The 144,179-nt window shown below is 36.2% G+C and overlaps 1 protein-coding gene across 1 annotated transcript; it reads right to left on the bottom strand.

Moving 5' to 3' along the window:
• Positions 1–41,433: 41,433 nt before the first annotated feature.
• Positions 41,434–119,609, bottom strand: LOC116857084 (40S ribosomal protein S6-like). The gene is given in 6 exon segments (XM_032840917.1): positions 41,434–41,741; positions 43,104–43,409; positions 43,412–43,495; positions 43,498–43,541; positions 100,431–100,615; positions 119,283–119,609. Coding segments are annotated over 6 exon segments (1,254 nt in total).
• Between the last annotated feature and the right edge of the window lie 24,570 nt (positions 119,610–144,179).

Genomic DNA, 144,179 nt, shown 5'->3' with positions numbered 1-144,179 from the left:
TTATATTAATCCCATACCTCCACTTCTCAGGGTGGATCTAGTTTTGATTCTTGTCAGGTTGCTACATACTTTTTTCTTAGAGAAATAATTCCCTTTCCAGTTGATGTATAGAAGATGCAGGTTAAGTGATAAAGCAAAGAAGAAGCTTTCTTCGAAGGATTCTGAGAATCTTATGCTTTGACAGTCAAATTGAAAAGTGGATATGAACATGAATTGTGTTCCAACATGAGTGGATTAGGACAAATTCAAAGATACAGAAACAAAAACATATGCACACAGAAAGGGGCAGAAAGGCAAAGAGAGAGAGAGAGAGAGAGGCCTAGCTATGTAAAGGCAAATTCAAAGATGATTTGACATTCCAGTGTTCTATGTATGCCAGGATCTTCATTCAAATTTGCAAATGCATGACATAACTGTCCCCTCACACGTGTCTTGCCCAATTTTCCTCATCTGTCCCTCAAGGTACAGTTCTACAGCTCAATACTCAACTTTTTTTCAAGAGAATTTTCAAAGTTCCTGTTTCTTCTCCCATGAGTCTGGATCACTAAGATGTATTTGCAGTCATTATTTGACTACTATTTCTGACAGTGACTGAGACAGGAATTCTGTGCATCATATATTACCTGTTTTGCCCTAACCCATACTACAGTGACTCATCTCTGTTTTTCATGTTTGACTATAAATTCTCAGAAGCTGGGGACCTTCTGATTCAACTAGGAATAGTATGCAAAATAGGTATCCCTAACTATTAGTTCAAAATAGATGAATATGAGACCCATATGCTTATAGATATGAGTTTCAAAATATTTCCTGTATATAACTCATGTGCTATTGTGGTTAATTACACATCAGAGCACAAAAACATGTCCATCTTCCTATACAAATTTCAACTAGTGACAAGTTTCAATCAAAACAAACGCTGATTTAACAAGACTGAAGAGAAATTAATGCTTGTATGTATTAAGTGATATTCCTTTTTTTTTTAACCTTAACACAACGTTGTTCATCCACATAAAATCACCAAAAAGTAGAGGTAAATTTTTCATATAATTGTGTGAAAGGTAGAAACCAAGTCCATGAAGTTAATTAGTATATGCAAAACAGCAGTTACCTAATGGAAGGGATAGAAATATGATCAAACACACTTCTACAGCATTTCACCACCTGATAATGTACTACTGACTCTTCTATTGGTAGACAAATGTGTTATTTGCTCTCTCTGGGTTATAAGAAACACAGCCAAAATAAAACCCAATACATATTTGTCCTTTTTTGCTTTGTTCTGTTTTTCGTTGGTTGTGGCTGTTGTTATTATCATTTTGTGGTGTGTGGTGGTAAAATGTCTCTTCTGCGTACGGAGGCTAGATGATGTGGTTAGTGGAAAACCAATCCTCCTAGGACAGTAGAGAACTAAAATGTTGGACTATTGTCCTCTAGGAATAGATACCATCTCTATTTTTCTGTATGTGGATGTACTTATGGGTGCATGCTATTATATTTATTTTTCATTCCTTGGATCTCAACTTTGAGGGCTTTCATTAAATATGGATGCCATGTGTGCCCCTAAAATTAAAGTTAAGTTCTCCTGTAGCATGATAATCATTTCTTTTCCTCATGGGAAATTCACAAATCTCTCTTCTAGTTAAAAGCACTACTTACACATTTAATGTCTATTAAAAATAAAGGACAGGAAACTGTTCCTACCCACCATCTGGAATCTAACATTCTAGAAGAAAGCAGGGAATGCCATATCTGAGTGTTTTATTTTTTTTCCCCATTATTTTATTTGGGCTGAGAAGTTCAGAGAATCCATGGATAATGAAATTTTCTGGCTGACATAAATGGAGATTTGAGATGATTTAAATCCAACTTTCCCTAATGATTTTGTCTCCAAAGCCCTTCTCACTGTGACATCTTATTTATAAATATCTCATGGATTTAACAATGTCATTATTATTGCAGGATACAGAAATGATTGAGTTTTTAAACCTCTCTTCTTTTTACAAACTGTAAAATGGGGCTAAACTGATATCTCACGATATTATTAGGTGTACTCAATTTGTTAAATTTCAAAACATTTTATATAGTATCTGTCACATAGAGTTAAATAAATACATATAATTTAGGCTAAATATATGACCAACAATGTTTCTAGAAAGTTCACTTAAATAAAATGATTTACAATATTCACAATGCAAAAAAAAAAATACATCCTCCATTTTTAAAAAGTAGCACATGCTATTTAATTATAAGTACTACTTTAAATTTTTTTTTTCTAAGGGCATACATTGTTAAGAAATAAATTTAACTATAAAATGCTATTTTGCCACACAGATCCAGAACTTATGTTAAAGTATAGATTAAACTTTAATCCAATAGGGCAAAAAAATACCTTTGGATTTTTAGTTGTTTTTTTTAAACTTTTTGAGTTCTTTTTATAAATAATGAATATGAAAAATAAATATTTTCGGATTAACATTTATAAGCAGTTACTTAAAGGTAACATGTTATGGGTTTGAGCATTGTATTCTCGCTAAAAATTTAGCTATAGTTATCTGTATATGTTCACCATTTAGCAAAGGATTTTGTAGTACTAGAGTAGTAAATGACTTTGATCAAATGAATGAATCTAGTGTATATTTAGAGCAACTTGAGGCAAGTTTGCACAATTATCAACTTTTTGCTCATCTTTAATTTCTTGCATTTGTATTACTAATACTCCCCATCTTTTAACCACTGAACTCTGGTGAATTTCAGAGCAAATTTAAAACAGTAGATAAAAAAAAAATTATAGAATAATAAAAATGACCTTAAATAATAAACTGTATTACCAGCTATATGTCATACTAAATAGGCATATTTAATCGGTGGAAAAATACCAAATTCCGAGCGATGAAGAGTCATTTGACTGAATGAGTGATTGGTGCATCCCAGTTTAATTGCCCCAAGCTACATACATCTGAACTACAGTTCTTGTTTCTTCATCACAGATGTGGCAATGGGAGACTCCATTTTCACCAAGGGTTATCTTTTCAGCACCTACCATAGTGCCTGATGGTGATCCCTAGGTAGTGCCCCAAAGCAAAGAGCACTTCATAGAACTACTGACTTCCTTTGGTTACGTACATTCTTGGAGCCTAGATACCCTACCTGTAATAGTAGTTGATACAATCTGCTTGCAATATAGTGTGAAATTGTGGCATGCAGTGATTTAAAATATAACTGTGTGACTGCTCTAACTACAGATTGCAAATAGGTTACTATGCTGTTTTTAACCGGTAAGCTCCCCCAGCCCTTCTCCACTTGCTTACCAAGCCCCACAATAGGAATCAGATGAAGACTGGGGAAGGATAAATTAAGGTTAGCTTGGGACTCCTTTAATTATTTGCCTAATCAAAGAAAATGATTTAGATGATTTTCTACCTGATCAAAAACTAGAGAAGTGAGGAAGTGAGCCATTCCCCATGTACAGCCAGGGATCCTGTAAAGGACTGAAATATGTGCCCCCCAAAATCCATGTATTGAAGCTCTAACCCCAGGTGGGGCTGTATTTGGAGATAGGGCCATTGAAGTGGTAATTAAAGTTAAATGAGGTCACAAATTTGGAGACCTAATCTGATGGGATTGGTGTCATTATAAACAAGAGGAAGATCCACCAGAGATTCTCTCTCTCCTCATGAAAGTCCTCATGAGGACAAAGCAAGGGGACAACCATCTACAAACCAGGAATAGATCACCAGAAACCAACCTCGACTATACCTTCATGTTGAACATCCAGCCTTCAGAATTGTGAGAAATAAATTCTGTTGTTTAAGCCACAGAATGATATTTTGTTATGACAGTCTGAGCGGACTAGTGCAGTTCACAAGAAGAGAGGTTAGAAGTGATTCCAAGTGCAGATCTTTAGAATGGCTAAATGACTACCCAGCCAGAGATTAAATTCTAACCTGGTCTCCTTCTGCAAGGGGGTTGGATTTTGCCTATGGCAGAAGATTTGACCTTCTATATCATGCAGTGAATGGTTCCAGCAGGAAATTGTAAAGCCTCTCCAGAATATTAACAAGTCTAAAAGAAACTAAAGAAACTTTCTACTTTGCTAATCCTGTGGGTTCAATTAGAGAATAGACTAAGGTTTATTTGCTGACAAAGTCTCATCATTGTCAAAAACCTTGTCAAGATTAGGATTAACATTGGGAGGTCAGTTCTTTACTAGGGCATCTACAAATTCATGTGTGTTTTGTTTTGTTTTGTTTTGTTTTCCTCAGTGCACCCATTCCTTTAACTAGAAAATAAATTAACTTTTTAGTTGAAAATTACCTTCAGTCCTATGTTGATACCATATTTTGTTTTTCTTTTGGAAGCCCATAAATTTGCTATGAGCTATATTGGCTCTGCCAAATGATCAGGAGATAATATGGCCTTCTGCAGGAAATAGAGATAATATAAAAATTAAAAGACCGAAGAGATTTTCCAAGGGAGCTTTGAGCAAGTTAGTCACACTGCCTCATAGCATGAAAAAAACCCACAAAAAACATGGTACCACGTAGGAGTCCAGGCGAGAAAAAGGACAGTAAAGTAGTTATTAAAAAGGGTTACCCAAAAGTCAATTTAATTTAGAGTAGTATAGTTTATTTGGCAAAGATAACCAATCTAGTCATTGCCTTGACCTCACTGTTGAAGGTATGACAAAAATTCATCCAAATACAAAATGAATTTTAATATAGCATATCAGAATATGTACTTCAGACCCACTTAATTTTAAAGCCTTTCTCCTGATCGGTTAGGGACTCATGAAGACCTAAAGCTCTATCTAACACCTATATCTTACAGTGTAGACAGAAATATCATCTCCAATGTCATGAATCTGAAGAGAATTATTCTTTGAGAGGTTATAGTTGCTCAGCTTCCACCTCACAGTTTCAATAAATTCAGACAAGTTATAGCTAGAACATGATGGAGAATTCTATTGAGAGTAGGCAAAGAAACTACAAAAAGAATGCATTTATTTATCCAATTTTCAGTGTGTTCAAAGCTAGCTACAAGAGACAAGATTTTTGTTATTGTTGTTAGAATAGTGGCAAGTGAAGGCAGTAAAGTAGTCAATAGGAGTTAGTAGAGAAGCCAAGTTCGTGATGAAGAATCAAGTATTGATCTTAATCCATAGAAGTGGGTATTTTGGAATCAATAACTGTGACTGCCTAAGGGAGCAGGGCTTGAGGAAGCACAGTGGGAGCTCTGAAAATGCCATGACTTAGCCACAAGTAACACAAATCCAATTTACTGGATACTTGTCACCTGAGAGTTTTTCCAGTGCTGTCTCAAAGATGGCAATGTCAATGGTCAGGCCACCAGAAAAATGGAGAAGAAGTCATGACAGTGGAAAAATCAGCTTTTCATCTGTTAAATCAGTGGTAATAATTAGAGAGAGAAATCTCGGGAAAATAGCCTATCAAACTGCTAAAAAAAGATTACTATGATTCCAAAAAATAAACTCTAAACACAAAACTGTAGTGAAAGCACCTGCATATCTGAAAGAATAGATGTTTACATCCTAAGAACTGCCAACAAAATAAAAGATTATAAGTTTATTTCACACATTTTATTGTGAAGTGTTAATGAACTAATAATCTGTGTTCATTTTTATCCAAGAGATTGTCTATCTATCTATCTATCATTGTGACATCTACACAATGCAATAAGCTCTCAGGATTCTGGTTAAACATGGTCATCTTCTTTTGTTTAAATGAACCATCCTTAAGCACCAATATGAATGAAATATGTTCTTACCTATTCTTTATAGTTTAAATATGATATGTCCTTTCTATTCATACCCTAGAATAATAATTATAGCTAATTTCTTCCTAAAATTTTTAGGGCTATTATTAATTGTTACCTTTGGATGTATTACAGGTGTTTCATATAAATTAAACAAATGGTTTCCAATAAGACAAAGGTTTAGGGGTGTTATTCAGTACCTTAATGACCCTTCACATGTATCGATGCCAGAGGCATTTTTATATCATAATCTCCCTCATATTTCAAAGTGCTGTTCCAGTCCTGAACTCTTTATAAAGCATTTGGTTATTACATGTTGTATTAAAGGCTGTCAAGATTGGTTTTATTTTTTTCTAAAGTCTCCCTGCCCTTACTATAACTTTTACATACTCAAAAATTTGCTTTCTCACTTCAAGAATGACGATGCGAGTCTTTAGCAGACCTGCTTCCCAGTTAAGCAGCCATTTCATTGGTAACATAGAAAGTATATTTAAAAAATAAATGTATCTGGAACTTTTCCTAAGAGCACATAGAAAATGAAGAATGCTTATTTAAGAAAATATATTAAATATCAGTAAGAACAGCAAGAAATGTGTGTGTGTGTGTGTGTGTGTGTATATGGTATATGATCCATGATGTGCTCCTGCATCCGCCTTCATACCCACTCAATGTGACGGAAACTCTACACTACATGTCTATGGCCAAGGTGATGGGTACTTTCTTCTAGTACCCAACCTAAAGCCATGGTTTTGCTCTACTAGGTGTAGGCAGCTGAAGTCTCTCATCCTCCTCCCCACCAATATGTTGCAGAAGTTCTACTCCAGGTAGCTGTGGCCAAGAGGATTGGAGTTTCCTTGTCTATCAAAACCCAGCCACAAAGTGTTGAGAATACTGAGAACTCATTGGCTTGCTTATAAGTTGCTGGTTCCATGATGAAAGGGCCAAACCAAGACGACCAGGGGCTACCATCCCCATGTATCATCTAACCCATAATGTCAGTGTGTCCGTCTGGAAGAAAACCATTGTTTCCAGGCCCAGTGTGATGGCATAGAGGTCCTTTCCAGGGATGAGACACACTGTAAGAACAGAGATTTCTGCAACTTTCCCTAAGGGTACCAACTTTATTTGGTACAGAGCAAGCAAAGTTTATGCCCAAAGAACACCTTGGTAGTAAGCAAATAACAGGAGGTTATTAGCACAATGAAAGTCGTAGCAACAAGCAAACCAACAGACTGACTCAAAGTTTAGTAAAGAGAACTAGGGAAAGAGACAACTAAGAAGCCCCTCCCAAGACTGGAGGAAGCACTGGAGATTGACAATGCCTTACCATTGCCAAATTGCTCACTTGAAATGAATTACATTGTGGGGCAATTTGAGCCCCCAAGCTGTTGTTAAAAAACAATAAAACAGTTAGCTAGCAGTTAGTGGAGGGAAACAGCTGGGTATGAGGCAGACCAGCTAGAAGTTTAAGTTTGTTTGTTTGTTTGTTTGTTTGTTTACTTATAAATGCAAATTCTTTTTTTTTTTTTTTTTTTTAGATTTTTTATTTGACAGAGAGAGACCCAGTGAGAAAGGGAACACAAGCAGGGGGAGTGGGAGAGGGAGAAGCAGGCTCCCCATGGAGCAGGAGGCCAGATGGGGGGCTCAATCCCAGTACACTGGGATTGTGACCTGAGCCGAAGGCAGATGCTAAACAACTGAGCCACCCAGGTGCCCCCAGAAGCTTAAGTTTAACAGAAAGTTCAGGAAGAGATAATCTAAGAAACCGACAGACTACAGTAATCCTTCATGTTTAGAGACTGCCCAATCCCAACCAGTGTCTCTGGGGAGTGACATCAAAGTTACACACTGTAAGGAAAATAGACCTCGCTGGATTAGTCCAGCCAAGTTACTACAAAAATCAACATCAACAGGCTCTTGGGGGTGGAGTATAGGATGGGGCTGTGATGTGGTACCCAGAGTGGCTATAATTTGTTTTCTAGAATGTCCAGTTTTTAATTGCTCCACTTGCTTATGTTTTTGAATGAAACAGGTAAGAACTAAATGCACATAGGTGAATATTTAAAAAATATACATTAAAAAAAGATAGCTGGGACAGAATGAGGATTGTGGTTTGTAATTAAAGTACATATATTTAAGAAATATTTAAAAGAAATTTAAATAAAGCATACTTTATTCCCAACAGGAAAAATTAAATACATAAATACATACATGCATACATACATAAAATGTCCAGTTTTTAACAAAAAGTAAAATAGCATGAAAAGACCAGGAAAGTGTGATCCATACACAGGGGGAAAAAAAATACATGCAATAGAAACTTCCTTTGAGAGTATCCAAATGCAAGGCTCAGCAAAGGTGTCAAAGAACCTTTTATAATTATATTCAAGAAATTAAAAGACATTATATTTAAGGACTTAAGTGAAGATGATGATAATGTCTCATAAAAAAGAAAATAGTAAGAAAGATAAAAATTCCAAATGAACCAAATGGAAAGACTGGAGTTGAAAGTATGATAACAAAAATGGAAAATTCACTAGGGAGGATCAGTAGATTTCAGCTAGAAAAGTCTACGAATTTGAAAACAGAGATTATGTAATCTAAAGAACAAATGACGAAAAGTGAACAGAGCCTCAGAAATATATGGAAAACTACTATGTGAACCAAATTTTGCATAATGGGGGCACTAAAAAAGAATAAAAAGACAAAGAGGTCAAAAATGTATTTGAAGAAATAATGGCTGAACACCTCTGCGCATCCAAGAATCTCCACAAGCTCTAAAGAAATCTATCCTGAGACACATCATAGTTAAAACATTGAAAGAGAAAAAGAAAATTTTGAAAGTGGCAAGAGAAAAACCACTCATGATATATACATTAGAGCCCCAATAAGACTAACAGCTGACATCTCATCATGATTATATCCTTTCCCAAATGTGCATGAGTAAATTTAATAATAAATGACTATTTAAAATTAAAAGACCATGCAACAAAAGTTATACTTCTAGATGATAGTACAAAATTGCTTAACAACATTTTATAGAGTTTTGTACATTTATAAAACAACAAACATATAATCTGAATATATAAGGCAATGGTCTTGATTTATGAAAGTGTTATTCTTGAATCAATATAGAAAATAGAAGATGGTAGCAAAAATATTTATAACACATGATAGCATTTTAAGTGCTAAGTACCAGGTATATTGGTACAGAAAATATTCACATATATGAAATTTAATGTAATGGTAATCCTTCATGAGACAAGAAATTTCCACAGAATCTGGAAGCAAAAGCCCCAGTTTGTTCATATGTTGGACTATACCTGAAGACTATACTGGATCTATTTCCCCCAAAATTGAAAGAGCTGCTGTGTTTTGGAATCCCAGATTAACTACATTCTCCTTCTGGCAATTCCAGAGTCTCTGCACACTCATCCACTAATGCAAAGATACTCTCTAAACATTATAATTCTATCATATCCACAACTCCTATGCATAGGGCCCCTACTCCTTCATTCCAAAATACAAGTAGACACTCAAAGTACAACATACATTTGAAGGAAATCACTAAAGACAAAATGTTAAGATCAATGAATGTAAAACTGGTACCAGAGGTTAGAGAGCAATGAAGGAATGCAAGAGTTTAAAAAACATGACTATGGAAAGGATTTTTCGGGAGCTAGAACTCGTCTGTATCATCTGGTAATTAGGAAATGTAGGCTTACACATATTTGTACACAGTTTGTAATTGTGAGCATCTGACATTATTCATTGGTCAACACCCTGTGAACTAATTAGCACAATGAAAGACGTCTCTGTCAAAACACTACTTAAACACAAACTAAAGGGACAGAGACGTTAATGAGGACACACAACAAAGAACATTCTTTCCAAAAAATAGTTGGGGGAAAAAAGAAAGAGAATGGAACAGAATATGAGAGGAAAGGAAAGATTCCAGGACCAGCAATGATTCCAGCATGTGAATTTAAAGGAAAAGTGATAATAGAAAAGACAGAGAAAGAATAATTAATATGCAGTAACAGTAATTCTTATGTGGTTAAAATAATTTACATGTAGTCATAATTTATATGTGGCTACAATAAGTTTTTCTCAACTAAAAGAGATATGGCCCTTCAGACTGAAAAAGCTGATTACCAAGAAGGAGGTATTTTTAAGGCTCATTTTAATGAGCCATAGTCAGACATACTGTTACGTAATTTAACAATAAACAACAATGTCCTACAGGCTTCTGGATAAAATAGAATAAGATACGAACGTGCAGGGAGGCTGTTGCTTAAACACCCCAGGCACAGCTTAAGCCTTTTGGCTCAGGTCATGATCTCAGGGTCGCGAGATCCAGCCCTCAGCCCTTAGTGATCCACACTCCGCAGGGAATCTGCTTGAAGACTCTCTCTCCCTCTCTTTCTGCCCCCTCCCTGCTCACATGCACGTGTTCTCTCTCTCTCTAAAATGAATAAATAAATCTTTAAGAAAGAGAATGTGCATCATTTTCTCATGTCTAATCGTTAACATTAAAGCTGGTATTAAGATAATACTAAGAGTTAGCTAAAAGTTTCTTTCTCTACTCCCCGTGACTCACCAGCAGAAAAGGGCACAGGAGATTTTGAGGAAAAATAGTTTTGAACATGTGCTTCAGCTTAAACGTTACTAAAATAGTTATTCAAAACGTTGCCATTGCAAAGAAATCAATGTATTTCTGTTTCATACACACTTTCTGAGGAGGATACTTGAAGGTGTACTTCAGTTAATAAGGAGTAGCTACCACAAAAGTGAAACACATGGGTTATAATAGTTCAGTGTAGAAATCTCAGGATGTCAATAATTCGAACAAGAATTTTATTTGGTTTGAATTAGAATACCAATTCAGGTGCTCATATAGAATACCAATTCAGAGGCCTCCATGAAACGTGTTTTTCAGGATAAAAATGGAATAATGTCAATAATGTATATAACACAAAGAATGTTTTAAGATATTCTTAATATGGTGAGTACAGGAAAAATAATAAAAGTGAAAAACTATTTTTGAAAAACCTCAGGGGGAACTAGCAAGCAAACAAACAAACAAAAAAAAGCACAAGAAGTTGTTCCACAAATAAAGTAAACCAAAGAGTGCCATATTTTGAGTATTTGATGGAGTGAAAAGACATCTAAAATACTTGCAGTTGTTTCCCCTGAATGTCACAGGGTTTTTACAGTAGAATTATAGGAAAGGAAATATAATCCTAGGAATCCACCTGCTTTATCCTGATCATTATAGATACAAAACTAACAATAAACCACAACTTAATGATTTCTATTAGTTATAAACAAAATATAGACTAACGTGAAGACTTAATTATGATTACAGAGGAGAAGAATATGAATAATGTCATCCTTCTGAAAATGTAGATAACTGGGACACCTGGGTTGCTCAGTCTGTTAAGCGTCTGCCTTCAGCTCAGGTCATGATCCCATGTTTCTGGGATCATGCCCCACATTGAGCTCCCTGCTTAGCAGGGATCCTGCTCATGCTCTCTTTCTCATTCATTCTCTCTGAAATAAATAAATAAAATCTTCAAAAATGCAGATGTCAAGTGTTAACAGGTAGAAATGGAATGAGAAGATTTTATGTAGGCCAGGATGTTAATATGTCAATTTATAATGGAAAGAGTAAGAGATATTATAAAATTGATGAAATAGGAAATATAGATTTATGTATATTATGTGTACAGTTGGAGTGTGTGTGCATTTGCATGTGTAGTGTAATGAAGATAGCCAAAAGAAGAAAAGTAGAGAACAAGGTATATCTTCAACTTTCATACGAAAAGTTGTAAGAATGACTAAAGTTAATGAATTTTAAGAAGGCATGCAAGATATTATTTAATTATGTAAGGTATTAAATAATTTAATAATTTAGTTAGTTAATTAGTTAATTAAAAGGCTCCAATCCATTGCCCATGAACCACTAAAGAAGAATGCCAGGTTCTGCTAGGGACTTTGGTGAGCTCCATTTGAAACATTCCATTTGAATACATCCTCTCCCTTAATGACCTAGGACAATTCCAAGGAAGTGTATCCCCTAAAGAGAAGGGGCCTTCAATATCCTGGAAGGCTGGTGGAAGAAATATCCTTGGTACTAATAGGTAAGAGAAATTAGAGGAAAATGAGTCCCTGTTGTGTTTGTGTCCTGTTACTAACAAAAGTGCCTCTCTGATTCAAGAGAATTACAATTCAGTTCAAGAAAATTATTTTGCTAGTACAAAAATGGCAAGCTGGCATTTTGGAAGAAATGGAGACTAAGTGTGTAGATTCTTGCATAGCAATTTGACAGTGATTTCGTGTTTGTTGAATGAAACAATTAAATGTTTGTTTGTAATGTTTATGTTTTTCATTCATCTTTCTAGTGCTACAGTGTATAGACATGTCAGTCTATGATGGATTGAGGGCAAAAGATCTTGTCCATCATCACAGGTAGCTGAAAAAACACTGCTCTGCAGCATTCAGCCGCCATCTGTCTGGTTTATTTCAATTTCAAATCACTAGTGCCTAGAATGATGACTGCCATAGACCAGTGACTCAAGCAATATTTTAAGTGAATGAAGGAAGGAATGTTTCAAACATGGCATAGTTAATAAATATTTATTGAATGTTCAAAAATTTAAAACTGGCTTCCTCCAGGGGGAGGGAAGGGGAGAGCAGATGCATGAAAAAGGGGACTGCCTTTCATTACAGCTTTTTATTATTGCTTAATTTTTTACCACCAAACTGTGAGAAAGAAGGAACCTTTCAAATGGAGAAGAGGATTTCTCTCACTGTAGAAATGAAAAGGAGTCTAAGGTGGCTCTACGGGTGTAAAAAGACCTGGATCAGAGGGGAGGAGTGTTTTTTGGTTTTTGTTTTAATTTTTTTTCAGTGTTCCAAGATTCATTGTTTATGCACCAAACCCAGTGCTCCATACAATACGGGCCCTCCATAATGCCCACCACCAGGTTCTCCCAAGCCCCCACACTCTTCCCCTCGAAAACCCTCATCTTGTTTCTCAGAGTCCAAAGAGTATTTTTGACTGTGATGTCCTTTTTAGGGACGGTTATGGTGAATGCATATGAAGGTAAGATATCTGAAATACAAATTAGGTATTACCATAAAAAAAGGGATCATTGTAATTTGTATTTTAGACAAGTTTTGTTCCTTTTCCACATAATAGTAAGTAGCACTCAGTGGAATGCCAGACATATATGTGTGTGTATGTGTGTATGATACCATAGTATAACCAATGGATTGCCAAGATTTCATAATATCTATGAAATATTATCCCTATGAAATATATAATATCTATAAAATATTATATTTTTCTTTCATTATATTGTATGACAACTAACATTTCTGAAATGGAAACTTTCTTCACATATCAGCTGTGGACAAATCCAGAAAAGAAAAAAACTAACAGTCTCCATTCCTCTGTATGCTAATATGAGGGATCCCAACATGGCAGCAGTAATTTTGTATTTTTAAAAAACAAAAGGATTTCCCCTTCTCTAAAGGATAGGAAGATAGGCTATTTAAGAGGTTATTTATTTGGTCCTAATCCCTTGCAAAACAGACTGAATGAAATACTAGGAGCATTCCTTTGTTATCTGCTGTTGTTGCTACTCTTGTAGTTTTAGCTTGGGTTGATATCTGTCAAAGGCCTACTAGGTGTAGGACTCCTTGGATCTCAATCAAATGGAGAGAAAAAAGGAAACCACCTGGATTTGAGCCTATTTTCAACAAGATGAGAATCATTTAGAAAAACCAGTAACCACCACAGGAGTAAAAGAAAAAGCCAATCATCTTGCAGTGAGGGATTACAAACCATTGTAAATAGACCTTAGTAAATGCAAATTTGAACGCAGGGCTCTTCAGGCTTATTCCAATTTACCATTTTACCCTCTTCCTCTTTTTATGACACTCAGGAAAAAATTGCTTCCACTCTAAAAATTACTGTATTATACATTTATGCAACATGAAAAATGTTAATTCTTCAGGGAGATTTTCCCTTAGGCCTTCAATTTGATTTTGAAATGGATGAAGAGAATGACAGTATTTCATTATTGAAACCCCCCTAGGAAGGTATTTTGGCTTGCCTAGTAAATCGTGGATGTCATGTTGATTTTCTTTTTATTACTCCACTAGAGGATGGTATTGACTCCTTGTGAAAATTGGGAATGAAGAAAAATAAACTATAAAATGTCTGTCCTCAATCTTTTCTCTTCTGAGTATTAAGAAGCAAAGAACTAGTACAGTCACAGGATGGTTGTCACTACAGTTGCTTACCCTAATTCCTAACATTTCAAAATACCTAGGTAGCAATATGGGCAAATGATAAGGCAACGTTTCAGTTACTCTTACTGAACTTTAAAAACTATTTTCATGTTCTTTACTATGTTTCACTATTCCTATAACCCCTAAATTGCATCTTACAAAGAGTTTTCATTTATCACTGAAAGACTAGAGAGATCGAGCAACTTGTGCAAGACCACCCCATGGACAGGGTGGAAATATTGACTCAGTAACTCAGCCTCTGTCTTCTTCACAAGAAGACATAGCTTCTTCACAAAAGACATCAGGACACACCCCAGCAAGTTAAGTCTTTCTGTTACATCATTCATAAGAAAGTTATGCTTTCATATTGCAACGTTCATTTGTTTTAGTTATTCTCTCTGGCTGTAGTGAGTCGCCAAGTCTGTGTGTTGGCAGTGTTTCTGTAGTTCATATTTTTAAAGGATCATGTGTCACTCGTACCCTTCAATGAAGAACTACAGTCCTTCAAGCCCCTGGGCTTGCTTCAAACACCTCTTTCCTCTCTAGATCCCACAGCTGAATTTCAAATCAATGCCTTCCAGATGATGTCCAGTCCTATTTCCTTACATGGTACTTGAAGGAAACAGGCATTATCAACTGTCTCAACTCTGCCTTCCAGGTGGGTAAGACTGAACATTTATTTTGCATTTTGGATGTCCTGTCCAAATCAAAGCCATGAGCATATTGACGTCTTAGGATCTCAAGCATGTTCAGGAGCACATCATTGTCAGTCATTCTCACAGGACACCACCCAGACCATTATCAACTATAGTTGGAAACTTGTTAGAAATACAAATTCTTGGATCTGTCCCCAGACTTCAGCAAGTCTAGAGGTGGGGCTTGGTGATCTGTGTTTTAGGAAGTCCCTAGGAGATTCTGATGTACAGTGAAGATTAAAAACCAATTTTCTCTTTTATTACGTGTTGGCTCATTCAGAGGAAATCAGTTTGAACTTCTGTCCATACAGTTTTCTCGTAAACTGAAGAAGCAGCTTGGGGCACCTGGGTGGCGCAGTTGAGTAAGCATCCTACTCTTGGTTTCGGATCAGGCTGTAATTATGGTTGCGAGATCCAGTCCTACATCTGGCTCTGCAGGCTCAGCATGAACTCTGCTTGAGATTCTCTCTCCCTCTCCCTCTGTCCCTCCCACTTGTGCTCTCTCTCTCTCTCTCTCTGAATTTCAATGAACATAGTTTCACAGCCCCTTGAATGTTGCTCTATTTTCTCTTGTTTCTCAATAGAAGTTATGAAAAGTCAGTTTCTAAAAATATAGGTGTATAGATACACTTCTGCACAGACACACATAAACAATAGGCATTGAATTTAGTCATTTTATTAATGATGTTACTTTATAGCACTACTCTAATCATAAAAAAGGGAAAAAATTGTGTCATAACTGTTCACATAGGAATACAAATGTTTCTAGATGAGCAGGACTGAATGTGTTTGTCTGGTATAATCCCTGACCTTTAATATATTTCTTTTTGTTTTTTGTTTACAAGTGCTGCCAGTGGTAGTTTTTATAGGAGATAAAGAGAAAGCTCCCCTAAAGGCATCTCTCCATCACTGTACCATAGAAAATGATCTGAACATTTGGCATTAAGAATATTCACCAAAGGTGAATAAATCCTATAATTTTCTTATTCATGGCCTTTAATTTCCTTGACAGAACTATGGCTTATAGAAATAGCCTTGATCTTGGAATAGCAAACATATAAATTATTTATAATTTAAGATATCCTTGCTACCTGTTTATTGGAATGAAATGTTACAAACACAAATAGAAATAAGTGAGCTAGAAAGGAATCTCATATCTGGCCATATGATTGGATGAGACAAAGGATGAGATCCATTCATTCTCCAAATTAGATAAAAACAGGAGTGTAATTGAAAGTCTAGTAAGTTATTTGGGTTACATTTGATGAAGAACTAAAATGCTGGGAAATTAGAGAATACACCAGAGCATTTTAGATATTATCTAGTTATGACCTCATTTTACAAATGAGGCATCTAAGACCTAAAAAGGAAGACAAATTACACATTTAATCTTGTTCTTTCTAGGCTGTCCTATTTCTTAGGATTATACTCTCTAGTAATATCCTAGGACTGCCAGAAGGAATTACCCTAAACTTTGTAGTTTAAAAATCCTGGCATAATTCTGGAGGCTAGAAATCTAAGCCTTCAGACATTTCTTAGTTCATGATGTGGGTTAGAAACATCAGTATTATTAACACATCCACTAAACTGTATGAAATCAGAATAAAAATCCAAGTGGGGATATTTGTTAAAAATTACAAACTAACTCTTAAACTTATATGGACGTGCAGAGGACCTTGTGTTGCCAAATTAATTTTGGGGAAAAAAAGAACAAATTTGGAAAACTATAAAACCTGATTTCTTTTTTTTTTTAAGTATTTTATTTATGTATTTGTCAGAGAGAAAGAGAGAGAGAGAACAAGCAGGGGAGCAGCAGAGGAAGAGAGAGGATCAAGTTCTCTGCTGTGCAGGTAGCCCAACGCAGGGCTCAATTCCAGAACCCCAGAATCATGACCTGACCAGAAAGACAGATGCCCAACCAACTGAGCCCCCCAGGGACCCCACCTGATTTCTATACCTATTATAGAGCTATAGTAATCAACACAACACAGGGTTGCTTTAAAAACAAATAAATTAGTAGATAACTGGAACATACTAGAGGACCTAGAAAAGACTCCACACTTACATGGTTGGTTGTTTTTCATACAGCTGTGTATGATTACATTTTAAAAGAATGGCTTTAGCGACTTGAGAAAGACACTCCTTACTGGTAGGAGACACATATACACCTCAGAGGGCAGAAGAAGAATTATCAATTGTAATTTTAGTAAATACTTTAGGAAAGGGAGGTCAGGAAGCTATTATCAGGTGTTGGCTAGAAGGAACAGAGAAATCTTCTGGAAGCAATGAACTTTCTCAGACAGGTGTTCTAATAGGGCAAGTAGGGTCATTTTGGGATGACTACCTTCTGTTGCTTGAAGCCAGGCCAGAAGTTGGTCATCTCTTAATGCAGTGGTTTGGATGGAATCATTATTAGTCAAGAGTTCTGCAGTTCTTAGCCGTAAACTAGAAACAATCAAAGTCTAAAGCAAGGGGGAATAGATACATAAACTCCTCAGCAGTGAAAAGGAGCCAACTTTTAATTATAACACATGACATAAATAAAGCTCAAAATCACAAAGCTCTGTAAAATAAGCCAGGGACCAGAGTGTATCCTGTATAGAAGACAACCGGTGTTTCTATTTGCATTGAAGTTCTACAACAGATAAAAGTAATCTGTGATGATAAAAGGAGTTTTTCTGTGGAGGAGAAAGGGGTTCTTTTCTGTGGTGTCTCTCCTGGTCTTCCGCTTTTAACACTTCTTACTCTGATCTGTGATTGTCTATTAACTAGCTTTTCCTATGAACTATTTGTGTCTTACTTACCTTCCAATCCCCAGGAATTCTCTCCAGCTCTGGTGCAAGGTTGTTGACAAAGTTTTAGTGATGTCCTACTATGTATAACAGTCTTTGATAACCATAAACAATTTAATTAAAAATAGAAAAATGTCTCTTCAAAATAGCTCTGAAAAGTTTCCACAGGATGATATCCATTAGGTGCCATCACAATGAGGAAATGAAATGAGGAGGGAAAAAAAAAAGATACTGCTTTACATTCTCAGCTTCAATTTATTTAGGGAGAAATGCTGATTTGTCATCTTCTTGCAAATGATGCAAAAAGATGAATGCTCATTTGGTAAGAAGATATATAGAAATTCCAGAGCTAGCCACTTAAGGAACCTCTGATGAGAAAAGATTACAGAGCACTGCACATATGAATGGAAATATAAAACATACCACTTATTTCATAATTTTAACAGTCTGGCCAAGGTGAAAGTTTCCAGACCATTGGTTAGGCAAATGTTATCATTTTACTCCTTTCCTTCTTTATACCTGCTTGAAGATTCAGATCAGGAACACACAACTGTTAAGTATTAGGACACAGCTAAAAATGATACAAAAAATAGTGTGACTAATGAAATATCATGAAAGTATACTTGTTTGTGAAGAGGCCATCAAAACCCATTAATTTTACCATCTCTCAGGGGGTTATTTTTTTCTTTTTCTTTTTTTTTTTTCAGTTTTCTTTTTTCTCTCTCTTTAGATGCTATTTCTAAACCATCTAAGGAAGTGAATGAACAACAAAATGCACTGAGTATTGATCTCATCTGTGCCTTTCCTTATAATCACTCTGAATGGACACTTTGGGTTCATCCTCTTTCCCAGTTGATATGATAGGAGGAAAGGGAATCATTTGCTTTCTGAACTGTAAATCATGAAAAATACTGGGTCTGGGTTTGTCTCTGACCCACATCTCCCTGGGATGGATCTCAGCTTCCAATGCTTGACAGGCAGACACAGAAACAGCCACCAACACCCTTCTCTCATTCATTTGCTTTTGTGTTAGATTTGGACTGGATATTTTGATGGATGGGCAAGCTCTTGATCTCATACATCTTTTAATGCTTTGCCTTGCTTGGAATTCAAGAAGTCTGCACAGCTTCTCAGATGGGAATACAAGTCCTGCAGTGCTTCAAAACCCTCAATTCAGAAGACCTAAATCAACAACAACAATCACAACTACAAAAATGTGCCACCATCTATGGAAAGGAGAAGGCCAGCGAAAATGTACATTGCACAAGTGGTATGTTGACTCTTTAGATAAGTGGGAGCCCCTTAAAAGCAATAAATTAGAAGGGAACCCCAGTAGATTCTAAGAGATAACTATGGGATGTCAATTTTAAGGGATGTCAACTGTGAACTGGGATGTTCCATACCTCTGCTTTCTCCCTGACAGATAAATAGACTGGATATTTAGAGAATTGTAATCTAACATAAAGGATAATATTCTTTATAGTTCATGTATTCTAGTATTATAACTATTCTAAAGTGTTACAAAATGTTACTGGTTAAAACCATTAGTAACCACCATTTAGAGAAGAACTAGTTGCAGAGGTCTGTATTTAATAGCAAACAAAAAGTTATGAAATAATATAGATTATATCTATCAGACCATTGTATAAAATGGATATCCAGGTGCCTGGATGGCTCGGTGGGTTGGTTAAGTGTCTGGCTGCAGCTCAGGTCATGATCCCAGTGTTCTGGGATCCAACCCCACATCTGGCTCCCTGCTCAGTGGGGAGTTTGCTTCTCTCTCTGCTCCCCCTCATCCCTGGCTCCTGTGTGCTCTCTCTCTATCTCTCTCTTGCTCATAAAATAAATAAATTCTTTAAAAAAAATAAGGTGGATATCCAAAGGTCCACAACAGGCTGTATACCTACATGTAACAGCAAGAGCTACTAAATATAACTGAAAGGGGTTAGAGCAGTGACTCAATATCTAAGCAGAAGGCTGGTGCTTCTGTGAGTAGTCCCTCCCTTACTTCTTCTATTCTGCACATGACTTATATCCCATTCATTTGACTGTTCTTACAGGCTGCACACCCTTGGTATATAGCACTGATTGGCATGAATTTTAGTGACCGTGGTTTACTTAAACAACATCAGTCTCCAATAGTTCAAATTCCAGTAACATTGTACTATTACATAGTAACAGTGATTAACCGCATGGAGTACAAACTTTGCTGCTAGCTCTTCAGTCCACAAATGACTGTGTAAATAAATAACAGACCCACATCACCATCAGTGATCAACCACGTACAATCTTTTAATGTCTGTGGTAATTGGTTGTTGTGCTTCTGCTCCTCAGTTCATACATGTACAACAAAGCATGTCATTGTGTCACCTCCTTGTCTCTCAGTGATAGCCTCATATGACAGTGTACAAAAATAGATAATTGAAAGAAAAAACTGACCAACAAAGAAGAAAGTGCAGAATTGTTTATAAAATTGAATGGCTTTGCCTTTTTCTTTTTATTATGCAACTCCAAAAATTATATATCTGATGTTAGCAGTTTTGTGTGTTCATAATGAGCCCTGTCAACAATGTGCTCTTGTGTTACACAACCTTAAGTTCCAAAACCGTGCCAGACTTACACTTCAGAAATGGGTCTAGTGCATTAATGTCTTTGAAGGACATTATATTAACCCTTGGTTTTGGCAAGGTGAATGAAGTTCTTTGGTAAGCTTGCAAAGTTGTGCAAGTACAAGTTTTGACAGAGTTGTAGGGATGAAAGCCTGCTTGGAGTACATAAGTGAACACACAACCACAACAACAACAAATAGAAGGAAGTCTCTTGTTTAGAGACTGTGGAAAGAAAACATTTATCTATAATCATAGTCTCCCAAAGCATCACTAATGGGAGTAAAGGGATTTTTTTAAAAGACATAGCCACACAAAGATAAGAACTGAAAGAGAAGCAACAGGTCTGGAACAACAGTTAATCTGAAAAGTAAAGGAATCTGTGGTAAAAGATTGAACAGATACATAAGAAATGGAACCCTAAACCTTTAGGTATAACTGAGAAATAACTTATGTGCCGTACTCTTTTGAAAAGGAAATGATACTCTGCCACATAATGCTAGAAGGATAGAAAAGGTGTGGGCAAAAAGAAGGGGATTTTGTTCAAACGTTCCTTAATAACAATCCTTTCAGACACAGGTTCATCCTCTGAGAGTACCCTAGACATATAACTCCATGTATGATTGAAGGTAGTGGTAATGTTTTGAAAGTCAGAGGACTAAATAGACATACATGTAAGACATGCTGAAAGCTGCAGTACTCTCTTTCAGTTAACTTCAGAATTTGGTTGGAGGATCATGCCTTCACTTTCTAGCAGGAAGGTAGAAAATCGTCCTCTGTTGATTCTGACAAGTCCAGATCTACATGCTAATATGCTAAACATGTACCAATGTCAGTGATCTCATGTTTTTATGTGTAAAACTTAATAATATATATAAAAAATACCCTCCAATATGAAAAGTGAAAGTAATAAAATAAATATCATTCCCATATCTAAGAGGAAGAAAACCTTAAAAAAATTACTATTTTTAAATAGATAAGAAACAATATGAAGCCATGAAAAATGAACCACTAAATAAGAAAATTAAATGTCCAGGAAACAGGAAAATAGGTTTTAAAATTTAAAAATGTGGTAGGATAAAATGAAAACAGCTTGGAGAATTGGAAGATAAAGGTGAAGTCCCTTAAAAATAAGGATTGATTCAAAAATGGAAAATAAGAGAAAAAAATAAATGAGATAAAAATATATATTTATGTAAAAAAACAAATATATATTCAAAGAAATCATCCAACTACCCAGGAAATCAAAATTATATATAATAAGAGTTCTAGAAAGGAAGATCAGAAACAAAGAGCAGAATGGGTTATCAACAAACTATTTCAAAATTGACAGATATGTTTCTGGACTAAAAAATATACAAAGTATTTAGCATTGTTGTTTAACAGACCCACACTAGTGATTATTATTCTGAAGTTTGTAACACTAGGTAGAAACAACAACAACACAAAAATCTGTTAATCTTTTCAGAAGGAAACAAAAGTAATATAAATACTAAGTAACAGTTATATGGTGGGGGAGGCACCTGGGCGGCTAGGTTGGTTAAGCACCTACCTTCTGCTCATGTCATGATCTCAGGGTCTTGGGGTCCATTAAGCCCTGTGTGGGGCTCCCTGCTCAGCGGAGAGTCTGCTTTTTCCTCTAGCTCTGTCCCTTCAAACCTCCCCTACTTGTGCTCTCTCCCTCAAATAAATAAGTAAAATCTTTAAAAAAACATATATATCAGGAATTTTAACAGAAATTAGCTTGATCTCAATCATGCCCAAACTCTAGAATCTAGAGTTTTCCTTCAAAAATGAAGGGAGAAAATCTAGTCAGCAAGAAGGTGTACTAGGAAGATCACTCAGGCATGATATATAAGCCTTTTCATTTGTTGAATTTGGTTTGTCTTTTGTTTAGGATTTTTCCATCAATATTCACAGGGATTATTGGGTTGTAGTTTTAACTTTGTAACACCTTTATCTTGCTTTGCTATCAGTGCAATGTTGGCTTCATGAATGAAATTGAAAGTGTTCCCTCCCTCTATTTTTTGGAAGAGCTTGTTAAGAATGAGGGCTGATTTTCTTTCAATGTTTGGTACAACACACCAAAATAGCAACCTGGTCCTAGGCTTTTCTTTCTTGGGAAATAGTTGATTGCTAGTCTGATCTTACTACTAGTTAAAGGTTTTAATCAGATTTTCTATTTCTTTATGATTCAATCTTGACAGACTCTATGTTCCTAGAAATTTATCCATTCATTTAAATTATTCAGTTTGTTGGCATAGAAATGTTTATTACATTACTCTCTTATAATCCTTTCCATTCTGTAAAATCAGTAGTATGGTTCCCTCTTTCATTTCTGATATTAGTTATTTGAATCTTCAGTATTTTTCTTGGTCAGTCTAGATAATGATTTTCCCATTTTGTTGATCTTCTCAAACCCATTCTTTTGTGTTTTTTTTTTTATTGTTTTCTAGACTCTATTTTATTTACCTCTGCTATAATTTTATTGTTACCTTTCCTCTGTTAACTTTAGTTTTAATTTGTTATTTTTCATGTTCCCTAATGTGTAAAGTATACTCTTTGGTTTGAGACCTTTATTTTATTTTAATAATGTAAGCTTTTACAGCTATAAACTCTAAGCACTCCTTTTGCTTCATCTTGTATGTTTTTGTCTGTTATGATCTCATTTGCATTTGGCTCAAGATGTTAGTATTTTCCCTTTTGATATCTTCTTTGATTCATTGGCTGTTTAAGAGTATGTTGTTCAATTTCTACATATTGGCATTTTCTAGTTTCTTTTCTTCTGATTTCTATTATCATTCTGTTACAGAACCTGGACTGGATTCTGGCAGAAGAACCAAGCGGTACTCAGATACCTTGGAGGATCAGAGGTTTATTCAACACCGGCGGTCTCCGAGGAGAGCAATCTCTCAAGGTATGAGTCCTGAGCACAAATAAATGGGGTAGTTTATGCACTTTTACTTCTGTATCTGTGCCATTCTTGTGCCCATAGTCAGTGGGGCAGGGGGTGAAAACCTGGAGTGGCCCTGGGGCTGGGACTGGCATAGCCTGCTGGATTGGTGGGCCACTTTAGAACGCAGATTTCCCTTACCAATTCCGTTATGGTTAGAAGTATATTTTATGAGTTCAGGCTTTTTAAATGCATTATGACTTATTTGGTGGCCTAACATATGAGCTATCCTGGAGAATTTCTACATGCTCTTAGAAAAATGTGCATTACACTGTTAATTGGCAGTGTTCTACATACAGTTGTTAGGTCCAGTTTGTCTATAGAGTTCTTCAAGTCCTCTATTTCCTTACTGATCTCTGGTGGTTCCATCCATTATTCAAAGTGAGTCACCAAAGTCTCCTGCTATTATTAAGTAGCTATATCTCTTTCCTCCTTTAATTCTGTCAATATTTCATATATTTTGGAATTCTGATATTTGGTGCATATATATTTACAATTGTTATATCTTTTTGATGACTTGACTCTTTAATCATTATATAGGTCCCTAGTTGTCTTTGATAAGGTTGTTTCATCTAAAGTCTATCTGAACTTATTTAAGTCCAATATATATATTCTAATTCTCTTTTGGTTACTGTTTTCTATTATTTGCATGAAATGTCTTTTTCCATCCTTTCACTTTCAACCTATGCACATCTTTAGATCTAAAGTGAGTCCTTTTAAACAGCATATACTTGGATCCTGTTTTCTTTCTTTCTTTCTTTTTTTTTTTTCTGTCAGTGTTTTTTGTCTGTTTGTTTGGGAAGTTTAACTCATTTATGTTAAGTCATGACTGATAGGGAAGTACAAACTTTGGACATTTCGTTGTTTGCTGTATGTCTTATACTTTTTTTGCCTGTCATTACCATTGTGTTACATTGCATTAGCTATGTTTAATTGTTTTGTAGTGACACATTTTGATCTCTCTCTCATTTTATTTTGTATACATATATAGATATATATATAATATATATATATTATTTATATATTTATATTTATATATAAATCTATATCTTTCTTGGTGGTTACAGTGGAGATTACATCCAACAGTTGTAATAATTTATCTTAAATTAATACCACTTTAACTTCAGTTATATGAAAAGCACAATACTTTTATACATTCTACTTATGTTAATAATGTCACAAATTGCATCTTTATGTATTGTGTACATGTGAACATAAATTTATAATTCTTTTTATTCAATTATTTTTTAAATCTTATGCAATAAAAAGTAGATTTACCAATCAAAACTACAATGCTACATTTATATTTGCCCATACATTTGCCTTTACCAGAGAACTTCAATAGACTTATCTTTAAAGATGTATAAATTGACAATTAGCTCATGAAAAGATGTTCCTAGTCACTAATTATTAGGAAAATGCATACCAAACACACAACGAGAGGCCACTTCACACCCACTAGGATGGCTATGATGAAAAAAGAACAAATAAACAAACAAAAAACAGAAATACATATTTTTGAGGATAAAGAGAAATTGGAGCCCTTAGGCATTGCTGATGGAAAGTCAAATGATGTAACCAGTATGGAAGCTGGCATGGCACTTTCTGAGCAAATTTAACCTTTGAATTACTATATGATCCAGCAGTTCCACTTCTGGAAATATACCCAAAAGGAATGAAAGAAGGGACTTGGTAGATATTTGTCTGTCCATGTTCATAAAAACATTGTCCACAATAGTCAAAGTGTAGAAACAACCTAAGTTCTTATCCATAGATAAAGAGATAAACATAATTACGACATATGCTACATGGATGAACATTGAACACCTTCTCCTAAGTGAACTAAGACACTCAGAAAAGAACCAATATTGCATGATTCCACTTATAAAAGGTGGTAATGAAATTCGTAGATACAGAGAGTAAAATGGAAGTTGCCAGGATCTGGGGAAACAGGCACAGGGGAGTTAATATTCAATGAGTGTAGAGGTAATGAAGTGTGAAGTTCCAATAAATATAAAATTAACATGCAAAACAAAAACCAAAAAACAAAACCCCTAATGCATTCTTTTGTAGCAAATCATTGGAGAGCGACTACTTTAAAAATGTTTAAAATGAGTAAGCTAATAAAATGGGAGAAGTCCTGAGATGTTGGAAGCTGGAGATCCAACATAGGCAGCAGAGAGAGGAAATTTGCAGGAGGGCAATGAAGACACATTTCTGCAAGCCTGCTGTGGGCAAGGAGCAAAAGACCTGCTGCATAGCTGAAGAAGGTTAGAAGTTATGGGGCATATCTCTTTAGAAAGACAATGTGAATGTAATAGTTGAAGCATCTGAAAGCCCCTTGAGATGCTGATATGTGGCAAAGTAATCATGTTGAATTTGTGAATATAGAAATCAAAATGATAAAACAAAATAGAAGAAATCTACCACCATACAAATGAAATAAAGTGAATGCAATCATAGTTTAATTCTGAGCTCAGTAGTAAATAGAATATAATAGACATAAAATATTAAAATTGGAGTGTTTACTTTTCTACCCAATTAGCAATATGACACTTAGAAGGTATGGGAAGAAACATAAACTATATGTATAATGAGACAGAAAATATATATATATAGTTTTTCATATTGGGAAGAACACTGATGAATAAAACTTACAAATCAATAACAGCAACATCAGTGTTATTTAGACACACGAAGATAAACACAACAGTTGATGGGAAGACAGAGAACCTTAGCCTAGTGCACGAAGGTGGATGAACATTGTGATGAAAACTTGTGGTATTTCTCTGATCAGGTTTCTGCTTTCAGAGAAATAGCAACCGACCCTCCCACTGAGAGGAAGGATTGAGGAGAAAAGTGTTGGTGAATTAGGACAGAGAAGAGATTTTGAAGTAATCATCTAAGGAAATGAGAGAGTGGTGGACTGTGTGGAACAATGATAAAACACTCATATGCTTATATTTGTTTTTTTTAATTCCTCTTTTATAGTATATCTAGGTGTGTTAGTTAACTGGAATAAAGTAATATGGTTTACACTTTAACAATTTAAATTAACCATTTTAATTTCTATTTAAAATAGAAATTTTCCAGGGTGCCTAGGTGGCAGGGTCAGTGAAGCATCTGACTTTGGCTCAGGTCATGATCTCAAGGTCTTGGGATCAAGCCTCACATAGGCTCCCTGCTCAGTGGGGAATCTGCTTCTCCCTCTGCCCCTCTCTCTGCTCTTGCTCTCTCTCTCTCTGTCTCTCAAATGATAAATAATATCTAAATAAATTAATTAAAATATTCCATGATGTGGAATTACTAAAAATGTCTCTATTCTCTCTTGCTCATACTGTTTGGTTGAAATTCAATTTTATGCTTATAATGTCTGACCAAAAGAAGTTATACACAATCGTTGTATAATTGCATTTTACATTTAAGGATGTGAATTTGAAAGGGATGTTTCTGTTAAGTCCAAATAGCCTAACCAGTTCCCATGGACAGACAGACTGGGCCAACCTCCCCAGCCACCATGACTGGGAGGGCTTTCCTGTAAACTGGGTGCTATTTCCAAATGGGTTGAGGATTTCTTGGCTCTTCCACCTCACGTGCATCTCTTCTGTTTTTAATTTATGGAATTCCAGATTATTTTGCAAAGTTTAGCATATAAACATGCATCATATATTTTTGTTCCCTTCCTTTGTTTTTAGAGTTAATCTGTGAAATTTACAAATGCAAAGGTAAAGCCTCATAAGACATTTCTCTTTCAGTCTTCAATTACAAAGCACAGATATCTCAAAAAACCAAGCACTGACTAATGAACAGGGTCATATTGACCTCTCCTCTCCTTATAAAAGTGTTTGTTTATAAAATGTTGTTGCTAAGGGAAGGAAAATATCCCAAACTTAGTTAAGGGGGTGGGGAGGAATTCTCCTTTTAAAATCACGCACCACAAAACTTCGATTTAGCTATTCACAGCAGGAAACTCAGTAAAAATTATTTAAAGCACATTAATTCAAATCAGCACAGCCTACCTCCGTGAGAAAGTTGTTGCATAAAGGGAACAGTTCCTCTAATTAAATCTAAAAACTCTACAGCTGTGAAACTATAAATTTTTATCTATGCTAGCAGTAGCTGTAAAAGTGATTCTAAATTAAAATATTAACTTTTCCCCCCTACACACAATAAAAGACTTAAAGCTTCCATAAAATGAATCAGATTGTTTTGGCCTTTCTAAGTGGATATCCTGACTTTGGCAGACTTTTCCTACCTCAGAATACAGCAATTACTATTTGCCAAAATGCCTCATGATTTCTTCATATTTTTGCAACTGTTTTATAGCATGGGTCAATTACAAAGGAGCTCACCATTTTGCCTGCCTTCCTTCCTTCCTTCCTTCCTTCCTTCCTTCCTTCCTTCCTTCCTTCTTTCAATCAGTTGTTACTCCTTATCTATCAGTTGAAACAAACAATAACATCTGATCTGTTGCTGGGTGAATAGTTAAATCTCCTCTCTCCAGGATTGGAAAATCTGTTTTTAGAACCTGAAGTATGGACTTCACACATGTTCAAATATGCATGTCCAAAACCTTGGCTGCTAAATCTCTACTAAAAAGGGAGGAGAACATCCCCCACAAGGACTGGTTTCCAGAAAGTCATCAGTGAGAATGGTAAATTACAGAGTTTGAACCATGGAAAGCTGACAGATAATTAAAAGTTACCATTTGCTCATCTGATACTAAGTTTCAGTTTGTTTGACACATTTTGTTATTTTGGTAAAGCTTCTTCCTTTACCCACACATCAGGGTATATTTGGAAAGTATCTGAAGATCTTTGCAGGCTTTACTGTGCCTTGTTAAAATAATCCCACCTGTGTAACATCTAGCCTTTTGAACTCCACTGACTCCAGACCTTCTATCCTCTGTGTCACAAATTGGAAATTCTACTGATAGTGTCTGAGGAGCGTATATGTGTTGGGGGGAGGAGGTGGAAGCGTGCATCGGTGTATCTATGTTCTAGTGCCTTCTGGCAACAATCCCCAGTAACACATCCTCACCTCGAATCGATCAGTTTATGAGAATTAGAGAGACCTTCCATAGATTAATTTTGAAGTCACTGTAGTTCAAAAAGAGAGGCCCGGCAATCTAAAAGTGTTCCCCAGAGCCTCTTCCACTTGCCCTTTCTCTTGGCAGGAGGAGTAGGAGATAACCCCATATGTGAAAATGCATGTTTGTTTTTGTTTTTTTTTTTCCTGATTAATGATAATGGTATTACATCTTTACAACCATTTGTTATCACACTTTTATCAAATTCTGGTCCTAAAGTAACTGAACTCCAGGATTGCCTCATGAATTAAACTCCAAGCACTCATCGCTCCTTTATTCCCCTGCACTAGAGTCAGAGAACACATTTTACTCTAATTACCGCATATTTTTTTTTACTGATGGTCTTAGGTCAATGATGTTCCACAATGTGGAATTTCCCATTCTAAGGTGTATTTTCATGTTTATATATTTTTAAATCTATGGTGCCTCATACTGTCAATGGGTACATTTACCAACTCATTTATCTCCCACTGTAATGTTGCCAAATTATTGATGAGCTTTAAAAATGATAGCACTTGAGAATCGAGACTGTTCATGCTTCCTTTGTTTCTACTTTTTATGTTATACTCCATTATACTGATAGCAGGAATAATAGTGAATTGGTAAGGGCACAGGTTTTGAAATCAAAGAGTTTTGGTTGAATCCAGGTTTTATGTCCTTGGAAACTTTCCTTAAATCCATATGTAAGCTGTGAACACGAGTTAACTAATTCAGGGCATTGCTTTAGGCATTGAACAATGTCATTTGCAAACATGATGATTCCCCTTCCTTTTCCTCAGAGGACAAATTAATCAGTCCCTTAAAGGCCCAGTGGATGTTTAGTACTTGTCTTATGTTCAGTATTGTAGGTGTCCAACAGTGATGATTACTAACTACAATATAAGTCTAATTATTTAATGGTTGTTTAAGCCTCAAACACATCTGAAAATACTGCAGAGAACAATGGAAGATAGGTGAATGACTTCTGAGAAATTATGTAAGATATAATCAATTTATATGCTAATACCAACTCTCTTTTCCAGTAGAAGATGTTTGAATACTTTCTCGTTTTTTTTTTTAAGATTGTATTTATTTATTTGAGAGAGAGAGAGAGAGCATGAGCAGAGTTGTGCCAGAGGGAGAGAGAGAAGCAGGCTCCCTGCTAAGCAGGGAGCCTGATGTGGGGCTCGATCCTAAGACCCTGAGATCATGACTTGAGTGGAAGTCAGATGCTTAACCTACTAAGCCACCCAGGTCCCATCAAATACTTACTTGTTTAAGGTACAATACTAGCAACCCCACTGTCTTTATGTTATGTATTTCTAGTTCACTCTTTGGTAAGTACATGGGAACTATGGAGGACAGGATAAAGCTGAGATAGGTAAAGGGGATAACTGCCATTCAAAACTAAAGGAAGACAAAAAATTTTGTTCTGTATTTTTATCCTGCTATAGAATATATAAGAAACTTACCTACAGTTCCTAAATATGGGAATAAAGCAGTCTTAAATACCATAGTTACCCCTGATAGTATCCCAGCATGACAAGTCAGAGCAAGAGTAGAAGTTATAGTCATCCCTGCCTTATCAAGAAAAGGTTATGTGGGTTTCATATACTCATTCAAGAGTCAGGAAGGTGTGAAGTATGTCTGAGAAAGACGTCTATTCAAAGTGGTTAAAATAAATTTTGTACACTTCAACTTTCAGTCATCTGGAAAATTCTTTTATGTGGACTATCTTAGTCTTTGGTATGGGCATATGAACAAGGTACTAGTTTGCTTACTTGATGAAGAAAAATGAATTAATTGCTTTAGAAAATTATTCTGACCATATGGGCATGAACAATAGATGAGAGAAGCATTTGGATATAATAGAATGGTTCTTGCTTTTGAAATCCTGAGCTTTGTGCTTCAGCTATCTGGTATAAGCTGAATTCCTTAATATTTCAAAGCTTTGCTTATGTAATAGGAGCAAGAATACTTAATTCATAAGCTATATTTTCTATGAGGAAAATATTTAAAATATATAACACACCTATCACAAAGAGTTCCACATTTTAAACTCTCATTAAATAAATGGTGGTTGTGCTGGTAGACTCAATTACTATTAATTATCATCATTTTTAATCTTATTCCAATCATTGTCAGCATAATGTAATTCCCAGTAAACATACCTTTAGAGTAACCAGTAAATATTGAAAGAAATCTAATTTATCTGCCCCAGATTTCCCTGTTTTGATCCTATTGTACTATCCTATCACAACAAGGAAATTAAGGAAAGTAGAATGTTTGATGCTGGAGTATGGACACAAGCTATACCAAGCTTCACAAAAAGTCATTGCTACTGGATTGCTAAATTTATAACTTTGGTATGTGGAAATTCCTAAAGGTGTAAGAACATTAACCTGCCAGGCCCAGTGAATGAATTGTTTTGTTTTGTTTTGTTTTGTTTTGATATTAATTGCTGTTGCTTAAAGCCACTACTTTCCTTTCCTTTCTTTCCTTTTCTTTTTTTTTCTTTCTCTTCTCTTTTGAAGATTTATTTATTTATTTGAGAGAGAGCAGTGGGGGGCAGGGAGCAGAGGGAGAGAGAATCTCAAGCAGACTCTGCACTGAGTGCAGAGCCTGACAAGGGGCACCACCTCATGATCCTGAGATCACCATCTGAACTGAAACCAAGAGTTGGACACTTAACTGACTGTGCCACTGAGGTGGCCTTAAAGCCACTACTTTTCTAAGTGATTTGTTACACATCAGAAAATTAATACAACCTCTGGGATCTTTGACAAGTGGTTTACTTCTTTTTAAGCTCAGTGTCCTTACTCGCAAAATGAGAGATGTAATATCTAGCTCACAAGTTTTGCTTTATTTATTTATTTTTTTAAATCAAGATAGAACATCGTGGTTATCAATAGGACCTGCTACATAGCCTTAAGTACTCAATAAATGCAAGTTGTCCTTACTTCCCCTAATTTATGGGATATGTCCTGCTCTTCCTAAAATACCTTCTACTTGGGTGCCTGGGTGGCTCAGTGGGTTAAGCCTCTGCCTTTGGCTCAGGTCATGGTCTCGGAGTCTTGGGATCAAGCCCCGCATTGGGCTCTCTGCTCAGCAGGGAGCCTGCTTCCCTTCCTCTCTCTCTCTGCTTGCCTCTCTGCCTACTTGTGATCTCTGTCTGTCAAATAAATAAAATCTTAAAAAAAAATACCTTCTACTTGTAAGAAGAGATATTACATGTTCGGCTCCTAGTCCAGGGAGTAGGATAAACACATGTATAATATAAAGGTCTGAGGTGCTATAGCAGAATAGGATTCTAAAATGGCCTGAAATGTCAGATGATTCCCTAAGGCAATAAAAAACCATTTGTCCAAATATCAAGGGCTAGTTGCAATGTAGGAGGAAAGCACTAGCAACCTTTATATCATATCTTTGTAGGTTTGAAGACACAGAGGGAAAATAATAAAACAATATTTCATGAAAAAAAGAGTGTTTAGGAAATAGAGTGAAAGATGAATATGTCACTAATGTGTCCTATGCAAATATAACACAATATTACACAAAGACACACCCTAAAGTAAGCAATTAAGGTAGAGACAGTGACTGAGCTTCAGAGATCTGAATGTTCTGCTCCAAGATTCATTGTGAGAATTGGCCATTCCACTCACTGCTTCTCATTTACAAGATGGCTTCCACCATCCTCAACCCCCCAGCTGTTCTGTTTCATGTTAGCCAGAAACGGGAAGTGGGAAGGGTCAAGGAAGACAAAGAAGACCACTCCAGGATTTACCACCTACACTAACTATACAGCTCAATCACATTGACCAGAAGTGTACTACATTTTACCATAGACGCACTCACCTTTGAGGAAATGGGTTTCTTGAGGTCAACACAAATGTATACATATCACAGTTTTGCTATTAAGGAAGAAATGAAAGTAAATATCACATGAGGCAGCCAAGGATATCCACCATACTTGTCAAGGAGAACAAAAGTACATATGGTCAATTCTTATCTGTATTAGCTCTGTTCTACAAATTTGCCATATACTGAATTAATGAAAACTGAAACATTGCTCTTAGGGTAAAGACAAGGTTCCTATGAGCCACTGGCCATGACATTTTCACCAACTGATCAATGCAACCTTGCTTTACATCTATTTATTTTTAAAGCACCTTATTTAGTATATACTGTGGTTACTTAGCATTGAATTCATTACCAAGAGTACTACAATGAATTCCTGAACAAAACTTACCTAACACATGTATTTTTTTCCAATAGACACATCACAGCTTTCTTGTGCTTAGATATATGAGGCAGTATAGGAATATAAGGCAGCATTCAGCACTAGGTAGGCTTGCAGGCTTTTTTAAACAGAAAAATCATTAACACAAAAATGTTAGGGAAAAAATATAGCACTAAATATGCTGAGAAAAGGATGCTTGTTTATAGTGTAAGATCTGAAATAAGAAGGCAGAATATCACCCTGTTTGACCACCCTTGGGAATATGTTCATAGGATAGCTCAGATTTTTGAGGCTCTGCACATGTCTGGGAATGACCACAAAAGCAGCGTGAGTTTTGAATTGGGGGATTACAAATAAAATTTAGTGATTAGGTGAATTCACAAATATGGAATATGTGAATAATGAAGATCAAGTGTATTTATTGGGGGATGAGGAGGAAGATCTGAACTGCACAAAAATACCAATTTGCAAGTACTCAGTAGATCCAAGCAAGCACTAAATACTTAATTACTCATGCTAAAACTGTACAAAGGTGCTCCACAGAAGAGGAGAGCCACAAAAAGTAGATGGATGTGTTATTTCTCTGTGAATCTTCTGATTTCATATATGATGAAAAAAATAATATTGGTGCACATAAGGGTTTCAGATAATTTTGAAATAAATATGTTATGTATTGCCTTTTGGTTTTCAGGTGATCCTGTGACTATCTTACTTATTTTTTTTACAATTCCATTCATTGAGGCTAAATATTGGAGGGGATATAGTCTGTCAAAAATCAGATTAATGCGTGCATGGTCTGTCCAAACATCCTCCAAGTTATCTATCAATGTCAAGGGAGCCTAACCTTGTCTGACCATCTCTGAACAAGTGAATGCGGATTTCAGTCCTGATTAAGGGGACAAATATCAGTTCTTGCTTTATTTGGCTAGCTAGAACATGGGACTGTGAGCAAAGAGATACTCAAATTCCTGGGCTCTGCTTGCATTATGTAGATATTACCATAATGACCTCTAAATCTCCTTCCAACTCCAAGGCTTTGTTTTCTCAAAGATCTATCACACACCCTGTCCTTGGTTAAGTGCTGTATATAGTATAGTACATCTATAATATAATAGATATCTCTTACACTCAAAGATGTTAATTATTATAAACAAAAAATAACTAGAGGGAAATCAAACAATCTACAATGACATTTTAAGTTACATGCAAATGACACTAATGAAAAAATCTTTATGAAGGAGGTGAGCCTTGATTTCTGGCCTTAAAAAGAAACAACATTATTGGCTTAAAAATATTGACAATTTATTTTTTATTCAAAAAAATATATACTGTATCCACATTATGTACCAGTCACTCCTTGAGGTACTGGAGATGGATGGAAGTGTGAACAAAGCAGAACTCATGGATAAAATTAGATGTGTGGAGTCACTCATGTCTACAGAGTTACTGTAAGATACTTTGTACATAACCATTAATTCTTACAATAACAATGTAGATTAAATGCTGTATTCAATGAATAGAAAGAAAATTACATGCAATGAATTATTTACCCATGGCCATAAACTATTAAGTTATTAAGTGGTAGTAAAGGCATGACTGTAAGTAGTACCTAGAGATCTTTGTCACTTTTTTTTTTTTTTTTTTGCTAACCAAATGCAGACCCGAAACCTAATGCTAATTGAAATGAACTATGGGACACAACTAAGTATATGTTAGTTGATTCCTAAGTCCTAGAAAATCAGAGGGCTGGTGGGACAGATCTATAGGACAAAGTTTCCAAGGGAGAATTGTAAGGTAAAATAAATGTTTTCATTGAAATGAGGGAAAGTAGAATTATTTGATGATACATAGTTGGCATCCTCAGTATTTTTTAAATATTTATTTATTTATTTATTTATTTATTTATTTAATTAACATATAATGTATTATTAGCCCCAGGGATACAGGTTGGTGAATTGCCAGGTTTACACTTAACAGCACTCACCATAACACATAACTTCCCCAGTGTCCATAACCCCACCACCCTCTCCCAACCCCCCTCCACCCTGGCAACCCTCAGTTTGTTTTGTGAGATTAAGAGTCTCTTATGGTTTGTCTTCCTCCCAATCCCACCTTGTTTCATTTATTCCTTTCCTACCCCCTAAAGCCCCCACATTGCCTCTCAACTTCCTCATATCAAGGGGATCATATGATAATTGTCTTTCTGATTGACTTATTTTGCTAAGCATAATGCCCTCTAGTTCCATCCACATCATTGCAAATGGCAAGATTTCATTTCTTTTGATGGCTGCATAGTACTCCATTGCATATATATGCCACTTCATTATCCATTCATCTGCTGATGGACATCTAGATTCTTTCCATGTTTTGGCTCTTGTGGACATTGCTACTATCAACATTCAGGTGCACATGCCCCTTTGGATCACTACATTTGTATCTATAGGGTAAATGCCCATCTCTTATTATAGTATTTAGCTTAAAATCTAATTGATCTGATATAAGGATTGCCACCCCAGCTTTCTTTTGATGTCCATTAGCATGGTAAATTATTTTCCACCCCCTCACTTTAAATCTGGAGGTGTCTTTGGGTCTAAAATGAGTTTCTTGTAGACAGCATATTGATGGGTTTTGTTTTTTTTAATCCATTCTGATACCCTGTGTCTTTTGATTGGGGCATTTAGCCCATGAACATTCAGGGTAGCTATTGAGAGATATGAATTTAGTGCCATTGTATTGCCTGTAAGGTGACTGTTACTGTATATTGTCTCTGTTCCTTTCTGGTCTACTACTTTTAGACTCTCTCTTTGCTTGGAGGACCCCTTTCAATATTTCCTGTAGGGCTGGTTTGCTGTTTGCAAATTCTTACAGTTTTTGTTTGTCCTGGAAGCTTTTTATCTCTCCTTCTATTTTCAATGATAGCCTAGCTGGATATAGTATTCTTGGCTGCATGTTTTTCTCGTTTAGTGCTCTGAATATATCATGCCAGCTCTTTCTGGCCTGCCAGGTCTCTGTGGATAAGTCTGCTGCCAATCTAATATTTTTACTATTGTATGTTACAGACTTCTTTACCCGGGCTGCTTTCAGGATTTTCTCTTTGTCACTAAGACTTGTAAATTTTACTATTAGGTGACGGGGTGTGGACCTGTTCTTATTGATTTTGAGAGGGGTTCTCTGTGCCTCCTGGATTTTGATACTTGTTCTCTTTGCCATATTAGGGAAATTCTCTCCAATAATTCTCTCCAATATACCTTCTGCTCCCCTCTCTCTTTCTTCTTCTTCTGGAATCCCAATTATTCTAATGTTCTTTCATCTTATGGTATCACTTATCTCTCGAATTCTCCCCTCATGGTCTAGTAGTTGTTTGTCTCTCTTTTGCTCAGCTTCTTTATTCTCTGTCATTTGGTCTTCTATATCACTAATTCTTTCTTCTGCCTCATTTATTCTAGCAGTAAGTGCCTCCATTATTTATTGTGCCTCATTAATAGCTTTTTTAAATTTCAGCTTGGTTAGATTTTAGTTCTTTTATTTCTCCAGAAAGGGCTTTTATTTCTCTGGACAGGGTTTCTCGAATATCTTCCATGCCTTTTTTGAGCCCAGCTATCACCTTGAGAATCATCATCATCTGAACTCTATATCTGACATATTACCAATATCCATATTGATTAGGTCCCTAGTCTTCAGTACTGCCTCTTGGTGTTGTTGTTGTTGTTTGTGGTGAGTTTTTGTGTCTTGTCATTTTATCCAGATAAGAATATATGAAAGAGAATAAAATACTAAAAAGGTGGCAAAGACCCCAGAAAAATGTGAGTTAACCAAATCAGAGGATAACCATAATTGTGGGGGGAATATATGGGGTAAAAAGAAGTTCAAAAAAAGAATAAAAGAAAAAAATAAAATATAGATATTATATTAGACGGGTGACTAGAACAGAACCACCCACTTAATTTTGGGAGTACTTTGGTCTCTTAGAAGAACCTCCCAAAATCTTAAAGAAAGAAAAACATATTTAAAATGTATTTATATGTATATATATATATATATATATATATATATATATACATATAAACACACACAAAAATAAGGGTAAACATGATGAAGGGATAGAATATGACTGTAAAGATAAAATTTAAAAAAAAATTCTAAAAAAAGAGTTGATAAGATAAGTTGGTTAGGAAAAGAAAGAAAAAGAAAATGGAGAGAATTTGCTGAAGCTGGAGACTAGAAAAACGCCCTGTGCTAGATTTAGACTATATTTTGATCTATTAGAAGAAATTGTAACCCAAAATTTTTTAGAAGAAAAATCCTTGTGTGTATACAAAAAATAAAGTTAGATACAATGAGGGATAAAATACAAATATAATAATGAAGGTTTAATAAGATCTTTTTTTTATAAAAGGTATTGTTAAGATAAACTAGTTAAAAAACGTTAAAAGAGGAAAGAGTAAAAATTTAAAAAAATTAGAATAAGAAAAAAATTAAATTAAAAAATTAATTAACTTTACAAGACTAAAGAATCATGGAGAGAAAGTCATGAATCCCATGATTTGCTTTTCCTCCTCTGGAATTCCGCTGTTCTCCTTGATAAGTGAGCTTGGTCTGGGCAGGATTTCTTGCTGATCTTCTTGGGGAGGAACCTGTTGTAGTGATTCTCAAGTGTCTTTGCCTGAGGCAAAACTGCATTGCTTTTGCCAGTGGCCAGGCTAAATAATCTGCTCACGTTTGCTTTCGGGAACTTTTGTTCCCTGAATGGTTTCTGTGGAGTTCTGGAGGATGGGAATGAAAATGGCAGCCTCCCAATCTCGGCCTGGAGGAGCAGAGAGCTTGGGGACCCACCACTCCTCAGTGCACCCTTGGAGAAAAGCTCCCAATCACTCCCGTCTGCCTGGCCTCCAGCTGTGCACCGAGCTTACCCGGCCTGTGACCGAGGGTCTCTGTGTCTGGCACACAGTCCACCCACCCCACTCCACAGACCCCACCTGGGTCTCCAAACCCAGCAGATCACAGCTGCTTTTCCAGTGAGGTCTCCCTGTATCTGCCACTTGTGGGGTCCCTGCTCAAAGAACAATGGTCTGACTGTGCCCCAGATCACAGTTTAAGGTAACCCCGAGCTGAGAGCTCACTCCTCTGCTCCATCTCTTTAGCCAGCTTCCCTGCTCTAATACCTGTGAGCTCTGTGATATTCAGACACCCCCAATCCTTCTGTGACCTCACGGGACCTGAGACCATGCTGTCCCTGTGAGGGCTCCAGCCCCACTTATCCTCTGGAGCCATGTCCCTCAGTGGAGCAGATTTTAAAGATCTTTTTAATTTATTTATTTGACAGACAGAGATCACAAGTAGGCAGAGAAGCAGGCAGAGAGAAAGGAGGAAGCAGGCTCTTGTCAAGCAGAGAGCCTGATGTGGGGCTTGATTCCAGGACCCTGGGATCATGACCCGAGCCGAAGGCAGAGGTTTTAACCTACTGAGCCACCCAGGCGCCCCTGAAGCAGACTTTTACAAGTTTAGATTTTGTGCTCCATTGTTCTGTGGTTTGCCGGGATCCGGTGACTCCCCCCATGGGCTATCTTCCCATCACTTTGGATTCACTTCTCCACAGGTCCTACCTTTCAGAAATTGGTTGATTTTCTGTTTCTAGAATTGCTGCTCTTCTTCTCTTTGATCTCCTGTTGGATTTGTAGGTGTTTGGAATGATTTGATAAGCTATCTAGCTGATATCTGGCGTCCTCAGCCTTAGGAGTGCACATGTTTTGTTTGTTTTTTCATTGGCAGATTCTCTCCCATCAAGCCTTCAGATGGATTAATGAGGGAACAAGAATGGTGATGAGGGAATAAAGCTTGTTTTAATATGTATCTGAGACTTAAACAACTCATAAGTCAAAGCATAAGTAAAAGCAATTGCTTAGGGAAGTTGCAAGCCAAGAGGGTCTGACCAAAAGACAGGATTCAGAATAAACTACAGAGGCTTTCTTTATCTTCAGGGACTTCTCATCTCCATAACTCTAAACTTTTCTTTCAAGCGTTTAGTAAGTTTATAATTTCAAGGAATATCTTGTTGCTCAAATTTGGGTACAGTGTATGAGTTAAAATTGTATTAATTGATATCTTTTCTACTTAAATACAACTGGAAACACTGGTTATAAGTCTGAGGGTAGGCTCATTTGGAAAATTCTAATTCAGAATCTCTTATTGAAATTTAAGCAATAAATTATATCTGGGATTAGAGGACACATGGCTACTATCATCTGGTAGCAAGACAGTCAATGAAGCAAAAATCAATAAACTCCTTAAGGTAATAATAACAAAGAAATCAGATCTCATATTTTTAAAAAGATATCATTTGTCCATAACAGACAGTAAATATTTGATGATATATTCATATTTACTTGTTCATTAATAGTTTTTAATATAAAAGTAAATTATCTTATTGAACTTGAGATAGCTGCCAAGGCATTTACATGCTAAATTTGTAAGTAGACATGGGTTAAATAATAATAGAAGTAATCCAGGCCTGAGGGAATTGTAATTAAAAAAACATTTTTTTAAAGATTTTATTTATTTACTTGAGAGATACAGAGAACGAGAGAGAGAGAACATGTGAGGGGGAAGGGTCAGAGGGAGAAGCAGACTCCCTGCTGAGCATGGAGCCTGATGTGGGACTGGATCCTGGGACTCCAGGATCATGAACTGAGCCAAAGGCAGTTGCTTTAACAACTGAGCCACCCAGGCTCCCGAAAAAGCATTTTAATGACTTTTATGGACTGAATTGTGTCTCCTCCACAAGACTTATATGTTTAAGTCCTAACTGCCAATTTGAATTTGGAGACAGGGCCTTTAAAGAGGAATTCAGGTTAAATGAGTTTGTATGGATGGGCCTCTAATCCCGGTGTCCTTGGGAGAAGAGGAACAGATACCAGCGATGCCTACTCACAGAGGAAAATACATGTGAGGACACACTGAGAAGGTGGCCATTTTTAAGCCAAAGATACAAACCTCAGAAGAAACCAGACCTTCTAATACTTTGAACTTGGACTTCCAGCCTCCAGAACTTGAAAAAATAAATATGTTATTCAAGCCACCCAGTCTGAGGTATTTTGTTATGGCAGCCTTTGCAGATTCATACCATTACATATGGCTGCTATTTCTGAAAGTACAGATACAACTTCTGTCAGAAAATACTTAAATATATTGGATAATATATAATCAAAATTTTAAAATTGCAATTTAGATGGGATAAGGCAATGGATACAGTAGAAGACCAGAAACTATAAGACAAAGCACCAGTTTGCCTGTCTGGACCTTGGTTCTTAATGGAGAGCTAAGAAGTAAAACTCTTCCTAGGATCATTTTTATTATGATTTATAGATGTGTAGTAGTATAAGGTCATAATTATACTATATATACTATCTAAAATATCTTTTTGACCTGATTTGGTTATGCCCTGGTGCCTGAGGGGAAAAAAAATTAAATCTTGTATGAAAGAATACTCTTTAAACACAGACCTGATCCCAGGAAACAAGACCAAATAATTAAAAAATAATTTAACTCTAGAAGATTAAAAAAAAATCACAGATGTGGATTAATAAGAATAATCTACTGTAAACACAGATCCACAAAGATTACATGTTAAAATTATAGTATGTACTATTAAATAAAATAATTACAAAATAGGTGGTAGCTTAATTTATGACAAAGACATAAGAAATAGCAAAATTTATACTCTGACTTGAAAAAACAGAACTTCTATAAATTAAAAAAAAGGAAAAATACATAAGAAATGTTTAAATCTGATAAAAATACACTGATCTTCAAATAGTAAAGTCCAATAATCACAATTTGGCAGAACACATTAAGGATAAGAAATATTTTGAGAGGAACCAGAAAAACAAAACAAAACAAAACAAAACAAAACAAATGGGGTTCTTGGTATTAGGGCTTAATAAAAGATACCAACAATAGCTGTGGAACTCAAAGGGAGTGGAATAATCTAATTCAACATAAAGCAATATCTTAATTTAGAATTTCATAGGCAGTGAAACTATATTTCAAGATTGAATGTAAAAAAATAAAAACAAAAACAAAAACAACAAACCCTGGGGCTAATAATACATTATATGTTTACAAAAAAATAAAAAATAAATTAAAAAAAACGAAAAAAACCCACATTTACAGAGAAATCAAAATCTGAGTTTGACATTACCTTCACTGCAATAAGCATAGTCAGAAAAATGGATCTCATGTTGAAGAAATATGTTCATTTTGGAACAACTTCAGTTTTTCAGTACAAGAAGGAATGAAAGCTGAAGAGAGTCTTCCAAATGTTCTTAAACATAATAAACAAAAGAACATATAAATTTATTAAATTACTTATATTAGAAAAGAAATGATAGAGTCCATATACATAATAATATGTGATACAAGAAGGGAATAACTGGTTTTCTTTTAAGAACCTTCTATTGTTTAGGGAAAAAAATAAAGGTGGTGATTAACTTCAGAATTTGATGAACCACATATAATTGTTAAAATGAATTACAGCTCATAATTTACAAATTAGCAGAATACAAGAAATGGAATCATGAAAATTTGAAATAAAAAGAAAGGAAGTGTACATATGAATTCATATTTCAACATATTAGTATGCATATTAAATGTTAGAAGGAAAATAGATATTAGTGTGACTCAAAAAGGCAAACAAAGCCAAATAATTACAGTGACATATGCAAAATAAACCCCAAAATTAAGAGGAATGTTGAGCGAAGTTATATACAAGTATTAACTACTTGAACATAGTATAGCTGTAGAAGTTTACCAATAAAAAACAAAGAATTGACATCACTAAGAAATAAAGATGATCATCAACTTATAATAAAAATGTTATTGCAATTCTAAACTTTTGTACATTTGGTAATATAGCCTCAATATGAAAAAAAAATAGGAAAAAGTAAATTTATTTATTTATTTATTTTGATATCTGATCTTATTTGTCACTATTAGAAAAACTCATTTTTAACTGGACTCTGACTTAGAGGTAGTTCTCACAGAAGACAGCCTCTGTCTGTTGGCAATCTGTTCCTGGCATTTTACTTTGGCCTCCTTCATTTTCTTGGCCAAAAATTTAGCATAATCTGCAGCCTCTTCCTTATTTTTCTTAATTTGTTGTTTCTTCAAAGGAATACGCCGACATCTGTGTTGGAAGACACATGGAATAACAAGATGCTGAATCATGGGCACTTTGGTTCTAGGTTTCTTGTAATCTTTGTTTAGGGGCTTTCTCACAACAAACTTGTGGACATCATCTTCTTTAGATGTGGACCCTCAACTCTATGGTCAAATAATCTTCAATAAAGCAGGAAAAAATATACAGTGAAAAAAAGTCTCTTCAATAAATGGTGCTGGGAAAATTGGACAGCTATGTGTAGAAGAATGAAACTCGACCATTCTCTTACACCATACACAAAGATAAACTGAAAATGGATAAAAGACCTCAATGTGAGGCAGGAATCCATCAGAATCCTAGAGGAGAACATAGGCAGTAACCTCTTCATCATCAGCCACAGCAACTTCTTTCAAGATATGTCTTGAAAGGAAACAAAAGTGAAGATGAATTTTTGGGACTTCATCAAGATCAAAAGCTTCTGTACAGCAAAGGAAACAGTCAACAAAACAAAGAGGCAACCCACAGAATGGGAGAAGATATTTGCAAATGACAGTACAGACAAAAGGCTGATATCCAGGATCTATAAAGAACTCCTGAAACTCAACACACACAAAACAATTAACCATGTCCAAAAAATGGCCAGAAGATATGAACAGACACTTCTCCAATGAAAACATACAAATGGCTAACAGACACATGAAAAAAATGTTGATCATCACTAGCCATCAGGGAGATTCAAATCAAAACCACATTGAGATACCACCTTACACCAATTAGAATGGCCAAAATCAACAAAACAGGAAACAGCGTGTGTTGGAGAGGATGTGGAGAAAGGGGAACTCCCTTACACTTTTGATGGCAGCCACTTTGGAGAACAGTATGGAGATTCCTCAAGAAATTAAAAACAGAGCTTCCCTATGACCCTGCAATTACACTACTGGGTATTTACCCTAAAGATACAAATGTAGTGAAAAGAAGGGTCATCTGTACCCCAGTGTTCATAGCAGCAATGGCCACAGTCGCCACACTGTGGAAAGAACCAAGATGCCCTTCAACGGATGAATGGATAAGGAAGATGTGGTCTATATATACTACAGAGTATTATGCCTCCATCAGAAAGGATGAATACCCAACTTTTGTTTCAACATGGATGGGACTGGAAGAGATTATGCTGAGTGAAATAAGTCAAGCAGAGAAAGTCAATTATCATATGGTTTCACTTATTTGTGGAGCATAAGAAATAACTTGGAGGACATGGGGAGATGGAGAGGAGAAGGGAGTTGGGGGAAATTGTAGGGGGAGGTGAACCATGAGAGACTGTGGACTCTGAAAAACAATCTGAGGGTTTTGGAGAGGAGGGGCTTGGGGGTTTGGGTGAGCCTAGTGGTGGGTATTAAGGAGGGCACATATTGCATGGAGCACTGGGTGTGGTACATAAACAATGAATTCTGGAACACTGAAAATAAATTTTAAAAATAAATAAAAATTAAAAAAAAGAGAGAGAGAAAGAGAGAGAGACTGAAAAGTTTGCAGATTCTGCTGGCTATTTTGGGCCCCAAGTGATGAGGCACAGTAGTATCAGTAAGTCCAGGTATATCCTTCCCCCCTTTTTTCACAATGACCATGTTGAGAACTCTGAGATTGGCATCCACCATGCAACCCTGAACATATTTGTACTTTCTCTCTTCAGTCCTCCTTGGTCTATAGCAGGAACGCACCCTAGTCAGCAGCAGGACAACAGGGCCATGGGTCAAGACATCCTGCCTCATGGGGAAGACTTGTTTGTCATCACCACCATTGATTAGGACCACATAACCCTTCCACCCAGAACATCAGCAGCAACTTCTGTGGCCATAGGCTTCTCATAAAAGGTACGAAGTTTGTGTTTATCACCCACTTCAATGAGTTTCTGCAACCATTAGCTGGGAAAGAGATGTCAGTTTCATCCTGAAGCAGCCTACTTCCCCAGAGGCACCACAAAAAAAAAGCTGTAAATATATTTACCATCAGAGCTGAAGATTTTAACTACCTTTGTTCATAAAAAATATACCTCATTTTCCAAAAACAATTTAAACTAGATGCAATTGACAGCTTTCCAAGATTTATGACAATTCTGCACAAATTTAAAGCCTTTGTAACGGGGCACCTGTGTGGTTCAGTTGGTTAAGCCTGCAACTATTAGTTTCAGTTCAGGTCTTGATCTCAGGTACATGGGTTGGAATGCCATGTTGTGTGCCATGTTTTGCAGGGAGTCTGCTTGAGATTCTTTCTCTCCCTCTCCCTCTGCCCTAATCCCCCTCTGTAAAAGAAGAAAGAAAGAAAAAAAAAGATACGTTTTAGAAATAGATTATATTCTTAGATAACAAAGTGTAAATTGAATTTTCTGTATGTGTTTGGAAATCTCAAAACACACCGGACAATAACTTACTATGGATATCTGAAAAATTTTTGAGCTTGAAAGTATACCTCTAACTTTAGGATTTTGACATTTCAGAACTTATATTGAGATAAAAGAAAGACTGGAAATCAATGCAGGGAAAATTGAATTTAAAAAAATGGGAAAAATAACACATCAGGAATAAGAAAGTAGAAACAAAGAGAAAATAAAGAAATTGAAAATAAGTATTAAATACATTCAGGAAATTCAAAGCTGGTTCTTAAAAGAAACTTACAAAACTCTGGCAGAATTGTTCAAAAATAAAGATAAACAGAGATAAGCAGTATTAGAAATTGAAAACTATCAATCTTTAGTGCTTTTTTAGCAGCACATATTCTAAGGATGTCACCGTTTAAAGAAAAAGATAGATTTATAAAAAAAAAATTGTGCAAAAAATTAAAAACAGGAGAAATCAACAATTTTACAAAAAAATATCAAGGACCAAAATTAGTCAAGAATATATTGAAATTATAAGTTATACTATTGCTAAATAAAATGATTTCTATAAAAATATATCAGGAATAGGTATTTTTACAGGGAAGGCTTATAACATGTTCAAGCAGGAGATACAAATTTTAACCATAATATTTTTTTTTGATTGTGGCAAAATACACATAACATATCATTTACTATCTTATCTATATTTCAGTATACAGTGTCTTAAAATATAAGACATTATGATCAATATGGCTTATTCAAAAAAGGCAAATTTCTATGGATATTAAAATACATGGTCACTTATCATATAATAGAAAAAAGGGGAAAACCTGTGTAATTATATGAATTAGTGCAGAAGGTAATATTAGATAAAATTTTACAACTATTCATGATGAAAATACAACACAACAAATGCCTATATAAACATTAAAGACCTTTCTTGATAAAGTTTATTATCAAAGACTATATGAGAAATTATTCTCAATAGTGAAACATTTAAACTATTCTCGTAATAATGAATAACACACAGTGATGCCTATAACATGTCCATCCATATTGTACCAGAGGCACTAGTCTGTACAATAAAAAAGAAAAAAAAAAGTCTATAAGAATTAGAAGGCAAAGGACATAAAGATGTCATTATTTTCTGATAAGATGGATCATGTAGAAAAGCCAAAAGAAAACACAAAGAGTTGCAGTAATAGCTATTTTTATCTAAGTAAACAGCTATACTATTCATATATACAAGTTGGCTGCATTCCATGTATGCCAATAACAAATGCAAAGAAGAATAAATTTAAATAAAGCATATAATTTATAATGGGAAGAATTTGATGTAAAAAATTTAACAAATGTGTGCAATAATTTCTTTAGAAAATTATAAAAATTCTAAAAGACATTGAAGAAGAAGAGACATAAAATGGGTAAGGATAGGGAGAATTAATATCTCCCCAGTTTTTTTTATTATTATTTTTATTTTTTATAAACATATAATGTATTATTATCCCCAGGGGTACAGGTCTGCAAATCTCCAGGTTTACACACTTCACAGCACTCACCATAGCACATACCCACCCCAATGTCCATAACCACCCCCGGCCCCCCTCCCCCCAGCAACCCTCAGTTTGTTCTGCGAGATTAAGAGTCACTTATGGTTTGTCTCCCTCCCAATCCCATCTTGTTTCATTTATTCTTTTCCTACCCCACAAGCCCCCCATGTTGCATCTCCACTTCCTCATATCAGGGAGATCATATGATAGTTGTCTTTCTCTGAATGACTTATTTTGCTAAGCATGATACCCTCTAGTTCCATCCACGTCATCGCAAATGGCAAGATTTCATTTCTTTTGATGGCTGCTAGTATTCCATTGTGTATATATACCACATCTTCTTTATCCATTCGTCTGTTGATGGACATCTAGGTTCTTTCCATAGTTTGGCTATTGTGGACATTGCTGCTATAAACATTCAGGTGCTCATGCCCCTTAAGATCACTACGTTTGTATCTTTTGGGTAAATACCCAGTAGTACAATTGCTCGGTCATAGGGTAGTTCTATTTTCAACTTTTTGAGGAAACTCCATGCTGTTTTGCAGAGTGGTTGCACCAGCTTGCATTCCCACCAACAGTGTAGGAGGGTTCCCCTTTCTCCGCATCTTCATCAGCATCTGTCATTTCCTGAGTTGTTAATTTTAGCCATTCTGACTGGTGTGAGATGGTATCTGATTGTGGTTTTGATTTGTATTTCCCTGATGCCGAGTGATGTGGAGCACTTTTTCATGTGTCTGTTGGCCATCTGGATGTCTTCTTTGCAGAAATGTCTGTTCATGTCCTCTGCCCATGTCTTGATTGGATTATTTGTTCTTTGGGTGTTGAGTTTGCTAAGCTCTTTATAGATTTTGGATACGAGCCCTTTATCTGATATTTCATTTGCAAATATCTTCTCCCATTCTGTCAGTTGTCTTTTGGTTTTGTTAACTGTTTCCTTTGCTGTGCAAAAGCTTTTGATCTTGATGAAATCCCAATAGTTCATTTTTACCCTTGCTTCCATTGCCTTTGGCAATGTTCCTAAGAAGAAGTTGCTGTGGCTGAGGTCAAAGAGATTGCTACCTGTGTTCTCCTCAAGGATTTTGATGGATTGCTTTCTCACATTGAGGTCCTTCATCCATTTTGAGTCTATTTTCGTTTGTGGTGTAAGGATGGTCCAATTTTGTTTTTCTGCATGTGGCTGTCCAATTTTCCCAACACCATTTGTTGAAGAGGCTGTCTTTTTTCCATTGGATATTCTTTCCTGCTTTGTCGAAGATTAGTTGACCATAGAGTTGAGGGTCTATTTCTGGGCTCTCTATTCTGTTCCATTGATCTATGTGTCTGTTTTTGTGCCAGTACCATGCTGTCTTGATGATGACAGCTTTGTAATAGAGCTTGAAGTCCGGAATTGTGATGTCACCAACTTTGGCTTTCTTTTTCAATATTCCTTTGACTATTCAAGGTCTTTTCTGGTTCCATATAAATTTTAGGATTATTTGTTCCATTTCTTTGAAAAAAAAAAAAAGGATGGGATTTTGATAGGAATTGCATTAAATGTGTAGATTGCTTTAGGTAGCATAGACATTTTTCACAATATTTGTTCTTCCAACCCAGGAGCATGGAACATTTTTCCATTTCCTTGTGTCTTCCTCAATTTCTTTCATGAGTACTTTATAGTTTTCTGAGTAAAGATTCTTTGCCTCTTTGGTTAGGCTTATTCCTAGGTATCTTATGATTTTGGGTGCAACTGTAAGTGGGATTGACCCCTTAATTTCTTTTTCTTCTGTCTTGTTGGTGTAGAGAAACACAACTGATTTCTTTGCATTGATTTTATATCCTGACACTTTACTGAATCCCTGTACAAGTTCTAGCAGTTTTGGGGTGGAGCCTTTTGGGTTTTCCACATATAGTATCATATTATCTGCAAAAAGTGATAGTTTGACTTCTTCTTTGCTGATTTGGATGCCTTTAATTTCCTTTTGTTGTCTGATTGCTGAAGCTCGGACTTCTAGTACTATGTAAAATAGCAGTGGTGATAATGGACATCCCTGCCATGCTCCTGACATTAGCAGAAAAGCTTTCAGTTTTTCTCCATTGAGAATGATATTTGTGGTGGGTTTTTCATAGATGGCTTTGATGATATTGAGGTATGTGCCCTCTATCCCTAAACTTTGAAGAGTTTTGATCAGGAAGGGATGCTGTACTTTGTCAATTGCTTTTTCAGCATCTATTGAGAGTATCATATGGTTCTTGTTCTTTCTTTTATTAATGTATTGAATCACATTGATTGATTTGTGGATGTTGAACCAAACTTGCAGCCCTGGAATAAATCCCACTTGGTTGTGGTGAATAAACTTTTTAATGTACAGTTGGATCCTATTGGCTAGTATTTTGCTGAGAATTTTTACATCTGTGTTCATCAAGGATATTAGTCTGTAATTCTCTTTTTTGATGGGATCCTTGTCTGATTTTGGGATCAAGGTGATGCTGGCCTCATAAAATGAGTTTGGAAGTTTTCCTTCCATTTCTATTTTTTTGGAACAGTTTCAGGAGGAATTAATTCTTTTTAAAATGTGTGGTAGAATTCCCCTGGGAAGCTGTCTGGCCCTGGGCTTTTGTTTGTTTGGAGATTTTTGATAAATGTTTCAATCTCCTTACTGGTTATAGGTTTGTTAAGGTTTTCTATTTCTTCCTGGTTCAGTTGTGGTATATGTCTCCAGGAATGCATCCATTTCTTCCAGATTGTCAAATTTGTTGCCATAGAGTTATTCATAATATGTTCTCATAATTGTTTGTAATTGATCTGATATAAGGATTGCCACCCCAGCCTTCTTCTGATGTCCATTAGCATGGTAAATTATTTTCCACCCCCTCACTTTAAATCTGGAGGTGTCTTTGGGTCTAAAATGCGTTTCTTGTAGGCGGCATATAGATGGGTTGTTTTTTTTTTTTTTTTATCCATTTTGATACCCTGTGTCTTTTGATTGTGGCATTTAGCCCATGAACATTCAGGGTAACTATTGAGAGATATGAGTTTAGTGCCATTGTATTGCCTGTAAGGTGACTGTTACTGTTCCTTTCTGATCTACTACTTTTAGGCTCTCTCTTTGCTTAGAGGACCCCGTTCAATATTTCCTGTAGAGCTGGTTTGCTGTTTGCAAATTCTTTCAGTTTTTGTTTGTCCTGGAAGCTTTTTATCTCTCCTTCTATTTTCAATGATAGCCTAGCTGGATATAGTATTCTTGGCTGCATGTTTTTCTCGTTTAGTACTCTGAACATATCATGCCAGCTCTTTCTGTCCTGCCAGGTCTCTGTGGATAAGTCTGCTGCCAATCTAATATTTTTACTATTGTATGTTACAGACTTCTTTATCCGGGCTGCTTTCAGGATTTTCTCTTTGTCACTAAAACTTGTAAATTTCACTATTAGGTGACGGGGTGTGGACCTATTCTTATTGATTTGAGGGGCGTTCTCTGCACCTCCTGGATTTTGATGCTTGTTGCCTTTGCCATATTAGGGAAATTCTCTCCAATAATTCTCTCCAAATACCTTCTGCTCCCCTCTCTCTTTATTCTTCTTCTGGAATCCCAATTATTCTAATGTTGTTTCGTCTTATGGTGTCACTTATCTCTTGAATTCTCCCCTCGTGGTCCAGTATTTATTTGTCTCTCTTTTGCTCAGCTACTTTATTCTCTGTCATTTTGTCTTCTATATCACTAATTCTTTCTTCTGGCTCATTTATCCTAGCAGTAAGAGCCTCCATTTTTTATTGTACCTCATTAATAGCTTTTTTTAAATTTCAACTTGGTTAGATTTTAGTTCTTTTATTTCTCCAGAAAGGGCTTTTATCTCTCCAGATAGGGTTTCTCTAATATCTTCCATGCCTTTTTCAAGCCCGTCTAGAACCTTGAGAATCATCATTCTGAACTCTAGATCTGACATATTACCAATATCCGTATTGATTAGGTCCCTAGCCTTTGGTATTGCCTCTTGTTCTTTTTTTTTTTTTTTTTTTTTTTTTTTTTTTTTTTTTTTTTTTTTTTTGTTGTTGTTGAGTTTTTCCACCTTTTCATTTTGTTCAGATAAGAATATATGAAGGAGCAAATAAGGCACTAAAAGGGTGGCAAAGACCCCAGGAAAATGTGTTTTATCCAAATCAGAAGAGACCCCAAATCATGGGGGTGAGAAAGGGGATAAAAAGAAGTTCAGAAAAAAAAAAAGAAAAAGAAAAAAAAAGAAAACAAATTTTAAAAAATATAAAAAAGAAAAAAATATATATATATATATTAGACTGGTGACTAGAACAGGGTCACCCACTTAATTTTGGGAATATTTTGGTCTCTTAGAAGAAGCTAACTCCCAAAATTTTAAAGAGTGAAAAACATATATAAGGGTAAACACAATGAAGGAATGGAATGTGCGTATAAAGATGAAAAAAAAATTTTTTTTTTAATTTCTAAAAAAGGAGTTGAGAAAGTAAGTTGGTTGGGAGAATTAAGAAAAAGAAAGTGGAGAGATTTTGCTCAGGCTGGAGACTAGAACAAGCCTGGAGCTAGATTTACGGCATATTTTGATCTATTAGAAGAAGTTGTACCCCAAATTTTTTAGAAGAAAAAACCCTATGTGTATACAATAAATAAAGTTAGATACAATGAAAGATAAAATATGACTATAATAATGAAGGTTCAAAAAGATTATTTTTTTATGAAAGTTATTGTTAAGATAAACTAGTTAAAAGACTTTAAAAGAGGAAAGGGAAAAAGTTAAAAAAATTAGAAGAAGAAAAATAAGTAAAATAAAAAAAAATTAAATTAACTGCAAGACTAAGGAATCATGGGGAGAAAGCCATGAATTCCATGCTTTGCTTTCTCCTTCTCTGGGATTCTGCTATTCTCCTTGGTACGTGAACTTGGTCTTGGCTGGATTTATTGTTGATCTTCTGGGGGAGGGGCCTGTTGTAGTGATTCTCAAGTGTCTTTGCCCCAGTTGGAATTGCACTGCCCTTACCATGGGCTGGGCTAAGTAATCTGCTCGGGTTCGCTTTTGGGAGCTTTGTTCCCTGAACGCTTCCTGTAGAGGTCCGGAGGACGGGAATGAAAATGGCGGCCTCCCAATCTCCGGCCTGGAGGAGCCGAGAGCTCGGGGCCCCACTCCTCAGTGTGCCCTCAGAGAAAAGTGCTCAATCTCTCCCATGTCCCTGGCCTCCGGCTGCGCTCCAAGTTCACCCAGCCTGCGACTGGTTCAAGGTAACCCCGAGCTGAGATCTCACTCCTCGGCTCTGTCTCTGTAGCTGTCTTCCCTGCTCTAATACCTGCAAGCTCTGTGACACTCAGACACCCCCGATCTTTCTGTGATCCCGAGGGACCTGGGGCCATGCTGACCCCACATGGGCTTCACCCCAGTTTAGCCTCTGGAGCGATGTCCCTCCATGGAGCAGACTTTTAAAAGTCCTGATTTTGTGCTCTGTTTCTCCACCGTTTGCTGAGAGCTGGCCCCTCCACCCCCGGTCTATCTTCTCGTCGCTTTGGATTCACTTCTCCGCCGGTCCTACCTTTTAGAAAGTGGTCGATTTTCTGTTTCTAGGATTGTTACTGTTCTTCCCTTTAGTCTCCTGTTGGATTTGTAGATGTTCCAAATGGATTGATAAGCTATCTAGCTGATCTCCTGATACCTGATATAGTCTCAGCCTGCTACTTCTCCGCCATCTTGACTCCTCAAGTCTCCCGAGATTTTGTTAAGAAATGATGTTAAGAAATTTCAGATTTGGGATGCCTCGGTGGCTCAGTTGGTTAAGCTGCTGCCTTCGGCTCAGGTCATGATCCCAGGGTCCTGGGATCAAGTCCCACATCGGGCTCCTTGCTCGGTGGGGAGCCTGCTTCTCTCTCCACCTCTGCCTGCCACTCTGCCTACTTGTGTGCTCTCTCTCTCTCTGACAAATAAATAAAATCTTTAAAAAATTTTTTCAGATTTATTTAAATATTCAAAGAAATTCCATACAATATCCTAAACTTGATAAGCCATTTTTAAATATTATGTTTCAGTTTTAGTAAGTTCAGATATAGCTAAAGTACAATAAATTGAACATACATAAGCTTTGACAAATTTGTATAACCATAGATCAATCATCACAATAAAAATAGCAAGCATTTCAATGGTTGCTAAAAGTTTCCATGCCTCTTTGTAACCAGCATTCCCTTTCATACTCAGGAAACCATAGATGTACTTTGTGTCACTATAAATTACTATAAGTTACTTTTAGATATTATAAACAGTATCACTGAACAGATATTGTTCATTGGTCTGGTTTCTTTCATTACAGTATAATGATTTATTTTTAAAGATTTATTTATTTATTTATTTGATGCAAAAAAAAAGAGGCAGAAGCAGGCTACCTGCTGAGCAGAAAGCCTGATGCAGGGCTGGATCCCAGGACCCTGAGATCATGACCTGAGTGGAAGCCAGAGGCTTAACCTACTGAGCCATCTAGGTGCCCCAGTAAAATGATTGTCAAATCCATCTATGCTGTTGCATGTATCACTAGCTTTATACTTCATATTGCTTAGTAATATTTCTGCTGTATGGATATAATACAGTCTGTTTATCCATTCATTTGTTGATAGAGATTTAAGTTGTTTCCAGTTAGGCTAATATAAAGAAAGCCACTATGAGCATTTACATACAAGTACTTGGGTGTACACGTTTTCATTTATTTTGGGTATCTGCCTAGAGATGGTGATGGTCATATTATTAGCTTTTTTAAGAAACTGCAAATTGTCTTCTAAAGTGGTTATAAAATTTTACATTCCCACCAGCAACTATGAGAATTCTGGTTGCTCCACATCCTTTCCAATATGAGGTATGGTCATTTTATTCCTTAATTTTAGTCATTCTAATGTGTGTGTAGCGATATGTCATTATGATTTTAATATACATTTTCTGTTTAGGAATCTTATGAATCTTTTCATGTGTTTATTGGTCATTTGTGTATTTGTTATCAATTATCTACTCAAATATTTTGAAATTCAAAAAGATATTTAGGTTGTTCGTCTCTTAGTATTTCTAAGAGTTATTTATATCCCCTGGATACAAGTTGTCTTTCTAACATACATGTTGTCAATGTTTTCTCCCACTATGTGGCTCACATTTTTTTTTTCATGGTGCCTTTAAAAAAGCAAAATTTCTAATTTTGATTAAATACTATTTATTGGGTCCACAAAACAAGTAAAAATTTCAACATAAATTACTCAATTCCAAAATCTTACAGTTTAACACAACCAAAGCTTATTTCTTACATAATTAGTTTGCACTGGCTGGAGAATTTGCTCACTGCACTTACTCAGAAATCCCGAAGAAAGGAGGTTACCTTGACACATTCAACCATTATCCCTTCAGCAAGAGTAAGGGAGGATGGCAAATCATTTACTTGCTCTTCAAACTTCAACTGTGAAGTAACACAAATTGTTTCTACATGTCATTCATTGCTCAAAACAAGTCATGTGGCCACACTTAATTTCAAAAGGTCTGGGAAGTTTTGGTATTAGGTATATTGTCTAGTGTGAAGTCACAATATTATTTCACATATGAAATCACATATGTGAAAATGGTATCATTGATCTCCATTCACAAAACTATATGTTGTCCCTGAAGCCTTCCAACAATATGAACTTGACCTCTAGGTTATAACTATTTAGAACACTGTCCTTCACTCTGGAATAAGAACGAACACTCACTCTTTCTTCCTCTCTCTTTTATATACACACATACATACGTAGTATATAGCATATAAATCCATAAGGAAAAGACAAAAAGCATGACAGAGAAAATGAGCAAAAGAACAAATAGCATTTAATAAAAGAAGAAATTTAAATGACTTGGAAATAGGTAGGAACACACTCATCCTTTTTAGTAATGCATATCAAAGTTAACATTTTGAGTAAGTGCATTACCTCCATCACAGCAACTTTTTCCCCAAGAATATATTCTAGAAAAACTCTTGCACCCATGAGCAAAGAAACATGCAAAGGCATGTGTACAGCAACAACATTCATAACAGCACCATTTGGAAACTACTCAAATGTATACTCACAGAATAATAGCTAAATAAATTATTGTACTTTCATACAATTGATTATAACATTGCAACAGAGAAGGATTTTAGCAGCAAGTATCAATATGAATATATTTCTAATATAAAATTTTGAGTAGAAATTATAATCTGAAATAAAATAGTGTAATTTCATTCCTGCAAAATTAAAAAAAAAATAAAATAAAAGTATATGGCACTTAAGGATATGTAACAAGGAACCCAACAGTTAACTAAACAAGAAAATTTGTAAACTCAGGATAGTGGTTATACATGTAACATGTCCAAATAAGGGCTCTTGAGGCTGGAGACTTACACTGGTAACATAGTTTTCCTTAATTTTGATAGTGCTTAAATGGATTTGTTTTATTACATTTTTAATTTTATATTCAGATTGTATACACTTTTTTGTTTATATGAAATGTTTACCAACAATTTTCAGGAAAGAAATGTAAAATAAACATGCTTCTACCTTAAATCTTCCAACACTATAGACTTGATTTCTGGATCGTAAATATTGGGCACATTGTCCTTGACTCTAAAAGAAGAGGTTACATGATGCAATGGGAAAGAACACAACCCTAGACATCAGGGGAGGTGAGCTCTGGAGTGGTTAGAACCTCTGAAGCAAATGTTATATTAGTTCCAACAAATGGCTTAATTCCTGTGATTTCCCTTATTTGCAAAATGAAGGAAATCAAAGTAGGGGATTTTTAAGCACATTTCTACTATAATGTCACACAACTGAACATATTTTCATGAGGAAAATGGAGATGGTGTGTTTTAAGAATCAGAGAATAAGCATATGCTTCCCCTTTTCCATTTGCTAAAACTTGCATAGTTGGGAGGTTACAAAGAACCTATGTGAAGAAAGCATTGTTTTCCTCATATTGACCTATAGGTTGACTTAAACATGACTGTAAACTTAGTAGGGTCATAGCTGGGTGTCCAATTCAAATTATTAAACTGCTGCATTCCTATTTTTTTTTTTGACTACACAAAAGTGTTCTTTATTTATGTACCTCAAAGAAGAAATACGAGAGCTTCAGAAGGAAAAAATGGAAGGAATGCTTTATAAATAGAAGAAAAGGAGATTATGACTTAACTAGGTTTCAGTGGGAAAAAGCATGGGAAGAAAAATAGATTAATCAAAAAGCCTATTACATTTTAGACATTATGCTAGGCATTGACTAATGTTTTCTCATTTGATCTACATAACAATTTTAAGGGTAGTTATTTGTATCATTTATATTTTACAGATTGAAGAATTGAGGATTTGAGAGGTGATTTTCCTTGAGTTTGAGACTGGCAGTTTGTATGACAAAATTTCCTAGCCTGATTCTGACACCATACCCATTTAACTTGAAGAACTAAGTTTATAACCTACCCTTGAAACTAAATTTATGAAAAATTCTAAAAATCACTGAGATGAATGTATGGCAATCCAAAGAGTATGATTAAATATGATCCAACGTTTTGAGTTTTTAATCCTGGAGAATAAATTTATCCTCAATAATTGCTTTTCAGCAAACCTATGAGAAGAGTCTGCAATGCTGTTCTGCTTAACCAGAAGCAGTGGCCTTGGGTCCAGACAGCCAACAAACTCACAGAACATGAGAGACTTCATCCAGCCCCCTTGATGACCAGCATAGTAGAATGAGTCCTCCTCATGGGGCAGTCACAAGTCATGAGGGTTGGAGCTGAGTGTTTGTGTGCAACTTACCTCACTCTAAGCAAGTCATCAGCTATGGGACCCCTGCAGTTTTCACTTAACGGTCATGCTATACCTATTCTCTGGTGAAGCTACATTTCATTAATGGTCAGTCCATCATTGATTACCATTGTGAATTACTTAGTAAGCAATCTTGAAAAGAGGAACAGGTGCTGATTGGCCCAGTCTGCTTTGTTGCAGTCATCTGTAATTAGAAGTGTGTAGGCTCACATACCCTATGTGTGGGTCACAGTTCCTGTGGGTAACCAAATAGGGACCTCATTGATGTGATGGTATCATAAGCAGCATTTCTGAAACCGTAGCATTATCACATTCTCTTAACTGTCTTGATTCTATGTCTTCCCCACAAGCTGGTGAGTTTTGTGAAGTTAGAAATGATCCTTCATGTTTGAAACTAGGATTTCTTCTCATCCTACACTTTCTTTCAGACCTCCCACCATTAAACTAGTTACTTAAGTAAAATGGTTTAGGATTAGTTTAAAAACATGTTCTATTCTATTCCCCATACAAATTCTTACATGACTGAATCTTGCTGTATTTGTTGTACATTTCTTCTCTCATACTCTGCATGTCATTTCCTAGTAGAACCCTGATCTCACATTCCCACCCGGAGCTCACATTGCTATAACTTCAACAATCTTGTAACTGACTTCTCCATCTTCAGTATCTCACTGTTCCAATCCATGCTTTGCTACCAGTGGAAGAAAAACAATTTGGACATTGTATCGAACAGGTTAATTTGCAACAAAATGACAGTAGATTCAGCTTAAGGCCAAGAGATGTGGAAACTGAGGCTTTAAGATCCCCAGTGTATCACTGAGCTCATAGAGCACCGTAATGACTGACATGGATTCAAACACATTTGATATGATTGGAGAGGAGCCTGTGGAAGGAGCTTGGAAATCGTAGCCAGATGGACATGACTTTTAATATCACCATCTCCATTTATTTTTCCACTCAGAGCAAATTACTTAACATCTCTTAATATTTGTAGTTCCTATAAAGTTAGTATTATAATACTTACATTCCATGATCTATTTTGAAGATTAAAGCTAAAGTTAGCATATTCCCTGGTTCCAGGAGGTATTTAATGAATAATTTTATTACTTATCTCAGTTAAATAGAATGGCCTTCTGGTTCCTATTAAATCACTGTTTTAATTTTGTGATGTATCATAAACTGGTAAACGCAAATTTGTGGATGAATCAGGCAAGTTTTTTAAAAGATTTTATTTATTTATTTGGGAGAGAGATTGAGTGAGTGAGTGAGTGGTCGAGAGCAAGAAAGCACAAACAGGGGGAGTGGTGGAGGGAGAGGGAGAAGCAGACTCCCTTTTGAGCAGGGAGCCTGATGCAGGTTTGATCCCAGAACCCCAGGATCATGACCTGAGGCAAAGGCAGATACATAATGGACTGAGCCACCCAGGCCCCAGAAGTAGGCAAGATATTTAAATCTATTTTACTAATAAGTAAATCAAGGCTCATCAATGATAAGGTCACCCATGACCTAATAATACATGGATATCAATATTATGTCCCCAACTACACTGAAAGCTTCTCAGTGGCAGAATAATCTTTTTAAAAATATCTTCAAATATATATGCTAATGATAGATTAAACCATATTATGCAGTGCTTAAAAGCATGGATTTTAAGTCCTAAAAAACCTCTTTTATGATCATGGGCACACTTAATTAACTTCTTTAGAGTTCAGTTTTCTTATCAGTAAAAAAGGGACAATAACACCAATTTCCTTGATTTGATGAAAAAATAATGTAAAATATTAAGAATGGTTAGAATATAGGAAATATAAAGCAAATAAGAGCTATTTTATAAATAAGAAGAAATAGTTGACTAATGTCACATGAATGTCAAACCATTCCCTATTTAATTAAATATAAATTCAAATATTTTACCATGGAAATTGAAAGAGCGTTTGGTATTCTACTGGAAATTTCAGCATGGGCTAGCAAAGGAAGAAACTGTTTTGAATTAATTTACTGTCAGAACTGTAGTATAGGAAAAAAGTTAGCTGATTTAATTATCAAAATATTCTTAGAGATAGATAAACTGATGTCAGACCTTTCCATGTCCATTGCATCATTGTATGGGGAAACATTATAGATGGAAACATGACAGAACTTGGTACTAAATCAAGTTTTGTATCAATACAGTAAATTATTCAGTTACATAGTTGGGCTTTAAGAAGCAAGGGGGGAATTAGAAACATTTTTCTGAAATTCACATGATTATTGTTATCACTATGCCTATCATCCCTTTGTTTAGTAATATTAAAATTACTTGAATGATACAGTTTTCATGGAACTGAGCTACAATTTATCTTAATATTAGGTATATTTAAAATATTTACTTATAAAATGTAGATTTCACAAAAATTATAGAACTTCTTACCCTAATCCAGAAATCAGGCTATCTTCAAATAAACCAAAGGAAGTTTTACAGCATTTATAAATTACTTGTAAATAAACTCCATTTTAATAATTTGCTATGATTTTTTACATGAATAAACAGAAACATGATTTCAATATTTCCTTTAAACAACCCATATTTAATATAAAGTATAAGATTTCATTTAAATGCATATCATCTTCAAGTCTGTTTCTAAACTTCCCTGATTTAACAAGCTACAATTTGATCAGTAACAGTTGTATCTCACTTTTTTTTCCCCCAACTTATCTATGATGAGTTATTTTCTTTTAAGATTTCTTTATTTATTTGAGAGAGAGAGAGAGCATGAGCAGGAAGAGCAGAGGGCAAGGGAGAGAGAGTCTTGAGCAGACTCAGACTCCAGCTGAGCGTGGAACCTGACACAGGGCTTGCTCTCATGACCCTGAGATCACAACCTGAGCCAAAACCAAGAGTCAGATGCTTAGCCAACTGCACCACCCAGGTGCACCCATGATCAGTTATTTATTTATTCATTTAAGATTTTATTTATTTATTTGATGGACAGAGATCACAAGTAGGCAGAGAGGCAGAGAGAGAGAGAGAGGAGGAAGCAGGCTCCCTCCTGAGCAGAGAGCCCGATACGGGGCTCAATCCCAGGACCCTGGGATCATGACCCGAGCTGAAGGCAGAGGCTTTAACCTACTGAGCCACCCAGGTGCCCTAATTGAGTCATTTTTTTAAATGTAAAATCTGCATATGATAAAAGTCACCATTTTACAGTGTACAATTCAGTGGCATTAAGTACATTCAAAATGTTATAAAAGCAATACCTAGTTTTAAAACATTTTTGTCACTCAAAAAGAAAACTGCATAAGCATGAAGTAGTTATTCCCCATTTCACCCTTTTCCCAGCCCCTAGTATCCACCAATTTGCTTTCTGTCTCTATGAATTTACTTATTCTGGATGTTCCATTCCGTTCCATTCCAGGTGGAGTCATACATCATGTGACATTTTGTGTCTGGCTTCTTTCATTCAGTATAATTTTTTGAAAGTCACCAATGTTGTACTATGTTATCCACACATCATTTTCTGACTGATAATATTCCATTATATGTACACACCACAATTTGTTTACTCCTTCATGCTTTGGTGAGCATTTAGGTAATTTACACCTTTGGCCCTTCAGAATAAGGCTACTATGAATATTTGTGTATAGATATGTGTTTCAGTTCCTATTTTCATTTCTTTTGGATATATATCTGGGAATAGAATACTGGATCATATGGTAAATCTATGCTTAGCCTTTTAAAAATAGGATTTATTTTTTTGTAGCAGTTTTAGGTTCAAAATGGAGCAGAAAACACAGAGAGAGAGTTCCCACATATGCCCTATCCCCACACGTGTTGCTCACCCCACTATGAACATCCTGCCCTAGTGCAGTATCTTTATACAATTGATCAACCTATATTGACATAGGCTTATCACCCCAAGTTCATAGTTTGCATTGGGGTACACTCTTGGTATTGCACATTTGTGGATTTTGACAAATGTATGTGATGTGCTTCTATCATCATAATATTACACAGAGTAGTTTCACTGCCCTAAATATCCTGTTGGTTCCAACTATTCATTTCTCCTTCCAGCCTGTTTTCACTTTCCAAGCAGGCACCAAACTGTTTTCCACAGTGTTTGAACCATTATATATTTCCATCAGTGTGTAAGAGCTCCAATTTTTTCACATCCATAACACTTGTTATTTTCTGGTTATTTGTCTATAGCCATTCCAGTGTGTATGAAACTGTATCTCATGATTTTGCTTTGCATTTTCCTAATGCCTAAGGATATTAAGATTTTCTCCAGGTGCCTGTTGAGCACTGGTACCAAGTGCCCCAAACTTTATGTTTGCCCCCAAAGACACCACTTAATTGCCTATCTCTGACAGCTCGAGGGGTTTATACTCCTGAGTTCCATGGGATTGTAACAAGTGGAGAAAAATATTCTTAACTGGCAACCCCTGGGCACAGGGGAGAGGCAAATGACTGAAACACACAGTCTTTCTATGAAAAAGTCCTATTAGCTTATCTCATAAGCTAATTGAACACAAATTAAACACAATTAAACACAAATCCTAGGGCCAGGTATAATCCTACCCAGACATCTCAGGGAATAAGCTCTATCTTTCTGGATTTCTCTCTGCCTCACCCTAGGTTGCCAATGTCCCTAAGAAAGGATGTTGTATACATATCTGAGGCCCCAGCCACTGTGGCACTGTTCACAGAGAAGATCAATTGATACCTGGCTTTGGTGGCCAGTGGGGCTTACATTCATAGGCTCAATGGAACAGTAGCAAACAAAGAAAGAGTTCTTAGCTGAATCAGTATACAGGGTACTGATGATCTTCCAGTCTTCCCCTGGAAGAGGTATATTTGCCTGCTTTAAATACTGCTGCCTGAAGGTCTGGCTTCCAGTCAGGCTAAATCTAGCTGTGGACTGAGATCCTCTGCTCCTGTGACACTGACAGGTCTTGGCACACCTTCAACTGTGGAGGGCCATTACACATAAAGAAGGCTGATTGGACAATCATAAAGGTTCAAAAGACAAGCAAGAGTTAGAGCAAGTTTGACTGGCAATTTCGTCGCCTACATGGTGCCATTCCTTCAGGACTGGGAAACATGGTTATTTTATCTAATGGTTAGAAACCAATATAGAGAACCAAAGAAAATGAACAAATAGAGAAATATGTTCCAAACAAAAGAACATAAAACCTCAAATTTTGACACAGATAAAAAATTTACCTGAAAAATGGTTAAAAATTATGATCACTAAATTCAGAACAATTCACGAACAAGGCAAGCATTAAAAAAAAAAAAAAAAAAAGAAAAAAACAGAAAATACAAGGAAGTAACAAACAGAAGTCACAGAGCTGACGAATGCAATAACTGAACCAAAAAATATAATAGAGGGATTCAACAGCAGATGAGATGAGTTAGGAGTCTGTAGTTTTATTTTTTGTGCTACCTTTGTTTGGCTTCAGTGCCGAGGAAAGCTGACCTCATGGAATGAGTTAGAAAGTGGTCCCTCATCTGTTTCCTTCCCGAGATAGCAGATGTTTTTAATGGAGGATAATCTGAAGAAAGGCAGGCAGGGGCAAGAGGCCCTTGTCCTAAGAGGATTATTCTATACCACGTTGGAAGGAGCCCTACACCCTTTCCCACATGAACAATTATCTGATAGGTAGATGAACATGTGGACAAAAACCTGATTGGACAGCAGGCCTATGGTTAATCAGGTTATATTAGCCTGCCAAGAGATCCATAAAAACCCCTAGATTCAAACACCAAAACGGAAACCCTCCAGGGTCCCCTTTCTCTTTGGAAGCTTTGTACTATCTCTCAATAAACTTTTCTTTGCTGTGCACCGCTCTTTGTCTGGTCTATCTTTTCAGTCTTTGAAGCAGCATGACTAAGAACCATGGGCACTAAAGGAAAAAAAATCCTGAAACATTTTCAATCATTATCTCTTCAATTAAATTTCCTACCCCGTTCTCTCCCTCTTCTTCCTGGGATCCCTATAATTTGTGTGTTAGTCAGCTTGATGTTGTCCCATAAGTCCCTTGAGCTATCTATCTTTACTTTTGTTCATTCTTTTGTCGTGTTGCTGCTCTGATTGGATAAGTTCTACTACTTTGTCTTTGAATTTACTGATCCTTTCTCCCTCTTCATCTAGATTTTCAATGGCATACTATACATGTTTTAGAGATTCTGTATTCTACTAACTTTCTCTAACAAGTAATTTTGTGGTTGTTGTTCTACAAGGGGACTGAAGTGACTTGATTCAAATTCCAAACTCTGTATTACCTGAAGTGGCCTTCAGTTCTGATCTTTTTCTAGTCTTTGCACTCTCCAGATGCCTCTTTGTGTTGAGTTCTGAGGGGTCATCCCAGTACAGTCATATCTTAACAATCAGCAAAGGGTTGAGGTGGATTTTATAAGTGGAATTTGGGGGCTCAGCCTTTGTATAGCTCATTCCCTTCTAAGATTTCTCCATGACTTTCTTACTGTTCTGAAATCCTTGAACTCTGTCCTCAGGTACTGCCAATCCATGAAGGGAAAAAAAAAAAAAAAAAAAAAAGTAAAAGCCGCAGAGTTGTAAATCTTACCTGTTAAATTTCTTCTTTATGCCCATTGTGGTTACTCTCCAGTTTAATCAAATAGGGCTTTAAAATGCTTTGTCCAGATTTTATAATTATTATATGTGAGAAGATAATCTAATCTACTCAATATTTATAGTTCACGTATGTTAACAAAATTTAAATTAAAAAAATCTTAATTTTAATTATGTTTTCAGTTTATTTCTAATAGTTACATGGGTTATTTCTCCAACCAACTTCTCTATTATTTATAGTTTCTTGTTGCAAATTCTTTCTAGTTCAATTTTTTAAATTACATGTATTTAACAGATCCATATCTGGTCTTTATGGTTCTACTTGTCTTTTCTTTGTGTGGTTCTTGTTCATGATGTCCTACTTTATTGTTGAGTGTAACTACTTTTTACTGTGTGCTATTTTCTAATATCCCCTTTTTTTTTTTTTACATGGATTGAAGTTATTTTGATCCATAATATGTCTGTATTTACTTCTTATTAGTCTCTGGGAAGACACTACTAATTTAGGTGGCTGTAAATTAAATTCTCAGCTTGGAAATTTTTGAACCATCTGAGTTGTAAACATAACCTCATGGTTGAACTTTTTTCAAATGCTCAGTCACATCCCAGCTTCCCTTCTTTATCAAAATATTACATTTTCTATGTGGCTTGCTTTCATCAAGGGACATATTTAGCTCTTTATTTCAATGACCTGTAACTCCTTGGCATCACCATTGTATGTGACAGGATTTCCTATTAGACATCACCTCATACAGGATCCAGACGTTGTCATCTATTCAACTCATTTCCGTATGAGTCTACAAAGATCAAAGCTCAGGTCCACCTGGTAACTAAAACGAAATGCTCTAAAGTGAAAGCCAACTGCTGAATTCAGGTTGCTATAGTGGATTTCTGCCCTAATATGGTCCTTGTTCTGATAGTATCTTACTTAATCACCTAATCACCTGTATTTTTAAGATGTTTTAAAATAGCTTTATCCAGAGAACTTTTAAGTTACTTTATGAGGAGGACCCTTAACTTTCTGGGGGAGAAGGGGAGAAATTAAACTATTAGATAATAAAAACACATTTTTTTCTTAATCCTCAAAAATCCTGTATTGTTGGGCAATTATATTAGTTATTAATATTTCCATTTTTGAGGCAAGGAAACTTAACCTCATAGAATTTAAATAATACAACCATAACTCCTTTAGTAAGTGGTGAAACTAGAACTGGAATTCAACTCTGTGAGATATACAAGCCCATGTTCTTTCCAGCACCAACCTAGGTAGGGATATTGGCTTCATAAGTGATTTACTGTGGAACTTGTGAGCTTTCTCACTTACAAAATTGGGACCATAACATCTATCATGTAATGTTGTTTAATTTTTAAGTTAAAGAGGTAATGAGATAATATACGTTTGAAGTATATGTACTAATATATATGAATCATTTACCAGATAACATGACACTGAAAAATTAGTATACATAATAGCTTGAAAAGTAGGTGTAATATATTTATAACATTACATGTGTATATATTTGTAATTTAGCTCATAATTGTGCCATTGGTTGCTAAATAAAGTGTTCGCGGAATTGACACATGAAAATACTAATGATGAATGAATTAACCTACCAATTATTTACATGAGTAGCCATCTTAGTTAAATAAAGCAGCCATCAATCTGCCTTTACTATTTCCATGTTTGTCAGGCATCTGGAAAGTATATTCTGACCCAGAACATAGTTCAGAATGTTTATATTCCTAAGAGCAGTTAAAACCATTTTCCAAACTTTTGTGTTATACTTAGAGTTGTGGTTGAGTAGTCTAAGCAATCAAACACCAATGCTGGAAGTCTGATCTTGACACTGGCTCCCAGTGCTGCTGCAAGCAAGTCACTTAACCTTGGGTTTCAAGTTTTTCATCTGTAAAATTGGGATAAAAACACTTACCTGCCCCTCAGGAAAATGTGAAGATTTCTGAAAGTAAATGTGTTAGAAAGTGCTTTGAATGTGAATATGATACCCGAAATAGCAAAAACAAATTCCTTTATTTTTCCTTTCTATTCCCACTAGTCTACCCTCCCTCAGTTAGGGAATTAAGTTTTGTAGGCTCAGAGGTGTTCAAAAAGCCAGAAAACAGGCTTCTTAGGAAAATTTTGCTGTTAACCACCTGGGAAACTTGTTGGTCCCCTCTTCAGTTCACTGCCAATTAAATAGAAAGTTAAAGCAACATTTTGAATGAAGTAGGCCCTGTGCTCTTTATAGGATTTACTGGGATCAGCCTACTAGGTCTATTCTAATAATAATTTTACTAAAATGTTCAGAATTTTCCCCTTGGAATGTGTTTGACCTGGGAAAATATCATGGCATTTTGGAAGTTTGAAAACTACCATAACAATAAATCTGCTGAAACTGAAGTGAATCCCTTGGAGTCTCCTGTGAGGAAAAACTAAAATAAAAAAACATGGAGTTTCTATAGCTCAATCTGCTTAGGGTGATTTGTTGTTCCTTATCACAAGCCCTGGAGGCACAGCTGCCCTCCCACAGGTTAACACACTTGCATCAAACACTCGCTTGCATCAACAGAATGCATTGACCACAACGTTGCATCAACCATTTGCATCAACCACTCTGTCTTGTCTGACCCACAACGCTGTGAAAATCCGGGAAGCTTCTGAGTGAACAATTAGAATGCGTTAGACAGAGGTGGATGAGTAACTAGATTGAAACGTGGAAATCATGACTGAGGGAATACTGGGTATGTGGCACCAGTTGCAGTTTGCGGGAGTTTCCAGCACTGAAGAGGTTGCTACAGAAATCATGTTAGATAAGGAGAAAGTTGACACAACTTGCACACATTCTAGAACTTGGAACTTCAGTGCCACTTTATATGCAGAAGTTGAATACTGTGTCAGTTGTTCTCTACTATCGCCATGCCTTAGAGTTAGTAAATCCTCGGAACCTCTCTGGTTTCAATGTGGTTTTGTTTGTTTGTTTTGTTTTGTTTTTAGAGAGCATGGTCCACAATCCAGCAAACAGCATCAGGAGAGAACATGGAGAAGAGATTTAATACCTTCCCAAACATTTTATCTTTATTGTCCTGAGTCCTTGCTGGGAATAGGATTTGAAGAAAAGAGCTCATCAAAACACTTAGACTAATGCTTCCTTCTGACACAGCCTTTAAAGTCAATCAGTGAGCACAAGGCAATCAAGATGGAGTGATTCTTGCCTCCACTCTATTGTGATCTGCATCTCTTGGGACTTTATAGATGGAGTGGCAACTGTCTTTGGAGTCTATCACTCTGCCTTAGATACTGGAGCTACTCTAACCAGCCTTCCTATGGACATATTCACATTGAGTAGAATCCCAATAAACGTGTCTAGTTCATTGTTGATTTCTCCTCCCATTTGATATCTGTCCTTTTACTTCTACTATTTAAAGAGACATAACCTTTGACATGAAAATATCGACAGGTATTGGAAAGACATTCCAAGAGTGAAGGTAGCAATGGATGTGATATGTAATGCTTAAAAAAACAAGAATCACCTAGAGCTGGAATTGCTGTAATGTATACCTTATGTTTGATAATTTTTATTATCTTGAATATATTGCAAATACATATATATTAGTAGCTATCCTTTATTCAATATTGCTGCATATCCCCATACATGAGTGTATGTGTATTGTTAGATCCTTCATAATATGAAGGAGTATATCAAAATGCACGTAAAAGCAGGATCATAACCCTTTTGGTACACAAGTCTACAGTTGGTGGTCTATTGCACTCTACTCTTAAAGTCACTAACGAGGCCCCATAAACACTAAACTTCCTTTAACTTGAGTAAAGAAAATAGCTATAAGCAGTAACAATGTTTATGAGTGGTTATTTTAAAAATGTACAGTAAACACAATTCAGAAAGATCAACTACAAAATTTAAAAAAAATAGAGAAAGGAGGGGTCCCGCTTATTAAAACAATTCAACGAACATTGAACAACAAAACACTGTGGATGGGAGCTCTGCCTTCTCTGCCCCTTGTGATTCAGAAGGATGTGGAATAATTGGAGAAGAGAAATTAATTATGGAAATGTTTCTTCTTAGTTTGCATGTGATAGTAATTCCTCATAGTGGAAAAAAAGAGGAAGAAAACTTATTGATGGTGAGGACTTCAAATACTGTGTCTTCATGATAATATGTCTTAAGGTAAGTGAATAAATTAGCATCCTACTTTTTAATATTTGGATGAAACTTGTTAAAACATTATTTATTTATTTATTTATCATTTATTTGTTAGAGAGAGAGAGAGCACAAGCTGGGGGAGAGACACAGGGAGAGGAAGACTTCCCACTCAGCAGGGAACCGGAAGTGAATCTTGATTCCAAGACCCTGGGATCACCACCTGAGCTGATGGCAGACACTTAACTGGTGTCCCACAATGTATCTACTCTGAGAGCTGGATTCCTTTCTTACAATTTAATACAATATGCACCAACACAGAGTGGAGGAAGGCGGGAGATACAGGGAAAATCACCCAAAGGGTGAATACTTCCCAAAGGATTCTTAGTTTGAAGTGCTGCCCCTCTGGTTTCATGACGATGATATCTAGGTCTTTTTTGTGATGGAGACATACTGATTTCATGTTTTTCAGCATTTATTTTATATCTTTGGGGACAAACTCTGTAACTGGCTGAGCCAATCAGGGGCCCCAAGAGGGCTCAAGGAATTTGTCCAAGGTTACACAGTTAATAAGAGTTGAAACTGGGATTGGCACCAAGGTCAGCTTTTTCCAAAGCACACGCTCTTTAGATCATGCACTCTTGCTTTGAATTGCAAGTCACCATCTGGCTTAGCAGCAAGAAGAGAGGTTGGCACAATTACAACTGGAGTTTAAACATTATTTACTCGTTTGCCATTGAAGGCTGCATTGATGACTTAGGCCTGATGAGAAAAAGCATGGCAATGACAACAATAAAGGGCAATGACATAAAACACAAACAAACACCTTCTTCCCATCTGTTTCTACACATTTATTCCTGATTCTGATACTACTTGCAGAATTATTTTATAGATGTTTGTTTATAAGAAAATTTACAACTAGAGTATTCCATGTTCCACTTTGTTACAAAGGAGCTGGCCATGTAATTTCATTCTAATTTCAATGTAAATTCCAAGTGTGCAGTACGACTTGTTATGATTTTAATAATATTTATATATTTGGTTTTCCATTGATGGTTACCTTGTAATACTCAGTGTTTCTACTGCCATAAAATAATGTAATTGTGTTGTAAAACTACCTTCCTGTGTTAAAACAATTTTTTTACATTTTATTGTACAAAGTGGATCATTTTCAAATATATATCTTTCATGTCTGTTTAAAGCGGGGGAAAAAATGTCTCTGCCTCATTTGGTTGGCTTATAAATCTCTGTTTGAAAGCGGATATTTTCATGAAAACTTAGAATTAAAATGTCTTTAGGGGACCATGTGGTTCTTCTCTCTTCTCTTATTGATTTGTTCTATCACATTGATTGATTTGCGAATGTTGAACCATCCTTGTAGCCCAGGGATGAATCCCACCTGGTCATGGTGGATAATCTTTTTAATGTGCTGTTGGATCCTGTTTGCTAGGATCTTGTTGAGAATCTTAGCATCCATATTCATCAGGGATATTGGTCTGAAATTCTCCTTTTTGGTAGGGTCTTTGCCTGGTTTGGGGATCAGGGTAATGCTGGCTTCATAGAAAGAGTCTGGAAGTTTTCCTTCTGCTTCAATTTTTTGAAACAGCTTCAGGAGAATAGGTGTTATTTCTTCTTTGAAAGTTTGGTAGAATTCCCCAGGGATTCCATCAGGTCCTGGGCTCTTGTTTTTTGGGAGGTTTTTGATCACTGCTTCAATCTGGTTACTAGATTTCAGTCTATTCAGGTTGTCAATTTCTTCCTGGTTCAATTTTGGGAGTTTATAATTTTCCAGGAATGCATCCATTTCATCTAGGTTGCTTAGCTTATTGGCATAAAACTGTTGATAATAACTTCTGATGATTGTTTCTACTTCCTTGGTGTTAGTTGTGATCTCACCCTTTTCATTCATAATTTTATGAATTTGGGCTTTCTCTCTTTTCTTTTGGATTAGTGTGGCCAGTGGATTATCGATCTTATTGATTCTTTCAAAAAACCAGCTTCTAGTTTCATTGATACGTTCTACTGTATCTCTGGTTTCTACCTCATTGATCTCAGCTCTAATCTTGATTATTTCCCTTCTTATCTGTGGAGTTGGTTTGACTTGTTGTTGATTCTCCAGTTCTTTAAGGTGTAGAGACAGCTGGTGTAATCTGGATTTTTCAATTTTTTTGAGGGAGGCTTGGATGGCTATGTATTTCCCCCTTAGGACCGCCTTTGCTCTATCCCATAGGTTTTGGACCAAAGTGTATTCATTCTCATTGGTTTCCATGAATTGTTTCAGTTCTTCTTTGATCTTCTGGTTGATCCAAGCATTCTTAAGAAAGGTGGCCTTTAGCTTCCAGGTGTTTGAGTTCCTTCTGAACTTTTCCTTGTGATTGAGCTCCAGTTTCAAAGCACTGTGATCTGAGAATATGCAGGGAATAATCTCAGTCTTTTGGTATCAGTGGAGTCCTGATTTGTGACCCAGTACATAGTCTATTCTTGAGAAGGTTCCATGTGCACTTGAGAAGAATGAGCATTCTGTTGTTTTAGGGTGGAATGTTCTGTATATATCTATGAGGTCCATCTGGTCCAGTGTGTCATTCAATGCTCTTGTTTCTTTATTGATTTTCTGCTTTGATGATCTGTCTATTTCTGAGAGAGGCGTGTTAATATCTCCTACTATTAATGTATTCATATCAATATGACTCTTTATCTTGATTAACAGTTTTCTTATGTAATTGGCTACTCCCATATTGGGGGCATAGATATTTACAATTGTTAGATCATCTTGGTGGATAGTCCCTTTAAGAATTATGTAGTGTCCTTCTGTATCTCTGACTACAGTCTTTGACAAAATCCAGTATCCATTTCTGATTAAAATGCTTCAAAGTATAAGGATAGAGGGAACATTCCTGAACTTCATAAAATCTATCTATGAAAGACCCACATCAAATATCCTCAATGGGAAAGAGCTTGCAGCCTTCCCGTTGATATCAGGAACACGACAAGGATGCCCACTCTCACCACTCTTGTTCAACATAGTATTAGAAGTCCTAGCAACAGCAATCAGACAACAAAGAGAAATAAAAAGTATCCAAGGAAGAAGTCAAACTCTCTCTCTTTGCAGATGACATGATTCTTTATATGGAAAACCAAAAAGACTCCACCCCCAAACTACTAGAATTCATACAGCAATTCAGTAACGTGGCAGGATACAAAGTCAACGTACAGAAATCAGTGGCTTTCTTATACACTAACAATGAAAATACAGAAAGGGAAATGAGAGAATCGATTCCATTTACTATAGCACCAAGAACCATAAGATACTTGGGATAAAACCTAACCAAAGAGGTAAAGGAACTGTACTCGAGGAACTACAGAGCACTCATGAAAGAAACTGAAGAAGACACAAAAAGATGGAAGACCATTCCATGCTCTTGGATCGGAAGAATAAACATTGTTAAAATGTCTATACTGCCTAGAGCAATCTATACTTTTAATGCCATTCCGATCAAAATTCCACTGGTATTTTTCAAAGAGCTGGAGGAAATAATCCTAAAATTTGTATGGAATCAGAAGAGACTCTGAATTGCTAAGGAAATGTTGAAAAACAAAAATAAAACTGGGGGCATCACGTTACCTGATTTCAAGCTTTACTACAAAGGTGTGATCACCAAGACAACATGGTACTGGCATAAAAACAGACACATAGACAGTGGAACAGAGTAGAGAGCCCAGATATGGACCCTCAACTCTATGGTCAAATAATCTTTGACAAAACAGGAAAAAATATACAGTGGAAAAAAGACAGTCTCTTCAATAAATGGTGCTGGGAAAACTGGACAGCTATATGTAGAAGAATGAAACTCGACCATTCTCTTACACCGTACACAAAGATAAACTCAAAATGGATAAAAGACCTCAACGTGAGACAGGAATCCATCAGAATCCTAGAGGAGAGCATAGGCAGTAACCTCTTCGATATTAACCACAGCAACTTCTTTCAAGATATGTCTCCAAAGGTAAAGGAAAGAAAAGCGAAAATGAACTTTTGGGACTTCATCAAGATCAAAAGCTTTTGCACAGCAAAGGAAACAGTCAAAAAAACAAAGAGGCAACCCATGGAAATGGAGAAGATTTTTGCCAATGACAGTACAGACAAAAGGTTGATATCCAGGATCTATAAAGAACTCCTGACACTCAATACACACAAAACAGACAATCATATCAAAAAATGGGCAGAAGATATGAACAGACACTTCTCCAATGAAAACATACAAATAGCTATCAGACACATGAAAAAATGTTCATCATCACTAGCCATCAGGGAGCTTCAAATTAAAACCACATTGAGATACCACCTGACACCAGTTAGAATGGCCAAAATTAGCAAGACAGGAAACAACGTGTTGGAGAGGATGTGGAAAAAGGGGAACCCTCTTACACTGTTGGTGGGAATGCAAGTTGGTGCAGCCATTTTGGAGAACAGTGTGGAGATTCCTCAAGAAATTAAAAACAGAGCTACCCTAGGACCCTGCCATTGCACTACTGGGTATTTACCCCAAAGATACAGATGTAGTGAAAAGAAGGGCCATCTGTACCCCAATGTTTATAGCAGCAATGGCCACGGTCGCCAAACTGTGGAAAGAACCAAGATGCCCTTCAACGGACAAATGGATAAGGAAGATGTGGTCCATATACACTATGGAGTATTATGCCTCCATCAGAAAGGATGAATACCCAACTTTTGTAGCAACATGGACTGGACTGGAAGAGATTATGCTGAGTGAAGTAAGTCAAGCAGAGAAAGTCAATTATCATATGGTTTCACTTATTTGTGGAGCATAACAAATAGCATGGAGGACAAGGGGAGATGGAGAGGAGAAGGGAGTTGAGGGAAATTGCAAGGGGAGGTGAACCATGAGAGACTATGGACTCTGAAAAATAATCTGAGGGTTTTGAAGGGACAGGGGGTGGGAGGTTGGGGGATCCAGGTGGTTCGTATTGGAGAGGGCACGGATTGCATGGAGCACTGGGTGTGGTGCAAAAACAATGAATACTGTTACACTGAAAAAATAAAAAATTAAAAAAAAGATGTCTTTAGGGGGAATAGAATCACCCAGTAAATCTGAAAGGCTCAGGCATTGGGTTATCTTAGAACCTAATTCCCTCACTGTTGGATTTACTGTCTTATCTCACATCAGCACATCAGCACAGAAGCTCTGACACATCACTGCCTAGCTAGAGGTAGCTTGAGTCAGGAACAAAGACCAATCTAACCAAAAGGTGGCTGGGACCTTGTGCGGTGTCTAATTTTGCCCTCTCTCCAGCCTTGAAATAGACTGGAATTAAGTTGCATCTTTAAAAGCGACAAATATTGGGACACCTGTATGGCTCAGTGGGTTAAGCCTCTGTCTTTGGCTCAGGTCATAATCTCAGGGTCCTGGGATGGAGCCCTGCATCAGGCTCTCTGCTTGGTGGGGATCCTGCTTCCCCCACCCCCTCTGCCTGCCTCTCTGCCTACTTGTGATATTTCTCTCTGTGTCAAATAAATAAATAAAATCTTTTTTTAAAATGTGACAAACATTATTCATCAAAAACTAGCGATAAAGATCAATCAAAAATAAGGAACACTGGAGATATATTAAATTAAGAACTAGGACCTACTTAGTAAGCACCGAGTCAGCAGGCTGGTGATAAGTGCACAGTGATTGCCCTTTGGGGGTTTCACACAGGCTCATAGCTCTGACTCTGGCTGTTCTGCAGGTGAGTAAGACCGGTTTCAAAATTCATCTTCCCTGAACTTTGTGCCATCACCAATAGTTATTTCAGGATTGGTAGCAAGACCTGCAAAAGCCTTATCAGCTGCCACAGCTCTGAGCTGGCTTTTCCTGATGACCTTCCCCCAAAGAGTGAATGGATTCCATTTGTGTCAGCAACCACTTTATGATAGGCACGAAAATGTGAATGATGAAAACCTGAACCAGATTTCCAATTACTATCAGCTCATTTTCTGTCATTCGAGAAAGGTCATAGGCAAACCACTTTTAGTTTTGATCATTGATTTAGGGAGGCACACTCCTCTTATCTCTTAGAGTTCTATGTGTTTCTGCTTTGGCAGTTCTGAAAAATCCCCCGTATGTTTCCTTTTAGGTTCAACAAAGGAAAGGAAACAGTGGTTACATCCATATAGTCAAACTGATAGAAGATGGCTAAAAGGTTGAATATGTGAAAAAAAAATCATTTCATTTGTAGCATTTCATTAAAAAAAATTGTTTAAATTACATTCGGCAAATATATAAAGAGAATTAGCGTGTTCCTTAACTGTACTGGAGCTGGGACAAGGAGGTGAAGATAGTAGAAAGTATTTAGAAAAGAGATCATAAACAATAATAAATGGATTCTAAAATGTATCAAGAGGTTTGCATAAACTATCATACGTAACCTTCAGAATCGCTGGCTCAAATTATTATTTCCATTTTACAGTGGAGGAAACCAAGGCTCAGAAGGATGAGTTAATTTGCTTAGCTCTCCTGAATATTGGTAGATCCAGGGTTTTAGTCTGGTTAGTTGATGCCAAAGACTATATTTTTTACATTTTATGGTGTGGCCTTTTCAAGTAGGCACAAAATAATGCAGAGTTACCATTTATCTTTAAAAGTAATGTTTCCTTTTGATTAAACCAGCTCTTGAACATTTATCAGAACAAGAGTTAAGCAGTGTTTGTACCCTGGCCTGTATGACAAGGGGCTGCCTGCTTTTTGCTTATACTTTGGAAATTGTTAGGAGACGATTGCAGGGTTAGGACTGGAAGGAAGAGTGACCCACATTCGGCCTTTGATGGAACTGGACAGCAGATCTGAGAGGGGAGAATATAATATATTTCATGTTGCAAAATTTCTGGACCATTTAATAAGAGAAATTAGTGGATATATTATAAGATTTTCACTACTGAAATGATACTAAACAAATTAGTAACAAGAGTCAAAGCAGTCATATGTTTTAATAAATTTGTACACGGCAATTATACAAATTCCAGTAAGAATCTTGGACCAGTGGAAGATAGTTGTAATTGAGAAGTATAAAAATATAACTATCTCCAGAATTGCAAATACTTTTTTTAAGAACTGCAATTTAGTTGAAGCCAGTCTTACAGAGTGTAGGGATGAGGCTTGGGAGCAGATAGCGGCGGAATCAAATTCCAGATATATAAGCTACTAGCTTTGTAACGTGGAGTTACTCAAAAATCTCTTTCATCATTTATGTAATCTTCTGAAAAACTTGGGTTAATTGCACTGGTAAGGCAAAATATTTGAAATCATCAGGAACAGTGTATGGCCAGTAAGATCTCAATAAATGTTCATTTTTCTTCTCTCTGTGTAATTAAGTGAGGTCTATGTCACTGGTAATATCCTGGATATAGGTATTAAGCCAATCTCTTTATAGTGAATTTGGTACACAATTAATCCAAAGCAAAAAAGAGAATTTCTGCTTCCTTTACAAATGTGATTCTTTATTACGAATGTCTATTTAATGGAATTTGCATTGGCTTTTAACAGAGGATTTCTTTACTGTGCTTCTTTTCTATCATAAATTTCTTCAACTCTTGTCATCTCTCCCCATAACGAGTTTTCTTGCTAACCCAAAGAAAAGCTGCTGAAATCCTAAGCCATCGGCCAAAAGACCAGACACTTCACCAGAAACCCAGAAATACTAAAAGAACAATGCACATTTAAATTATAGTTTACAGAGTTTACAGATGTGTCATTTAAACAGTATGATATTCATGCAAAAGACCCTTAAAACATGTAGATTTTAATGGTAGGTTCTATGTGTTTGATTATAATGAGTTTACTACTATAAAACGGATTCTCTTTTATTTTTCTACTATTGGAGAAATTTTAAAAATCTACCCAGATACTTCTGAATTTATCTGGAAGAATAATCTGTATTCATCAGACTTTATTAATCTGAGCTGGAAAGCAAAATCCCCATGTCCCCAAGCATACCACAGAAACAGTTGCTTGTAAGAAAAAAGAATTTAAAACTAGAATTAGCTCCATTGTAACCACAGGGAAGGAAACAACCAGACAAATGTTATACTTTGGTCAAAATTTCTTTAAGCAGTAGGAATATCTTGACAATAAAGAAGAGTTCATGGAAAGTAAATATTGATTACATTGCCAGTTGTTTTTCTCTCAGTGAAAAATAATCAAAATGACATAGAAATTAGTTGCCTATAGCTGATATGCCGGGGATAAATCAAGTGTTTCAGAACACAATATACTATGAAGAGTATTTGCTTCTAGTTATATATTAAAATGAATGCTTGTGACAAATTATACCATTTAAACAGACAACATCTATCTTATCAGCTAGGATGATTCTAAGAAACTGACAGAGTTTACTTCTGTCTCTTTAGGTTTCCCATCCCACTTTCTCATTCTTTCCCTCCCGTGGTTGTTTCCCGATCTACTCAGTGAAAACAGAGCTACTCTCAAAGGAATGAATATGATACTGTCAGAAACATAATTTGCTGAGGTCTTTGCGAGTCTTATGATCTTTTTACATGCATTTATATTTTTCTTTAATGATCAGGAGGTAAATGAGGTAGTTTGAAAATTTATATAACAATAAACTTATTATATAGCATATATAAATATATTCTAAAAATGCATTTACATATGCAAATATATAATTGCATTTAATTATATATTATATAAGTATATTATACAAACATACATAGCGGATTAAATTGGATTATAATAAAAAGAAGAAAGATATAAAGAAAAAAATTACAATATTATAATGGGATCAGGGGAGATTTGTAGCATTGCCTATCTACAGTGGGTTAATAACTGTCTTAACCTTTCCAACAACCAAAGAAAACAGTAAAATACTTGTCACAATATCTATTAAGAAAAGCAGATGCAGGGCGCCTGGGTGGCTCAGTCATTAAGCATCTGCCTTCAGCTCAGGTCATGATCCCAGAGTCCTTCTCTGTGGGGAGCCTGCTTCTTCCTCTCCCACTTCCCCTGCTTGTGTTCCCTCTCTCGCTCTCTCTGTGTCAAATAAATAAATAAAATCTTTTTTAAAAAAGTAGTTGAAAACTTGATTACTTGAAATCTGACTCTGATAACTTCAGGAAAGTTCTTCAGTAGTCTTAATTTCACTAAAATAAATAAAATCTTCAATTTCTTTTAGCTGTTTCATCATATCATTCAATGTAGGCTAAAAGAAGAAAGGAAAAAAAAATATAATCTGTAACAGTGAGTCCTAAACTTGTTAGGTGACAAAACGAGTTTACTGTACATACTGACCCCTGGGTTCTGTGTTCCCGTGGAATCAGGTCTGGAATTCCTTATATTTTGTTTTGCTTTTTTTTTTTTTTTTTTAATCATCTTATTGCAATTACCAGTCTTTTGTTTTTTATTTTATTTTCAAATTCTGTAGGACAAAATTATACTTTATTTCAAATCAAACCCAATTCTAATTTTGACTTCTGAATATGACCTGGTTGGCCTTAGACTATTTATTTAACCTTGCTTATATTTATTTAATAAGTAACGAGAAATATCTATAAAAATAATAATAAATATGTGTGTAAATCATGATACGTAGTTCGTAAATTTGTTGAAGGTTGACTGAAATGCAGAAGATGCATTTCGGGTACATAGTAAATACTCTACACTTTAGCTGATGCTCTTATCTCTGTTTTAGGAAAGTTTTGTTTCCTGTTAAAGAAATGTTTGGTATTGGGGCACCTGGGTGGCTCAGTGGGTTAAGCCTCTGCCTTCAGCTCAGGTCATGATCCCAGGGTCCTGGGATCGAGCCCCGCATCAGGCTCTCTGCTCAGCAGGGAGCCTGCTTCCTCCTCACTCTCTGCCTACTTCTGATCTCTGTCTGTGAAATGAATCATCCTTAAAAAAAAAAAAAAAAAAAGAAAAGAAAAGAAATGTTTGGTATTGGTAAAGATAACTGTAGGATCAGTCTGTTCTTCTGGTCCTTCAAATTATACCATTATACCATGTAAACAAATGTATTATTTGCCAATGAAGTTAGCAATAATAGGTTCTGGATTAGGGGACACTTGCCATTATTTAAAATATGCTGTCATTTTCATTCACAATTTTCAGATATGCTTTCCAAATAGTTGGGCCAGATGCATCATTACTGTGAGTGTCTGCTGAAGTTGAGTACTAATTTCAAATCCTCTGTGTTTTAATCCATTTGCTTTCTTTCTTTCCTATAGTGGATGAGCCATGGGTCCTCCTTTTGTGTTAAAACACACAAAAAAATCATTTAGTTATTAATACAGCCCCATGATGCAGATATATTTTTTCTGTATCCTTTTTCATATAAAGAATTAAGGTGCAGCAACTTTGAGAGAACCACCCCAAGTCACAGAGCTGGTGGTGACGGAGCTATAACTGAGGAATTTGTTTGTTTGACTCTGGCTTGGTGTCCTTTTCAAAGGGCATGCCCTCAGGAACCATGTGTCTGGTGGGAATGGGAATTTCCCTCTGCACAGAATTTAGGCTCTGTGGTAATACACGGGTTTGACAACCAGTCCTCTAATGTACCAGCATCTGTAAGGTGTTTTCTAGTTTTTTTTTCCAGGTTTTTGAGGTATAATTGATGAATTAAAAGTTATTTAAGGTATACAAAGTGAAAATTTCCTATACCTGTACCCTGTGAAATGATCACCACAATCAAGCTAATTAACACATCCATTATCTCACAGTTATCTTTCTCTGTGGGTGAGAACACAAGATCTGCTCTCCTAGCAGGTTTCAACCATGCAGTATAGTATTATTAACATGACGCTCTATATTCAGCTCTCCAGACCTTATTCATCTTATAACTGAAAGTTTTGTACACCTCGACCAATCTCTCCTCATTTCTCCCACCCCCAGCCCCTAGCAACCAGCACTATACTCTCTGATTTCATGAGCTTGGCATTTTGTTAGATCCCACATATAGGTGATATCATACAGTATTTATTCGTTTTTCTCTTTCTGACTTACATTACTCAGAATAATGCTCTCCAGATCCATCCACACTGTCGCAAATGACAGGATTTCCTTCTTTTTATGGCTGAATAATACTCCATTGTGTATATATACTACATTTTTAAAAAAGATTTATTTATTTGACAGAGATCGCAAGTAGGCAGAGACGCAGGCAGAGAGAGAGGAGGAAGCAGGCCTCTGCTGAGCAGAGAGCCCGATGCGGGGCTCGATCCCAGGATCCTGGGATCATGACCTGAGCTATATACTACATTTTTTAATCAATTCATTAGTCACCGGGCACTTATGCTGTATCCATGTCTTGGCTATTGTGAATAACACTGCAATAAACATGAGAGTGCCGCTACATCTTTGAGATAGTGATTTCATTTCCTTTGGACATATACCCAGAAGTGGGATTGCAGGAGCATATGGCAGTTCTATTTTTAATTATTTTAAGAAACGCTGTACTGTTTCCCATAATAGTTGTTCCAATTTACATTCCCACCAACAGCACAGGAAGGTTTAGTTTTCTTCACACCATCACCAATACTTCTTATCTCTTGTCTTTTTGATGATAGCTATCCTAACAGATGTAAGGTGTTACCTCATTGTGGTTTTGATTTGTGTTTCCCTGATGTTTAAAAATGTTGAGCACATTTCCTTATACCTGTTGGCTAATAGTATATCTTCTTTGGAAATATATCTATATTGGAAATATATCTTTGGAAATATATCTATATCATATCATATATATCTATATCATATCATATCTATATCTATATCTATATCATATAAATATATCTATATCATATCCTTAGCCCATTTTTAATCAGATTATTTGGGTTTTATGTTGTTGAGTTGTATGAGTTCTTTATATGCTTTGGCAATCAACCTGTTATTGGATATAGGGTTTGAAAATATTTTCTCTCATTCTGTAGCTTGCCTTTTCATTTTGTTGACTATTTTCTCTGTTGTGCAGAAGTTTTTAGTTTGATGTAGTCACACTTGTTTACTTTTGCCTTTGTTTCCTGGGCTTTTGGTGTCATATCCAAAAAACTGACCAACATTAATGTCAAGGAACTTTTCCCCTATGTTTTCTTTAGAATTTTATGGGTTTAGGTTAAAAAAGATGAGAGAGAGAGAGAGATTTCTTTGTTCAAATATATTTGGCAAACACTTGGTAAGACAAGTTAACCTAATGAAACTTTAATATTCTAAAATTTTTGAATAGCTCTATTTATCACAGAACTCTGAGCCATTGATTAGCCAGAGTATAAGATGTAGTCAGCCTTTGCTCTCTGCCTCAAATCTCAATCCCCCTCAAACCCTATCTTTACACATCTGTCAGAGATATTTCATTCAAGTACAAGTCCTCAAATCTTAGTATTGTGGCCCTCAGAGGCTCTACCTCAGCCCTGGAATTAAACCCATGTCCCTCAGGTTGGTGTGAAAAGCCCTCAAGACCTCTGTGTGGTGGACCTCCCTGGCCTCTGGCACACTCATTACTTTATGGAGAGCTTCTTGAATGCATTTTTCTTTTTCTTTTAGCTTTGAGCCCTTGCTTGGGCTACTCCATCTGTCTAGCATGGCTGTTTATCCCTTCTTCATCTGACTGACTTAATTCAGGTGCTCTCTCCTCCAGGAAGACTGTGGGCCAGCTTACTATTTTTGGTAACCTTCCTCCTTGCACACCCTTTACCATCACTTCTCATAGCAGTTAATATACTGTAGTGTAAAAATGTGTGTCCTCCCGATTTTTCCAATAACTTGAAAGGGCCTTTTTATCCCAGGGCATGGGATAAGGCCAAGAGGATAGAGTGCACACTATAAAGATTTATTAAACTGAGCCCCACACTACCTTTCAATCTTTGTGTGTATTCTCTCTCTCTCTCTCTCTCACACACACACACACACACACACACACACGTCTTTTTCTTATGCTGTCACTATGAGCATAGACACAGTCATGTAAATAAGATAATTGTTTTACAACTGGACCAGGATACACTGACGTGGAATGGCAGTTTTCGCCACATCCTATATTTTTTTATTGGCGATCTTTATACTTTATGCTCCAATAGCAGGATATAGTCACAACCAGCTCTCTGCACCCCTCAGACATCAATCTTCTCAAATCTAATTGAATCAAAGCACAAGTAGTTATAAATGGAGTGCAGCCTGACAAATAGAAAAAAAAGAGAGAGAGAGAAACAGAGAGAGACACACATCCAACCAATATTTTCCCTTTAAGAGATCCCCTTGTAAGAATACTTAATAATTTCCTAAAAATTTCTCTCTGTTGTTTCCAGCTCTTTATTATCATAATTTGCATTTTTCTCAGAAACACGAATCCATCCCCAACATTGCTTCTGATTCAGCACAAACTAAATACTTCCCAGGGTAGGAACTGCACACGCTACTCGGTGATATAAAATTGTCTATGTTTCTGTGGGAGGCTAGCCTTGGGTGGGAGTTTAGGATTTATGACAGTGCTGAGGGAGGTCAGGGAACACACCACAGCATGCACATCAACTTGTGGCCCCACAACGAGGCTCTTTTAGACTTGGACTATGTGCAACTTGCAGAATTTCCAAATAATATCCCTGAAAACTATCTGTGTCTCTGTGCTCTGTGGGGTGTGCAATGGATCTTGTGTCATTTACTTAGCCAAGGACTGTCCCCTGAGATGATTACTGCTGGATTCTACCTGCATTATGCAATCTGTGGAAAGCCTTTCTGTCCAAAGTCTCTCTCAACACTGGGTTGCTTTGCTCTCCAAAACTGATTTCACTATAACCATCCTCCTTCTCAGGGTAAAGTGGTTACCCATGGATTGGAGGACTAGAAGGAAGTATGATAAGGACATCCAAGGTACTAGTCACAGCCTTTTCTTGATCCGGATGTTGGTTATGGTGCTTGTGGTATTCATTTTGCAGAAGTTCATCGAAACCGGAAATTATTTCTCACTATGTAGTATGATTTAATAAAAAAGGATACTTTCTTAAAGAACCATGTACACTTTAACCAGGTGAAGGCATTTTGTCTGGGCTTGGTAATTTCACCCTACAGTCTAGTATAAAAAGAGTGGGCTTTGGGTCTGACAAATCCCCATGAGTGAACCACGTCCACTCCTTCTCTCTGTGTGTTCTTCCCTCCTTTTGTTTCCCCACCTGCTAAATGGAAATTGTACTGCTTATTTAATAGGGTAATTGAGAGAATTGAATTGAATAAATAATAGAAAAGCCCTTAGTACAAAAAGAAGCCAGTATATAGTGGCTGCTATTATTAATAGTAGCAATACGGCTGCTGATTTCAGAGTGGATAAAGAAACATGAAAGGCTTTTCTGGGGTGGCTGAGCTGTGGTGCAGCAGCCCTATCCAGCTTTGTTAGGAGGAAGGAAGGCAGGAAACCTAGGTGAAATCTGTGCCACTGTGTACAGGAGGAAGCTGTGAAACACATACAATTTCCAAAAAATGCAGATTCACCACCAGGACTGGTCTGGTATAGAGGAGGTCTTTTTTTTTTAAGATTTTATTTATTTATTTGACAGACAGAGATCACAAGTAGGCAGAGAGGCAGGAAGAGAGAGAGGAGGAAGCAGGCTCCCCACTGAGCAGAGAGCCCAATACGGGGCTCGATCCCAGGACCCTGGGATCATGACCTGAGCTGAAGGCAGAGGTTTTAACCACTGAGCCACCCAGGCACCTAGAGGTGGTCTTAATTGCCCCTTGCAGTATGAATATCCACCAGAAAACTTGTCAAACAGCCCCCCTACCCCTGAGGGCATGTTTTCACTTTCCCTTTGGTAGGCTCATTTTCTGCGGGAACATAAGCTCCAAAGTGGGAGAGTATTTTCCTTTAACCTAGGTTCCCTGAGTCTCTAGAGCCATGCCCAGGACACAGCAATGGGGGTTAAAGAAGCCTACAGTTCCTGATGGGTTAATCAGATTGTATTCTGCTATATCAAAATGGCCTGACATTTGGACAGCTGTGCACTCTTGAGCAACAACCATGGATGCTTGGATATAATGAATTCTAATTTATAAATAATTTGAAATAGGTGAGCCCATGCCTATAGATTTAGGATGGCTGTTGGTGTGGTAAACTTTGCCTTTAGGAGAGCTCAAGTTGAGTTCTCACATCTCCACTTATCCATTTGGGTTAAAAAGTAAGTAGTAGTGGTTCTGTTTTCATCTATAGACTGGAGAGAAGAAAACCCACATCAGACAACTGGTGAAGATTCATACCTGAGAAGAGTAGCATAAAGGGTATTTAAAGAGCTCTTTAGAGGGAAGCCAACCATAAGAGACTCTTAACTCTAGGAGACAAACAGGGTTGCTGGAGGGGAGGTTGGTGGGAGGATGGGTTAACTGGGTGATGGTCATTAAGGAGGTCACTTGATGTAATGAGCACTGGGTGTTCTATGCAACTGATGAATCACTAAATTCTACCTTTGTAACTAATAATGCAATATATGTCATCTAAATTGAATTTTAATAAAAAACAAACAAACAAAAATGAAGAGGTTTTTAGCTTAACAGTTGACTGGTTGGAATTTTCCATCAATAGGCAAGAAGACCCTTCCTCAGAAGATATAATGTTTATTTATAAAGGAAACTTTAAGAATTAAGGGCAAGCAGAACAAGTAAGTGGACTTCTCCTTTCCCTAGGAGATGAAAGTATTTGTGGATGTGAAGAAGATGAAACATTTGTCCCTGATGTGGGAGAAAGGTGGAGAACAGATATATTCCAGTTATATCAGAACACATTTTGATTAAGTGTCTCAAGGACTGAAAATTTTAAAATATTCTTTATGGCTATTCAAAATAAAAGCAAGAATACATATAATACAAGTGTGAGAAAATGCAATAATTCTCACATTTTTCCCATAATGACTACTTCTTAAAATGCTTAAAAAAGTGCTTAAAAATGAGTCAGTTAGCCAAATGCCATATTCTTATAAAATGTGTGTGTGATATGCGAAAAAAAATGTAGAACAATCAAATGACAGATTTTGTTTAATAACAAATTATGGACTAAATAGTTTATCTCATGACATTATATTAAAAGCTTAGAAAACAAAGTACAGATGGACTCAAATCTTAGAATAAAGAAAGTCTTCAAGAACAGTGGTTAAATCAAGAAAGAAAACGATGGAAAAATTCTTCAGATGATGAAAGAATGAGTAAATATAACAAGGATAAAATGGGAAGTATTCACAAATATAATAAACATTTTATTGTAAATATTTTCTATATAAAAAATCATCTAGGGGCACCTGGGTGGCTCAGTCAGTTGAGTGTTGGACTCCTGGTTTCTACTTAGGTCCTGAAGTCAGAGTCCTGAGATCAAGCTCCATGGGCAGCAGATTGAGTTGGTTTTCAAAATCATTTTTAAAAGATCTTATTACATGATATCATTAGCATGTGTTTTCAGGTTCATCAAGTAGTTTCAAACATTCAGAATATTTACTTTTCTACATCATCTTTCTTATTCCAAAAATATTAATATTACTTCTCAATGAGGTTTGTCCTTAATGAAGTTCCAAATCTAATGACTTCCTTTTAAACATACTTACCCAACTTTTTACTGTATTTTTAAAAATGTACTAAGTTTTATTCTGTGATTTGATAAAGCCCTGGCAGATGCTATATAGACAAAACAATTCTGTGATTTTTTTACCCCCCTGGCAATTTTTAAAAAAATATTTTATTTATGAGAGAGTGATCACAAGCTGGCAGAGAGGCAGGCAAAGAGAGAGGGGGAAGCAGGCTCCCCGCTGAGCAGAGAGCCCCATGCGGGGCTTGATCTCAGGACCCTGGGACCATGACCTGAGCCAAAGACAGAGGCTCAACCCAGTGAGCCACCTAGGTGGCCCCCATGGCAATTTTTAATGCAAAGTATGGTGTATTAAATATACTGAGAAACCTGTTCAATGTAGTTGTAGCTAGTATTTATCAGAATTACTTAACTAAGAGATACATTAATTTTAATCTTAGTATTTCCCTAATTGTCAAAGGAAATCTTGTTTCAATTTAGTTCTGTTCTGAAAATCTCAAAGTGCTAAAACATGAAATTACCAAGGTAATAGATCTTAAATGAAATATATGCAAAGCTATTTAAAACTTTCAAAAATTTTGCAGTGTAATATCTTATCAGATTGATCATTTAGATTTTGTACAAAACAACAACAACAACAAGAAATAGCATTGAATTTCTTAGCCTACTACTTGTAAATTTGAAAGCTTGAAAAATTTCCCAACTTGCTTGGAAGATATGAGGAAATGCTTTCCAAGTAACTTGGAAAAATTACAAGTTGTAATTACTATATAAATGGACAGAACTTGATCATAGCTAAACTTATTTTCAAAAACAACTTCAAGGCATGGTACATCATTGGTCATGTGAAGCATCCTCATCATTTTTATGCCAGACATTTATTTATGACTTTTATGGAAGTGTCACAACTGAATCCATATGGTAGTAAATAAACTAGAATTCACATGAAATGTTAGTAGGATGAGGATGATACAATGGGAAATTTCCACCATGAGACACTGCTATATCAGCTTGAGATTCTAATGGAATTTTTACCCATCCAAGTCGTGGCTCTCTATACTTAATTGCATCTTTGCATTTTATAGATATATATGTTTAAACGTTTCTGTGGCTTAAGAAAGTCCAAAACTGTTTAAATGTTGAAATCTACAACATCCTCTCCAGAATATACTAGTGTTCATCAAATAAATGAAGCTAAAATGTATTTTATGAACAGAACACAATACAGACTGCTGCAAAACTACATGGATGTTTTAGTTAAGAGCATATTAATGGGTTCTCCATTAAATGGCATTGCATTTGAAGGAGAATGTGGCGTGATGTGTATAGGGCCCTTCATCATATACCCTTCACACTTCTCTAACATTTTCTACACCTGACCACCACAGGTATGCTCTATGGAGCTAAGCATAAGTACTTAACCAATTGTATTATGTTCTCTCACCCTTCCCTCCCGACATGAGATATCCCTTAATTTAGACCATATTCCTTTCTGCTTTGTTAATGTCAATGTGTTATTTAAGAGTCAGATAATTTAATCAGAATGTTTGTCAACTAACTTTTGATAATCTATTTTCAGCACCATGTTGAGATGTCACCTTTCCACAGCCTCCTAGTTCCCTGAACTCTGACTTAGCATATACCATCATGTACTGCAATTCTTGTACAGCTTTTCTTCCTTTTTAGGAGTCTATAATCTGAATTTAGGTAATATGCCATCTCTGTGTCTCAAGTAAATAGTACAACATCCAAAATTCTGTAGAATCCATTATATTCACAAGAGAAAAATAGGAAGAAAGAGAAGAAAGGAGAATATGCACTAAGTATGAATAAAAAGGCAGACAAGAGAAAGAAAGGTGAAAGAAGAAGTAATCTTTACCCATATCATCCAATGACTCCCATCTCACTGAGAGTAACTGAGAGTAACCCATTAACTGATTTCTTGGTCTACAAAGCCCTACATAACATGGCCCATTTAGTTTAGGTTCTCCTCCTTCAATTTCTTTTCTTTTTTTTTTTTTTTTTTTTTTGGTGAGAGATATAGTGTGCCCATGCACTCATGTGCAGGAGTATGGGTGAAAGGGAAGAAGAAGAAGAAGGGGAAGAGGTAGAGGAAGAGAAGAAAGAGAATCTTAAGCAGACTCCATGCTCAGCACAGACCACCCTAGGGCTCCATCTCACAACCTTGAGATTACAACCTGAGCCAAAATCAAGAGTAGGACACTAAACTGACTGAGCCACCCAGGTGCCCCTCTCTTCCTTCATTTCTTAAGACTTATTCCTCCCTTTAACACTGTTTCAGCTGCATTATTTTGCATTTCATCAAACCTTACAGCTCTTCTCCCATGGCAGGCCACATAAGTTCTTTCCCCAGTTACTCACATGGTCTGCTATCTCATCTCTTTCAAGATTTTGCTCAAATTTCATCTTGAAGCCCACACCTCAACAGATCCCATCTCCTTTATCTGCTTTTATCATTTATCACTATAAAATAAGCTATATATTTTATTTAGCTTCTACATTTTCTGCCTTCTATCACTGGAGTGTAAATGCCATGGAAGTAGGTATCCTTCTCTAATTTTTCTCCCAATGTATCCCAGTCCTGGAAGAATAATTCATTGATTCTGAAATCCTCACATGTATCACTTGGAAAAATGTTAACTCTATTTCTAAGAGGGAAGCATGACTTAGACCAGAGGTTGACAACTTCTGTCTGCCACCTGTTTTTGTAAAGAACTGGAACACACCCACACCCATTCCTGTATTATTTATGTCTATTTTGTCCTATAGTAGAAGATTTGGGTAGTTGTGGCAGAAACCAGATGGCCTGAAAAGCCAAAAATATTCATTTGGCCATTTATAAAAATTATTTGCCAAAGTTTGGTTTACATTGCCCATTAAAATTTGCCTGATATAAAAACTTTTGTGGATGCATATCTATGGTTTTAAATGGTATCCTATTCCCAAAGGCAGCTCAATGCAAATTTTGGTCTATACAGGGTCATCAAAATCTATTGGGATGATTAGAGGTCTTATCACAGTTGGAATTTGGTATCTACAAATCTGTTTGATGCACTTGGAGTTTCTCACTGAGATCCAAAATGTGGAAATGGACATGGAAGTCACTGACAGAGTGTTCAAGGTCTAAATACTGGAAGAAAACAATATAAGCATTCTGTGACCGGCAAAATTAGATAGTTAGATAGACAGAAAGACAGAAAGACAAATAGGTAAATGATAGATCAAGAGAGAGGTATAAATGTGGATACAGATAAAGATATAGGGAGATAGAAATTAATGATTCTGCTATGATATTGCTAAAACAAAGGTAGGAAATGAGAAGAAAGAAGCATCTTTCTGCCACCGAGGACATTGAGGTGCACGCTGAGATGGCCAGGTGAGAAGGCTGGTAAAGAATTCCCATACGCAGTAGCAGAAAGAGAAGCTGTGCCAAGGGTCTCAGTGTGAAAAGAACAGAGAGTGTGACAGACCAGCAAGCAGGCTATAAATATCAACTAGAGAAAGATAAGGTCATGGCCCAGGGGCACCGGGACAAGAGCACCCAGAGGGGCAGGAAGGCAGAAACATCAGGATAGGTGCAGAGACACGGGAAATTTTTCCCCTTGGGACCTCTAGAGAGGTACTAGAAAGGGGAAGAGCTGAGCTCCTCACTGCACTGTGGGGAGGCAGTGGTGGGGGTATTGTCCTAGCTGACTTGAGGCTAAACCTTGGCCCAAGCTACTTTATTTTTCTTCACACCTATAATGTGCTTCTGCTTTCATAAATAAATTTGTAGTGTATCAAACACAAAACCTCTAGGATATTTCAGACATATAAGTTGCTGGTAAGCAAAACTATTGTGATTATATATATATATGTACAGAATTCATATGATGTGTTAAGTATGACATGTAGTGAGGGAGTAGAGCATGTGTCTCAAACAAGGGAAGGGATGGGAGGACTCAAAGATATTTATGAGCTAAATAGTCATGATATAGAAATATACAAGGATCACTAAATGTTCAGGGTACACTCAATAGACATGGGTTCTTAATTTTCATGAAATTTTAATTCAGCTACATGTCAGTAAGACCCATTCTGGCCCCACAGGTTCTCTGCTCACTAAAACACAAATCCCATGACTTCTCACTGAGCTGATTGTCAAGCTACTGCGGTGCCAAGCTACTTGACCCTGTGTGTCTCCAATAGAGCAAGTACGTTATTAGCCCAGGGCACTTTCTCTCTGTGGGTCCCACTGTTTGAACCTAAGGTCTGTCCTTGTATCTACACCATCAGTAAGAAGGCTGATGTGGCAGACCAGGTGTCTGGACATGTGAACATTGTAGTGCCCAGAATTCTGGTAGTGAGGACCTCCCATCTCATTTGCACCCTATCCTGAGTGTCTTGACATCTGCCAGAGTGCTTGTCACTCTGTGATGTGACTTGATCAGCTGTGTGATTTTAAGTTGTGTGATTTGAGCATTTTAATCTGGGTGACTTGCTGCATGGTGCCTACTGGGAAAGCTTACCTGATATTGAGCTTCAAGGGCACTAATGCATTCAGACAATATCCCACACAGGAGTGTCACCCATCATCTTTCACATAATATATTCATTTGTTTCGTTTTAAGACCTATACAAGTTCATGGAGAATGAAAGTTACTCTGAAAGTATTTGTAGAATTAAAGAATAATACTTTTAAAGTGTTCTGACTTGGACCCACCCCTGTTGTGATGCTGGGAATATTTGCACAACATACAGATGAACCTTGAACAGGAATTTCAAGCACCTACAAAACAAAGGTTCTTATATTAATCCTTGTATTCTCCTAAATGCTAGAACAATTCTCTGATCATATAATTCAACTTAATAGTTATAATAGTGAAAGACAAAGGTTATATAGCATGTACTACATAAGGTGCAACTCTAAATAACATACGATGAATGAGTCCCAGGGAGGGTACGTAACTTTTGCAAGGTCATGAGAGATTTAAATCTTAAAGTCCCACTTGTTGATTTTAAATAATTGACTTAAGGTCATGCAGTTTGGAAGTGATGGAATTAATACCAGAAGGTAAATACCCTGATGTTCATTCAAACTTCCTTCCAATAAAACTCTGCTGACACCAAATATTTTTTATAAACTCTTGAATATGCAATAATGAAAAATTAATACAATATTAATAATACATTGTAATAAAGTATTATAATTTTATATAACATATAAAATAAAAATAAAACAATGGAGTGTTAAATTATTATAAAACAATTATTAATGAACTTTTAGAAATATTTCCTTTATCAAGGATGTTTTTGTTTTATATTTTATAGGGAATCTTCTTGTAAATGGCCTTATATTTTTAATTTTGGTGCCCATGTTGTTCATCACTAGTATATAGAAGTACAGTTGATTTTTGTGTTTATATCTTGTGACCTTTCTGAACTGACTTCCTCTTAGACTCATAGTATTTAGATGTATTTCTTTTAGTTTTTAAGTATTTGGAGATTTTTCAGTTATATTTATATCTTGATTTTTAGTATGATTCCACTGTGGTTGGAGAACACACTCTGCATGATTTCAATTCTTTTGAATTTGTTGAGATTGGTCTTACCACCCAAGTTATGATTTATCCTCCTGTATGTTCCATGAAACTTGAAAAAATTTATTGTGCTGTTATTGAGGTGAAATATCCTATAAATATCAATTAGATACTGTTGGTTAACAGTATTGTCCTAGTCTTCTACAGCCTTACTGATTTTCTGTCTTAGTATGATATTCATGGTTCACACAAGCATGTTGATATAAATGTGTAATCATGTATTTGTCCATTTCCCGCTTCAATTCTATCAGTTTCAGTTTCATAGATTTTTTAGCTTGTTGTTTAGTATATGCACATGTAGGATGGTTGTATCTTCTTGATAGGTTGACCCTTTAACCATTATACATTTCTGTCTCTGTCTCTTCATTCTGAAGTTTACTTTATCTGATATTAATATAGTTATTCCTACTTTCTTTTCTTTTTTTTTTTTTAAGATTTTTTAAATCTATTTGAGAGACGACATCAGGGAAATACAAATCAAAACCACAACGAGATACCACTTCACACCAGTCAGAATGGCTAACATTAACAAGTCAGGAAATGACAGATGCTGGCGAGGATGCAGAGAAAGGGGAACCCTCCTACACTGTTGGTGGGAATGCAAGCTGGTGCAACCACTCTGGAAAACTGCATGGAGGTTCCTCAAAAAGCTGAAAATAGAGCTACCCTATGACCCAGCGATTGCACTACTGGGTATATACCCTAAAGATACAAACATGGTGCTCTGAAGGGGCACGTGCACCCGAATGTTTATAGCAGCAATGTCCACAATAGCCAAACTATGGAAAGAACCTAGATGTCCATCAACAGATGAATGGATAAAGAAAAAGTGGTATATATATACAATAGAATACTATGCAGCCATCAAAAGAAATGAAATCTTGCCATTTGCAATGATGTGGATGGAACTAGAGGGTATTATGCTTAGCAAAATAAGTCAATCGGAGAAAGACAACTATCATATGATCTCCCTGATATGAGGAAGTGGAGATGCAATGTGTGGGGCTTGGGGTGTAGGAAAAGAATGAATGAAATAAGATGGGATCGGGAGGGAGATAAACCATAAGAGATTCTTAATCTCGCAAAACAAACTGAGGGTTGCTGGAGGGAGAGGGGTCAGGAGAGGGTGGTGGGATTATGGACATTGGAAAGGGTATGTGCTATGGTGAGTGCTGTGAAGTGTGTAAACCTGGCGATTCACAGACCTGTACCCCTGGGGCTAATAATACAGTATATGTTTATAAAAAAAAAATTAAAAAAAAAATCTATTTGAAAGAGAGAGATTGAGGGAGAGAGAGCACAAGCCGGAAGGAGCAATAGAAGTAGAGAGAGAAGCAGACACCCCAGTGAGCAGGGAGCCAGACATGGGACTTGATGCCAAGATCCTGAGATTAGGACCTGAGTTGAAGGCAGAGGCTTAACGAATTGAGCCACCCAGGTGCCCCTCAAACAATCTATATTGATATATTTGAAATGAGCTTCTTATGGCAATCTATATTTTGGTTCATGTTTTATAATCTATCCTTCCAAACTCTGTATTTTAATGATGTACTTAGATCATTTAAATGTAATGGTAATTATCAGAAAGCCAGGGCATAAGTCTGCCGTTTTATTTATTGTTTTCTGTTTTGCTGTTGTTATCATTTCCTTTCATTTTCTTTTTTCAGTTTGCCTGTGGCTTACTGGAACACTTTATAGAATCCCATTTTGATTCATAAAGAGAGTTCTTGAGTACAGAATTGTAGATTCTTTTTTCTAGGCTACATTCAGTGTATATTTATACAGTTTACCACGGTTTACTTCTGTCATTATTTAAAAGTTCAAGTGAAAAAAAAATAATAATAAAAAATAAAAGTTCAAATGAGCTATAGAATTCCTGCCCCCTTTATATCACATTAGTTGCTCCTCTTCTCCACCTATAGTGTAATTATCTTAAATATTTTCTCTACATTAATTTAGAACCACGTCAGATAGTATTATAATTTTTGCTTCCATGGTCCAACATAACTTAGAAAACTCAAGAATCATAAGAAAATCAATTATTTTTACCCATTTTTTTCTTTACTGTGTCCTTTTTTTCTTCCTGATGTCCCAGAATTTCATTTCTTTCTTGTTAGAAAAGTTTCTTTAGCCATTTTTTAAGAGTACTTCTGCTAGAAATAAGTTTTTCCTCATCTGCTTTTTCCTAGTTTTTCATTTTTGTTTTTCACTGGAGGATATTTTGACTGGATGTAGGATTCTGGTTTGATCTAATTACTGGCATGTAGGGGAAGAAGTCCAGATTCTCCATTCAGCTTCCATTGGCACCTGAGTTCGGGAACTCCCTGTTACTGTTGGGCATGAATGTGAGTCCCACATCCCTAACAGGCCTTCGCTGATACCTTTCTGGATGGATGGGACAGAGCTGCTATTTACTGCTCCCCACATGGTATCCAATGACACCAAAAAGTGGGAGGAAGCTAGTTGTTACTGCTCCGTAGAGTTAAAATCTTGGCTTTCAACTTAGCCATCTGGGGAGTTTGGGCATTTCATTAACTTGAAACGAGTGGAAATCTAGGTTCTCTACTCAGCACTGTTGACATGGGCAGGGGTAGAACTTGACACTTTTTCTGTAGTGTTTGGTGGAAGTGCAGTGGCTGCTGTCTAAACATTTTCATGTCTTGTTCAAGTGCAAATCTCCTGGTCTTCTGTCTTAAAATAGCAGAATTTGGAGGGAGAGCTTTTATTGTCTGCACCTATTGAAGCTATTGGGTTGTCAGATTCTTTATCTCCAAGTCCAGGATATATAAGGGAAAAAGAAAACCCAGGGATCGCACCACTGTGTTATTTCCCAGTTTCCTGGGTGGTCTACCATCTCCTCTTCATCTCTTTTTTTTTTTTTTTTTTAAGATTTTATTTACTTATTTGAGAAAGAGAACAAAAGCGGGAGAACAGAGTGGGAGGGAGAAGCAGACTCCTTGCTGAGCAGGAACCCGAGATGGGGCTTGACCCCAAGACCCAAAGATCATGACCTGAGCTGAAGGCAGACACTTAACCCGCTGTGACACCCAGGTGCCCCTGCTCTCCATCTTCTAGAACTTCTTATGATGTTGTGTTTTTTTTTTTTAATTTAATTTAATTTTATTTTATTTTCAGTGTTCCAAAATTTATTGTTTATGCACCGCAGCCAGTGCTTCATGCAATACATGCCATCTTTAATACCCACCACCAGGCTCATCCAACACCCCCCCCAAAACCCTCAGTTAGTTTCTCAGAGTCCACAGTCTCTCATGGTTTGTCTTCCCCTCCAATTTCTCCTTGTGTTGCTTGTTTTTGCTTGTTTTGTTTTGTTGGTTTGTTTTAATATAATTTCCTGGTCTTTTAGCTGTTCTTCATTATAAGGATAGAGAAATAATGTCTATTTTCCCAGGAGAGGGAATTCCTAACTACTTATTCTCTAAACATCTCTTCATTATGACAGTAAGTTTACAATATCCTCTATAGAAACAATATAGCTAATTCAGTCTTGCCTCTAACATGGTTGATTCAATTTTTTAAAAAGTTATCATTATTGATAGTATTAAAGTTTCCTACAGCTTCACCACTCAGTTTTGGTAATGTCACATTTGAGCTACGTCCATAGTTTCTTGCTCAGAGAGGCTTCTTTCTAAGAGACAAGTCCTCAGGGGACTGCAAGGCTTTGATCTTAGTTGAATTGGTACTGGAGGGCCTTTGCCACAGAAAAGGGTCAGCAGAGTGAGCTGGGTCCTGCTCTCCCCAGCCACACCTGACCCTCACCACAGGATGGTCAAAGTGCCTCATGTCAAAATTAAGTTTCAAGGTCTTCTCCTTGGGGACAAAGAGGTGACAGATACTCAGCACTGTTCTTGGGTGGTCCTTGCACTGGGGGATTATCCAGCTGGGGCAGCAATCTAGGCCTCTGATACACAACGGCCATTGCAAATGAGGAACTCCAACCTTAAGCTTTCTAAGCTATAAAACTAAATCCAAAGGAACAGTGAATGAAGTTGAAATTTGTTTATCCAGATCTCACTAATTCAATTTTTGATAATCCAACTTCCATTAAGGAAAAATCTCTTTATTTATTCTTTTGAAGAAATGATATTTTTCAACAAATTTAACAGTAAATGTTATTGCAAGGTACTTGATTAATAAAAAGAAATTTTTAAAAAGCTGTATCCAAAGGCTTTAAGCATTATTTGCAGATGAATGTGACTAGTTATATAATAACATATTTTATTTGTAATGGGTTTGATCATGTTTATTGTGCTTTTACATCAGTCGGGTTATTTGAACCTTTGAAAAGGAATATATGAGAAACATAATAAATATCATCAGATGCACTTTCATCTTGACTTTCTCAGTCCATCCCCAGCGCCCTCCATTAGCTGACATCCCCACATTCAGAGCCACCCTGTCCTTGGAAGGAGCTGTAAACAGTATCATTATCAACATCCCTAACACATAGTGCTAAGCTGTTTTACATGTTTATCTCATTGTATATTCTCAACACCTCTCTGAGGCTGTCACTCACATTGCAGAAGAGGAATCATGCTTTGAGAAGTTGTACTATGTGTTCAAACTCCCAGAGCTGATGAGTGACAGAGTTGAGAGCCAAACTCAGACTGCTTGATTTCAGAATGTGTGCCCTAGAGAGGGGTCCAAATCCCTTCCCCTACACACTGTGCTCTCATCCCAGAATAGTGATCCCAAATTCCTGGGTTTGCAATTTACTTCTTTCCAGTTTCAGCCCACATTCGTATTGGCACTTTGTATCTCCTCAGGGAATCCTACCTCCTGACAGCCCCCACCACTTCCACATTCCTCACATAGGCACAGAGGAGGAACTTGATGGAGGAAACCAGAATTTATGCAGGTTGATGACTTGGTTCAAGGGGACAAGTGAATCCCTCTCAGACTGCTTTTCTGAGCACTCTGCATTTGAAAGAACACCCTTTGAGGCATCAGTGGCTCAGTCAGTTAAGTGTCTGACCTCAGCTCAGGTCATGATCCTGCAGTCCTGGGTTAGATTCCCAAGTCAGGCTCCATGCTTCTCCCTCTCCCTCTGCATGTTGCCCCCCCTCCACCACTTGCACTCTCTCTCTCTTTCTCTAATAAATAAATAAAATAAAATAAAATAAAATAAAATAAAATAAAATAAAATAAAATAAAAACACCTCTGTGAATCTTCTGAGCATGGTGTTTTGGGAGGTGTTTGACTTCAAAAACTTTCTTTTTCATACATGGTAATTATTCTACTTATATCTTTTTTATTAATTTTGCTAATTTATTTTTCTATAAAATTATATTATTTCACTTAATCCAGTATTTTCAATTTTAATTCATTTGATTAGAATACATTTATAATTGATTTCATTTCTTCATCTTTTCGATTATTTCTTGTGTTTTTAATTTATACACTTGATTTTACTTCTTTATTTGCTCCTTGGTATCTTCTTTGAGCTCTTATATACCTGTGTTGGGATCTTCTTTTAAAAAGTTAGCGGTCTCATTATGCTTTCTTATCTCAATGGAAATTTACTTAATATCTTTTTATTTATTTAATAGCAGTCATCTTATGGTGGACATTAAATATTTTCCACAGATATCACTTGGATGCTTTAAATATAAATTTCTATTTCTGTTCCTCATTTTCCTTTTTGGGTTAGTTGATCACTTAGAGAAAAGGAAGCATTAGTACTTTCATTCTGTCATCTTGAACAGTAACTCTATAGTTAGAAACAGGTTAAAGACATAGTAGAGACCTTTACTAAACACTGTTATTTGTGTAACTAGTGATACATACTAAGTTGTAGTACTTTCTTGCCTCCACAACTTTAAATAGCCCAAGAACTAAAACCACCTACCTCCAAACTCAGCCTGGACAAAGAAAATGTTAGCACACTTTATTGTTCAGAGTAATATGACATTATGCTCCTTCCCTGTTCTTATTACCATGATTTCAGATCTCCTGCCCAGGTAAATCATTTATTTGTTCATTGCAGACCTTCCAAAAACCCCACCAACTCTTCAATGGAAAACATCAACAGATAGTTTGGCCCTAAGATTTTCTGTTTCCCTCATCTCAAAATCCTTTCCGTGAGGTTTTCACCAGATTTAGGTTCCTGCACCCTGGTGTTTTTACCCAATCCTAATCAAAGCCACTGCCCTTCACTCCCAATAGACACTGCTAAAGTTTTGCAAGGTAATGTTCTCCATTACCAAGGTAGAAATGTACTCAGTTTGGTGTCATCAGTTGTTTGAGTTGATAACATCTGGGGAATCAGGGTTTTTTTTTTTTTTTTTTAAAGATTTTATTTATTCATTTGACAGAGATCACAAGCAGGCAGAGAGGCAGGGAGAGGAAGGGAAGCAGGCTCCCTGCTGAGCAGAGAGCCTGATGCGGGGCTCGATCCCAGGACTCTGGGATCATGACCTGAGCCGAAGACAGAGGCTTTAACCCACTGAGCCACCCAGGTGCCCCGGGAATCAGTTTTTGAATACTCCATTGCCCTAACAAAAGAAACGTTTCTTGCTTGCCTAGGCCCAGGCTTATAACTACAACACTAACTATGCTCATAATGTATAGCACATTTCTTCTAAACAAGTTTTTTTTTTAATTTTATTTATTTATTTGATAGAGAGAGATCACAAGTAGGCAAAGAGGCAGGCAGGGCGGAAGGAAGCAGGCTCCTTGCTGAGCAGAGAGCCCGACGTGGGACTCGATCCCAGTACTGTGGGATCATGACCTGAGCCGAAGGCAGTGGCTTAACCCACTGAGCCACCCAGGCGCCTCTCTTCTAAACAAGTTTTAATATACTATAATATCTTTACTAGACAGTTGTTTAACAGGGTAGAAATTGTGATACATTAGACAAAGTCTAATAGGGCATGCCACAGAATTTATCCCCAGTACTCTGCAAAACCATCAAGGTCATTAAAAATAAGGAAAGTCAGAGAAACTGCCATAGCCAAGAGGAACCTAAAGAGAAATGCCAACTTAAAGTCAAGTGGTTTTCTGGGTGGGATCTTAGAATAGTGAAAAGACTTAAGTAAAAACTAAGAAAACTGAGTAATCTACATAGACTATGAAATTTATCTAATAATGTATCAATGTTGTCTCATTAATAGTAACAAATGTATTGTGCCAGTGTAAGATATTACTAATCAGGAAAACTGGGTGTGGTATACATGGAAAATCTCTGTACTATCTTTTCAAACATTCTATAATTGTTAAAGTGTCCTGAAAAAGAAAATTGACTAAAAGTTAAAGAGAAAAAAGAGTTTCTTTCTGCACCACCTTCTTATCTGTCCAGATGGTTTTCCTTCGAGTAAACATTATCGTTTCATCTTAAATAAGAACTTCCTTCTTTTATCCTCTGTTGATGGCAAACTTAATGCCTCAAACACCAGTTTCTTATGTCCACACCAGTGGCACAAGTCCATCTGGAATTTCTCCAACAAACTTCCCCACCTCCATAAATCCTGTCCTATATTGAAGTCTACTTCAAGTTCTGTTTTCCTTCATGAAACCTTCTTTGTTAATCCCTGGGGTCAGGATTAACTCTTTTCTCATTGTGTTTAATTACCTAGAATTTTCATTCCCACAACAAGAGGAAAAAAATCTTAGGCACAGAAAAATTTTGTTGTTATTTGAAAGACAGGCAGGCAGAAACAGAGGTAAAGTGATACAATTCAAAGACCATGGGTTTGGAGGTAGAATAATTGTTATAACAATGCTTTCTTGTGCAGCATAATTAACATCCCTGAGCCTCAGTTTTCTTTTTCTATAAAACAATAATAACAAAAATTGCAGAATTATTGTAACAATTAATCAAATGACATAATAGCTGTCATGAATGACCAACCCCAGCATTGATGGGTGGCAAATTGTCCAACTGAAAAAAAAAAAAAAAAAGTAAATAGTGATCATATACTAAATAGGAAAGTATGTGGAGAACAATTAAAAATAAAAGGGTAAGAAAGACACAATTCTTGTCCTCCATTAACAATTGGCTGAGGCAGGCAGTTAAATATTTTTAAGTAAAAATTTAAGAGTAGATTAGCATAAAGGAGAAATGCTCTGTGAGTATAGGGGAAAAAAAAGTATCTCAATCTGAATTTTGAGGTTTAAAGTTCCCTGAAGAAGAAGACACTCAAACTGAACTAAAGTTATTAAGTTTAAGTTCATTAAACAGGAGACAGGGCTCATTAAAGGCAAATAGAACAAGACAAGCCAGTGAATAGAATCATGAAACAGCATAGAACGCTGGGAACATTTATGTAGTTCACCATTGTTAGAGTATGAATTGCAAATAGGTAAGTGTCAGGAGGTGACATATGGGAAGAAAGCAGGTGACAGAAGACCTTGTAGGTCATGCTGAAATGCTTGAACTTATCTTGTACAGACCATGAAGAGCTAATAAAAAAATCAAGGAAGAGAAGATAAGAGGGAATGTTTTATGGAAGAAATTCAAAGATATAAGAATTATGGAGAGATGAAATATTTTGGATGTCATGTTGAAAGAAATGTAGTACTTTTTTTTCTTTTAAATAATCAATTAGTGTGGGGATTAGCAGATGATACCATAAAGGGAAACTATTTAATCTGGGTCATACTAGACACTTTTTGAGGATTGATTGGCATTTATTTGCAGTTAAAAGTTGAATATGAATTAAATAAAGTCTCAAGCTAAGTATGCCACACTCCTTAACAAATATTTATTGAACAGTCTCCCTTGTATCAACATATTAGGAAGTATAATCCCTCTGATTTCTTCTAGTTCATCTCCATGTGATAACTTGTCCTATAAATCTGAATCCAGGGTAATATTTTAGTTAAAAGAAGTTAAGAGACACAAAAATTCCCACAATCATCAAAATTCAAAAAAGGTCTAGGTTGTGGCAAATAGTTTTCTTGAGAGTGGGAACTCTGGGCAGATTAATTAAGAACCAGTAAATATTTTGAGGATAAACTGGACTTCATCTGGCAAAGCAATAAATGGATTTCTGTTTTTTTGTGTTTTTCTTTCTTTCTTTTTTTGTATTGTTTAAAAAAGACAGGGAAGAGGGTTATGGAAAACAGAAATAAAAAGGAAAGAAACTAATACTTGTTTCAAAATTGTCAGTTGCCTGGTGGATTAAGTAGTTACCATAGCTTCATATTAAGGAAAAAAGAAAGAAATATATATATATATATAATATATATATATATCTACATACATATATGTAGATATATATATATCTTAATCAGTTTTTTCAAAGTTGGAAAAATTGCCAATGTCATTCGGATATTGAGTTTGACTTTAAATCCAGGTATTTCTGACTCTTAGCATCTAACGTCCTCTGTAATCTGAATGGACATAAACCAGAACTGGGGTACATAAATGGTAATTATAGGGTTCTCTGTGGTCTGAATGTGGACTTAGTGAAGAGAAAGGTAAACTTTATTTCATATTACATTCAGTTTTCTCTTAAAAATCCACAGAGTAAATATTAGCACATTGGGCAAATTAGACAAATCATATTCCTCACATATTCCCCCAAATCGCTTTGGCCAGAATTCATTTGGCTCAGAAACCCTTTTTTAACCTGCATTATTCAGATACAATACACATTTGTTCTGGCAAACTTTGCCCGGGTTTAATTATTTTGTGTTACAAAATTTCATGAGGATAAATTTATCAAGTATAAATTACCTGTCAGTATGATTTTCTGATTCCTACTATCCATTCATCTAAGAAGCTCACTGAATTTTGTATGAGGCAGAATCCAAATTTAACCAAGAATGTGCACCAAGTATTCCTACATTTTATTTTCCCAAAAAGCATTGTAAACTATGCCAATGCAGAATCAGTCTTGACTAAAAGGAAGTTTTGGTAATTAACACTTCATCTTTTTTTTTTTTAAAGATTTTATTTATTTATTTGACAGAGAGAGATCACAAGCAGGCAGAGGCAGGCAGAGAGAGAGAGGAGGAAGCAGGCTCCCCAATGTGCAGAGTCTGATGTGGGGCTCGATCCCAGGACCCTGAGATCATGACCCCAGCCGAAGGCAGAGGCTTATTAACCCACTGAGCCACCCAGGTGCCCCCGGTAATTAACACTTCAAAAAGTGTTTCAATTTAAAAAATAACTTATTGAAGGATCTTTAGACAAAATTGATTGTAAATAATGAATTTCTAAAAATGTTCTTTCTGATCTAATGTCCAAGAAGGGACAGGCCTGGTAAGAAAAGAAAATGGGGACGTGCCATGTACCAATTTTTCTTACTGTGAATTACTATGCATTTGATTTTTTAAATAAGCATTTTATTTTATAATAACTTTAGATTTCTAAAACAGTTGTGAGGGGTTGTACAGAATGTTCCTGTATATATGACAGACAGTTTTCCTTATTATTAGCATCTAAGATTACTGTGACGTGTGACTCAGCTATGACATTTAATATTGATACATTATGATGGATCAACTTCCCCATCTCATTTGGATTTCCTTAATTTCTACATAATGTCCTTTTTCTGCCCCAAGAGCCCATCCAGAATACAATACTATGCTCCTCTAAACAGTGTCTGTTTCTCAGATCTTCCTAAGGGTTGTTTTGTTTTGTTTTTATTTTATTTTATTTTATTTTTTATTTTTTCAGAGTTCCAAGATTCATTGTTTATGTACCACACCCAGTGCTCCATGCAATACATGCCCTCCTTAATACCCTCACTAGGCTCACCTAACCCCCCACCTCCTCCCCTCTAAAACTCTCAGTGTGTTTCTCAGAGTCCATAGTCTCTCATGGTTTGTCTCCCACTCCCATTTCCCCCAATTCATGTTTCCTTTCCTTCTGCTAATGTCCTCCATGTTACTCCTTATGCTCCACAAGTAAGTGAAACCATATGATAATTGACTCTCTCTGCTTGAATTATTCTATCTGTACCCCAATGTTCATAGCAGCAATGGCCACAATCGCCTAAGGGTTTTTTGATGACTTCCACAATTTTGAGAAGTATTTTGTAGAATGTTCCTCAGTTTGGTTCATTCTGCTGTTTCTCCCATGGTTAAACTGTCATTGTGGTTTGGGGGAGCAAGATAACTGGTAAAGTGTCATTTTCAACACATCATGTCAAGATACATGCCATCAAGATGACTTTTCACTGGCTCGAGGTAGTGTTTGTCAGGTTTCTTCACCGTCAATATTCTCCCCTCCTCCTTTTCCACACTATTGTCTTGGGAAGGAAGTCACTAAGCACAGTCCTCACTTAAGAGGACTTATGGGGGCGCCTGGGTGGCTCAGTTGGCTAAGCATCTGATTCTTGATTTCAGCTCAGGTCATGATCTCAGGGTTATGAGATCTAATCCCACATTGGGTTCTGTGCTGAGTGTGCAGAAGTCTGCTTGAGAGTCTCTGTCTCCCTCTGCTCCTTCCCCTGCCTCCTCTCTCTCTCTCTCTCTCAATAAATAAATGAAACCTTAAGAAAAACAAAAAACTAGAATAAAAAATGAAATATATTTAAAAAATAAAATAAGATAAAATACATTGTATACCAAAAAAAAGGGAAAGGAAAATGAATCCTTTAAAAAAAATAGAGGATTTATATTTTTGAGAGGCAAAATTTACCTAAGTTATTTGCAAAAAGATAAGCCCTGAGGCAGGATTGACTTGGAGATACTGCTGTGTGATCGAGATTAAGTCACACTTACTCTTAATGAAACATGAAGTGTAACATATATAAAATTGGAAGTTTTATATGCATCCTATTCTCTTGCATCTTATAGGTAAGGAGAGTGAGATTATACAAGTCAATTAAGTTTAAGGTAACAAAACTTTTAAAAATAAAGTGATAGGGCGCCTGGGTAGCTCAGTGGGTTAAGCCTCCGCCTTCAGCTCAAATCATGATCTCAGGGTCCTGGGATCCAGTCCCACATCGGGCTCTCTGCACAGCAGGGAGCCTGCTTCCCCCACCCCTCTCTCTGCCTGACTCTCTGCCTACTTGTGATCTCTGTCTGTCAAATAAATAAAGAAAAATCTTTGAAAAAAAAAAAAAAAGAAATAAAGTGATAATTTCAACTTTGCTGTGTTTGACTCCAAATCTGTAATTTTTCTATCACCTTCTAAAGAAAAGGGCACTGAGAAAGTTGAGTCTTTCTTTTAAGCCAGTTGCTTGATTTGGTTTTTGTCCAAATTTGCTAATTCCCTGGCACTCCTTTGGTTCTCCAGATGGCTCTGGGGTGTTGTGGGACCCCCTGAGCTAACACAGTTATCCCATGCTGCACACAGGTGCACTGCTCTCCTTGGCAGGCCACAGGAACCCAGCTGCTGCGGTAGGGAAGAGAAGGAGATAGAACACTCTCCTGCAGCCAGACGTGTCCCTGTTGCCTCCGGGCCATCATCTCTTCTGGGTGAGTCCCAGAGCACACCCGCTGGTTGTGGAAGTACACCTCAAGGAACAAAATGATCAACAGCTTTAGAAACATTAGGTGTATTTCCTACCATACCTGTAAACCTGTCACGAGCACTAGAACAGACGCTGGCTATGTGAGTTTTGATGTGTCTCAAGAAGGTAACAAACAGCCCAGAAAAGGATGGATTGTTGAGATGGAAAGAATGGGTAAGAAGTGTTCCTGAAAACAAAGTGTGGTTATTTCAGGGAAGTTGGTGACCTGAGTACATGGAGAACATAAATGAGAGGAGATTACAAGAAGTCCAGTGATGCTGATGCTCTGTAATTTTAAAAACAAAAACAAAAACAAAAACAAAACAAAGCAAAGCAAAATAAAATAAAATAAAATAATAAAATAGAGCTATTTTATTGGATTCTATGCAGTGTTTTAAAATCAGTGCAGACAATATTCAGTGTCAAGTAACTTTCTATTAAGAATTAGAAAGGTTCTTTATAAACTAATAAGGGCGTGGAATCTTTATGTTTTCATTTGCAGTACTGTAAAAAAGTAATTAAAAATGTAACCAATAATTAATTACCAATAATAAATCAAAAACTCCCTGGTGTTCTTCTCTTCACATTATAGCCTTTGTTCTTTTTTTTTTTAAGATTCTATTTATTTATTTGACAGAGAGAGATCACAAGTAGGCAGAGAGGCAGGCAGAGAGAGGGGAGAAGCAGGCTCCCCACCTAGCAGAGAGCCTGACACGGGGCTTGATCCCAGGACCCTGAGACCACAACCTGAGCCAAAGGCAGAGGACCAACCCACTGAGCCACCCAGGGACACCATAGCTCTATATTCTTTTGAAACTTGGTTTACTTTTTTTATGGCCTCATAAATGGCTAAAATTTTGTATTTTCTTGCGCCTTGCATAAAACCTGCATTGTGAGTACCTTATACATAGCAAACAAGCAAAAAATGCTTTGCCTCAGGCAAAACTGATGAGGGTTTTGCTCCAGCTACATACTATTAGGTAAGGCAGAGGATGGAGAAGGTGGTTTGGTCTCTTTGCCCTTCACCAGTTATCTTACTTTAGAAAATTCATTTAACTGTTATCTAATTTCCCTTATCTGTAAATGGAACTAAATGTATCTATTTGCATGAACTGATTAAAGATTAGACCTGTACATGTGAATCTATCACAATGCCTGACACATAATAAATGGGGAATAAAGGGATACTTAGTAAATCCTTCCTTAGCATGTAGCTTTGCCCAACCACACAATTTTCTTCACATTATCAGCTGCATTTTAATTTACCTAAGACTTTGAAGTCAACTTTTAAGATGTTCTTACATACTTTTACATCACTAGCATGAAAAGAAAAGCAGTATCACTTGACTTGCTAGTTGTAATTTTTTATATGCTCATTAACTATTAAAAAATGAGTAATTGAATATAATCATGGTTATTGAAATCTAAATAAAGGAACAAAACTTTATCCTTGCAACTTCTTGGGGAAAGCCCACTCTAGGAACATGACCTCCATCATTTTGTCATATGCCACCATTCCATGGCTTCAGGTTACAGCAGAATTCAGCTAAAAACTTTTGTTTATCTACAGCACTGATGATTCCAGGAAGTTCCACATGTTATAGAGGAGGACAGACGTAATCTTTGCCATAAAAATGTGGGTCAGAATTTTCTGTGAATTCCCTTACATCTTGTGAAGTTGGATAAATTACTTACCTTTATTTAGACTCAAATGCCACAGGAAAAACAAAAAGAAAACATGAGTCATCGTTAATTCTATGGAAAATAAAAACTGAATGAAGAAGTATAGCAGTATATTAGTTATTGACGAAGAATATTTATATTCTTCATCAATAAAATCAACAACAACTATTTAATTGTACAAAACTGTGATTTAAAAAGTGTCTTAGATAATGTAGGTGGGAATGTAGGAAAGTTTATATGAGTGGAATTTGTAGGTAGACTGAGGATGAGCACAGGACAATGAATTTCATTATAAACTTTTTATTACTAGTGCATTTCGAATCATGTACTTGTGAAGCACGTAGATGGCTCAGTCAGTTAAGCATCTGCCTTCAGCTTAGGTCATGATCGCAGGGGTCTGGGATTGAGTTCTGTATCGGGCTCCCTGTTCAGCAGGAAGTCTTCTTGTCCCTCTCCCTCTGCTTTCAGCTCCCCCTGCTTGTGCACTCTCTCTCTTTCTCTCTCAAATACATAAATAAAAACTTAAAAAAAAAAAAACAACTTTGTACTTGTATAAAAATGTTAAAAATGCTAAAAATAAAAATGTATTCCCAATTAGGATTTAGAAGCCATGATTTAATAAATGTGTTTATTATACATGTTTATTTGTCTGACTCAATTTTGCCCTCTAATTTTGAGCCTTTTAGGGCAAGTGCCACTGCTCTCTGATCAGCCATCTGTATGTCTGTACTTAATGCCTGATCCTGATGGAAAGATGGACAGATCAATGAAAATGAGATATATAGCCACTGAAGTCCTTTCCAGATGTAAAATGATCTGACTGTGTCACAGTATTATGAACTTGCTAACTGCACTTTGGTCAGCAAAATAGTGAGAGTCACCCTTGAGCAATATAGTCCTCCAGGAAAAGAGAACTAGGGAAAGGCTCATATTGAGCTGTAATGGGGGAGCCAGCTAAACTACAAACCAAAATTTGTCCTCCATGTCCATGAGAGTTGAGTCATATCTATGAGGTGGAAATGCGGCCCCTGGATTATGTAGACTTCCCATTCCTTGAGGTGCAGCTGTGTAACTCAGTTCTGGCAAGGGCTTGAGAGTAAAGTGTCCGCTTCCAGGGATAATTAAACTTCCCCTGTAATTGCTCCATGCTTGAACCTGAAACCACCACTCTCGGGTCCATACATAATTAGAAAGCAAGAAGATATTCTAAACTAGTAGCATGGACACAGCAAAATTATGTCAATAATTAAGGTCAAAGCAAAATATTATTGGATAAATGAAAACTTATTTCTGAGATTTCCTGGTTTCTGAAGCATGTAGTATAAGAAGTTCCTTTGGAAAGGATCTTTTGCTAGTAATTTTTTTTAAAGATTTTATTTATTTATTTGACAGACAGAGATCACAAGTAGACAGAGAGGTAGTCAGAGAGAGGAAGGGAAGCAGGCTTCCCAATAAGCAGACAACCCGATGTGGGGCTCAATCCCAGGGCCCTGGGATCACCACCTGAGCCGAAGGCAGAGGCTTTAACCCACTGAGCCACCCAGGTGCCCCTGCTAGTAATTTTTTAAATGTGTTTTTATGTGTGTGTGTGTAGAAAAAAATATGTTTAATGTACTTAATTCTTCGATGTTGATTTAGTTGGTTAGTTAATTTGGGTTTGATCATTATTTTTCTCACCACATTGAGAATTTATTATTTTTGTCTTGTGGTTCCATTTTTGCTGGTGGGTTGGGTGCTACCGTTCTGAGTTCTATATGTTAGAAGATAATCTGTGTTTTCTGTTGGGCTGAGTTAAAACCCCACTGTCTCTGATTTTTCCATAGTGTACTCAGGCTGTGGGTTTCTTTTTAGCTTTTCTGTATGAATGTTTTATTATTTTTAAATCTGAGAATTATTTTTTTCTTCTTTAAATCTGGACTATTTCTAAGCATTATTTTCTTTCAATTTTCCTCACCCTCTTTTCCTGATATTTCTCTCTCTGGATTAGTCTTGTTATAAACTTTCTATTTTTACTTACAAACTTTCTATTTTTACTTACAGTAGCTTCTACTCTTTTATTTTTTTCCTTCTCTTTGTCTCTTTGTTTCCATTTCAGGTAATTTCTGTAAATATGCTTTCTTTTTCTTTTTTTCTTTTTTTTTAAGTTTTTACTTATTTGATGGAGAGAGAGAGAGAGTACACAAGCTGAGGGAGCAGAAGGCAGAGGGAGAGGGAGAAGTAACCCCCTCATGGAGCAGGGAGCCTGATTTGGGGCTTAAACCCAGAACCCCGAGATCATGACCTGAGCAGAAAGTAGATGCTTAACCAACTGAATCACTCAGGCACCCCTAGATCTACTTTCATTCTCACACACTCTTATTTTTTCTAAATTTATTTCACACTTCCAATTGTAATTGTAAGAATTATGATCATGCAATTTAATTTTTTTTAAGATTTGCTTTTTTTGTGTTATCTTACTTCTGGCCCCACCTTTATAAATCTCTCTTTTACCTTTCTAAATACTTTGAACACATGCATTATCCAATGTCTGTATTCCTCTGAGCTTTTTTGATATGAGCCCCTATGTATTTCATAATTTTGGGTTTTATATTCAATTTCAAAAGGCAGAAGTTATGGGAATACTGTAAGAAGGCACACCAGTGGAGATCATTTGCACTTATTCTTCCAGGAGCTCTAGGATGGTCTCAGCCTTTAACAATCTGGAATTAACTTGTTGAGGTTAAATTAAATTCAACCTATGTCCTACTTTTCATGAAGAGTATAGATTTTTGAGGATTCTGGCTTTCTTCTCTTTCCTTGTATGTTTGTTATGCCTCTCCTTTTCTAAAACCTTTGATATATTTTTAATTTAAAAAGACAAAGTATGTGTTTCAAAGAAATAATAAAATTTTGAAGTGGGAGGTATTTTCTTTTTTCCCCCACGAGTACATTCAGACTCAATATGTCCAAATAACTGAGAGGAGCAAATGCCTTGAATGCAGCCATAGCTGTGAAGCCTACAAGTCAGTAAAATTTCCTCGTCTCTCTTCATTTTGGTGCCTAGGGATTTAGTTTAATATTTTATGAAAGTCAATTATCCTTATAAAATTATCCCTGCTATATCAACCCATAATTTCTATCAGAAATTTATTTTTAATCAACATATATTTTTAAAGATAAATTCTACAGCCCCAGAAATGAAAGTTCTTCAGTGCTTTTCCCCCTTACTGATTGGAAGGACAGAAACATTGGTAATGCAGGAAATGAGACTATTTATAGGAGGATATTTTTGAATCATCAAGAGCCAATGGAGTACAGTACACAAATGGAAGTTTTGACCTGAGGTGAGCAGAGATAGTACATGCATTGCTGCAGGGAGAGCATGTGTGTCTGTGTGTGTGTAGGTAGTTTGCTATAATTGGTAGTGGGAAGATGGCACATATTTATCTGATGGCTTCTATTTTTCCAGTGAAATATATATAAGGCATCAGTGAGACTTGCAAGGCAGAAGATGTATTTAATTTCAGAGATGAAACAGAAGTGTGTAAAATAGTCGTTTTAGGTTATTACAAATGGAAAAAAATAGAAAAAATATTGAGACCTCACCGGGCAGTGTTGAAGGCATACTTGAAATTTCTTATTATAATAGATATAAAATATAATGATACAGGGGTGCCTGGATGGCTCAGTTGGTTGAGAGTTGGACTCTTGCTTTTGGGGTTGTGATCTCAGGGTTGTGAGATCAAGCCGGGTGTTGGGCTCCACGCTCAGCACAAAGTCTGATGAAGATTCTTCCCTTTCCCCTTCTGCTCATTCTCTCTCTCTAAAACATAACTGTGTTATACATTTTTATAATTTACTACGTATACAATTGTATACCAAAAAAATATATATATATATATATATTTTTTACAGTTTTATTTATTTATTTGAGAGAGAGAGAGCCAGAGAGAGAAAGCACAAGCCAGCGAGAGAGGCAGAGAGAAAAGCAGACTCCCCACTGAGCAGGAAGCATGATGGGATCATGACCTCAGCTAAAAACAGACTCAAAACCAACTGAGCCACACAGGTACTCCTCCCAAAAAATGTATTTGTATAAAATATAGTGTGTGTATGTATGTACATATATAGAGTGTATTACATATATATGTAAAACCCTATTCAATCATCCAGCTAAATTTGTGTAAATGTGGATTAGTAAATGTGTTGCTTTTAACGGGCTTGATATTGGTCAGGGATTTGTGACAAATGGGGAAAATTCAAGGAAGTTGAGAATCTGTAAAAAAAATAAATAATTTCCATGTCAGACTACTAAATCTAAATTGAGATAGCAAGGCAATGATAACACAAAGTGATGACAGCAGTGAAAAACCAGTTGGTTCATACAGAGGATGTTGCAGTGTGGCTGAATATTTGTTGGAGATGAGATAAAATAATAATTGAGATTTAAATATAGAGTGTGATATTCACAATGGAAGATAATGGAAATGAGTTTCGGAGGTGGTAAAGTGGACCAGAGAAATAAGAGTACCGGATGGGACGTCATGGATGTCATAGTCATTAAAAAAGAAAAAGCAAAAGCAAAAAGAAAAAGAAAAAAAAAAAAGATGTTGAGGTTAGTGACAAGTAAGAGAGTGAAAAAAAAAATAGAGTAAGATTCTGAAGTCTCTTGTGAATAAAGGAAAATCACTGAAATATCTGTAACGTACTGCAATATGGAATGATATACATCTGATGGCAGCAGTCTGATGGCAGATCAGAGGAATTAGCCCTTTAAGTGAGTGAAAAGAAATCTCTAGAAAGAGAGACGAAGTTTTACAATTAGTCATTGTGGTAACAAAGACAATATATTTAAAGTGAATTTTATATGGTAAAATTAAGCATTCATGGGGTTTCCATTTAGATGTTACTTTTACAAATTATAAAGTCAGCCCATACACACATCAGTTAAATATATCATCACTATTATTTGGGTAGGTTTGAACACCCAGTGTCTATTTTTCATAAGCAAAATCAGGGCTCAAGCAGGATTAAGTATTTTGAGCCCCTAAATAAGGGTAGATACCACAATTCCATTAAATAATCCTCACAGATTCTGTGGGCTTCCAGCATCTGTTCCACACCTCAGCAGAGCATGTTAAGTACATTTCAAATACTCAGAACTTCTGGGATCTTAGCCGATGCAGGATTCTTCTCTGGGGACCCACCAGATTTCCATTACCAGCTGTGTCTCAATACTGAAACTCCTACTCTTGGATGGGTATGAAGTTTTTGAGCCCTTTTACCAACCTACCCACATTAAGAAAGCTGAAATTTATTTTTGGTTTCTTTCAAATGTGAAAAGAAATCAACACTTGGGAGTAAAAAACTGAGAACGTAGAAAGAAAGTGCCTCTAGTATCACAGGAAACAAATTATACTATGTGTATCAGAAATTCAGAATTGAGCCTTAAGTGTTAAGATTTGAGCAGTTGGAATCACTGGAGAATTAAAAAATTATACTAATAATGATGCAATTGGGATTGAAAGGCATCTGGTGGTACACAAAATATGTAATGTTTTCAAAATATTTCTACTTAGAAATTCAGGTCATGAAAACAATAATACTTAACCAAAATACTTAAGCAAAAACAATATTTGACTATAGCAACAGCTTCCAGATTTCCTCAGTAGCCAAGATTATGTCCCGATGCAATCACCTTGCTGCTGAGAAATCCCAGTCTCTCACACCTGTTGTCCCTTTGCAGACCTATTCAAGTAGCCTGAAAAGCAAATCTACACAAGGCATGAAGTTCATCTTCATCTTGGTATGTAGTAATTTTCCACAAGTGATAAAATATCCTTTTATTTATGAAGTCCTTGCCGAAAGAGGACGTGCTTCTTGGTTCTCATTTCATTTACCTATATTGGTATGATTCTCATATAGGTGTGGTTTTGTTTTGTATTTTAAGGTCACCTGTTGAATGGTGTGTCTGTTTGTGTGTGTTTACAGTGTTTTTTTACTCATTCTGATCTTGGCCAGACAACCATTTTTTCTGAGAAGTGATTTCAAGGTCGGTGTTCAGAAGGCCCTAATAATTGCACATGCCCAACTTGTTCTAAGCAAGCATCCTATGAGGCACTATGTTCATGTGGCATAATGGTACTCTGCAACTTCACCACTGATGCTTCACCCCATTCTCATCTTAACTGAGCTGTTGGATATTAGATTTTGTTTGTTTTCTTTGTAGCAAACTAATGTATCAAAGTTTTTCCATAAAATGTGTTCAATACATTCAAGGTTGAAACTGCTTTTCCTATGGGTATTCCACTGTAAAGAATTATGTAGCTTCAAGAAGTTGGTATGTGGGGGTGCCTGGGTGGCTCAGTGGGTTAAGCATCCAACTCTTGGTTTCAGGTCAGGTCATGATCTCACGGTGGTGGGATGAGTACCACATTGATCTCTGTGCTGAGCATGGAGTCTACTTGAAGATTCTCTCTCTCTGCCCCTCTCCCACCCCTCTCTCTCTCGTTATCAAATAAATAAATAAATCTTTTTAAAAAGAAGCTTGAGTTATTTCTTGTAGTAAATCTAGCTCTTCCCATTTCTCATTTCATTCTGGTAAGATAAATGTACATTTTATTATTCCCATTTTACAGGTGAAGAAACAGTCTTAAGTAGGGAAAAGAAACCCGTGTTTCAAAGTCACTGAGTGGCAGTCTAGATTTACTATAAATCCATCTAATGCTAAGCCCTTGTCACTGCACCAATTAATTCTTGAGAGGAAAAATGTAAAATAAACTCTCAGTGATCACAACCACAGTAACAAAAATTTGTCTACTTACTGAATATTGAAATACAAATACACTGAATGGGAATAGGGAGCACAGGAGCTTGGAGGGACATTTATTTCTCCCCTCAATATATAACCTGAAGGTATAAACAACTTGCAACCTAAAATATTTGAAAGATGACCTATCTGAATAGATAAAATGTACTTATGAGGATAAAACTTGATCAGGTCCAAAAGAATCAAATTGCCTGACAATAAAATTGAAGAGTGAGAAAGGGAAATCCTGAGGGCAACCAAAGAGTCTCCAAAAACAATCTCAAGGGGTTCTCTTTTGGGGAAGGAGTTTAAAAGCTTTTGGTACTGCCTAGGAAGGTAAGCACCTTTGATGTTTCTAGATGCGCTCCTTGAAGAGGCACCTCTCTGTATAATCAGTAGCTGTGAAGTGGAGTGCTCTGATGCTAGTTCATTAAAGAAACCAGATGTGCCCCAAGAAAGGAAAGGGTAATGCTGTATCTCACTTGATAAAACAGAATATATTACAGGAGTAATTTCTTCTCTTTCCCAAGTTGGTTTTCAATTTATTATCTATTTGTCCATAATCAAATTACTTATCATCTCCCAAATGAATTGCCTTTTCTATAAAATATAGATAATGGTTATCACACATAGTCATAATTTGGTGTGAGGATTTGGTGAATGTGTGTGATGCTCCCAATATAATGTGTAGAATTCAAGAATATCCAGAACTTGCTAATGATAATTGGTAAAGAGAATGACAATGGTGATCATAATGTTAATAGTGATGGGGAATAGTATAATCCAGGGGGTTGGTAGCAATGATGAGAGGAACCATGCTCATGGTACTGACACAATGATAAACAATATATTTGGCTTCTCGGAGATCATAGATACCGGGAGTAAAGGATGTTGATGAAGTGAGTTGTTGTTTTAAATTATTCAATCAGGGCCACCTGGATAGCTCAGTCAGTTAAGCATCTGCCTTCAGGTCAGGTCATGATCCCAGGGCCCTGGGATCAAGCCCCATGGAGCCTGCTTCTCCTACTCTCTCTGTCCACTCCTGGGTTTGTTCCGTGTTCCTTTAGTGCTCTCCCTCTCTCTCTCAAATAAATAAAAAAAAAAATCTTTAAAAATGAATAAATAAATTCTTCAATCAAATATATCAGAGGTAGAAAGCACTTTTGGGTTTTTTTTTATTTTGTTTTTGTTTTTTTGTATTTATTTATTTGTATTTATTTATTGTATTTATTTTATAAATACATATAATATATATTTATAAGATTGTATTTATTTATTTGACAGAGACAGAGATAGCAAGAGAGAGAATACAAGCAGGGGAAGTGGGAGAGGGAGAAGCAGGGTTTCCGATCAAGTAGGGAGCCTGTGATCATGACCTGAGACAAAGGCAGATGTTTAAAGACTGAGCCACCCAGGCACCCCAGAAAGCACTTTCTATGTATTCTTTCCTTCAAGACAACTTCCCTGGGTATTTTTTACAGGAGAATGCTTTATAAACCTTGATTTTTCAGAAGCTTCTCTATTATATAGCTTTATCACAAGAATGAGCATAAGGAGTGGCAATGACCAGTATAAGTCTAGTGTAAGCCCAAGAAACTCTTGCAAGTAAGCAACAAACATTGTACATCTGACAAGACCAGGTAGCTGACTTGGGTAAATGTCCCTGAAAAACATTGTCTAGACTTATAGTCAGTCCATTAAACATAATAGTTATTCAAGCAGTTTTGAATAAAGCATTAATTCTCATAATTAAGATTCGATTCCTTGATCCTGTCTAAAAAAAAATCCTAAAAGAAGGGTGTCCACTCTCAGCATTCTGGTACGACATAGCACTTTAAGCTCTTGACAGTGTGGAGCTGAAGACTACAAATGAATTAAAAACTCACTAGAGGGGTCCAATAACAGACTTTATCAAGCAGAAGACAGAATCAGTGAACAAAAATCTTATTTTAAACTATAGAGTTGGAGGAGCAAAAGAGAAAACAAAAGAGCAATAAAGAAAAGGGAAGAAAGTGTAAGAGACTCATAGGATACCATCAAGGGACCAAAATCTATATTGTGTGAGTCCCAGAAGGAGAAAAGAGAAAATGGAAGAGTGAGGAGTTTATTTGAAGAAGTAATGGCCCAGAACTTTCAAAATATGAGGAAAATGGAAATCCAACTGCAGGAAACAAAATTCTAACTAGTATGGTCTCAAAGAAGCCTACACGAAGACACATTGTAATCTGCTGATGAATGCCAAAGATAGAGAACCTGGAAAGTTGCAAGAATAAAACAATTTGTCCTGCACAAGGGAACATCCATAGATTATTAGTGGATTTACCACCAGAAATGTCATAGACTACAGGAGGAATAGGATGACGTATCCCAAAAGCTGAAAAGAATACCTGCCAATCAAGAATACAATTGTAGCAAGAATCTCTTTCCAAAAGGAATAAGGAATAAAGATAATAGATAAACAAAAGCAGAGGAATTCACAATGACTAATTCTGTTCTATAAAAAATGCTACAAGGAAGGGCACATGGGTGGCTCAGTTGGTTAAGCCTCTGACTCTTGATTTCAGTTCAGGTCATGATCTCAGGGTCATGGGATTGAGCCCCACATTGGGCTCTGTGCTTAGTGGGGAGTCTGTTTGTCCTTTTCTCACCTCCAAAATAAATAAATAAAATCCTTAATGAGAGAGAGAGAGAGAGAGATGCTACCAGGAGTCTTTCAAGTTGAATCGAAAGGACACTAGACAGCAACACAAAAGCATATAAAAATATAAAGCTTTCTTGTAAAGGTAAATATATGAACAAATAGTAAAGTCTATACTACTGTAATGGTGGTGTATAAATCACTTTTTGGCCCTGGTTTAGAATTTAAAAGATAAAAACATTAAAATCATTGTAAGTATAAAACAATGTTAATGGATACAACATATAAAAAGTATAATTTGTTACAATTATAAGATAAAACAGAGGAGGCAGATACAAAGGAGTAGTTTTTATATGCCATTAAAGTTAATTGTCATCAATATAAAATAGATTGTTAAAACTACAAGATGCTAAATGAATCTTTGTTGTAACCATAAAGAAAAATACCTACTGAAAAAATATAAAAGAAAATGAGAAAGGAAACAAAACCTGTCACCACAATAAAATCAAAGGAAAGCTACAAGAGGAAAAAAGGGAAACAAACAAACCCACATACAGAAAGCAATGAACAAAATGCAATATTAATTCCTTCATTAATAGTAATTACTTTAAATGTAAATGGACTAAAGCCTCCAATCTGAAGACACAGAATGGCTGAATAAATTTAAAAAACAAAAACAAAGACAGGATCAATAATACACTGACTATAAGAGATACAATTTATTTTGTTTAAGATTTTATTCATTTATTTGACAGACAGAGATCACAAGCAGGCAGAGAAGTAGGCAGAGAGAGAGAGAGGAAGCAGGCTCCCTGCTAAGCAGAAAGCTTGATGCGGGGCTCAATCCCAGGACCCTGAGATCATGACCTGAGCTGAAGGAAGAGGCTTTAACCCACTGAGCCACCCAGGTGCCCCAAGAGATACAATTTAGGTGTAAGGACACACATAGGCTGAAAGTGAAAGTATAAAAAAATAATCCATGCAAATAGTAACCAAAAGAGAGCAATAATGGCCATACTTACTTAGATGAGAAAAAAACAAATGTTAAGAAAAAAAAAAAAAAAGAAAAGAAATTAAAAAGTACCCTGAGACAAATGAAAATGAAAATTAAAACACAGCAAAACATAACACACCAAAACATACGGAGTGTAGTTGTACCAAGAGGGAAGTATGTAATGGTAAATGCCTACATTAAAAAAAAAAAAAAAGTCTCAAATCAACAACTTAATGTTAAACATCAAGTAGCTAAAAGAACAGACTAAACAAAGTTAGCAGATGGAGGGGTACCTGGATGGCTCAGTTGGTTAATCATCTGACTCTTGATTTCAGTTCAGTTCATGATCCCAAGGTCTTGGGATCAAGCCCTGCATTGGGCTCCCTGTGTGGTGTGGAGTCTGCTTCTCCCTCTCCCTCACCCCCCCACCATTCATTCTTTCTCTCTCTCACATAAATAAATACAATCATTAACAGACATGTTAGCAGATGGAAGGAAATAATGATTATTAGAGCAGAAAGAAATAGAGAATACAAAATGTAAGAAATAGGATTTCTTTTTAAAGATCAATAAAATAAATCTATTCTTAGCTAGACAAAAAACGGCAAAAAGACTCAAATAATCATAAATGAAAGAGGTGAAATCCATGAACAAATATATGCTAACAAATGGATAATCTAGAAGAATTGGACAAATTCCTACAATTTACCAACACTGATTCATGAAAAAATTAAAAATCTGAATAGGCCTAAAACTAGTAATGAGATTGAATCACTAATCAAACAGTTCTAAACAAAGAAAATTCCAGGACCTTTTGATATCACTGATGACTTCTATCACACATTGAACAAGAATTAATCCTTCTCAAATATGTCCAAATTGAAGAGGACAGAACACTTGAGAAGTCATTTAATGAAGCTAGTATAGTCTTGATTCCAAAACCAGAAAGCTATTAAAATAAATAATAAATAAATAAACAAATAAATAAAACATGAAAAACTACAAACCTATATTACTGATGAATATTGTTGCAAAAATCCTCAACAAAATACTAGCAAACCGAATTTAAAGGCACACTACAATCAAGTGAGATTTATTTCTGGAATGCAAGGATGGTTCAACATACAAAAAAATTAATGTAATGTATCACACTAACCAGATGAAGGAGAAAAACTATATGATTGTCTTGACTCAAAAGAAGCATTTGACATAATTCAACACAATTTCATGATAAAAACATTCAGCAAAGTAGTAATATAAGGAAAATTCCTCAACATAAAATATTAACCACAGAATTAGATAGGAAAAAGAAATAAAGGGTATCAAAATAGGAAAGGAAGAAGGAAAATTATCTCTGTAGATAACATGACTTCATGTGTAGAAAACCCTAAAGGTTCCACAATAAAACTGCTAGAACTAATAAACAAGTTCAGTAAAGTTGTATGATATCAAATCAACATGCAAAACTCAGTGCTATTTCCATGCATCTATTTTGTGGTTACTGTATAGAAATACAACTGATTTAATGATGAAAATTCCAAAAAGAAAACTAAAAAAACAATTCCACATACAATACCATGAGAAAGAATAAAATATTCAGGATTAAACCAAGTTGGTCAAAGATTCATACTCTGGATATTACAAAATATTGCTCAAACAAATAAGTGGAATGATGTCGAGTTCATGGATTAGAAAACTTAATATTGTGGAAATGCTCATACTACCCAAAGTGGTATACATTCAAAGCAATCCCTATCAAAATCATAATGGCATAAAAAAAAAATCCTGGGGCACCTGGGTGGCTCAGTCATTAAGAGTCTGCCTTTGACTCAGGTCATGATCTCAGCATCCTGGGATTGAGCCCTGCATCGGGCTCCCTGCTCAGCAGGAAGTTTGCTTCTCCCTCTCTCACTTCCCCTGCTTGTCTTCCCCTCTCTCACTGTGTCTCTTTCTGTCGAATAAATAAAATCTTTAAAAGAAAGTGCTAAGTTTTACATAGAATCTCAAAGGACTCTAAACAGTCAAGAAAGATCTTAGAAAAAAAAAAGGGAAAGGAAAGCTGGGCATGGGGTTTCATCTTTCTGATTTCAAAATTTCCTACAAAGATAGAGTAATCAAAATAGTATGGTAATGGCATGAAGACAGACATATTGACCAATGGAACAGAATAGAAAGCTCTTAAATCAACCATTTTGTTTATAACAAAAAGATCTTTGACATGGGTGCCAAGAATACACAATGGGGATAGGATAGTGTCTTCAACAAATGGTGTTGGGAAAAGTAGATAGTCACATTCAAAAGAATGAAGTTGGATGCTTACCCTAAATCGTATAAGAAAATTAACTCAAAAGAGGTTAAAGACCTAAAGGTGAGACTTGAAACTATGAAACTCCTAGAAGGAAATAGGGAGAAGCTTCATAACATTGGACTGAACGATGATTTCTTGGCTATGACACCAGGAGCAGAGGCAATAATAGCAAAAAACATGAATAGCACTATATCACTCTTAAAAACCTAACTAGCAGAGTGAAAAGGCAACATCCAGAATGGGAGATAATATTTGCAAACCCTATTTTCCCAAAGAAAATATACAAATGTCCAACAAATATATGAAAAGATTTTCAGGGTCACTGATTATCAGGGAAATGCAAATCAAAACCACAATGAGATAGCACCTCACATTCTTTAGGATGGCCACTACCAGAAAAATAGAAAATACCAATTATTAAAAAAGAGAAAGAAAAAAGAAAATACCAAATATTGGCAAGGAATGAGAAGAAAGTACAATCTTTATGCACTGTTGGAAATACTGTAAAATGGTGTAACCATTGAGAAAATAATATGGAGTTCCTTCAAAAGAATTAAAAATAGACTTACCATATGACTTGTTAATTTTAGCCATTCTGACTGGTGTGAAGTGGTATCTCATTGTGGTTTTGATTTGTATTTCCCTGACGTCGAGTCAGGAAATGACAGATGCTGACGAGGATGCGGAGAAAGGGGAACCCTCCTACACTGTTGGTGGGAATGCAAGCTGGTGCAACCACTCTGCAAAACAGCATGGAGGTTCCTCAAAATAGAGCTACCCTATGACCCAGCAATTGCACTGCTGGGTATTTACCCTAAAGATACAAACGTAGTGATCCGAAGGGGCACGTGCACCCGAATGTTTATAGCAGCAATGTCTACAATAGCCAAACTATGGAAAGAACCTAGATGTCCATCAACAGATGAATGGATCAAGAAGATGTGGTATATATACACAATGGAATACTATGCAGCCATCAAAAGAAATGAAATCTTGCCATTTGCGACGACGTGGATAGAACTAGAGGGTATCATGCTTAGCGAAATAAGTCAATCGGAGAAAGACAACTATCATATGATCTCCCTGATATGAGGGAGAGGAGATGCAACATGGGGGGCTAAGGGGGTAGGAGAAGAGTAAATGAAGCAAGATGGGATTGGGAGGAAGATAAACCATAAGTGACTCTTAATCTCACAAAACAAACTGAGTGTTGCTGGGGGGAGGGGGGTTGGGAGGGGGGGTGGGGTTATGGACATTGGGGAGGGTATGTGCTATGGTGAGTTCTGTGAAGTGTGTAAACCTGGCGATTCACAGACCTGTACCCCTGGGGAAAAAATATATTATATGTTTATAAAAAATAAAATTAAAAAAAAAAAGTTAAAAAAAAAAAAAAGAATTACCATGTGATCCAGCAATCCCACTTCTGTATATGTATCTAAAAAAACCGAAGCAGGATCCTAAAGAGATATTTGCATATTCTTGTTAACTGCAACATTATTCACAAAGCCCAAGAGACAGAAACATCTTATATATCCATTGATGGATGAATGGGTAAACAAAATGTGTTACATATATGCAATATGTTGTTATTCTATCTTTAAAAAGAAGGAAATACTGTCACATGCTACAGTATAGATGAACTCTGAGGACATTAAAATAAGCCAGTCATGAAAAGACAAATACTGTATGACTTCACCTACATGAGTTATCTAAGCAGTCAAACTCCTATAAACAGAGAGTAGAAAGTAGTAGCTGTCAGGGGCTGGGAGTAAAGGAAAAGGGCAGTGGTTGTTTGTTTGATAGATACAGAGTTTCAGTTTGCTAAGATGAGTAAGTTCTAGATATCTGTTGTTTGATGGTGTGCAGTGTTCTTAACACTATGGTACTGGTCACTTAAAAATGGTGAAGATGGCAAACTTCATATTGTGTTGTTTTTTTGCTTAACCACAATTAAAAAAAAAAACCCTATAGATAGCATGGTTACGCATAGGATGTTGTGAAAGCCACCAAAGGGGATAGAAATAAAGCCTAAGAAGTATGATATAATGGAAGCCAAAAGCAAAGAGTGTGTCAGAAATGATATGATTCCTGACTGCACTGAATGCTTCAGAAAGATCAAGGAAGAGAAGGAAAAGAAAGTACCTGTGGGATTTATCAGCACAGAGGTCACTGAAGCCTTAGCAAGAATGGTTTCACTGAAACTAAGTAATGGGTTCAAATGGTGACAAGGGTGAGGATTTGACCATACAATTTATTGTCTTATCATGAATACTCCTAAGAATGAAGAGGCTGGTAAAATTATTAATAATTATATATTTTAAAAATATTTACTTAACATATCACACATTGATTTTATTGTAGTCATGAATCACTGCAACTCATCATTTGGCTGTTTCTGACCTGGGAATAAGGACATGGATGCAGGTTCTCTGGGAACCAAAATTTTCAGCCTTCGGAAGGGAAACAGTTGTTCAGAGACTTAGATCCTGCTCATTTTTTGTCACTTCAGGTGTAAAGACCTTCATAAAATGTAAGGTGAATGAGTGTTTTCCCCTCTAATCTTTCTAGGCAACAATGTGCTTATTTGGAGGTGGACTGGGACCAGAAAAGGGGTGATTAGAAATTCAGGGCAGATTGGAATGTGACAGTAGGATGATGAGACTTGAGAGAAGCAGCTACTGGAGCCACTGGGTAAAGTTGTATCTGTAATTTCCAGGAGCCACTGAAGGGACAAACCCAAAGGCCCTGAATAACCACAAGATTGTTCCTCTAGATGATCAAGGCCTGGAACAGTCTTTTCTTCAGGCTACAGGACCAGGAAGAGGTAAAAGTTGCAGCATCCTGGAGAGTAAGAGTTGGTAGTTGGGATGGAATTCCTCAGTTGTTCCTTTCCATGTCCAGCAGAGAAGTAATGGCTAGTGAACTTGGCCTTCAGGCTTCCTTAGGAAAGCCTTCGACTCATTCTGCTCTCCCAGATTGAACCTCCCATTAATGTGTGGTCTGTCCATTGTACATGTTTTCACCACTGTTAGGCACTTCCGTTAGAAGCTGGAATGTGAAGGTAATGAAGTAGGACTCAAAGATGGATATTTTATGATGTGAACAAATGGGCAGTTAGGATAGAAAAGAGCAAACGAAGAAATATAGACTATCCCTCAAAAAAGGATATGAAGTCTTCTCACAATAATTGACTTATTTGATATAATTCCAGTTTCAATCACAATGACATTTCTCTGAAGCATGGTAAAATAGCTCTGAACTAAAGCAGAAATATAAATAGATAAAATAGCACAGAAAATGTTAAACAATGCAAACCATAGGACACTAGCATTCTTTTATATATAAAAACTTATTTTATAGTCACAGCTTGATATTCTTACAGATTTCTTTGTCCTTGGTCACATGTTCCTTCTACCAACTTACAGGCTTTTTATTTTTCATTTCTTTTAAGATTTTATTTTTAAGTCATGTCTACACCCAACATGGGTCTTAAACCCACAATCTTGAGATCAAGAGCCACATGCTTCACTGTGGTTTTTTATTTTTTAACATAACAAAAGAAAATGTTGCTAATGGCTAAATAACTGGCTTAGCTAACACTGGCTTCAAAAATTCAGAGAAATGAGAGATGTCACTCCAAGATAAATCGGTCAGAAATGATTCACTGAAAAAGTAGAAATTGAACCTGGTCTTCCATGGTCCAAGGTTCAAAATGAGAAGAAAGCAATGATCTCTCCCACACAAGAAATAAAGATGAAAATATTTCATCATAAGACCTGAATTAACCCCAAATTCAATTTAAAAAAAAAAACTGAATAGCATAGACTAAGGTCCAGTGAGTAATCTTTCATGCACTTAAATTATCTTCACAGAGGATATACTATGTGTAAAATATGATACAAGCTATGGAATTTTATAGGAAAAAGAGAAAAACAGAAAAATGACCATGGAAATAGTCCACAGAAAAATTGAAAGGGCCTATACTTAATATGGTAAAACCATCTCCCTTCATGTGAAAAACTAGAGAAAAAAATTGGGTTTATCCAGTTGTGGTAAAACCAGTCATCATCTGCAAATTTCCAAATGATAAGAAACTTAAGTCACTGAGCAAAAACAAACAACTTTGAGATTGCGGTGTATTTACAGAATACAAATAAGAAACACCAATATGTCAGATGACTACGCAAATGTGTGAATAATTCTTTTTCTCATTGTCACAAAATCTGCTTCTCCACATGTATTCTTCCTCTACTGGACGTACATCATACATCTTCTTAATTGGGAACATTCTTCCCATGTTTGGAAAATTTCCCATAGCGTGATGTGTCCTTTCTGTTTCCCAGTAGTAGAAGGCACACTTTTCCTTTCCCCAAAGTCTTTTTCTATAGGTCTGAGACACGTAAATTAGGCTACAGCTCTCATCGACACCCGTGTTAGATTTTATTTGAAGCAAGCAATTTGAAGAAGTACGTATCACCTGGGACTCATCTTTTGATGGGAGTGGTGATGGATGAAGGTGGATGGTTTTGGGGGACCACATTGGAGAGCTTCCGGGGCAAGTGCCAGCACCTTCCAAGGGAGTTACCATGCTTATTTATTTGACACAGAGAGAGAGCTAGCAGGGGGAGCTGCCGAGGGAAAGGGGGAAATAGACTCTCCACTGAGCATGGGGCCTAACTCGAGACTCCATCCCAGGACCTTGGGATCATGACCTGAGACCAAGGCAGCCACTTAACCAGCTGAGCCATCCAGGCAGCCCCCCCTTAGTAAAGTTTTTGTTTCCACTTAAACTTGTTAGAGGAGATTCTGTGTCTTATAACTACAATATCTAACAGATGTACCAAAAGAGAACTATTAAATGGCCCATGATCAATTCCTGTTACAAAAACTAAGGCATAGCCAGGGCTTCCATAATAATAATCATTTTATCTTTTATAAGACTAAAATATTCAGCATCCTAATGTCACAACTCAGAGATAGGAATACTAGCCCCTTACTGAATACTGCAAACTCTGCACTTAAAACTCTGCATTTAAAAAACAAAGGGCGAGAATAGCTTGGAGTCATGTAACCCTGGATTTGAATTCCACTTTTGACATTTAAGAGAGGCAAATTTTTGGGTCTTTGGGCAAGTTACTTATTTCCTAGGCCTGAATTTCCTTCTCCAAAAAATGGTATAACACCACCTTAGAGTTGTTGCAAGCGTTAGAGGATATTTGTATGTCTAACACAGTGTCTAGCTCAAAATAAATCCTTAGTAAATGTACACATTATAAATTCATAGGTAAATCTGCACCTCAGTCCAAGGGAAATTTCTGATAGAGATCCTAAGCATAGACTGTGTTTCTTGGATAGTAGAGAACTTCTTTCATTGGCAGTATTTAAACATAGCCAAGACATTCATCTGAAAAAAAATATTTTATAGATGGGATTGGAACATCAGATTTAGACTGGTTCAGATAAAATTGAGGGTCCTCATAAAACTTGCATTTTATTTATAATTCTGAGACTTAAGATAGTTGCTCTATTCTAATCAGGTGTTTTCCTATGAGAACAAAGTGCAGATTTTACTTAGATGGATAATAGAGCAGAAAAAATGATGTGTTCATTTTTTTCTCTGGATTCCTTCAACAGCAAATATTACCACTACTATGCTCCTTAAAATCTTGGCAGCTAGAAAAGTCAGAGCTTAGAGTGTTCTCAGATTCATGTCTTATGGGAGATAGTCTGACATGACCTCATCTTCAAGGTTACAGGCTTCTTGCTAATGCTGCAACCTGATGAAGCCTGATCTTCATGAAACAAAGCTACGTAGTTCTCTTTAACCCCACATATGTCATTCATAAGACTGACCTGTTGTAGAGAAGATAAATCTATCCTGGGAGATTGTTATATCCTGACAAAAGAGAGTTCAGAATGTAAACATTTTTTTTTTTTGATGTGTTAAGGGAATTGATATCAGAAGCAAAGTATCACAGAGATATGTGAGCTGATCACAGTACAGGGGAAAGAAGCATAGAATTTATGGTTTAAAAACCCGAGTTTATTTCTTTTCTATAAAAGATAATTGTCACCCAAAAAAGAAAGATAAAAATCACAATTCTTGAGCAGGTACAAGAATGAACATGTGTTAAGTATTCTATTTTACTCACTAGGGAGAAAACTGGAAAGATATGAAGACAATTCGAAGGAGACCCCAAAGAACAAATATGTTTATAGATAAAGAATATTAAAATGAATGTGCAAATGAAAAGCAAACCTGGCATTTTTCACAGACAAGAGAGAAATAAATTGAATTTCCACTGGACAGAATTTGCATGTCTATATACAAGAATTACTTGCATTGTTATCTGTTATCTACAACCAGATAACCTAGAAATTATGCTCTAGACACTGTATAGTTTTACACCGAAGCGCAAAATTTTCCCTCCACTTCCTGTGTTCTGATTATCTGTGAGATCCTTAACGTGTCTTTTAGCATTTGATGTCTTTTAGCATTTCAGTTTTTGTTTCCTTAATAAAACTCCACCTTGAAGGATTATTACAAGAATCTAATGAAATGCTGTGTAGAACACACCCAGCGCACTACCACTTCCCCCTCAAAACTTTTCATGATTTCACGGTAAGCCCTTTGGCATTGTCAATTGTCTACAATACTTGACAAACTGATGAAGTAGAGGAGAATGAACATTGCTGTTTGGAATATATTAAGAACTCCTGATACGTGCTGTAACGTATTCATGACATGAGTCATCAGAGCATTATGCTGAGTGGAAAGAGTCAGACACAAAGTCAATCCACTTGTATGAGATTCTAGAACAGGCATATCTGCAGGGAGAGAAACACATGAGTGGTCCTCAGAGGCCAGGGTATAAGGAGGAGGAAATTCATGAAAATGGGAGTGGAGTGTTTGGGGGCTTACAAAAATTCTCTACATCATCTTTGTGGTGATATGTATTTGTTAAAACTCACTGAACTGTGCATTTACCATTGGTGAATTCTATTGTATGAAGATCAGACCTGAACAGAAGTGAGTTTTTTAAAAGTACATGTGATTTGGACCTGTCTCCTTGAGCCATGTGAAAACACATCTCCTGAGAACTGCCTTTCTCATTTTGTCCACATAAAGCGAAGTGTTTTGAGTTCTTGTTTTGTGAGGTGATCAGTTTACCACCAAATGCCCTATCAACTTTATTAAATTGTATGTGATCATGGACAGTTAACTCGAGGCCTCAATTCTACAAAATGGTAAAAGTGAAAAAGAGAAATTCTATTATCATTTAGGCCTCTGATCTTCCACTGTCAATAAGCATATCAACAAAGTTCAATAAGCATATGTAATATTCTCCTCAAAAAGGTGTCTATGGCTACTTTGTCAATAAAGTGGAGGTAGATCCAGTGGGTGAGTTCCTGCTGAGTAAGTGTTGTGCACGCATGTGTGTGTGTTTGGTTGTTATTTTGATATTTCTTTGTTTTATGTTGTTTTTCAGAAAATTTATATTCTCATGGATGTTACCAAAATGAATTGAGTTTTTGTCATGAGTATATAAACCAGGGAGCAACCTAGCTGATGTGGCGGTGCTGCATTTAAATTGGAAGGCTCTTCCCGCAGAACTTCCTTTGCCTTTTGAGAGCCCAGCATTCCCCTCTTGGTTATTAGCAGCAACTGTCTTTGGCTTGATCCCAGGTGCAGAAAACAGATGACTCGGTCTGACAACGTTTCCATTTCCTCCGTAAGGATCACTTATGAAGTGCCTTTAATCATTTATGAGTACGTTTCATTTGCTGTTTGCAGCAAACAGTTTGACTCTGCTGGGTTTGACAGCTTTCCGACATTCTGCAAACAGCTGCAATAATAGTCTTGACAATGTCATTTACAAATGAGGCGCAGGCGGCACGAACAAAGCGACTGATACACTCTAAGTAATATGATAATGGAATGGCAAGCTGTATGGAAAACAAGATCGAAATGAGATTGTATCACCCTGTAGGGGAGGTAAATTCCTAGACAGAAAAGGATTGCTAAAATGCATCACTTTTTAATCGTGTAAACACCACACTCACCATGTTTTCTGACATGGTGGCTCTGGAACATGTGGGGATGCTTCACCTCTCCCCCTGATGGCTACAGCCCATTCCCACTGCCCACTATAAATCTGCCCCATTATATTGTTTCTCCAACCAGATTTTGAGATTCCTGGAAGCGAGGTTTTCTCTGTTACCTGTTTCTATTTCCACTGTCTAGGATGGTGTTTTATACTTACCATACAATCAGTTCATCTCTGATTATATGGTTACATCTATTCTTTCTTTAGATCAATAAGCTTTTAAAAATTATATACATATGGACAAATTTCTTCAAAGGGATACATATATGTATATAGATATATACATATATGAACATGTGTGTATGTGTGTTATGTATAGCTTTGAAACATAAATACATTATGAGATGGTTTTGAAGTGTGGCATTTGATGTGCATAGCCTCTTTTGCTTAACATAGTGAGTTTGAAAGAAATACATTAATTATTTGGAATCATCTGGTCTGAAGGATTTATCATCACCATTGAAATAGGTCATATGAGTGAAAAACTACAGCTTTAGCATTCCTTCAATATGATTTTTTTTTAAAGAAATAGGCTTTATTTATTTATTTATTTTTGAGATTTTATTTATTTATTTGACAGACAGAGATCACAAGTAGGCAAAGAGGCAGGCAGAGAGAGAGAGGAGGAAGCAGGCTCCCCGCTGAGCAGAGAGCCCAACGCGGGGCTCAGATCCCAGGCCCCTGGGATCATGACCTGAGCTGAAGGCAGAGGCCCTAACCCACTGAGCCACCTAGTTGCCCCTAGGCTTTATTATTTTAGAGCAGTTTTCGGTTCCCAGCAAAATTGGGAGGAAGGTATAGAGGTTACTCATATACTTGCTGCCTCCATAGAAACACAACTCACCCCACTGTCAACATCCCATGCCAGAGAGGTATATTTTCTATGATCAATGAACTTACACTGACACATCACAATGACCCAAAGCCCATAGCTTCCCTTAGGGCTTACTCTTCATGGCACATTCTATGGGTTTTGAGAAATGTATAATGGCATGTAGTATCATACAGAAGAAATTTCACTGCCCTAAAATTCCTTTGTCCTCTGCCTCTTCATCCTTCCCTCATTACCAACAGTGGTAGCCACTGATCCTCTGTCTCCACGATTTTGTCATTTTCAGAATCATACTTGGAATCACAGAATAAGTAGCCTTATCAGATTGGCCTCTTTTACCGAGTAGTATGTATATAAGTTTCCTCTAAGTCATTTCATGGCTCAATAACTTATTTCTTTGGGTACGGAGTAACATTGCATCGTCTGGATGTACCCCAGTTTATCCATTTGCCTACTAAGGATATCTTGGTTGCTTCTAAGTTTTGACAATTGTCAATAAGGCTTCAATAAGCACCCATGTGTAGGTTTTTGTGTGAGCATACATTTTCAATTCCTTTGGGCAAATACCAAAGAGTGAAATTGCTGGATCATATGGTAAATACCAGGCATTTTTTTGGTATTATAGCTGTATTATATTTTTCTTATGATTTTGTGTTTTCTGTTTCATATGATGAACGTTAATGCTAAAGTATGTAAATCCAGTATTTGATAAAACTGGAATAAAAAAATCAGTGATGGACACCTGGGTGGCTCAGTCAGTTAACTGTCTGCCTTCTGCTCAGGTCATGATCCCAGTGTCCCGGGATTGAGCCCCAAATCTGGCTCTCTGGTCAGCAGGGAGTCTGCTTCTCCCTCTGCCCCTCCCTCTGCTCATGCTCATGCTGTCTCTCTCAAAAATAAATAAATAAAATCTTTAAAAAAATAAAAATAAAAATAAATCACTTATACTTTATTCTGAAAATACATTTCTAGTATCTGTTCCAAATTGTATTAATAGCTTTTGACTTTCTTATCCCAAATAACTACATCTAAAAAAACTCTCTTTAAAGTGATTTATTACAAGAGCATATAGAATAATTGAAGGTAGAAAATAATATAAAAAATCATACCAATTTAATAAATGATATGTCTACATATAACACACTTAGACACATTGAAGATTGCCACACTGTGTTATTTTAGTAACTGTATAAAACATTCTGGAGTTCAATATTTTATACCAAAGCCTCTTATGATTTTATCTTAATATTCTATCATTACATACTTCCATTTTGTGAAATATTTCTTTATTAATAACACCATTTGCTGAGTGTTTGCTTTATGTCAGGTAGTGATCCAAGAATTCTAGTACACCACCTTACTGACTCACACAACTCTGAGGTGAATACATCATCTCCATTTTACAGAAGAAAAGACTGAGGGACTTTGAACATTAAATAACTTGCCCAATGCTATACATTTGTTAGGCAGTAGACCTGGAAATTGAACTCAGACCATTTAGATCCATTATCCTCAACCTTACCTCTATACTAAATATAGTCTCATTGTCTAATGAGTACATGTTAGATGCTGCCCTAGTGATGTTTAAATGAGATGGAGTTACAGTAAAAATAAATATTGGCCTTAATTAGGAAAGTGTGGAAAAACATCTAAAATACCATAGTCAGTGAAAAACAAAATGGTCCTAAATGCTATGTTTTGTATCCATATAACAACCTATATGAACGAGAATTAAAACTAGATTATGTGGAAAAAGAAAAAACTGCTTTCTTGGAATTATGACAAAAGGGCCTTTTTCTTCTTTCAAACTGATATTTAAGCTGTTTTATCATCTTTTCAATAAAAAATAGCATTGGGTCTCTCTCACACTTAATTTGCAGGAATTTCTGACAAAAATACACATTAATGCCTTTGAAATTCTAAAAAGATGTTTTTCTGTCTTCCACTTAAGTATCAAAAGGTGTTCTTACATGTCTTAGGAGTGCATTGTCTTCATTTTTATACATTTTCTACTTTTAATTTTTTAGATTCTTCAAATCAGATCAATTGGTAGACTAGGACCAAGGGCAGAGGACTATCTATCTTGCTCCTTGTGCCATCCCAGCACTATGGAACCCAACACATAGTAGAATTTTCATGAACAATTATAGGGTTGCTTGATTAACTACAAAGAAATGAAATCTTTTCTCCAAATAACGATCTCCTGACATTAAAGGGAAATACTCAAGGTCATGTAGAATGATTTTTAGTAAGAGATCTGACTCTAGATCCCAGATTGTGTGATCCCAGCTCCAGCTGAACACACTGGGGAGAGCAGGCACTCTGGAATCAACCACACCTTGGCAAGACTTCTTATCCTTTCAGCTTTGGACACTCCCAGCTTTCAAATGAGACAAATACCCTAACTCACAGAGCAGCGGTAAATGAAAGGATGCAGAGGTAGTCCCTAGTAGAGCACCTGGAAAAATTCTTCTTTTTTCTTCCTTTACTGCATGACCCACATCTCCACACAACCTCATTAGAGGTAGAGATTTTTCTGAGTTAGGTAGGGAAATGAAATAAAAGGTTTTTAAGTGAAGGTGTATTTGAAATGAAAGAAGACACAGGGAATGAGTGCTGTGCCTAACTCATAATGCAAAATACAGAGGCTTTCTAAACACAGCTCCTGACTTCCAGCACAAAAAGAAAAAAAAGGAAAATAAAAGTATTCTGCCCTTTGCAACAGGGTGTTCTTCTCTAGCCACAGGTTTGGGCAGATTTCTCCTCCTTACAAATGTGCCAACTGCTTTAGGCAAATTTCTCCACTTAAGCAGGACATTCATCGACAGAACTTGCAGAAAATAATAATGCCATCATTCATGAGAATGTTGAGCTATTCACTAACTAACTCTGAAGTGCTTTGAAAATATTAAGCACAGCATAAATGTTAAGAAATAGTAATTACAAGGACACTGGTTGTAATTGGAGTCAGCTTTTAAATTTAGAAGGGAAAGATCATGATTATAAACTATTATCATCCATTAAGTTCATTTAAATCCTCCATTCTCAGAATTTGTGGTGAGTTTTATAATAAGAACAGAAGATAATAAAAGTAAAAACTGAAGGACTCAGAAAAGTTGAAGAAATGAATCTTCCCGGCTATGTGTCACAGATGAAAAGCTGTAGATTGAGGTGGGGAGTGGTGTACATGTGGTTTTAAGCGAGGATCCTGTTCACCCAGTCATTCGTTTGCCTTTATTTAAGAGCTAAGACCTATGTCTCAGGCACTATGTTACCTGCTGGGTACATGATAATCAATAAAGTAGATCCATTCAGTGCTTTCCCAGAGCTCACATGATTAAATGGAGCTATTGGCTCTAACTTTGCCTTGTTGGTCTTCAATTTCTCTGGTGTCTAATGGAGATAATTCTTTTCTCTATCCATTTCACAGAGATGATATTAGATAAATACAGGTAACTAATATAAGAAGTGCTCAAAAAATAATGAAAAGTAAAATTAAAAAAGGATCACCATCATATAGTAATTTTGCCATGGAAAAAAAGCATGGACATGGATATTTGAGACTGGAATTCTTCCTTTGCCAGGAACTAGTGCAAGAAGCTAATGAATGAGTTTTGATCATCTCTCTCTCCTACTCTTTGTTTTATATTCTGTTTAGAAAAGGTTAACATTTCTTTTCTTCATTCTCCAAAAATAAAACTCAGTGCAGATCTGGATCTTAAAATAAATTACAGAGTGGATCAAAACTCCAAATAAACATAAAATGAAACAAACCAGTATCCAACTGGGTTCAGTAAAGGAAAGGACTCATTAATATCTGATCTAATCATATATGTATACATTTTTTATTGCTTTTGATTTGGGTTCCAAAAAACCATGAGCCTTTAGAGAGGTAAAGGTGAAAAAAGAAACTACAGAAAAACTAAATCGTATTTGGTAATAACTATAAGGAATTATTAAGGAAATGTTTGAAATATTTCACCCAATGGGTTTATTATCAAGAATAATAATCTCAGTGTCCCTCAACTTTGGGCATGGAGTCTCCTCAAGAAAAGTCAGCATTCTTGAGGATACTTCGTGTAACAATCTGATTGTATTACACTGAGGAAAAGTCTTATGATTTGTACTCCACTAAGTGACCGTTTAAAAATTCTCTGACATCAAATATGGTGTATTGCATGTAATATATCCTTCTCATGTCACAAGCAAAATTTTGAGGTCCCAGAGTAAATTGTATATTTGTCATATCTCTCATTCCACCCTTAAGACTACCTCCGTGTTGATATTAAGTCCTGCCAGAAATGCTTAAATTCAAAATAGCTATTTATACATGCAATATATACATATAAATAGCTAACACGGCAACAGTGATAATCCCACATTAACTTCCAATTAGATTTACATTTCAATTTTAGGAGGAAATGGCAGGCAGTTGGGAAATGCAATCCACACAAATAGAAATGGAAAGGATACCACATAAAACCATAATTACATGACTAAAGAAATATCTTTTCCCCACATTCAAGGAAATTATAGGATGTTGCAGGTGATTATCAGTTTATGATCTGAACCTGCAATCTGTCCCTTTGTGTTTTCTCACTCTCCAGGCAGCATGGAATTTAGGCACGGGGAAGGGTAGCAGAGAAAGAACTGCTGAGTTGTCAAAACAGCAAAGTGGTAGATATTCAGAGACTCCAAAATTGAAAAGTATTAAACATTCATTTGATTATTGCCTCTAACTTTCCCTCGTTAGCAATAAATGCAGTAAAATGTACCTGAAAGTATTTAAAACAACTAAAGTAATGTACATTACACTTGGTTTCTTTTTAAAACAAATCAACAGGCACACACACACACAGACACACACAGTTTATGCACTCAAAGTTATAGTAGAGAATGTGTATCATACTGTATGCACATCTTGGTATTGTGAACAGGCCAAGATTATCAGAAAATAGACAAATATTTATTCCAGAAATTTGAATTCTAAGTTTTCACTGCTATGTGCTGAGGGGCAACAGAGTATAAAGAACATAGCAAGAAATTTTACAACTAAGGATTATTCATTTTGGGGGAAGAGAGAGTAGTGAGGAGATGGCTCTTTCTCTGTAATTGCTTCTCAGTGAAATGCTGAGCATGAATGTGTGACTTGTTAACAGTTGAGAACTGGGCCTTTTAGCATGAAGCACATAAAAGTGTTTCAATTATCTTACTCTTTCTCTTTGAATGGGCTAGTTGATTTTGCCATTTCAGGTTGAAACTGAATTTAAAAATATAACTCATCACAATCGAAATAAAAGAGAATTTATTAGATTTATCAGAATAGTGGATGGACTATAGGATAACAAGAGAGCAATAGAGCACAGTGTTTTATAGCATAGAACAATACAGCGACATAGCTGGTGATCAAAACCATGTACTTTGAGGTCAGGTGGACCTGAGTTTAAAGCTGTCACTGATTTTTGTGACCTTGGATGTGTTACTTATCCTCATAGTACCTCAGTGTCCTCTTTTATGAAAAGCTATGACTACCTGACTAATACACATGTAATAACAGTTGAATGAAGCAACATATATAAAATACTTAGCAAAGAATTAGAAACATAAGGGCTAGAATATAGTAGTTGTTATTACTGTAACAGAAGATATGGCTGTTTTTGAAATATAACACACTCACGTGTTCAGTGTATTAATCAAAGACCTTTAAAATCTGCTAACATTCTTACTTGCCAGAGTTAGGGGTCCATATCATCTGTCTACTGGAGTAAAGACATACACAGGGATCCATGCTCTGGCTGCAACTGGTCAAATAATAGGCAGACTTCATCTTCTTAAACATGGCAATTTCTTTTGGATGATTTTTAATGTCCTAGAGTTCACAGGAGACACACTGCCATATAAGATTAGTCCTTCCTACATGGCCTTTGGTGGATTTGTGTTTGTTCCTCCTGTTTCTAAGTGGTCAGCTCTGTTACCAGCTGAAAAGAAAAAGATGGGCTAATTTGGAATTATCACTGTCTGACATTGATATAGAAAAGCTCTCAAGAGGGAATTGGATAAAGAATAGGAAAGTTGAGCAAAAATAGATATCCCTCTCAAACCCTCATCAGCATTTTCAGGAACTGCAGAAAATATGATGTGAAAACAGAATGTTATTAAACCTGTGGGAAACAAGAATGCAACCCATCTGCAGATTAAAAAAAAAAATTTGGAATATCAGTAATCTCTGAAGATGTGGGATAAGCAGAGGAGGGCTGCTAGAAAAGGTGATTTGGTCAACAGGTGCCTCAAACTCAGAGATAGAAAATAATTTGGCAGAAAGGGCTCTGGGGCAATTATTCGGGCATTCAATGTTGATGGACAAAATATTTTTCATATACTGGGATGGTTCCTACATGATACTTTGGCCTCTATGCTAGCAGTGAATATTAGAACTGTTTACCCTCAGGGCGGAAGAGTAAGTGCAGGTTTTAGAGCAAAGTAGCAGGTCAGTCTTCCAGGAAATGAGGGGGGAAAATCAGCATGATTAAAAAAATGTCCAAACCTACTGGTAATGGTACATGCCTATTCGCTGCACATAAATTCCCTTCTATGGAGTCCACAGAAGTAACCTTTGAAAATGCATGCATAGACAGGCTAAAAGAGAGTCTCTAATAGAAAGATGAACATACAGGGGCACATGGGTGGCTCAGCCAGTTAAGCATCTGCATTCTGTTTGGGTTGTGATCTCAGGGTCCTGGGATTGACCCCTGTATCAGGCTCCCTGCTCAGCAGGGAGGCTGCTTCTCTTTCTCCCTCTGCCTGCTGTTCTCCCTGCTTATGTGCTCTCTCTCTCTCTCTCTGTCTCAAATAAATAAATAAAATCTTTAAAAAAAAAAAAAAGAAAGATGAACATACAAACAGAAATCACCAAATATTAACAAAAGAGCATTTAAGAAAAGCAGTAGTGGTGCCTGGGTGGCTCAGTCAGGTAAGTGGCCAAATCTTGGTTTTGGCTCAGGTCTTGATCTCAGGATCCTGGGATGGAGCCCTGCATTGGATTCAGCAAGGAGTCTGCTTGAGAATTCTCTTTCCCTCTGCCCAGCCCTCACCTCCTGCTCACACATATTTTCTAAAATAAATAAATCTTAAAAAAAAAACAAAACAATAAAAACATGAGCCAAATTACCTCCCTGCCAAAAAATACAAATGGGTAAATAATTATTATTAAGAAATAGAAGAGTTCACAATATATAATCAATATTTCTAAAGTTATAAGGTATTATATCCCAGAAATAAGAACAGATTATTTTGAAAAAAAAAAAATCAGTTAAAACTCTTACAAATGAAAATCATCAAAATTATTACCATTGAAGGAAAAGAAAACAATTGACAGAACTGAAAAATAGTAAGCAGATATTAACTCGAGTTTACCACAAGAGAGGTACCCAAAAAATATAAAAGTAAAATATGAAAAATATGCAAGGTGATTAAAAAGTAGAAAACAAGGAAATCTTTCATTTATTCAGTATATGCAGCATAAGAATGGTATATTTTTAGGATAGGCTAGCATATGAGAACAAATGAAGTTCAGTATTTTGGTGGTATAATAAAGGAGAAGGTTATTTCTTGCTCAAATTTTCCAAGACATGTGGTATTCTGGTGGGTAGCAGTGGAGGGTTCTTCATGTGTTCATTTAGCGATCCAGGTGGGCAGGACTACCCTCGGCATCACCAGAAGCCCAGGGAAGGGAAGAACACCAGCAAAGAATGCATGCAGTTGCCATATATGACGGCTATTCCTTCAAGTACAGAATGGGTACATTATCTTTGCAGCTCACATTCCACTGGAAAGAACTTACACCATAGTCACACTCCACTGGAAGGAAGACTAGGGAATGAATCTGACCAGCTCTGTCACAGAATAGAAGACAAAATGCTAAGAACCAGTGGAATAATATTGCCCATCATTTAAAAAGAAATAAAAATAAAAGACTTCATCCTGAGTCATGCTGAGACCATTGAGTATAAAACATAATGAATACAAACCAGAAGATGCATATTTAAGTGAAATTTTAAAACATATTGAGCTATTTCATGTTAAAAATAATAAAACATTGTCTATGAATTTCTGTAAAAAAACACTTTGAATCTAGAATTCTGCACCAGTCCAAAATTGGATTCATATTGAAGAAGAAACTAACAGCATTTTGGCAGGGCAAGAACTTAGTAACCCTGTTATTTATAAACACTTTATTAATTAATTACTAGGTATAGTCCAGAAAAGTAATAAGAAAAAAAAAATCAGTATAAAAATGTAAAAGACGGAGCACATGGGTGGCTCAGTGTGTTAAGCCTCTGCCTTTGGCTCAGGTCATGATCTCAGGGTCCTGGGATCGAGCCCCACATTGGGCTTTCTGCTCAGCGGGGAGCCTGCTTCCCCCTCTCTCTCTTCCTGCTTCTCTGCCTACTTGTGATCTCTCTCTGTCAAATAAATAAATACAATCTTTAAAAATAAATAATTAAATAAATAATAAAAGGGTAAAAGAAACTGGCAGACAATTTTAAAAGCAAAAGAATATTATTCTAAAAAATATGATATTGTACATTAATGTGGGATTTGATGAAGATTATCTGACTCAAGGGATGCTTCTTATAGGAGAATTGCACATAAAGAGTATATATTTAATATTAAAAGTGGAATTCTCTGTTAATGTAAAGTATTATATAAATTCTGTTAGATGTTAACAAAATAGTTAAGGTAAATTAGATTTTCAGAAAAGAAGGGGTGGTGAAGAAGATAAAAGATCTATTGAACACATGCACCAAATGCAAAGAAGGAAGTTAAGAACAAAACCTTAGGATGCACCATCATTCAGAAGGAGGGTCTCTGATGCAAGGGAGGGACTCATGGAACTAAGTAAGGGAGCTCATCTGAGTCTTAATAAACCCATTATAGGGAGAAATAAAGCTGTGGAACTCTGTAGTGTTGTCGGGAGGGGAGTTGAGGAAATTTTTAAGTACAGATAAAATTTTCTTTCATTAAAGGTAAGCTAAGGGTTGGGTCAGTCAGTTAAGCATCTACCTTCAGCTCAGGTCATAATCTCAGGGTCCTGGGATCAAGCCCGGAGCCAGGCTTTCTACTCAGCTGGGTGTCTGTTTCTCCCTCTGCCTCCCCCCTCCCCCAGGCTTGTGCTCACTTTCTCTCTCAAATGAATAAATAAAATCTTTTTAAAAAAGAAAAAATAAATTAAAGTAAGCTAAGGATTTAAAAAAGACATAAATAGAATTTAGCACAGTATCTGGCATATATTAACAGCAAATACTCAATAGATGTTACCCATTTCTTAAAAAGTGGTTCTTTTTAAATTTATTTTCAATTTTTTAATAGAAATATAGTTGAGATGTAGCACTGTATTAGCTTTAGGTGTAAAGCATAATGATTTGATAAACACCACACATAGCTACAAATTTATTTTTCTTGTGATAATAACACCTAAGATTTAGTCCCTTGGCAAATTTCAAATATGCAATAGAGTATTGTTAACTACAGTCACCATGCTGTAAATTACATTCCTAGTACTTATTTTGGTGAACCCTACCCTCCACTTCTGGAAACCATCAATCTGTTTTCTATGTGTATGAGTTCAATTTTTTTTTTTTTGATTACACATATAAGTGATATCATACAGTTGTTATCTTGGTCTGAAATTTCACTGAGCTTAATGTCCTCATGTTCCTTCCATATTGTTGTAAATGGCAGGAATTTCTTTTTCTTTATGGCTGATTACTATAAAATATTCCACTGTGTGTGCATGCATTTGTGTGTGAGTGTATGTGTCACATTTTCTTTATGCATTTATCCATCAAAGGACACTTAAGTTGTTTCCATTTCTTAGCTAGTGTAAATAATGCTGCAATGAACATGGAAGTGCATTTTTTTTTTAATTAGTGTTTTTTATTTTCTTCTGATAAATACGCAGAGATAGAATTGCTGGATCATATGATATTTCTATTTTTAATTTTTTAAGGAACCTCTATATTGTGTCCTACAGTGGCTACATCAATTCATTTCCCCACCAACATTCCACAAGGGTTCCCCTTGTTCCACATCCTTGCCAACACGTTTTATTTTCTTTTTGAAAATGGCCATTCCAGCAGGTGTGAGGTAGTATCTTATTGTGGTTTTGATTTGAATTTCCCTGATGATTTGTGATGTTGAGCACCTTCTCATGTGTCTCTTAGCCATATATGTGTCTTTACAAACATATCTACTCCGATCTATCCGCTTTTAATGAGCATTGTTTTCTATTGAGTTGTGTGAGTTCTTTATATATTTTAGGTATTAACCCCTTATCAAATATGATTTGCAATTTTTTTCTCTATTCCATAGGTTGACTTTTCATCTGTTGATAATTTCCTTTGACTCTCTCTCTGCTTCTGCCCTTCTCACATAAATAATAAACAAATAAATAGCCCTGCTAAATTTTGCTATTTTGCCTAATACTTTTGTGTCAAATTCAAAAAAACCATTGCCAAAACTGATATCAAGGAGTTCACCCTCTATGTTGCTTTATACATTCAAGGAAATCATCAAGAGAATGAAAAGTCAACTAAAAAGATTTTTAGTTAAATAGCCCCTGTTGGGGTGTGTGGGTGGCACAGTTGATTAAGCATCTCACTCTTGGTTTTGGCCCAGATCATGATCTCAGGGTTGTGGGATTGGGCCCTATGATGAGCTCCACGCTCAACCCAGAGTTTGCTAGAGATTCTCTCCCTCTCCACCCCTGCCTCTTCCCAAATACATAAATAAATCTTTAAAAAGACCCTTGTTAATTTTTGCACTTTTGTAGAATGCTTTTGTGTCAAATCCAAAAAATTGTTGCCAAACTGATGTCAAGGAGTTTACCCCCTATGCTGCCTTCTAGGAGTTTTATGATTTCCAATCTTCTGTTCATGTCTTTAGTCCACTTAAAGTTTGGTTAGTATGTGGTGTAAGATAGGGTCCAGTTTCATTCTTTTACATGTGACTATCCAGTTTTTCCAGAAACGTTTTTCAAAGAGACTATTCTTTCCTCATTGTATATGCTTTGTTCCTTACATACATAAGCTTATTCTATTCTGTTCCATTGCTCTATGTGTCTGTTTTTCTGCCAATATCATACTGTTTTGATTACTATAACTTTGTCATATAGTTTCAAATGCGGAAATGTGATGTCTCCAGCTTTATTCTTTTTCAAGATCACTTTGGGTATTCAGGAACTTTTTTTGTGATTCCATACAAATTTCAGGGCTGTTTTTCTATTTCTGTGCAAAATGTCATTGGAATTTTGATAAGGATTGCATTGAACCTATAGATTGTTTTGGCTAGTATGGATATTTTAACAATATTCATTCTTCCAATCCATAAGGATGCAATATATTTTCATTTATTTGTGTCTTCCTCAATTTCTTTCATCACTGTCTTATAGATTTCGTGTCTTTTACCACTTTGGTTAAATTTATTCCTGGATATTATTTTTGATGCAATTGTAAAATGGGATTGTTTTCTTAATTTCTCTTTCTGAGAGTTTGTTATTAGTGTTTAGAAGTGCAACAAAATTCTGCATATTATTTTCATATCCTTCAACTTTACAGAATTCATCTATTCCAACAGTTTTTTAGTGGAGTCAGTAAGGTTTTTCTATACATAATATTATATTAATTGCAAATAGTGTCAGTTTTACTCATTCATTTCTGATTTGTATGCCTCTAACTTCTTTTTTCTTACCTCATTACTCTGGCTAGGTCTTCTAGTATTATGTTGAATAAAAGTGGTAAGAGTAGGATTCTTTTCTTGTTCTTGATCTTAAAGAGAAAAAAACTCACATTTGTGTAAAATGTTATCTTGTTCTATGTGGCCTTTATTATATCAAGGTACATTCTTTCTATATCTACTTTATTGATAGGTCATTGTTTTTAATCATAGAAGGATGTTAGATTTTGTTACTATGACATATATTTACTGATTTGCATATGTTTAACTATCTTTGCATCCCAAGAATAAATCTTATTCAATCATGTTGTATGACCTTTAAATGTGTTGTTGTATTTGGTTTGCTAATATTCTGCTCAGGATTTTCACACTAGGGATATTTCTGTTCATCAGGGATATTGGCTTGAAAATTTCTCTTCACATACTATTCTTTCCTGGTTTCAGGATCACAGTAATTTTGGCCTTTTAAAATGAGTTTGAGGCGGGGCACCTGGGTGGATCAGTCAGTTGAGCAGCTGCCTTTGGCTTGGGTCATAATCCCAGGGTCCCTGGATTGAGCTCCACACTGGGCTCCCTGCTCAGTGGAGAGCCTGCCTTTCCCTCTCCCTCTCCCTGTCTGCCACTCTACTACTTGTGCTTTCTCTCTCTCTGTCAAATAAATAAATAAAACCTTTAAAAAATAAAAATAAATAAAAAGAGTTGGTATCAATTCTTCTTTAAAAGTTTAGTAGAATTTGGGGCACCTGGGTGTCTTACTCAGCTAAGCATCTGACCCTTGATTTTGGTTCAGGTGGTGATCTTAGGAATATGAGATCAAGCCCTGGGTCATGAGATTGAGCGCTGAGTCAGGCTTTCTGCTGAGCCTGGAGCTTCCAGAGGATCTTTCTCCCTCTTCTCCTCCGCAGCTCACACACACTCACATGTGTTCTCTCTCTCTCTCTCTCTCTTTCAAGGAAAAAAATAACTTATTAGAATTTACCAGTGAAACCATCTGCCAACTGGTCCTGGACTTTTACCAGTTGGGGCATTTTGAATACTGATTCAATCCCCTTACTCATAATTGTTCTATTCAGATTTTCTGTTTCTTCATGATTTAGTCTTGAGATTTTCTGTACTTCTGGGAATTTCTCCATTTCATCTAGGTTATCTAATTTATTGGTGAGTAGTTGTTCATAGTTTCTTATGATACTTAATAGTTCTAATGTCTCATTTTTCTTTAAAAAAAAAGATTTTATTTATTTATTTACACAGAGAGAGAGAGAGAGAGAGAGAACATGCAGGTAGAGTGGCAGGAGGACGGAGAGGGAGAAAGGGCCTCCCTGCCCAGTGGGAGGGGCTGAATGAGGCCCTGATGAGGGACTCAATCCCAGGACCCTGGGATCATGACCTGAGCAGAAGGTAGGTGTCCAACCAACTGAGCCAACCACATACTCCTCCTTTTTCTTCTCTGCTTTTATTTATTTGAGTCTTCACTTTGTCTTGGTCTAGATAAAGTTTTTCACAATACCAATATGTATATTCATATTATATATAAAACCTGACTAATAGAATGGGCTAAGAAACTGAATAAACATTATTTCAAAGACAAATACTGTGTTACTTATATATAGAATCATAAAAAAAAAAAGTGTTGAACTCACAGAAACAGGGAATAGAAAGATGATTGCTGTAAGGAAAATAGAGAGAGGTTGGTAAAAGGGCACAAACTTTCAATTATAAGAGAAGTAGTTTCTGAGAATCTAATGTACAGCCTGGTGAGTATAGTTGATAATTGTACATTGTATAATTGAAGTTTAGTAAGATAACATATCTTAAATGTTCTCACACACACAAAGTTAACTGTGTGAAGGCTGAATATATTAATTAACTTGGTAAGAATCTTTTACAATCAAATCATCACATTGTATACTTTAAGTATATTCAGTTTTTTCAATTATATTTTAATAAATCTGGAAAACAATAAAAGTGGCAAAATTGACAAGAATTTTTAAAACACTTGTATCTTATAATCCATCTAGTAGCATTTGTTAGGGTAACAGAAATCCCTCCATTTCTTTTAAGATTTATTTATTTATTTATTTATTTGAGAGAGAGAGAGAAAGCATGAGCCAAGGGTAGGGGGGCAGAGTGAGAGAAATAAGCAGACTCTCCACTGAGCAAGAAGCCTGATGCTGGGCTCCATTCCAGGACCCTGGGATCATGAACTGAAGGTGGACTTTTAACTAAATGAGCCACCCAGATGCCCCTAAATCCCTCCATTCTTCAAAGTTTTTCCTGAAGTTTATTATGCATAAAAGCCAATTGTGATTTTTTTGTTGAATAGTAAGGAATGCATAGCTCCACTAACATAGGAGAAAAGTGGAACACCCCATGCAGAATGGTAGAACAATTTAAAAATTCAGTAACTAAATGCAAATAATATGTTTAAGATATTAGCAACCATTAGAAAACAAACACCATGGAAACATGAAAAATCTTGGAGTGAAAAGAGTTATAAACCACGTATAATAGAGCAGAAGTTTGAGCCTACTTCATCTAGATATTAAGGGCAAGCTAATCAGAACCATCCCAGAATTTACATCAGTTAGACATCTAGCATGCACTCTCATGCATAGTGCTAGGATGAGTTACAAAGGGGAGTCACTTCACTAATGAGGAAGCCTCCTTGAGACCACTAAGTGTCTGCATTTCACCTGAGGACTCTTTGCCATTTGGCAAATTAGGAAAGTCTCACACACCTCCCTCAGAAATGTCAGTTTCCTGTTCCATAGCAGTAATCAGAAACTGGGTTGAGGCTCTGCTTTCACATACCCCAGGTGGAGAAAGTAAAACAAAACTTTTGACTAGATTAGAGTCCTTAATTTAGTTACCTCCTTCAAATCAAGACATCAGCTGTTAAGTTGGAAAATTACCAAGTCCCATTTCTCTTTATTTTTGCCATCATACTCTATACATTTTCTCCAAACAGTAAATTAGGGGAAGAAAAGAGATTATTCTGCTGAAGAAGATGATTAGGGAGAAGGTTAAAAAGAGTGCCTGAGGGAGCATTGCATAGACCATTGAATATTTGACCAAGAGGGAGAGCTTGGATTACTGATTTTCATTCACATGCCCTTTGGCATTGAATTCTGTGCTCCAGCCCCCTCTTCTATAGAATTAAAATAATAAGGCTGTCCAGTCTTCCTGGTGACAGTAAAACACTCATAAAATTTTATGTGATGAAGTGCTTTTTTAAAGTAAAATGTATATTGCAGCTGCAAATAATCTGAAACATCAGCTTTAAATTCTAGTTTTTCAATCCAGTATGAGAACTTAAGTCTTCACTTGTCTTCCTGACACTGAAAAATGGAGTCTGTGTAAAGATTTTGAAATGACTTAACATCCTATTATTACCTTTCCAGGTACAAATTAACATTCTCATTGAAAGGAACATGTCTGCTATGTCTTCGAAAGAAGCATCCTGACATTTATTGGAATCCAGAATTTGATATTTTTCTTTTAAAAAAAACTTCATACTGACACTTACAGAATCAAAGTCATGAAGTTATTGTTCCCTTTTGTCATATTACATTGATTTTGTGGCCCATGGGAATTTCTTCCACTGTCTACGGATTTTGATCTAAGATTACCAATGGCTTTATTTTTTTCTTTTTCTTTTTTTTAGATTTTATTTATCTATTTGAGAGAGAGAGAGAATGAGCAAGGGCAGGAGCAGGGGCAGAAGGAGCAGGAGAAGCAGACTCCCCACTGATGGGAGCCCATCTCGGGGTTTGATCACGGAACCCCGGGATCATGATCCTGAGCTGAAGGGAGACGTTTAACTGACTGAGCCACCCAGGTGCCCCTAAGATCACTAATACCCTCTGATGATCTATTCAAGCTAACTTCTAAATTTCCATTTTAGTCCATTTCCCTCTGATGCTTTCTCTTTCCTGATTTCCACATCCTGATAGCTTTTTTTTTTTCTTTCAGAGTCCACGTTCATATTCTGACTGTTGCTTATGTGTTTCCTTTACTGTTTTTAATTTCCTCAAAAATGCCACCTAAGACCCATCCTCTTTCTTCTGTATGATTCCTAAGCTCTCCTATTTCTTCAGTTTGGTACAGAATAATTCTATGTCTGATTTAATGAACTGCTGTAACTGTCTCAAAACTTAGTAATTCTTAAACAAGGTCTCTGCATTTTCATTTTCTGCTGGACCTTATAAATTAAGCAGCCAGTCCTATCTACTGGCCGTTTCTTGAGGCATGCTTCACAGACACTTCTATGTGTCTCTGAATACTTAACATTTTAGTAACATTTCTCTTCAAAATTTTTTTAAATATTCATGTAATATTATTAACATGTATCTAGTTAAAATTGAAGTCATTAGTTACTTCTTCCCTCACCAAGCAGACAAGTGATCCAAATTTTGAATGCATTTCATTGTCTTAGAATTTCCTAAATCCCATTTCTTCATTTGTTTACAGGATTAATTCAGGTCTCTGTCTTTTTTCCTCTGAAATTGTGACACCATTATTATTGCGAAAGTGCTGAACCTAAAAGCCATATAGGATCATGTCCTTTCTAATTTTAAAAATAAACAATGGCTCTTTATTGACATTGCCCAAATACATTAATATGGGCCACTTAGGTCCCTTATGATCACTTGTCTGTATACCCCTCCTTGTTCTATTTCTGCCATCATTGGCATTGCAGCAGCTTTCCAGGAACACTTAATTATCCACTCCCCCAAAAGCATGCTCTTACATATCTTTGTGATTTTTTCCAGCAATGCTCTGTCTGCCTGAAAAGTCTTTAGTCAGCTTCTTCCCCAAAGAGATCCTATGAATTCATCAGGAGTTAATTTAAATGCCATCTTTGCTGTGAAGCATTTTTCTTCTCACAGGCACATATATTTACCCCTTTTCAGGACTCACCTAGTGAGTATTTTTGCATATATTTCAGTTATAGAATTTGTCACTTGGATCATTAAAGGAATATGTGTAATTTTTTATTGTATTGTTTGCTTTACCACAGAATTCAGCACGATGTGGGCAGTAAATATTTCTTAAATATTATTATATTAATATTAGTTATAAAGTTAGTCCATAATATTTTGTTAGAAATTAATTTACATATTTTTCTAGAATTAAATACATAATTAGATCATTTAAATGGAATTTTATTCTTTAATAAAATAATTTATGCTAATTATAATTCAATAAACACAATGTTCTTTTATATTGGTTTTTATTACAATTCAATATATTATACAATATGTAACATATAAAATGGTAGAAACATGAAAGTATTTTTCTTTATAAAAAAATGTAAGAAAAGCTATATCAAGTAACCAAAAATTAACTAACATGCATTTTCATATTATAAATTTGTAACTGTATTCCATTTTCCCCTTCCATTTATATATTAATTTTCATATATTACTCACATAAAGTCTGTGAAGAAGACAGTGGTAGAATCAATACCACTTGATTACAATTAGTAGAAAAATGATTGGGGAGTTTAATGGATTTGTTTGTGTTTTTTTGCTATTCTATTATTTTTCCCTTGTAAAAAGACTTTATTTTTAAAGTAATTTTAGGATCCTAACAAAAAAAAAAGTACAACAGAAACAGGAAGTTCTCATATAACCCTTCCCCTCACTCACATACAGCCTCTTGAATTTCCCCAGGGTGGTATATTTGGAACAATTGATCATCCTGCACTGACACATAATTATTATCCATACCTTATACATTGGAGTTCCCTCTTGGTGTTGTACATCCTGTGGGTTTTGACAAATGTATAATGACATATCTTCACAATTATAGTAGTGACAGAAAAGTGTCATTGCACTCAAAGTTCTCTGTGGTCTCAATGGCTTATTGTTGATAATATGGCAAATTATGAGAAGAGCAGAGTTTGATCATACAGGTAGATACACTGTACGCAACACCTAGTACATGCTCAGAACCTCATGAATTTATTTATACACATTTATTTAAGTTCTCAAAAGTATTTTGCAGCATGTATATACTACTTAGTTCTTTGTGTTGAAACAAACAGATTTGGGCTCAACTGATTGGAGGATGACTCGTTTACGGACTCCTAGACATACTTCAATAGCCAGGAAAGTTCCAGGAATCAGCAACAGGAGCTCATTTGGCTCTGTCTCTACAGTGTTATTAAATTGCTTGCATCAGTGACTTAACATCTGTGCCCTTAGGATGGTATGTCAAGTTCCTGGGGTGAAGAAGGAAGAGGAGAAGGTGAAGAAGAGGAAGAAGAAGATAGTGTGTTTATCTCTTATGAGTCCTCGACTAATCAGCTCTACAGGGAGAACAGGGGGGAATTGTCATCTATGGGACAATGGCCAGCCAACGTATTCAGAGACTTTTCACAGGAGAAGGGAGAATCAGAAAAGCTCTTCACCTAGCCAGATCCATTTCCCCATGGCTGCCCAAACACATATATCTTCTACCTTCTTCACTGACCACACACACCTTCTTTCCATACACACGGTGATACCATCCAATTAAGGAAAAAAAAAAAAAAAGATTAACACCATCACCACACAAACTTTTGCTGCTCTTTCTCATGAGAAAGAATATGAAGCTATATCTTCACCCACACTGACAATATAAGGCCAGTGTTCCCCAAATATAAAGGCTATTGATGATGTCCTTTACTTCTAAAGTCACACTGATATCCTGTCTCAATATTTTTCAACTTGTATTCTTTAAAAAGATTTTTGAAATATAATAAGTATACTGAAAGTTACATCCTATAAACAGCTGATAAATTTTCACTGACAAAACATACCTGTTTAACTAGCATCTGGACCTCAAGAAATAGAATATTACCAGCTTGTCAGAGACTCTCATCATATTCTCCTCCAGTTACTATTCTCCAAGGGGTATCAGTATTCTGACCAATAACAATATGGGGTATTTTAACTAGCTACAAATAGTTTCCCAAAATGTGGACATGTAGTATGTCTCCATATTAATTTTCTAGGGATACCATAATAAACTACCACATACTGTGTGGCTTCAGAAAAGGATATTTATTTTCTCATAATTCTAGAAACTAGAAATCCAAGATCAAGGTGTCAGCAGGCTTGGATTTTCCTGAAGCTCCCCTCCTTTGTTTGTAGATGGTTGTCTTCTCCCTCTATGTGTCAGTGTCCTGATCTCCTCTTCTTTATACAGACACCAGTCATATTAGATTAAGACCAACATTAATGACCTCATTTTAACTTCATTACCTCTTTGAGACTCTTTTCCAAAGATAGTCACAACTCATCCCATACCAAGGCCCCTTTTTTGCTCTGGTTTTCTTTTAGTCCTCACCATTCTGTTTGTGCAATGTATCCTAATACTTTAATGTAACTATAGAGGTTATATTTGTAATTTTGTATGTATTCTTTGGTGGGAATATACACAATTTATTACTTTACTGTTGATGGTAATTTCTATAGTTGCTAGTATGAAGCTATTACATAGTGCTTATTATAGACATTCTTATATGCGTCATTAGTGAATGTATGGATGCATTACTGTTAGATTTATACCTAGAATGGAATTGTGGGATTATACTGTATAAACATATTCTATTTTACTAAAGACAACAAATAGTCTTGCCCTCATTTGTATTCCTAAGAGTAAATTATGAGAACTCTGGTTGTAACACATTCTAAGAAATACTTGGTATTGTGTGCAGAATCTTATTTCTTCTGAGGATTGTGAATAGGCTAGCATTATGATATTATTTTAAGATTTCCTGACAAAAATTGAGGTTGAACAATTTTTTTTTAATATCTAGTGGTCAGAGCGATAAACTTTTTGTGAAGTTTTGTTTAATTTTTGTCCATTCTTACATGGTTAGTCATTCTCTTATCTATATAGGAGCTCTTTATATAATATATATTAATTCAATATACATCTGTCAGATTCCTTTTATTAATTTTTTTTTATTTTGAGATAATTTTAGATTTACATTCTGTTTTGAGAAATAATATAGGGATCCCATGTACTCTTCACCCTGCTTCCCTAACAAGAACATCTTGCAAAACTCTAGTACAATATTACAGGATATTGACTCTGACACATTGAAGGTAGGAGTCATTTCATCTGTACAACTATATCTCATGTTGCCTTTTATAGCCACTCCCACTTCCCTGAAGCCTCCCTTCTCCTTGACCTCTGAAAACCATAACCTATTTTCCATTTCTATAGCTTTGTCATTTCATGAGTGTTATATAAATGAATTTATACTATTTTTAAAAGATTTTATTTATTTATTTGACAGAGAGAGAGATCACAAGTAGACAGAGAGACAGGCAGAGAGAGAGGAGGAAGCAGGCTCCCTGCTGAGCAGAAAGCCCGATGGGGGGCTCGATTCCAGGACACTGAGATCATGACCTGAGCCAAAGGCAGCAACTTAATCCACTGAACCACCCAGGCACCCCTGAAATTATACTATTGATATAGATAGATATAG

This window comes from Lontra canadensis, unplaced genomic scaffold (assembly GCF_010015895.1).
Source record: "Lontra canadensis isolate GAN:19392208 unplaced genomic scaffold, GSC_riverotter_1.0 scaffold117, whole genome shotgun sequence".
NCBI classification, from domain to species: Eukaryota; Metazoa; Chordata; class Mammalia; order Carnivora; family Mustelidae; genus Lontra; species Lontra canadensis.
The sequence above is the reverse complement of the archived record's forward strand: the minus strand, read 5'-3'. Positions and strand labels throughout refer to the sequence as shown.